The sequence below is a fragment of the Procambarus clarkii genome, chromosome 67 (assembly GCF_040958095.1).
Source record: "Procambarus clarkii isolate CNS0578487 chromosome 67, FALCON_Pclarkii_2.0, whole genome shotgun sequence".
Classification (NCBI taxonomy): Eukaryota; Metazoa; Arthropoda; class Malacostraca; order Decapoda; family Cambaridae; genus Procambarus; species Procambarus clarkii.
Genome location: NC_091216.1, coordinates 22,200,656 through 22,344,834, shown reverse-complemented (window position 1 = coordinate 22,344,834; position 144,179 = coordinate 22,200,656). Strand labels below are relative to the sequence as shown.

General features: G+C 39.5%; 6 protein-coding genes across 16 annotated transcripts; 3 read left to right on the top strand and 3 right to left on the bottom strand.

Moving 5' to 3' along the window:
- Nucleotides 1-4,659: 4,659 nt before the first annotated feature.
- On the bottom strand, nt 4,660-17,413 carry LOC123767534 (uncharacterized). Of its 2 annotated transcripts, XM_045757222.2 has the most exons (8): nt 13,649-13,806; nt 7,238-7,353; nt 6,693-6,793; nt 6,437-6,548; nt 6,133-6,226; nt 5,501-5,604; nt 5,241-5,364; nt 4,660-4,980 (listed from the first exon to the last, which is right to left on the bottom strand). In XM_045757222.2, the coding sequence occupies exons 2-8, from the start codon at nt 7,273-7,275 to the stop codon at nt 4,834-4,836; spliced, it is 720 nt and encodes a 239-aa protein (XP_045613178.2). In that variant the 5' UTR covers nt 7,276-7,353; nt 13,649-13,806; the 3' UTR covers nt 4,660-4,833. The 2 variants fall into 2 exon arrangements, with proteins under 2 accessions (XP_045613178.2, XP_069166536.1); XM_069310435.1 differs by lacking the exons at nt 7,238-7,353; nt 13,649-13,806 and adding an exon at nt 17,280-17,413.
- Nucleotides 17,414-35,018: 17,605 nt separating this feature from the next.
- On the bottom strand, nt 35,019-46,087 carry LOC123767721 (protein lines homolog). 3 transcript variants are annotated; one of them, XM_045757662.2, is made up of 4 exons: nt 45,603-46,087; nt 42,025-42,095; nt 37,804-39,569; nt 35,019-35,448 (listed from the first exon to the last, which is right to left on the bottom strand). In XM_045757662.2, the coding sequence occupies exons 3-4, from the start codon at nt 39,270-39,272 to the stop codon at nt 35,109-35,111; spliced, it is 1,809 nt and encodes a 602-aa protein (XP_045613618.1). In that variant the 5' UTR covers nt 39,273-39,569; nt 42,025-42,095; nt 45,603-46,087; the 3' UTR covers nt 35,019-35,108. The 3 variants fall into 3 exon arrangements, with proteins under 3 accessions (XP_045613618.1, XP_045613620.1, XP_045613619.1); XM_045757664.2 differs by having other exon boundaries at nt 45,881-46,087; XM_045757663.2 differs by lacking the exon at nt 45,603-46,087 and adding an exon at nt 44,787-45,390.
- A 184-nt stretch (nt 46,088-46,271) lies between these two features.
- Nucleotides 46,272-69,139, top strand: RabX5 (RAS oncogene family member RabX5). Of its 5 annotated transcripts, none has more exons than XM_069310433.1 (9): nt 46,389-46,447; nt 58,063-58,143; nt 59,772-59,872; nt 60,685-60,827; nt 61,296-61,397; nt 62,305-62,369; nt 63,875-64,008; nt 64,629-64,827; nt 66,630-69,139. In XM_069310433.1, exons 3-9 carry the CDS (start codon nt 59,777-59,779, stop codon nt 66,698-66,700), a joined length of 810 nt encoding a protein of 269 aa, XP_069166534.1. In that variant the 5' UTR covers nt 46,389-46,447; nt 58,063-58,143; nt 59,772-59,776; the 3' UTR covers nt 66,701-69,139. The 5 variants fall into 5 exon arrangements, with proteins under 5 accessions (XP_069166533.1, XP_069166535.1, XP_069166534.1 ...); XM_045757661.2 differs by lacking the exon at nt 46,389-46,447 and adding an exon at nt 54,084-54,205; XM_069310432.1 differs by lacking the exon at nt 58,063-58,143 and having other exon boundaries at nt 46,272-46,401.
- Nucleotides 69,140-82,462: 13,323 nt separating this feature from the next.
- Nucleotides 82,463-93,498, top strand: Blos3 (Biogenesis of lysosome-related organelles complex 1, subunit 3). The gene is made up of 4 exons (XM_045757659.2): nt 82,463-82,622; nt 85,967-86,060; nt 87,286-87,420; nt 91,616-93,498. The coding sequence occupies exons 2-4, from the start codon at nt 85,967-85,969 to the stop codon at nt 91,840-91,842; spliced, it is 456 nt and encodes a 151-aa protein (XP_045613615.2). The 5' UTR covers nt 82,463-82,622; the 3' UTR covers nt 91,843-93,498.
- Nucleotides 93,499-99,019: 5,521 nt separating this feature from the next.
- On the bottom strand, nt 99,020-114,903 carry LOC123767717 (axoneme-associated protein mst101(2)). 4 transcript variants are annotated; one of them, XM_045757656.2, is made up of 6 exons: nt 114,746-114,903; nt 114,092-114,197; nt 107,428-107,583; nt 106,379-106,463; nt 104,225-104,330; nt 99,020-102,946 (listed from the first exon to the last, which is right to left on the bottom strand). In XM_045757656.2, exons 2-6 carry the CDS (start codon nt 114,191-114,193, stop codon nt 99,220-99,222), a joined length of 4,176 nt encoding a protein of 1,391 aa, XP_045613612.1. In that variant the 5' UTR covers nt 114,194-114,197; nt 114,746-114,903; the 3' UTR covers nt 99,020-99,219. The 4 variants fall into 4 exon arrangements, with proteins under 4 accessions (XP_045613612.1, XP_045613613.1, XP_069166531.1 ...); XM_045757657.2 differs by having other exon boundaries at nt 114,568-114,872; XM_069310430.1 differs by having other exon boundaries at nt 114,819-114,837.
- Nucleotides 114,904-116,015: 1,112 nt separating this feature from the next.
- On the top strand, nt 116,016-125,024 carry LOC123767716 (NOP protein chaperone 1). The gene is made up of 4 exons (XM_045757655.2): nt 116,016-116,300; nt 120,795-120,871; nt 121,282-121,428; nt 124,264-125,024. The coding sequence occupies exons 1-4, from the start codon at nt 116,225-116,227 to the stop codon at nt 124,573-124,575; spliced, it is 612 nt and encodes a 203-aa protein (XP_045613611.2). The 5' UTR covers nt 116,016-116,224; the 3' UTR covers nt 124,576-125,024.
- The last annotated feature ends 19,155 nt before the right edge of the window (nt 125,025-144,179 follow it).

Here is a 144,179-nt window from a genome sequence, read left to right as displayed (position 1 = left end):
AAGGTTTCAATGCTATGAAAACCGTTAATCCTCTCCTAACCTAACAGCCTAACGGAGGATAAAACAGAAAACGGGACAGTACGTCACTTTCGTCAGCCGAAAGTGACGAATTTCACTTCGAATTACGTCCTTTTTTAGCCTGAGTGCGCATACGAGCGAAAAGCGACGTAATTTGTAGGAGGACGGGTTGCATATCTACTAATCGGTTTGTTATTCATTAACTACTCATTTATGGTTCAAAATATATCCAGAATATTAATCTTCCAAACATGTTTCTTATCCAGTGAATTTAGGAACTTTGACCTCAGTTCCTAGAGTGAATCGCCCATCAGGATGGCGCAAAATTAAAATCACCGATTTTACATTTTAGTTACATTTACAAAAAAAAAATACATAAATTTCTTCATAAGGTCTGGTTACACCGCTTCACCGCGAGTTTTCACTGCTCACGGTGTCATTGCACGATGTAAAATTAACTTCCAAAGTTGTTATAAAAGAGGTCAAAAACAGAGAGTTGGTTAGTAAAAATGGGAGTGGCCAGCCGTCACCAGCGCGCCATATCACAGCATGGGAACATGCACTCGTTAACAACCCACGGCTAAGAATATCATCCAAATTTCCCATGGAACAGTTGGCAGACTGTCTGGGGTGTGTTCTTCTCCATGGTGGTGGTGCGCCATATGTTGTAACACAAGAGTGTATCTAACTGTTCGTCAACACTGCTTCCACACTCTGATTGTAATGTTAACAGGGTTAATTTTAGGGCAGCATAGTCCACCGGGTGTTGGGACATCATAGCGCCTAACTCATTGGGACAACTGTAGGTCTAATAAAAAAGGAGGTGGCACAGCTATATATTACCAAGATACCTTCATCTGCAATAATGTCATTAGTGATAGAGACGACTATTGTGAGTATACCTTTGCTTAGTTTTCGAATAGATCTCTTAAATCCTCCTTGACTATCGGAGCTATCTATAGATTTCCTAATGCTAACATATCTTCATTCTCAGATAACCTAAGGAATCTTATCATAAACAACAATCTCAACAAAAATCACATCATTCTAGGAGACTTAAGAACATAAGAACAAAGGCAACTGCAGAAGGCCTATTGGCCCATACGAGGCAGCTCCTATCTATAACCCCCCAATCCCACTCATATACATGTCCAACCCGCGCTTGAAACAATCGAGGGACCCCACCTCCACCACGTTACGCGGTAATTGGTTCCACAAATCAACAACCCTGTTACCGAACCAGTATTGACCTGTGTCAGCAAAATAGCCCCCAAGTTGACTATTTCCTGAACAGCTTGAACTCCTGTATGCTAATCCCCACAATCACCAGGCCCATCCGAATCACTCAAACATCTGCCACTACCTTGGATCACTTATGGACTAGCATAACAGTTCCCCTTACATCTGGTATAATCACTGACAGAACAACTGACCACTGTCCTACCTTCTTCATAGCAAGCATGGACATAACACCACCAGAAAACAAGAAACTTACATTCAGGCTACACACTTAAGCAGCAATAAGCAACGTCACGAATGCACTTCACAATATTAACTGGGAATCTGAATTCAATAATACACAAGATATAAATTCTTTAATTAACCTCTTCCTTTCCAAAAGTCTAAGCCTCTACAACACTCACTGTCCCCTCCTTACCAAGCAAGTAACTGACAAAAGAAAAAACAACCCCTGGCTCACAAGTGGCATATTCAAAGCAATCAACAAGAAACATGAATATGAAAAACTTAGGATTGGCCTAATTACAAAGGAAGTAGTTAAGAGATACTCATCAATGTTTACCAGTATAATAAGAAGAGCGAAACTTTCCTATTATGAGAGTAGATTCAAAGAAGCAAAAGGCAACATGATAATCACATGGAAAGCCGTCTCTAACATCCTAGGATCTAAACAACACTCACATAACCAGATAAAACTCTCAGAGGATGGTTATACACCGTCAACTGATTTAGAAACAGCAGCTGAATTTAATAGTTTCTTTTGATCAGTTGGTGCTGCTAACCTTGCCAGAAAAATCCCACAGACTCAGATATATGTTAGCACATATCTCTCAAGCAGCTATCCAAACACTCTTCTCCCTTCACCAGTCAGCCCGACAGACGTTGTGACCATCATACACTCACTAAAAACCAAAGCTGGAAACATTAGTGAAATACCATCCATGGTATACAAGAGTGCCTCCCATGCCCTTGCACCACCATTAGCTCTGCTGTTCAACAAATCTCTAGAGTGTCACACCTTTCATTATATCCTTAAAAAAACACGAGTAACGCCATTTCATTAAGGAGGTAATCCGGCAGACGTAAACAATTACAGACCAATATCAAACCTACCCATATTATCAAAAATATTTGAAAAAAATATTTACAAACAGCTCTACTCCTACCTCGTAAAATTCGACATACTTAGCCCCTGTCAGTTTGGCTTCCGCTCCCAAAAGAGTACCAACGATGCAATTATTAGTCTGCTTGATATAATTTACTCAGCCCTTGACAAAAATGAGTTTCCAATTGGATTCTTCGTTAACCTGAGGAATATATATATATATATGTTTTGTTTCCTTTCTAATGATGGTTCAATTGGTAGCCTTAACTAGGACTAGTTAACTGCAGGAGCTTCACCTCTGGCCTCCAGCGAGGCCCAGTTATAGTGGTGATAGTTACCATAGTCATACACGTCCTCTGTAACTAGCAGACATGTTGTTATAGATTCAGCTACTCGGAACAAGTTCCAAGTAGCACGGGCTATGGTGAGCCCATAGTGGACTTACCTGGCACAGGAGCGGTGCTGAATGACTAGCAGACAACATACACACAACATTTATAACTTCGTAAACCAACATTAAATTCAAATAAAACTTTTGTACTCATTACCAACTATTAATGTATGTCACACTAAGCACATTTCCCATAGAATTAACTGCGTAACTAATTTAGGATTTAAATAATCAGTTATAGTTTTGTCACAGTAAATTTAATCCAAATTCCATAACAAATTAAAAAACGTAGATGTCTTTCCAATATCTTTTAATAACAATACGAATAATGTAATATCAAATCAAATCAAATGTTTATTTAGGTAAGGTACATACATACAAGAGATTTTACAAAGAGTGATGGATTTATAGATAGAGCTAGTACATACAATGCCTAAAGCCACTATTACGCAAAGCGTTTCGGGCATAAATATGAACCACGGTCACCATAGGGACGTCAATAAGGCCAGCAGCACCATGGGAGGATTGTATTGTAGATGTAGTAATTACTCCCTTGGAAAAGAAAAAAATGTATGTATGAGATAGGAGAGCTGAGGGCAACATATGATTGTATAATTAGAAAATTACCTACAGAAAACACTCTACATGTATATTGTGATGGGGTCAGTAGCTAGGGATGGGAAGGCAGGATGTGGAGTCTTGATCAGGGAGTACACTGACATCGGCACTGTAGATACTGTTATTGGACGCCGCTTAACTGACAATGTCTCTTCAACGCAGGCTGGAGTATTAGCAGGATTACAGGAAGTAGTCAAATGTGGTAAAAATGCTTGCTTCTTTATTGACAGCAGAGGAGCGTTAGAGTCTTTAAATAGCAGACGACCAGTTTACCAGAATATTGTGATAGTGTAGAGAGAATGTTAAGAAATTAGAAAAAACTGGGTGTAAAGTAACATTCGTGTGGATCCTTTCACATGTGGGAATACTGTTGAATGAGATAGTTGATGAGATAGCGAAGAGAGCCACGAAAAAAACTCTTGTCGAAGTTGTATGCAGTTAACCTTAAAACAAATAAAAACAAGTATCAAGATGATCCAAGAGGGTGAAGAAATGATAAAGAGAATGGCAATGGTGGACAGTAGTAACACACTTAAGAATTATTCAGTAATAAATACAAATTCGTCCTTCACCTATGGTAGAGGAAAGTCTATCTGGAAGGATTCAATTTACATGAGATTAAGATTAGTAGTAGGCATCCTTTAGTCTCTGAAGACTATGGAGTTGCTAAAGGCTGGGTAGGTAGATATGGAGGAGAAGCTGTTACCCATGCAGCAGGTCCCCCCCCCCTCTCTACGTTGCTGAAATTATCCAATAGAAAGGCAAATGCCAATACACATGGTTCCAGCAACGTCGCAGGAGCTCCCATTAATAATAAGATATGCAAATTAAGATTAGGATACAAATATATCTGGCAATACGGTGTTGATGTCAGTGAAAAAGATAAGGAGTGTAAATTATGTAGTATGCCGCACGCCCACACCTTAGAACAGTATGTATTAGAGTGTCAACTTATTGATAACTATAGAAATAAGGAAATAAGTAGCGTACCACATCAAATTGTTTGGATGTGTGATAATGGTATGATAGACAGTATACTTAGGAGCTACAAGAATTTTGCCCCAAGAGTGTAACACTTATATGCTGTACTTACTATATTAACTTGCAATGTTAAATGGGATTCTTGTATTGTGATTTGTGTATTTGTACTCACTGAATTTGTGCGCCCCTTGAGGGACTTGAAGTAGAGTGGGGGGGGGGGGGTAGAAATAGCCTAAACTTCTCTAGCCCTTTGAGATGCATTTTTTTCTTGTCTCAATAAACATACTTGAATTTGAATAAGGCCAGACTGGGTTGATGGGTCTTTATTTATTACTGTTACAATATTAACAATTCAATAAAGACAATATTAGTGACATGTTGTGTGATGATTACATATTATTAATCCACGAAATGATTATGTAGAAGGAGTTTAGCGAAGAAATTACAAGTAATAAGATGCGTTACAGAGAAAGGTTGAATCCTACCAGGCCATCCTGCAGGTGGCCTTGTTGATGTTGTTCTCGAGTAGGCGAGCGTTCTTGTTCAGTTCCTCCTCAAACCCTGCCACAACACTCCGCCCGTTGATGCCAATGTCATCGTTGATGAGGTCAGCGCCCTCAAAACGAACCTGAAACACGTCATAAAGGTCTTAATAATCCTGATTACATAAACAAAAATTATCTTTCCGTTGTATAACTCGAAAAAATTGCTTTAAAATTCTGAGCAAATTACTAATCCAAATTATAGTAAAGGAATATATAATCCTGAAGACGTTTTCCGCTTCTCGGTGTATACATAAAGAAAATTTACTTCTCTTAGTGAGCTCGTATAGTGGTCTCGTAGCCTTACACCTTACCCGGTACCAGAAGGCATCACCACAATACTTACGAATAGTTTGTCAATGCTGAGGTCGATAAGGAGAGACTCTTGCAAGATGCATAATGACACGGGCAAGAGGTTGTAGCTCTGAGTCTTGAAGGACACCTTCACGCTGAAGTTCTCCATTAGGATCCTGTCGAGAGCAGAGCAAGGATTAGGATTTAGGTTTACACCTACCGATATATTGACACAACTTTAGTATTAAACGTTAGACGATTGGATACAAGCACTACTTGACGGATTACAAGTGGAAGAAGTTGTACACGTACTCTCCCACTCCGCGAGCCACGATTTTCTTTCCCTTGTGGGTGCCGTAGAGATTATAGGCGTCGCTGGACAAGTACAGACTCTCTATCACCAGTTCCAGTTCCACCTGAAAATCAGAAGCCTCAGTATGTGCACTTAAATAAATGGATAATTTTGTTGGTTACTTTGCTCCCTGTAATATGGAATCCATGTCTATAATAGAATCATAATTAAGCTCATTTAATATCTGAGCTTAATTAAAATATATATTATTTAATATAAGAACATAAGAAGTAAGACACACAACAGTAGGTCTACTGACCAAAACAAAATAGGTACCTATGAATAAATCCACAAGGGCCGTGACGAGAGTTCGAACCTACATTTGAGAGGAATTAGGTTTGAACCCATTCTTAGGTTGGAACCCTCGTCACGGCCCTTGTGGATTTGCTCATTTGATGCATCATGCTATTGTGATTTCTGTGTGTAAAATAGGTACCATTTACTCCCAACCATTTTCACTCATACAATCCTAAGTGTAATAGTTATACAATTGTCAGCCTCAATAATGCAAACTGTCAATTCCTTTCGTCTATAACACTTGGCAAACCAATATTTATAATATGGGAGACGAAACTACAATAATAATACTCACAACATTGGAGATGAGCGGGATAGGAGGGAGGAAGTGGGTAATGTAGGCGTCGTCATAGCCTAGCACAGAGGTGTTCCAGGCGCTCACTATAACACTGTGGACACAAAGAAAATCAAACCTGCGCACTGGGTACTTCCCAAGCCTAGGCCTTAAGCCACTGTACCTTAGGGACACTGGACACAAACACCACAACCTCAGAACTTGTCATGAACCTAATATATAAGCACTATACAACACACACCAGAGGGGCTCCATGGAGACAGGTTAAGGTCCTTGTAAGAGAGAAAATGAAGCAGTAAAGTACCTGGTGACGGGGGTGTTGATGTGAACTCCGGTGACGATAGGAATGATGAATTGGTGGAACTTCTTCAGCTCACTCTGGAGCACACTGGTCAGACTATTCTCCAAGAAACTGCCTGTTAACACCGTAAAAAAAAATCGCAATAAAGAACATTGAAAATAACTTACTGAAAACTGAAATAACTAACTGAAAATAACCAAAATAAACATGTTTGAATGTGAAAAAGTCCATTTGGTACATAACAGTATGATGTGCTCACCGCCAAATATAGGCAGGATGGAGGCCACGCAGATTGCAACTTGCAAGGTAAAAGGTTTCAACATGGTGCCAACGGTGTCCGCTTCAACAGTAGTAAACAAACTGGAAGATGCAAAAATATATTACAAATGTCATATTTATTTATATGTCTGATTTTATTCCATATGAATTTCTCCATTTTTTTCAATTATCCAACAGCCGAACAACCTCACGACGTTGGTGAAAGAAGGAGAATTTATGCTGTGATAACAACGTATAGAATATTGAAGGGAATTGAAAAATGGTAGGATAAGAGGTTACAGATAGTAATTGGATACTCAACTACCACCTGGGATAACAACCTTAGACAATCAGGAAGGTCGTTAGAAAACACCTCTTTACACTCAGGGTTGCAAGCAATAATTATAATAGCCTCTAATAAGATATCGAGGTGCGATCAATAAGCAATTTCAAGAGGAAGTACGACCAGAGGCAAGACGAATAAAATTAATAGTAAATTCTTCACACCAAAACACTTATCTGTTAGCAGTGGAAGAAGGGACTTACCTGTGAGGAGGCGCTGGAGTGACAGTGATCATCATCATGCTGCTTGTGACATATATTATCCTGGCAGACAGGAGGGGTGAAGGTGCGCTCTCTTCATGATATTAAAGTTAAACTTGCTGATGTTTTACGAAGGTCGAATTAAGGAAATAACCCCATTTAACACAACATTAAATAAAAATCATATCCAGTATAAAAAAGCATCTTGTCAGAAAATTATACACATGACAAGATTCTAAAAGGGTGAACGTTAACATTGAGGAGCACTCACAGGGAAGAGTAGGAATGATAGTACAGGGGAAGGCATGAATGCTTTGCTTTGTTGACAGTTGCTAGGCTGTGTAGGGAGAAAAGAAAGGAAATTAAGAGTAAGTGATGGCAGGAGTTTGCAGAGGATGGGAATAACAGAAACAAGAAGGAAATCTGTCAAGACGTAAACGAATTAAGGAGTAGAAGCATAATTTTTTTGCGAATTCTTATACGGCCTTATGGATAAACGGTCAGACGCTGCCAAAATTAGTTCAACGCCCACTGTAATGGGAGTTATTAGATTTTTGGAAAGACCCAAAGTGGAACTTTATATATACTGTACAGCAGACAACAGTGAAATGCAACAATACTCTGGCCACTTATCATGCAAGCCGGGTTAAAACCCGGGCTCTATCCTGTATACTAAAATGTTTCCTCTTATCTTATCTTCCATATAGTCGTAGTGGCTTGACACTTTCTCCTGATAGCTCACGTCCTCTCCTATCCCTACTTAACCAATCACTCTTGCTGGCAATCTTTTCTTTGCCGCCCAGTTAGGTGGGTGTAGAGCAAGACTAGTAACTGTGTGACTCACCATATATGTAAAGTGCCTTGTATAATTACACACAGAAATCACAATAGAGTGATGTATCAAGTGAACAAATCCTCAAGGAGCGTGACGAGGATTCGAACCTACGTCCGAGAGCATCCCAGACTGAGCTACGACATGGTATAAGAATTTTAGTAGAATTTCTAGTTGCAATTCTTATACCATGTCGTAGCTCAGTCGATTAAGACAGCGTATGGGATGCTCTCGGACGTAGGTTCGAATTCTCGTCACGGCCCTTGTGGATTTATCTTGTATAATGACTGTTGTGAGCCTCTTGTTGAATCGCTTGTGATATAAAAAGATTATCGATGTGTATATGTATTTGTGTAAATGACTGTATATATATGCTTATGTGTATATATATAACATTAATAATTGTGTAATTAGCTTCAAAAGTCTGTCACTTGCTTAACTAAACGAACTATGGGGTTCAGTTTCTGAACCCATTATGTGCCTCTGTAACTCTTTCCACCACCGCCCACGGGATGAGTATGGGGTGCATAATAAAGAAAGATACTGAAATTGTTGATAGGAACTATGTGGGGGTGTCACTTACACAGACATTACCCGGGATAAAGTACTGATGGCAATTAAAGTTGAGGAATCTACCACCCAGGGGACGATGGAATAACTTATGAAATACCATATAGCAAGTTCAATCAAGTTTATTGAGGCAATCAAATACATCTTAAAAGGATAGAGTCGCTTAGGCTATTTCTACCCTCGTCTATTTGAGAACTAAAGGGGCTGACAAATTCACACAGTACACAACTATTAATCATATTAATAATGAGACAATGAGGGTGTAAATCAACAGACAAAGTATTGGGGATAGTTTTTCAGAGTAGTATGTATTTTCAGCGATTAGATTAATGAGAGGCGGGAAGAGCTAACGAACATAATTTTTCTGGCTTTAGAAGATGGAAAGAAATGCGCAATGCATGTTAAAGTATACAATAAGAAAGTCATATATGAGATCCTTATGTGCTAATGTTACAAGATATGATGTCATTGTAGAGTTTATTGCTACCAAAATAAACAATTCAGCCGCAGACTTTAACTGTTCAAGTCTATCTTGCTCAGTACTTGTACACCCACTACAATCAGAGGTAATGTTTTTGTTATCTATGTCTGCAACTTTGCTTTGTGTAAGCCCTTTCTCATTTGTCTTTGTTTCAACATTTCCCACAACATAGGGTTGAATACTACCATCATAAGTGGATAGTTCATGGTCCTGAAGCTCTTCCATCAGTGATACATCCATCCTCTCCCTTACTTTCTCCCCCCCCCCCCCCTTCGTTTCACTCCCAACTGAACTTTCCGCTTCACTCCTCACTACACCCCACCTGTTTACCATAAATAACCTTTCCAAAATTACAATGCTCTTTTTGCCTCCACAGATCTCCAGTATCAGCTCTTGATACTGGTAATGGCTCAAAAAGGCCACCACTAACAGGCTATTCATGCCCGTGCCACCTTTTGGGTGGCTTAATCTTCATCAATCACAATCCTCTTGTCCAGCATTTTTAGGTATTCCAAGATCTGTGTACCAACCTCAGAATTCACGAGGCTGCCCTGCACCTCATCACCACGAAGGTACACTTTTTGGTCGCGTTTCCTACTGCCACGAGGCTAGAGCCTTGATCGTCGCCGTTCCTTTTTCCCAAACGTTGGTCATGCTTTTTACTGCAAAACCAACATCTTGGGTCAAACTGGCATTTGCAAGTCATATGTCCCCAACGAGAACACTTTGTTAAATATTATGAAATATATTGTTGATTTATTTATTTATATATACAAAAGTTCTTAAATTCTTGTACAGCCACTAGCACGAATAGTATTTCGGGCTATTGGTTAGTTAAGTTCTTTAACCTAATTTTCACACACACATTCCCACGAAGTAGCGATTAAGTACGAAAGTCAAAGACTCACTAACTCGTCTTTACATTTTTAGAACTTTAGCAAAGGCGATTTATTGGGTTTTAATTTGTATACGTTTAATAACTTCCTCCCTGGTAACCACTAAATAATTGTTGGGCCAAATTACCGGATAATTTAAAAGACGTTGATATCTGGCCAAACTCATTCATATGGATGTCTAACCTTCGATTAAAACATTCCAGAGATCCTACATCTATTATGTTACCTGTTATGTTTTGATATATTTAAAACGTTATTTATATCTCCTTTGTTATACTTTTGTATCTATTTATATACTTAAATCACCACACCCTTTAATCTTCGTATTTCTAAAGAATGTAAGTTAAACTTTTAAATATCTTCACTAGGAAAGTTTCTAGTGTCTAGGGTTAACTTTGCCATCCTTCTCTGAAATCAGTTAACCCCCACCTCACCCTCGACTATATAATCCCGTAGCCTCGTAATTATTCACTCAAGCAGCACCTTGTAAGTCAGCTTTCTACCACGTTACTGTGTGTTCGGGAGTACCAAGCCACTACCGACCATGCTGACAATTGCTGCCTTTCTTGCTGCCATCTGCCTGTCTTCCAGTCTTCCTCCGGACAACCGTAAGAAAACAATGAGTATACACATACTTTGTTTAAGTAATTATAATAATAATGTTGTTGTTTTAGATTCAGCTACTCAGAACAAAAAGTTCCAAGTAGCACGGGCTATGGTAAGCCCGGAGGTGGAGGCACTTTGGAGCCATTATCTATTATCTGTTGATATTGGAGATCTGGTGATGGGGTCCGTGGACGCGCCAATCCAAGAGGACTGTAGATGACGATTGATAAAGATTAAGCCACCGTAAAGGTGGCGCAGACATGAGTAGCCTGTAAGTAGAGGCTCTTTTGACCCATTACCAGTATCAATAGCTGATACTAGAGATCTATGGATGGATGCGGGTCTTCATGGTGGATTTCAGCCTCGGAGGTTTAGTGTAGACCTCTAGGTCTTCCGTTTTTTCTTTGGCTGAGATTCGCTGCGAGTTAATATGGCCGTGCTGTCGTCGGAATTTGGTGAGGGGCCTCCACGAGGAGGTCTTGTACCGAGTAGGTGTCGTACGGCGGCGGTGGAACGCCTACTAAGATTTCCTCATCTGAGGAGTCTGTAAAATCCGTAGTTGGTATTGTTTTTCATCTTGCAGCCTGAGATAGGCTCAGGTGTCGGGGATTACTGGTAGTAGCTATTTCAGGAGTGTTGGTGGTGCTGTTAGTAATTGTAGATAGCCCGTCTGCTAGCGCATCTGCTGAGATGGTGATGGTAGGAGTGTTGGGAGCTGAAGAGGGAAATACCTCTGTTTGTGCCGCCCGGGTCTTGGGTGGTTCTGAAGTCTGTGTAGAGATCGACCTCGTGGTCGTTCTGGTGGTAGTCTCCGGAGTGGTAGTGGAGGCAGTGAGACTTGCGTCCGGGGCGATGATGGGGTCCAGGCCGTTGGCTAGGTACAGCACGTTGAGTTCCTTAACAAATCATTAATTGTCTGGCCCGACAAGCCTCTCCGCTAGTTGAATAAAACCAGGGATAATGCCTGCACGTGATGTAAGGGACTGTAAGGGTGCTGGTTGGTGCTTAGGTCCCCAGTGTGGAGGCCGGGTGGCCTGTTGGGAGGAGCCACTCTTTGGTAGGACTGGGAAGTCTTCTGGTAGGTTGGTGGGAGCTGAGGTGCTGGGTTTGATTCCGGCGTCGGAAGTAGGTTTGGCTTTACTGGATTCAGCCTGGATCCTAATGATTTCCTGTATGCGAGGGCAGCGGTGGGAAATTGCAGGGTGATCGCCGCTGCAGAGCAGGCAGCAATGGGTTTTTGACTTGCATATGGAGTAATGATGGTCCTGGCCGCAAAGGCTGCACTTCTGGACAGGGTGCTGACGCTTGTTGGTGGGGCGGGAATAATCGTAGCGCCGAAAGCACTGTTGGATCTCATGGAATTGTTCCTTCTTCACTTGGAAGGGTGGAATCTTGATGGCGAAGCAGACCATATGTGTGGCAGCCCTGTTGGCCGCGGCTAAGATGGTGAAGGATATCTTCATGGTGGGGCGCTTGTCGTCGTCGGTGCTACAGAATATAACATCAAATACCCTCAGGTTCGGGTTTTCTTCCTCGATGTTGGCAATGATCTCTGTTTGTTCTCGGTCCGCGATCCAGCGGCTGGTCCCATTGATAAAGACTGTTCGGTTGGCGGTGTTCTGGCGTGGTAAGAGTAAAGAGGTGGTCCACTTAACGAAGTGTGCGATCGAATTTTTGGAGTTTTTCGAGATTATAATAATACATCTACATTTCCTTGCCATGCTTCAGTTTAGTCATTGTGTTGGGTACAGTTGATGTGGCAATGTGTCCACAACAACCGGCTTTTACCATACTAGTTTACCGTCTTGGAGCAGTTGCCAACCCACACTATGTTTACAGTGGGGCTCGTGGAGATGGAACTAACGAGGATGCTGCGGAGCCAGCTGAGGCCCCTACACCCTCACGTCGTCAGCACCATCCCCGACGTCACCCTCGACACCGACTTCCTCAGGTACAGCAAAACTTTGTTTTTTTGGATATTAATCACTTTCAGTGGTTAAGTGCTTAATGACACACAAGAGTCTATAACAGCTTTCTTGCCCTGTCAAAGTAGGAGACATAAATATCAGACCATCCCCAGTTTAGGTAGTACTTATAATATTACTATAAGTAGTTACTACTTATAATAATTACTTATAATACTACTTATAGTAACGATGAGGACCATTGTATACATATATTGACGTAAAAAACAATTAGAAAGTAGAAATCGGTACTATTGACAAACCAGAAAGGTTTTGGACCGATGTTGGAAACCTCCTAGGCCTAATACACGCTGAGGCCTATTATAGTACATATATGTGCTATACTAGGTCAATTGTCCATTACGTCTATGTATGTACGAAGGTCCACATAGTTACAAAAAGTACTATGTAAACAGGCGGATGGGTTGTAAACCTATGTGTGTGTATACTGGGTATGTGCAAGCTGGTCACAATTGCATTTCGCCTTTGTAAACGCACATTAATGACGTTGTGTAAAAAACATACCTGGAACACTGTTTATGTAGGACAGACGTAAATCTGTGTATTTGTGTATGTAGGACAGACGTAAATCTGTGTATTTGTGTATGTAGGACAGACGTACATCTGTGTATTGGTGTATGTAGGACAGACGTAAATCTGTGTATTTGTGTATGTAGGACAGACGTAAATCTGTGTATTGGTGTATAAAGGTTAGATTAGCATTTTAAAAGTACTACAATCACCATTTTTGGTTGAATAAATCACTGAACTATATGTTTAACAGATCTCTAACCCATGTCCATGGAGGACAAGAAAATTTATAGATGTTGGTTAGCATTATATATGTATGGCCACGTCTGTGGTAGAAAAAAATAATATCTTAGTAAATAATGGTTGGATGAGTGAAACTTTGTCATGTAGACCTCTGCAGCGGCAAGTTGTGGTCAAGTAACGCTGGATCTCTTAGTACAATAGGCTTCGTTCTTGACTCGTAATCGGATCCCGTAACGTACAGGGAGGTAACCTAATTCTATTTTAAAGGCCTCTAAAAACAATTAAGGATACTAATCTTCCCTGCCGAACGTGGTGTCCGTAAGACTGAAGTTGCCGGATCAGTCTGGAGTCTGTAGATGGCCAGATGCTCCTAAATTAAGACTAGTCTTGATAAGCAGACTTCAGAACACCTATGCAATGGCGGTTGTCTCGTGTCTCTCGCCAGTAATGGCGTCTTCTCTTTCTCCTGCTCGAAAGTTGCGCATGCGCATAGCTCCCAGTAGGGGCTCCGAGCATAAATTATATGGAAGGAAATGCGTTGTGACAAATATTTACGTCACAATAAAGGTATTATGTGGTGACACCTCTTTTTTCGTGATGTAGTCAATTAATTTAGACGATATTAAATGAACGAGAAAAGGGAGTCGAGATACAATTTATTCACCGAGACAGCAAATCGTGGCTGCATAAATTAATTCCAGTAAACAATGATAAATTTATTAACGAAAAGTGAATCTATTAATAAATGATTATCCTTAATAAAAGACAAAATAAAGCTAGATTCTACTCGATATGAAATGTTCCTAAGGAAAATTATATAACGCTCTGCATCCTAATGCAATAAATTCTGTGATACTAAACTACGGATTAGTAATGTTAGTTAATTATGATACTTAGTACAGGAAATACATCCTAATGTACTAAGGATTAGTAAATGAGTATTAAATAATAATGAAGCCTAATACAGGAAATATATCCTATTGTATTAGGGATGAGAATAATTGTTGGAAATTTCCAACATACAGCCACCAGCACGCATAGCGTTTCGGGCAAGTCTTTAATCTTAGTATTCCCCAGAATACGACCCGCCAAATCGTTTAACAATCAGGTACACATTTTACTGTTGGGTAAACAGAGGCTACAGTTAAGGATTGGCGCTCAGTAAATCCTCCCCGGCCAGGATACGAACCCAGACCAAAGCGCCCGTGAAACTCCAAGCGAGTGCCTTACCAATACGCCGCTGGGATCAAATCTGCAGTAACAGCAAAACACCAAAATATCTTTACACTACACTACACTACAAACAAATACACCTACACGATTTGTTCACCAAAATATCTTATTTTGGATGAGGAAACGTGATCGACATTTGTTACATTATGTTAATTATATATCTTTTTGTTTCTATATTGAACTGATTGGAAAAAGTTCAGCTTTTAATCACATTTGGAAAGACATTGTAAAATTTAGAACCCTAAATTTGCATAGCATTTCTGTTTTGGTTGAGTATGAAATAGACACTTGTTTCTAGTGTGGTGCCCATGGGTACCGTTACCGCCCTATAGAAAGCATTTGAGGTCGAGATCAGTATTGCAATTTTGTGTTTTGTATATAGAGATTACAATAGAGTGTGTGTAGTGACTTGATACTCAAGGATTGCAGTATGGATGCAAAGTTCTACCTGGGACTGGATTTGTTATTGTTCAGAGTGCTATTTATGTTGAGTAATAATGGGTCATGGGTGATTTTGGATCATAGAACCCTAGGCACAGATACCGTGAGATGTGGATAGGTGAGTGAATAATAAAGTGTTACCAATGGCTGATCTGGTTTTAGACAGAATGCCTACTGTTTTAGAAACTTTGTTTATGTTTTGTATATGGAAAATTTAAATTCAGTTTGTTAATGTGAATACCAAGGCATTTCCTATCTACTCTGCACTCAATTTGGGTATTGAAGGTTTATTAATAAATTTAATTATTAATAACTTTAATTATAAATTATATAAATGATAACATTAACGTTGATAACATTAATAACATTAACGTTGATAACATTAACGTTGATAACATTAATAACATTAACGTTGATAACATTAACGTTGATAACATTAATAACATTAACGTTGATAACATTAATAACATTAACGTTGATAACATTAATAACATTAACGTTGATAACATTAATAACATTAACGTTGATAACATTAATAACATTAACGTTGTAAGTTAACAATACACTGTACTTGTTGAATTAAAATGACTTGAAGTTTAACATCGTAAGATTAACCATGTATATTAAACTTGGTTAGCGTAAAAAGGGTATATTTAATAATGTGTAACTTCCAGAGAGTAAGTCTAACAATGGGGACCTACACTGGTAAAAGTGCTACCTTTGGTAAAATAACAATGTAATGCAGTAACAGTGTGTGTTAGCATTGTATTGCCGGGTTCCAGCGGACCCCCCCCCCCCCAATGACATGCCACAGATGCCACTGGCGTGGACCCCCCCCCCCCCTCAGAAATCCCAACCTACAGTTTAAGGTGGTTAATAGGGTTAACGGTGTCAAAGGCCTTACGCAAGTCAATAAATAAACACAGGCTTCCTGTCCCCGACAGTGGGAATTGTCATCAAATTCACTGTCACATCAATGTTGTTTGTCCAGCTTTGCATTTATGAAGAGTAGGTTTGGAGTTTATCTGTTTCATAGTTGCATTGTTTACCATGTTTTTGACCCCTGATGCTTATCTGTCCACAGTATTGTGTTAAGTGCCAGGAACATCGTCCTTACTGGCTTCGACGAGACCTTCATAACTGGCTTTGTACCTCCTCTCCCTCTAATATCTGACGACGTGAGTATTACTATTTTTTATACTTTACACACCTGCAATATTCCACACATCTTTGAAATATTACTGCATAATAAAGTATTTCGCAGATAAGTGACCAGTTCGACCCAATTTTCAATTGTCTACACTTTGTTTATAATGGCGTGTTGCAGGTGAGGATCTATGCTCTGGTGGAAAACCTGTTTATCCACACCCAGAACTATGCCTTGAGAGGCGTCCACCGAGGTCTCTACACCTCGGCCTCAGGCAGGGGCAGGTAAGTTCCTCCTCGCTTAACATGTTACTATTGTTATTCATAATTTGTTTCATAGTATCTCAGTTATCAAAACATTTATCTAATACCTTTCCGAACTGGTGTAAACTCTGCACCTGTTGTCCACAGTTTGTTGGTGAAGAATTTCCGCGTCAGTATGTTCTTCAGAGCTGAGAGCTATAGCTTGCTACCTTTTTCTTTGTGTGTTGAGAGAAACTCCCTGAAGTTCACCCTCCGAGCTGACGCCATACTCGTAAGTACAGGGATGATGTGGGAGAAGCCTTTCCCTATGATGTGGGATGATTGATTGATAAAGATTAAGCCACCCAAGAGGTGGCACGGGCATGAATAGCCCGTAAGTGGTAAAAAAAAAATTTTCTCAGTATTCTGAGGTTGCATTTAACCATCAAGCTGTTATCGTGGGGGAGGATACTGCTTCACAGTCTTTATGAGGGTGTCCAGCTGCTGGACACCTTTGTTGACCAGGAGAGTGGCTGTGTTGATGGCTTCAGGGTGGCCACTGCATGATTCAGGAACTCTTAAAGCTCTTCTAAGGTCATTGGTTGCTTCACATTCCAGAAGATAGTGAAGTAATGGCTTTTCTGTGACAGTTTGGCAGAAGATGATGTGGGAGAAGCCTTTCCATTTACATAAGCAAATCTAACATTTTGAAATAAACTTGTACACTTCTAATATGGGAAATGTATATAAGAGTGAGATTGATTGATTAATGAAGATTAAGCCACCCAAAAGGTGGCACGGGCATGAATAGCCCGTAAAGGAGTAAGCGTAGAAGTGGTGTTTATATACTGTACTGTACTTGGTTCCGGTTTTAGTGTGGACTGGAGGGAGCAGAGAGCTTCAACACAGACGTCCAGAAGCACAGCCACGCCGTCCTCGCCGCCGCACAGAGGCAGATCAACAGTCACTCTCACCAGCTGGCCGCCTCCATCAACTCCCTCACCTGCAGGGATTACTAGGCACATGGGTACGTCTCCATCTGTAATAGTTGACCAGACCACACACTAGAAGGTGAAGGGACGACGACGTTTCGGTCCGTCCTGGACCATTCTCAAGTCGATTGTGATGAGGAAGTAGAGACAGGCTTCTACTCATCACAATCGACTTGAGAATGGTCCAGGACGGACCGAAACGTCGTCGTCCCTTCACCTTCTAGTGTGTGGTCTGGTCAACATACTTTAGCCACGTTATTGTGACTCATCGCCCGCATCTGTAAGAGTTTCTTCTCTACAATTAAATGTTATACTTATTTTTGATGTATAGCATACATAATATTTACTTTACTAATTTATACATATATGAAAAGATACAAATGAAAATGTGTTGTAGCAAATCATCTGTTATTGACAATTGCCACGAAGACTAAACAATAGTTTCTCAGGTGAATGTAAATTAATTGTTGGTCTTGTGACAGCGTGAGGGAGTCAGAAATAAACTATATGTACAGTATATAAGAGTCTTCGCTATAAGATATGTAAACAGTTTACATGTAGACGCAATCTAGGAAATCGTCCCGACCAATTAGTGGGTCGCAAAAAAATAAAATTGGTCACGACATTTAAAATTCACAAAAACTAAGCAAGTAAGAATGACAATCTCATTCGCACTCATTACTCATCATTGTAATTTACAAGTGATGGTAAGATTGTTGCTCAGCTGCTCGCAAATCATCGCTAGTTTCTCATAGATTTGTTCCCATAATTAGGTAGATTTAGCAATTAAAATCTATCAGTAGGCATTGTGAATGCATTTAATACATATTGTTAATAATGTTTATTATGTTAATAAAAAAACGGAAATATTTATAGATAATATCATTGATTTTGTTGTTTCTATTCTCTAACATTTTGAAGAGCATCCTATTTATTTATATATATACAAGAAGGTACATTGGGTTTATGAGAGTACGTAGCATTGATAATTTTATATTCTTGTAAAGCCACTAACACGCATAGCGTTTCGGGCATTGAACTTAACAAGAAACTTGAACTTGACAAGAAAGTGCACAAGAGTGCAGCGTGCGTGAGGTGTACTGGCGCCATATTTACACGGGTACTATGTTAACTCCACTGTTTTATACTAAATAAACCTTCGTAAATCAGCGAAAACATACTATTTATTGCTTTTAGATATCATGCGCCTCCGGGGAGGGATTGGTTATTATTTTTTTCCACCTAAGGTCAATAGGCTCAAATTAACAATAACTCAAAAACTGTGTTCTTTAGCTCAATTTTTGACACCAATTAATTTAGAATCGTGAATTACATCCAGAAAATGTTATAAAACTAGAACTCTCGAGGCGGGATGTACAATATTTTCAAATGCAAAAATTTGAAACTATAAAGAAAAACCTTTGGATAAAAAATCTATTTGATTTTCCAAGTCCTTAATCATTAATCGAGTTACACTTTGATCCTGAAGAGGCTGAATTGCTGCATCTTAGTAGTTCATTTATACTGAAGAATGATTTTGATACATTAAATTTGTCATAATTTTGGATTAAGGTTTAAAGTAGAATTTCCACCTTAAAATGCTCTCTTAATACTATTACCTTTCACTACTTCAGTACTTATTAGTGTGAGCTAAAAATTTCCACATTAGCTCAATTAAAAACGAAAGATATGAAGCCAGCTCAACACTGCGCCTGGCATGCGTGTAGCATTATCATCCTGTGTTCCAAATTGCTCACGAGCAAACAAGCGCATCCATCTCATTAAATGATTTTGGTTATAATATTGTTTACCGTGTCTTTTTGGACGATTTTCATGCAAAGCTTTTGTTTTTCTATATTCGTCTAGGTTCAATCTATAAATATGCATTTATCATGTGTCAATAGTAAAGAAAGGAATATTCATTATTCAGAAAATTCAGTTTATGTGTGATTCATTACACATAGGTTTACTGGGTCGCCATGCAAAATATAGTTCACGTTATGGGTACCAGGAGGGGGGGGGACTGAAAAAATGCTAATGTTAGGTTTAACTTGATGAATCTCTGCCCTCGTGAGGTATATATATACAACCCGTCCTCGACTCAAGTCCATTACATTCAGCGGTCGACCCCACAGACGCATTCATATATTTTAACATGCTGTTTATTCAAAACGGGAATTTTCTCAAGTATAAATTAATATTATAATATATTTGCATATTGTGTATATATAGGCATAGGATAGGTTAGGTGTTTAGGTTCTGTTGGCGATTATTTGTATTTGTAGTACGTGGGTGAAGCATTTAGAGCGTTGTGATTCGAACAAAATTCATCAGTGAAGCACTTGTTCCGGATATGTTCAAACGTCAGCAGTTGTGAGTTGTGTGTAAACCGCTTTTCATTCATAAACAGGGGGTTTGGTGGGTGGATGGAATGACTTTTGGATCTTTGTTTGGAGGACGGGCTGATATATATATGAAGCCTTAAAATAATACAACGAGGAGCTCGGTACTGAATCACAAGGGAGTATATTATAGAATTCAATGCTTTTGTCACTATAGCCTGGAAGGGTTCTAACATGAGAAATAGACACTGCTTCTCAAGCGGTGAAGTTTCTGTGGGAAGAAAACGTTTTACTGTGAGTTGTCTAACCGCCTAAGTTGCGCGCGCATCGAGCGGGGTACTTAAGAGCGCGCCCGCGGACTCTGTGACCTGTCCGCCTTCTCCTCGGCTGATACACTACAAGACGCCCACCCTCCTCCCGGGATCCCCTGTATCCCCTGTTTTACTTTCCAAGGGAAGACGCTAAAGCAGTTTGCTGGGGACATTTGTTCCATCTTGCAACGAATTTGTGTTACCTTTGGGGGTGCTCCGACAGAACCCCCAAAGTGATAAGCCAAGAATACCAAGACTTGTAATTAGTGTAAATTCAAATAATGCAACTTTCAATTACTAATTAGAGAAGTAACTATTAACTATAATTGAATTAATACATTATCATTATAACGGCTATCCATTAATATTATTTCTGTATAATAATTTATGGTTATTCACTAATCATTATTAGTCACCATAATTAATTATCCACTTTATTTTCTTCGTTATAATTAGCTATTATGCTTCTTCATTTAAGGATTATCAATTATAATTAATCATTTATTATGATTATTATTAATTAATTATTTGTATTAATAATTAATTATTATTATTATTATAAAAATAAAATAATTCCCCCACTCTGTGCGCGTTTTCTTCCAACCGCAGAAAAATATTTGTGACTGTAAGGCAGCTACCAAATGAATAACATCGAAATAGTGAGTTTGTGAACTGTGATCACAATGAAACAAGATTTAACAGCATGGAAAAGTTGAGAAACAACAAATAATTAGGAGGAGATTGATCCATGAGAGATAAGGGGGTAGGTGGAGGTGGACATGAAGGCCATCACTCGTGTAGGGAGCTTGCTTGATGTGTGGGACCCACCACCTGCCACCATGAGAATTATGTACTACCAACCACTATGGGGAACTTTCCTATGTTGCTGTAACTGTGGGAGGGACCCTCCCATGCTGCTGTAACAGTAGGGAACTCTCACATGCATCTTTACTGCTCACCCTTAACACACCCACATTACCGCCCACCTTAACCACACCCACATCACCGCCCACCTTAACCACACCCACATCCCCTGCATGTAACAAAAGCAGTAGGCCCAGACCACATACCACCACGGTTACTGAAGGAAGCTGTACAGATCTTATGTTATCCATTGACTATAGTATTCATCACACTAGACAGGAGATCTACCGGAAATCTTGAAAAAGCAAATGTAGTTCCAATATTCCTGAAAGGGAACAGACATGAAGCACTAAATTATAGAAGTTTATTTTCATTTACATGCATTCCGTGTAAGATTCTAGAATAAGTCACCAGGAAAAAGGATTGTAGAACATTTGGGGAATAAATTTTATAACGGCATATCGTGCCTATAACGGCAAAATCGTGTTTATAACGGCAAAATCGTGTTTATAACGGCAAAATCGTGCCTATCCAACTTGACTGAATTCTACGAAAGACAAAATAAGACAAGAGAAGCAAAGGTGCAATAGACATGCTGACAGAAAACTTGATCAACATTGAAGGCCCAAAACTTTTCAGCACTTTCCCTCTACACATAAGGGGTATAACTGACCGACCTCTTGCAGTGTTCAAAATAACTTGAATAAATACGCCTGATCAAGCGGACTGACTCGTGCATCAGACTGCGATCAACCACGTCGAACAGCCTGGTTGACCAACCCAACCAGGAGGCCTGGCCAGAGAATGGGCTGCGGGGACGTTGATCTTCAGAATCACTAATAGGTATATACACCCTAACCACACCCACACTGACTGATAATATTGCATGAACCAGTCCTACAGCACACTGATATATTATATTTTGCCAATATTCTAAGACATGTGCAGGCGATGAGTCACAATAACGTGGCTGAAGTATGTTGACTAGACCACACACTAGAAAGTGAAGGGACGACGACGTTTCGGTCCGTCCTGGACCATTCTCAAGTAGTCAAGACAATCGACTTGACAATGGTCCAGGACGGACCGAAACGTCGTCGTCCCTTCACTTTCTAGTGTGTGGTCTGGTCAACATTCTAAGACATGCATTGATTTGGCAGTGCTGTCATTACATTAGTACTGCATGCATCCAACATAAGCTGAAGGAATAGATACTGTATTATTATTATATAAAATGCTGTTTTGTAATACTGTATATTATAGTCAAATTATAATCCTTTACATTTTTCTAGGAAAATTATAGTCATTATATCGATGTTTTTTTAATTAAATTTGAATCTATTAAAAAAATACACAATATGAAAATGGCAAAGCACAGGCATGTTGTTCGTGCTCTGTGCCAAGTACTGTATATTCAAGACAATCTTTCTCAGCACTGACACACTAGTTTTTATTCCTTAACAAGTAATCCACATCAGCCTTACTGATTCACAACAGATTTCAGTCTCACTGTAACAGTAAACGTAATATTACACGAGCACTTCTGTGCTCCCTTACTATGGCCTCACTTGGTCTCTTTAGTCAGCACACAACAAATACAATAATCCCAAGTTAATGATTACATATACAAACAAAATGTTTGTTTATATAATCAATGGATGTTTTGATCCTTTTAATCTTGGGGGGGGGGGGAAAGAGGGCAGAGGTTCCTACATTATAAATACATGATTCTGAAAGCAAAATTATACCAAGATCTTTAATAAACAGTAGCTTAATGCAGTGTTATTAATGTTACCTATTTAGTAATAACCTCAACATAAAAACATGTGTGCTTGTACATTAGAATGACTGATATATTATACAAAATTGTATCTAAACCATTTCTATCAAAATTTATCACTATGGCCTAAGTTGGCTATGTCTACACCTAGACATAGGCAACACTTTTACATTTGTTAAATGAGGTTCCATGCTGGCAACAATTACTTTTCCTTTCATATGCAAACATTTATGTATTAAATTCTCAAGTCTGCATATGTTAGATATACACATGAATGAGTTTTAGATATAAATATGAGCTGCCTCAAATGGGCCATCAGGCCAACTGCAATTTCCTTACTTCTTACATCCCCCTCCCTCCCTCCCCCCCTCTCCTAAAATAGCAGATCTAAGCAAATTTAACTTTCTTACCATGGGTTGTACCATTTTGTAAGAGATTGAATCACTGACATTACTAAAGAGACTTGCAGGTTTGTGCATCATTTTATTCCGATACCTGTATTGAGCACAACTAAACTAGTTAAATTAAACAGTATTTTTCATTCTTACAAGATTTATCTACATATGTTACATATGCCGTTTCCCTTACTCATACCTGGTTTACCAATGAATAAGCTTACCAAAACATTTTAATCACCATGCATCTCTGTACACAAGTGTTATAGGGAACCAGCAGAAACCTTTAGATATTTGAAGTTCTGCTAGTTAGCTTAATGGTCCATGGCACATATCTACAGACTAGAGCTTTGTGTTCTGAGAACATGCCTTTCATACATAATAGTCATGTTCAGAAAATCGATGCCTGATTCAATGGACAGTTATTCACTTCATAAGCCATTGACGTTCACAATTTAGAAACATTAGTTACAATATGCTTCTAAGATAATACTAACTCAATGACAACTTTCATCTAGTGAACAACTGTTTCTGAACACATCCACACTTAAACAAAATGTTTGCTCACCTGTTCAAAGAGCCGTTTGCTAAGAGACTTCAATTCTCGCTAATAAATAATTTTTAAAATAAATACAAAAATATTATGTATCAAAAGAAAAAACTGCACAGTGAGAGAATAGATAATTTGTGAACATTTTGATAATTGCACAAGAAATAATGACAAACCCAAAATAACAAACTAGAAATTCATCATTATTTAAGTGTCGAATCCAGAAGATTCATAACAATACTAGGTAGACTGTAGACTTAGCTCAAGTAACAAAGAAAACTGAGTTACCATCAACAGCTAATGCATGTGGAACCTGCATAACATTATGCTACGTCAAGTAACAGTGTACTGGGTGTGTACAATATTAACTTCGTTTCAGAACTACCAGTAATGTACTTGAGGCATAAGGATAAATACATGATAAATTAAGGAAATAGTCCTGGGAATCAATGTTCTTACATTTATACACAGTGAACCTTTATACAATTTCTCTGGAAACTAATGCATAATCTCAGTATATTAAAGACAAACGTTTTATGAATAATTACACACTATTTGTTTATGCAACTAGATTTCTTAGGTAACATTCACACATTAATTAAAACTCACCAAAATTTACATATACATTCATTTACCATAAAGACAATCACCAGTATGATCCAGCAATAGGTCCCAGCTGTAGTATAAAGGTTCCCAGAATGAGTAACGAGGTAGGATAAGAACCGGTGTTACTATTACAAGATGTGTCTCCTCAACAATTATTGGAATCCCACTAAAAACTAACTGCTGCACATAATATGAATTTGTTTGAATTCTTTGGAAAACTAACATGTGATAGGAGAGCTGGAATTTTGTGAACAAAAATTATATTTGCATTGTAGCTGAATCAAGAGATGCACACCCAGACTGTCATATATCAAGACAAAATTTTTCAACTTTTATTGAAACAAAACTTTTTTGAATAGCACATTGGTTGCTTCAAAAGCCAGTCTATCCATGGTAATGCTCAGAAGCAAAGTCCACATCATCATTGAGCTCCACCACAATACGTCAATTTAAAAATTCCTGGCTGCATAGTCCAAGAGCAAGGAGAGAACAGAGAGCAGACCACAACCACGTCGCTGAGATATACCGCTCACAAAAGAACATGTTCTAACAAAATTTTCAATATAACCTTCAAAAAATAACTAGCAACACAAGGATAAACAATTTATGCTCTGCAAGCAAACTAGCCACCACGTGACCATGTGTAGCAGTCGGGTTATCTTGAAGTTATCTTGAGATAATTTCGGGGCTTTAGTGTCCCCCGACTACACTACACTGTAACACCCCCGGTTACATTAAGTGTCGGAGAGTTAGCTAACCTAACTAGCCATGCAGCTTGCCCAATCAGCTGTGGGCCTCTCATTATAATACTGTATTCTTTCCACCTCACCTTGGTTTAAGACTACTGTACAGTATTTTCTCTGCCTTGGGTTTTGGTGCTGTGCTCTGTTTACATCAACAAACCGAGTACAGTACAAGCACAGTCTTGGCTGGGGATCTCTGCAGAGCGCCATTGGCGAGCTGGGTGGATGCCAGGTACAAAATGAGGTGGCTGGCAGCCCTTTGCTTGAAGTGTGACCCAACTGCCACTTGGTGGTGGTTGGGTAGCTGGTAATTTGCACAGCATTAATTTGCTATTCTTGTGTTGCCAATTAAGATTTGAAAGTGTTGAGAAATTTATTATGTTCTTTTGTGTCATAGTGAACTGTGCTTTCTGTTGCACAGTTCATGTCCATGTACTATGCAGCAAGACCTCTTTAAAAGTTACTTGTCATGATGGGGGCTCAAAACTGACAAGAGCCTGGCACGTGAGCAGTGTACTTAGTGGACCCTGGAGCTGGTGTGCAGAGCACCTTAAGGGACTCGGCACAAAAAATTAGAGAGTACAGAGGGCAGAATGATTACAGGTGCCATAATGATTGTAGGGTAGAAGAGGCGGTAATGATGATGTGGCTATAACAGTAATAGTGGTGGTGATGGAACCATTAATATCATTGTTGGTAGTGGTTAGGTTAGGATTTAGGGCCAGGGTCAGGAACCAAAACCAATATTATTATTCAGCATAGGTTGAATTATGATTTTACTGTATAGACTTGTACAACACTAAGTAGAACCCATATATATTTTTGTTAAATTCTTAATAGAGGATTATGAGATAATGACCAGCGGGAAAAATCACAGGCAATTACTGCAATAACAAAGAATTAGCAATTTTAAAACTTAGAGTTATACTCCTGAAAATTTGCACAGTACTGCACACGTTATTAAGATATAGTCTAAATATAAATATACAGTACTGTAGTATCTTGATCCGTTCTGGCAGAAAATGACAAATAATATTAACAAGTTATTGAAATAATGTTACGAAATATTGTGTTTGTGTAACATTAAATGCCAACCTGTTAACTTTGTTTGGTCAGTATGAAATCGAACCAGGAATGTTTTCCACCTGCGCAATAAATTAATTTGGACAATACATGAAGAAGGAAAGCCATGGGGGATTGGTCACATCTGATACTATGTAATTTGTTATTCGTAGTAGCTAACCAACTATTTGCTTTTAGATGGGACAGGTATTAACAGCAACTTTAGCAGCAAGATCACTTTATGCAACACTAATATGGCTAGGGAGTCAGCAAGACTAATATCATATCTACTAGAGATAAGGTACAACCTACGTTTGATTTCCGTCACACAGACTAAGAAGGGATAAAAGACCAGGGTAATAATAACAATGTGAGAGTCAACTACAGTAACAAACAACCACTGGCACATGAAATGTAACTATGGTAGAACATATAAAACTGCATACAACACAGCAGAAAAACTACTCATCTCAACGAGAGGGAAGTACACAAAGGTTTTATCAGGAAAAATAATTAAAGCTATTTCCAGCGAATTTCAATCCATCCATACAAATGAGTGTACAGTATAAATAGCAGTGAAAATGTTCAGGGGAAAAAGTGGTTCATGACAGTGGGTGTTACAGTATAAGCAGTCACTGTACAGGCAAGGGTTTTTTTTCCAAGATTTAACAATCTAAAGTCTATATGGGGGGCAAGACACAATATGAGGCAGCACATTGTGGACATGCACAGAAAGACTACTGAAAGCATGCCAATCTTTCAGTAAAAGATTGTAATGATAAGCATACAGGCCACTTAACAGGGCCAGTGGTCAAAGTGTGATACAAAGGTTGGATGAGGACTTTGTAGTGTCCACGCTAAGTACCAAAGGCATTATTGATCACAATGGTCTTGTAACAACAGACTACTGTGACAAAGGGATAGAGTACACTAGTTTAAAAAAATAAAGAAAGTCAGATTACCAAGACTACTTGTGCAAATCCAAAGGGTGAGATTCAAAATGGGATTGTTGCAAAACAAAGTTGTGAGGGAGGAAATCACCTGTGCTGATGACTAAGAAGTGGGAACCAAGATTATTTACAACTAAAACCAATAACAATAGAATAATGAAGATGAAGAACAAAACAGACACTATACTATACCAAGAATTAATTTACCTGCAATTATGTAAATCTTTGTCAAGAGATACAATTCCTTAAATAATATGATGGCTTTCTGTTTACCAGTGTGTGTTTATAGCAGATATTTCAGGCATAATCCAGAGACCACCAGGGAATGCATTTTTCTCAAGCTACAGTACTGGATGGAGCAGAATCCAGCACAAGGATAGCTAAGAGAGAAGAAAAGATTAAGGAACAGGAAGATGTGACATACAATTAATAGATGCAAAGGGGAAGAGGGATAGGCATATTGTGGAACAAAATATTGAGGAAATGTTTGCCATCAAGGACCTGACAAGACCGTTCTATGAGAATGGAAGTGCAAAGAAAAAATCAATATACAAGTAGTGTACTGTATGTTGAGTCCGAGTCCAAGCATAGTGAGAGTCTGAATCTATGCAAGTTCGCTCAACGCTCCTGTATTAAAATGTGACAAGGGCAAAGAAAGAATAGAGGGATCGACTACTAAAAATAAAGAACAAAATACAGTGGTACCTTCGTTTACGATTCTAATCCGTTCCAAGACACGTCGTACACCAAAAATTATAAACCAAAACGAATTTTCCCTTAAGAAATAATATAAATTGAATTAATGTTCTCCACACCCAAATATATTAACTTAAAAATACATTTTAGAACCAAATACCACTAATATTTTGTATTACAGTACAGTATGTATATTTTACCTTTATTGATGATTCTTGTTGGCATGTATTAGACAGTGAGGCGGTGGGGAGAGGAGAGGTATCAGTGTTAGGAAGGGGTGTCCCCATCCATTATAACATCAAGCAGTGATGACTTTTCTGTGGTACTCACTCTCCTACATTTTGCAGGAATACCACTAGGACCTGGTTGTAACTTACTGCTTGCTTGTCTTACTAAGAATCTGTCTAAAGACACTTGTTTTTTCCTACATTTTAACATATGTCTGTAGTGAGACATCACATTCATTCACTATGAATGATCTGTTTTTCCTCTATCCTCAACTATTTTCTTAGGTTGAACTTTACCACAGACTTTCTTGGGACCCATGGCATGATATATAATAATAACAGTTATGTTCAGAAACCAAAAAAACATTAAAACAGTGAAATTCTTTACAAAGAATTCAAGAGCGGTCGCGGTCATCACTCTCTGGGATACACTGGTAAACAACCGAGCGTGCCTTGCCCCCAAAAAACGTTGTACACCAATTCAAATTTTACAACGAATTTGATGTTGTATACCAAAAAAATCGTACTCTAGGGCAGTCATACACCAAGGTACCACTGTACTTTATAATATTAGGAAAATATGCCGACCAAAAATGTCAGATTTATGGCACTTTTGAGTTGAAACATTTAATGTAGCGTAAAACCAGCATGTAATACATCGGTGGCTCAAAGTTCCACCACCACCACCTGCCTCGACACTACAACCATGTCTCGGCAACAATAATTTCCTCTTGGAATTTCTTGGCTTGTTTAATGAGCATCAACTCTAGCTACCACTGGCATTTTAGTTTCATTTTGCCTGCTTGTACTATTGTCTTACTGCTTTGTCTTCTCTTCACTTCAAGCTTATTTATTACCTCCCTCACCCACCTTAAAAATAAAAAATTTATTCTTAGAAAAAGAACTGAAAGTTCTTTTATTTGTATATCTCCATTAGCTGTCTTTGATGTTTTTACTCTGTAATAATTACACTCATACGGATGACACTACCATACAAATAAGTTCTAGTTTTATCACAATGGGCATCAAATCATATTTCCTCTTTAAGTTTACAGTTTGTTGAAGTATCACACAACACCTTACCTGAAGCATCGTCAGGGGTTGAAAGACTGGTAAATTATTTCACCAATAATTTCATGGTTGCATATGCAGATGATGAGTCACAATGTCGCTGAAGACACAATGACCAAACCACATCAGAAAATGAAGAAGCGACGGCATATCGGTCCATCCTGAACCATTATCGATGTTTTTTCACTTTCGAATGTGTGATATGGTCATGAATTTCATGGTTACTCAACATGTAAAAGCTAGACCTCTTAAGTCAGGCATACTCAACATGTTATTAATATTTATATAAAAAAAACAAAACAAAAAAAAAACAAAGACAAATAATCTGTACAGTACTTACAGGTACAAAAGGTGTGAATAGAGTTATTAACTGTATTGTACTATGAAAACCCATCACAATCATTTATGAGAGCTATTTCTATCAGAGAATTAAATAGAAAAACAATTTTTTCCTACAAAAACATTTTCATAGTTCTGTCAGAGCATCACTAAAAGAGAACAACAAACATTCAATGTAGCACAGGTAAGTGCAGGATGCGGGAATTGTACACAAGGTTGTGGGTTTTGCACCAACAGTTATAGTTTTGCTGTTGGAGTGGTGGTTTCATCGGGGTAGTGGCTGGCTGTGGGTGGTGGTATTGGCAGGTGTGTTGGAGGTGGTGCTTGTTCTAGTTATCTTTTGTAATGTGGTGGTGGTGGAGAAAGGGGGGGAGAGAGAGGAGTACATAAGTACTGTAATCTGTACTAGTAGAGAAAACTACTGGTGGCCATAATCGCTACGTCTTGCTGGCTGGCTGTCTGTGCACACACCAATCTTATGAATTTACAATCTCTCTAGAATGCTGAAAATAAATAGTTAATACACATTATTCAATAAAAATCCATTACAATTTTTAAACAAAGCTTTAAGTCAGATTCTGAGCTGAGATAGACATCAATTCAACCCATTGAAACACTGATAAATTTGCAACTTTCAACTACAGTACTGTATTAGGCTTGTTATAATGACAATTTAGATATTAAATGGTATTGTTCTAAGACATACACATACTAACTTGGAATCCAATAATGACCCATTCCTGCAAAATATATATATATAAAAAATTATTGGCTTTATGGTAAAAGTTCCTGGTGTATTGTACACAGTGAAGACAACTGTGCGCATCCCTGACATTAATGCATGTATATATCAAGGCATGAATTATATACAAGTGTTGGTGCAGCCACGCTCATCCTATTACTTTGCAATGTGTTAAAATAGTTCTAAACTCTGCACCAAACACGAGTGTTGATGAATTCAGGATAATATGAGGATATTTACACATTGCATGGGCACAGTTATGAAAAACAAAAATAAAGATATCTTCTGATACACTCGGGTATCTCTAGGTACATAGCACAATATAAAAAGTTACCAGGTTTTTATATATAATATACATATAATTATGAATAAAAAGAAAACATGCTAGCACAAGTACTGGTCATGTCACCCTTGTTTTTATATATAAGAATTCAATATAAAATACACATGGGGTATTTGACTAACCTTGTACAGCATTTGTACTTGGCAATGATTTAAATTAGGGTAAAGTTGCTGGTAATGAGCCGGACCTATTCAGCGACCATTTGCGAGGGAGAGAAGAGAGAAACTATTGGCCTACAATACCACATACTAAACCTATACTGTACAATTATAGCAAGTCTTTATAAACATTATAATTAGATGTTAAAATATTGAAAATATCTAAAAAGAAATACAGTATGAAAACAATTGAAATATTGATCCTGTTTTCTGTGCGAGTTTCTAGCAAAATATTTTTGTTCGTACAGATGTTGATTTTCAGGCTAAAACCAAGAACTCCCAAATCAATCAAAATCAATAAAGACATTGGCGCACACCGTGCATACTAATAGCAGTTTTTAATACTCAGCAGTTCCCAAGGAATAGGTCACCCAACACTGAGGTGGCCAATGCTGGTTCTTGGCCATGGTGAAGCCGACCAAAACCAAGCAGCCCCAAATACTGTATATTGAAAGCACTAAAACATACTGACACACCATGTTACCTTCTACAGTAATTCAGTATCAAGTCTTAATGATAGTGGTTCTCGCAATGGAAGCCAATTTTTGGGTGGGAGCAGAGCCAGGTTTCGGCCATTTGGATTTTGGGCCTATGAGTATTAAATATATTATTCTTGTAATGTTGAATGGAGAGGATAGGCATACAAATTATAAATATACTGTACATGCTTATATTAGTGAAAATTCTTTATAATTGGGTGGATATACCTACTTGACTCATCTCATATTTTGGGTAAAATCTTAGTAATTTTCAGTATGTACACAATAGAACGTTGTTATACTATATAAATAAATTTAATTTTCAATTCCAAGCCTTTTCAAAGACATTGTGATTCAACTTCCATACCAAGAAGTAGCTCAAGTGGCAGGAGACCAGCTGCTTTACCCTAAGTGTCATACATATTGCAGCTAGTTTTTGTAGATTACAAGGCCACACACAATAATTATAGTTTATACAAATTAATAGTTAAGAATTATGAGGAGCCCCAATTGATCTTTAACTGTCCTGCAGATAAGATGATTATTAGTTGTATGATGGGTAGCTCCAAGCTAAGATATGGCATGTAGTTCAGCACTATAACTGGGTTAATTATAAACACATTTACTACATACACAAGTTTGTGACTCTCCATTGTGAAGGAGACAACTTGTCTCCAAGTTTACACTTTTGAAATGCTACAATACAGTACCTAAATTTATCTACAAGTCAGGCCTTCTAATTAAAATTCTTAATAAAACTAGTTAATAATATACTTTGATTACAAAGAAAAAAAAAAGGCATCAATGGAAAATATGGAATTTGATGTTTTAAGTTTGTCCTCAATCTTCAGCAAGTGACCAATAAAATAAACTTGGGGACATTTATAAAGGGTCTGCCAAAAGTACACTACAGACACTAGATATATTTTCAACAGACGTAATTTATATTCCTTTTTCAAGACTGTAGATTAAGGAACGCAGTAAAATAAACAGACAATATATCATTACTCTTATTGTCAAGCTTTATTTCACAAGCAAGTGACTGCAAACCAAAGTGTATATCTTCATGGACTAGATATTAATGTTGGTCCTTCTCAGTGCAGCATCCAGAAGCAGATTTCAGGAGCATGAAAATGTTAATGACAAACAGTTTGAGAATGAGTAAACAAAGATCATACTGCACCAACAAACTCTATTCTCTATTGTTTAAAGTTAAATCTGCACACTTATTTTGGCAAACCCCGGTATATTTGTTCACCCCAACCTTCATTTGTCATGACACACATCTATTTTCTATTTAACAACATTTTTTCACAGAGAGAATGAGTTATGAATGAAGATTTTAACCAAAAAATTCAGAAACTGGCCACATGTTCACCTTCAAAGTAAAAGGTTCACCAGCAACATCCAAAACATTTCCCAAATTTTGTCTCTTGATTTACCTATGAAACACTCCATGAAAGAGGTGCCATTTCCTTGCTTTGAAACACAAATTTGTAAAGAATATCCTACAATATGAAATGAAATATGTATGAATGTACAGAGAGCCCGACAGTTATCAAAACCCACGGCAGTATAAGGGCATTTTTCTCTATTATATCACAGGATTAATACAATGTGCCACCTTTGATACTTGAAAGTTCCAAATCTAGCAAGTAGTAAATGTTTTTTTTAAAGACTGTTGAAAATAATTTATTAATAGCAAATATAGGAGAGGAAAGGACGCCACATCACACCTTTGCCTTGCAACTCTTGCCTTGCAGGTACTAAGATTCACTATAATAATAAAGGTTACATTCAAAAGTGGCACCACCACCATCTTCCACTCATTACTACTCCTCACCAAGACCTACAACATTCATCACAAATTCCAAATATTTTTTACTCGTTGAATTGATTTTGTGAAGCATTGTGGGAATTTTTAATCTAAGGAGTGTGAGGGATTATTCAGAGCAGTAAAATCCTTTTATATGAACAGCACGGTTATGTAATGTTTCCCTGGCTCTTAATATATGGTAGGTAGGAAAGAATGAGACTAGTTGGGGTGGTTAAAGAAAAAATACCAGGAGGAGAGGAAGTGGATGGTGATGGGGATAATTTGTTGTTAATGAAATGTTTGTAAGTAGATGATGCAGTGTTCATAAAAAAAAAATTGAAAAAAATTGTGAATGAGTGTGATACGTGTGCAAAAGAAGAAAGTTGAAGGCCAATATACAGAGATTATAGTGTTTAAGAGAATGGAATGATGTAGATTTTGTAAATCCGTGTAGTGACAAGACCGAGTTATTTGAACTATAGCATAAAATGGGAAAAAAAGATAAGTATTAGTATTGGAATACTTATAAACAGTGTTAGATACATAGACAAGTATGAGAGGTGAAATCAAAGAGTAATGGGTGGAAGAACAGTGAACTGTTTAAATTAATAAAGATATGTTAGTATGAGAGTTACGAAAGGACCGAGTTAGTATACTAATCAAAGTCCTGGCAAACAGAAGTGATAAATGGGCATGGAATGGGGTGGAGTGCCCAAGGGTACCAGCAGTGATTTTTTTATTTATTTTGTTTTGAAAATGAGATGATGTAAGTATATGAGATAAGACATAATAATGAATAAGCATATGAGGGGTTTATCATGAGTGAAAGGGGGCATGTGAATGATATGTGGAGTGGTGTAGTGGGTGTAGCACAGTACATGTAGGTGGTATTAATATGCTAATACAATGCATCAAATTTTTTTACCAAGTAGTGTACAAGGGTAAAATAAGGGGGGTTCAAATGGTAGGTAGTAAATGACAAGTGTGTTGAAAGGCAATACTGGAGCAATATATGAGAGTGGGTGAGGGTATTAGAAAGCTTAGAAGAGTGAAGGATTTGCGTGGTGATTGAGATTTCAGGTGAAACTTCTGTAGTGACCACGCAGTCAAGGGAAGCTCCCAAGAATGGGTGAGGCAGCAAGGCTAAAAATCCCGTCTCAAAAAAAAGCAACAAGAGGAAAAAATACTGAAATATAACAAAGAAAAGTTGGCTCTTTAGCAGAGATAACTTAACACAACCCAAGATGTCAGTGCTAACAGTCACAAACAAAACAATCAATCACACCTTTCTCACTTTTCTTAAACTAACTGCATGACCTCCAGGCTACTTCCAACACTTTTCTCCAATCTTAAAGAGTATATAAATACTTTTGAAACTATGAACTCGGACCATCACCCAAATTTAGTTTTATATATCTTGTAATCCTTATGGAAATATTGGTTTTTCACTGTCGGGAACAGGAAGCCTATTCTTAGGCGTATTGAAGTCTACCTAGGCCAGCTACCGACCTCCTTTAGGACGCAAGCCACAACAACTGTCTAACTCCCAGGTAAACAGTGGCAGCATGTGAAAGAAAACATGACCAACAGTCTCTACCATGCCTGTGAATTAAAGCCAGATGTTCATTGCAGGTTTTGAAGGCTTCATGCCTTCACATATTTTAACACTATTCTCACTGATAATTGTCCCACTCTGCTGTACCTGAAGCTCTTGGCCTTATGTCTTTCATTTACCTGGCAATGTTCAGAATTTTTTTGTTTAAGCTTTTACAATAGGTAACATGAGTGGAAACAGGTCTAAGGACACACATCAAGTCTGAGGACATATGGAAGACAATTTTTTTAAATAAAAATATAAAAAATTATAATTTAGTCTACATACTAGTAAGTTGAAGAGAAAAAAGTTTGTGAATGAGAATTAAGAGTAGAACTTGAAGAGTGCACGAGTAAATATGTGTAGGGAATAGTGTTACTGACCTCCAGGTACACTATGGTAAGTTATAACAACAACAAATGGTGTAACATACCCAGTAATAACGTGTCGACGATATACTGTACTCAATACCAGCCTCTGCATTACTGGGACTGAAAATATGGCAGGGGGTAATGTGGGGCAAGAAAATGTCCCAATAGCAATTCTAAATATATACTTTCTCATAAACCAATTACAGCAATTCCTGACATTAATACATAACAAGTACTCCACCTCAACCTCGACCAGACTAATGGTCTCCAACCTCGTACAGTTCCTCACATTTTTGTAGCAACTTAAGAACAGGACTTATATTGTACGGAAAGAGATTTTTGGATACCAGACGGTCAATGGCAAAGCGGAGACGAATCAGGACGGTCATGACCTCCTCCAGTCGACGGCCACAGTGAGACGCAAATTCGTGCCAGCTGCGACGAATAAATTTGAGGTAGCGAAGCAGGTAAAGGAGGAAGGATGTCTCATTTGACACTAAGAGGTCAAGTAGCACATCATGTTCCAGGTAGATGGTCTCGAGGAACACGAGGAAGGTGGTGTGAGGGTTGACGCAGGCATGAAGTTCTGGTTGCTGCCTGCAATGAGAATTTATGTACACTATTATAATGTTTTTAAATGTTAACTCTGGTCATTGCCCGAGATGCCTTCTAACCCATGTACTCTTGTTCTTCCACCATACATTTATTTCCTCCAAGTATATATACTCTATAAAAACTCAAGAGTTTTAATTTATTATCTGCATCTTTAACTATCTTGTCATCATCTCAATACACAACTTTAAATTGTCATTAACATTCTGAAAACAGAATTATGATAAATAAGATAGAAATGAGAGCTGCAGCTCATAATACAGTCATGATTACTGACTAGATCATCAGTCATCCATCACACAATCTCACACATCCACCAAAGTATTACAGTATTCTAAGCATTATTCTGAGTACAATATTCCTTCTATGACCAATACTGTACTTTCAGTCAGAACCCTGTATGTTTACCAACTAAGCAAGCAGTGTTTGTTTTTACAACACTGGAGAGTGCAGGAGCAGAAACTTAAATCATTGAATCTTGTTTGTAGGCCAACAATTCTCACCACCACAGACAATATTAAGAGTCTCATTCTACATGTTTTACCCAAAATAACATTTGCAATCAATTTACATCAGGATCCCAGTTACTACTGGGTGCATGGGGTAAATGAAAAAACAATGCCCAATTGCTCTCACCATGCTTATGATTTAAATCTATGATTTGTCTCGTGTAATGCAATTGTGCTATCAATACAGTTAGACTTCTCTCCACATAAAAATATAGTATTATAGTGTAACCTCAAAAATACCCTAATCAGTATTGTAACAAAAACTTCAGAAATCCTCAATGTGGGTGGAGGGAGGATAATGTGGGTGGAGGGAGGACAATGTGGGTGGAGTGAAGACAATGTGGATCAGGGTGAGAGGTTGGTGAGGATTCTTTTACTTTCTATATCATAAAACATTTCTTTCTGATGTCGGGGGGAAAAATTCTAATCATTCGAAGTAAAGAAATATTCAAATGTTAAATTCTGAGAATTTTCAAGTAAACTATTTGTAATAGATCTCTCAGTATCATATATATCTTCCTAGTCCATAAAAGGCCTTAAAATGTTGCAATGGCAAAAAAGGGTTCCTACCATAGATGTCAGTAAATGGATGCAGATGCACCTGACATGGCCCATAGTATTGTAATAATGTGCAGGATGGCAGCTAAAGCTTTCACAAATTTTCTAATATGACAAATGAAATTTGTAATATTGCAAAGCATATTAATTAAAGCTCCCACAGGTGACATGAGCACAATTGGTCCATGTTTTGAGAGCAACCGAAGCAGTTTAAGGATTAATACATTTTCCGTGTACGTTAGAACTGACAAAAATATGAAAACAAAAGTTGCCACTGTACGAAGTCTTGTACTGTACTCAATAATGAAAGTAAGCTTTTTAAATTTATTTAGTTTGTCATCACAATGTTGAATTCTTCAAATTAACAAAATTAAGTTGCCATTGAGCTACACTAGACCTACTAAATGCCAAGAGGAGCCTTAGCTTTATGATTGCATACAAGTCAAGTAATGTACAGTATTCTGGTAATATGTTTCAAATCTATAAAATAAAGCGTTCTCAAGAATCACACAAATCATAAACTTAGAGTCCCGGTAGTACAGTCGGGTTCGTTCTCAACTCACAATCGGGAATTTCAGGTTTGAATCCCGGGTAGAACAAAATTGGTTGGGTGTGTTTCCTACGACGTAATGCCCCTATTCACCTAGCAGTAAATAGGTACCCAGGAATTAGTTAGCTTGGTGTGATGTTACATCCTGGAGAGGGTCAGCAGTTTGACCTTGGGGGAAGGGGGAACCTCAATATAAGCTTAACATATATATAAACCCTGACTGCCTGTTTACCCAACACAATGAATTATTATTATTACTATATTTAGAAATGTGTAAAATAACTGTTACTGGACTACATTGTTCAGTTTCGTTTCTGTAGCACCCAGTCTTGTCAAATTGAAGCATTTTATGTAACAAGTCAAAATGACGAGGCATCGATGATACCGAAAGGAAACCTATCGAGAAAAACAAAAACATCACAAAAACCATAAGATACCTCAATTAGAGAGACTTAATAACAGGTACAAATGACTGGATTACAAGTATTCAGTGCTACGGCAAAACCTGAAGTGTGTTTTCACAAGAATAACCCCTGCCTGATTTGTACAAAAACTGAATCCATAGCAACACCTCCATAATGTAACATTTCAAAGTGAGCTGGTAAATTTTGAAGAAACGCCAGTACTCCCACACGTATAAGTATTATTATTGCATCAATGCAATAATAATAATAATCTTTAAATTATTGAGATTTAAAGCAGACTACTCTAATATTACAGTACCTGATTCGTATGCCGAGACCAGTGAAAATGTCGAGGCCACACACCATGGACTCGACCAGCCAGTCATCTTGATCAGCAAATAGACGCACCATCCACTCTGCCATTGGAGCCTCAGGGTGGAATGGCAATTTGGATTTCACAAAATCATCCACTTTGCGAACAACTTCTCTTAAACTACGTTCAATTATGGCCATATCTACATCCTCTGATCCAGAGCCACCAGATCGTGAGGAATTCTCAGAAGAAGAATCGCACCGAGTTTCTTTCACTGTGACGGCTATAGCTTTCAGCACAACTAATACCACTTTGTGTAGTATTGTTCGGTCACCCTGGTCCATGCCACTTGCTGTTCCTGAGCTGGGTCCAGCACTGGTGTCCATTGCAGAGCTTTGATTTGGCTGTGATCTGTTTCCCGCTGACCCTCCACAAGGCACACACTCCAGGAATCTACGATCCTTAACAGCACGAATAAGGAGGTGAGCCAAGTTACAGGGCTCCTCTGCTAATACGTCCTGGAGAGCCAGCGTACTCCCATAACACAAGACCTCATTATAAAGATCAAGCACTTTACGCCACACCACAGTATGTGTATGTCGTGTTAACGGAGTCATAAGACGTTCTAATCCTGAGTAAAATTCCTTTGTATCGGTCACTGACAAATTAGCTTTCACTGATATTAAAGACTCCCATAGTGTTAAAAATGACACAATAACATGTTCTCTTTCCATTGTAAACTCATTCACTAATTGTGTTAATCTTGCCACCAGAAGAAACCACTTGCGGTCAAGCTTCTTGGTTGCTACGTATTTTACTTCATTTGCCCCTTGAGTATCTGCTGGGGTCAAAGTAATCTTTGCACATTCAGGGGGCTGACCTGACTCTGATTCAGTTCCTTCTAAAGGATGTTCATCCAGGTCCTTCCATTCTATAACTCTCCTTACAACTTCAATTGAATGTCCAACCTCTATTAGGTTAACTGAAGTAGCCAAATTCTCAACAAGCTTTTCTAACACTAGCTCACTAGCACGACCACGTAACATAAGTAGTAACGAGGACAGTGCACGTGAGGCCGAGTAACTCACATACTTATCCTCAGAGGCCACAAAACCAAAAAGAATATCCAGAACTGCACCTTCATTATCTGCTCCTGCAGCTACCACCTCACTTATGCGAGAACACAGCACGCCTCGACTCTGCTGTCGTAAGGAGACTTCAAAAAACAAAGTAAGCATGCTGATGTAAAGCAGTGTCTCGTCTCTCAGCCGCAGCATATGGGCTACTGGATGAGAAGAAAAACAGTCGTTGCAAACAGCTAATGTATGGAGGATGTCGGGCAGCTGCAGGGAACAAAGACATTTGCGGATCAACTGGGCATGAATGATCTCCAGATCCCTCCTCGGCAGCAGCTGCCCCCCACTGTCATCCCCAGAGGGGGGCAACTTTGCCCTTTTCTGCTGAGGTTCTACCATTTTCACATGGCTCAAGATGATCACTTCACACTAGCATGGTTTCTGTATCTATCTCGAGTTCGGGGAAGGACAAGCACCAACAGCTGAAGCACGTGGGCCACCTCCATAGCACCCGCTTGGAGAGCCCACGCACAAGGACAGAGAAGCCCTCGCCTCTATGTTGTCCTGTGCTGTGCTCAGTGGCTGTGACATGGGAGGGATCCAAGGTCATAATCCCTCACTGCTCAGCACACACATGGCTGCCTCCATACTCCCCATGGTCCCAGCTACTGCCATGAGGCTGCACAAAACATAATCCTGAAAGATTCACTTTAATTAGTACAGTAACTGAGGTTTATAAATACAATTCTGTCCATTGAAAGAGCATAATATTTTCTGGAAGATAATAAACATAATGACAATATTCACAAGACAATAAAAATATCATCAAAACTACGTCAACCAATTTCCTGAACCATGGGCTAAATGGGAAGTATTATTTAAAAAAAAAAAAAAAAAACACACACACATATTCCCTTTTACATAGTAATTTCAACCTCTCTCAAAATATATATATATATATGCAAGACATCTTTGTAGAACTGATGCTGTACTGCATATAATAAAAACCAAAATAACAACATACTGTACTGCATTTCCAAAATATAATTAAATGAGGCAAATAGTGGAAACAATTGAAAATGAAAACTGGATAGTCATGGGCCATATACCAAGACCCCCCAGAAACACACCGAGCATGTGGTGGTGTAGACAAACCTTACCTAATAACGTCAGGCCATTGAGAACCTACTACAATCTGCCTTCCTCTTTGAAACAATGTGAGCTTGGGGATTAGAGACTGACCCAAAACTAAGAGATGTATACAGAAATCAAAGGCACAAAACAAACAAAGCATGGTATTGCTTGAAGGAAATTAGGCATTCTGGGGTAAACAATGCAAATTGCTCATTGCCATGGGGTAAGTACTCTGCGATGCAACCAACTATCACCAAATAGCAACCCAGATGACTCAGAGTTCTAAGTCAGCCTGCCTCCTCACTCTGGAGCCACCCATTCCCATGTGGAAGAAGTGAACAATGCATTGACTGGGAGTACTGGGGGCCTATTAGAAAAGAGTATTTCATCATATTCAACATTTGATTTCTATGAGGGACCTCTAAGTAGCTCCTTGAGCCTCAGTAGCAGCGACCAGCATTTCTGGCAAACAAAAAAGGATTAATAAGAGAGAAAAGAATTGCCAGAGAGGAGGGCACAAGGCAGGACATCAAATGTATGCCAAATGGTCAATAAGTAACAAGAAGCCAACACTTCTGGGCTGACAGATGCCTCAAGCCAGATATTAGCTTTGGACATAAAATATTAGTAAAATAAAATGGAACAAGAAATATTAGATTCAGGGTTAGCAAACAAGACCTTGACTCCACCAGCATGAGTAGATTGCAAATAAAACTGCACAGTGGCCACAGAACCGAGAGTATGATACACCCGTAGCCAGATAAACCAACCATCAATGACCAAAAGGATTTTTTTTTTAGAAGGCACTTAGTCTCAGGTCTTTAGTGTCATTCTTAGCCAAGCATGATGGAGTCTGGTACAGAATCAGATGGGTAAGCCATAACAACCTGGCAGAAAACACATACAAGAAAATAAACCTCACAAAGACAAAGGGACTTCGGCCACCCAAACTGTCACCCAGACAGGAAGGCATGTAGGGAAAGCACCTTGGCAAAGCAAATACCAAATTCAATGGATCACAAAATATCTGTTATATGACCAAAGTGCCCCTTTGGCTATAGTACAAAGCACCTGAAACACACAGGAAGAGGGTCAGCAAACAAGGCAGGTCTTTAATTAACATGTGCAAACAAACTGTAAATACCTTTTCCCCTTTTAATCACATGAAGTTCCCAGAAATATGGTAACTAGAAGGAAATGCTTTTATAGAAGTAGCAGCCTTCGGCACATGTATGGGGTATAAGGAAACACAAGTTAACACACACCAGGAGGCAACCATGGCCGGGGTCCAAGCAAAATGGAAAGCTAGCATACAATGTGTGGGTGGCATAATCCAAATCAAGAAGCAGAAATAATAAGCAGAATAAATCTCCCAATGGAAAGGGAATTATCAGGAGGGAAAGTGCTAATCCTATTACGAACTACAGCACTTAGAAGGGATCAAGATAAGGATTTGGGATGGGACAGCAAAATTCCCGAACGCCCGACCACTTGGTCGGTCAGGAATTGAACACGTACCTGCATGAAGCGAGACCATCGCTCTACTGTCCCTCCCAAGTTATTCTCTGGGAGCCACTGGGGCTCCATCATGAAAGGGATTTTAAAGTATTCAAAATAACACCTGTACATTTGTACAGTGTGGTACTGTCTACTCTCTATTCCTTCGATGTGCTGAACATCCTCACACTTAATGTATTTATGTGTATGCTACCGACTAAAATGTACAAAATGAGGAGCTCAAGCTGAAATACAAGCAATTTGATTTGTACATTTTTCTTGGACTAATAAGCATCATAACTGAAAGATTAGGCGAGTCAACAAAGATACGTTCATTTACATTTAGGCAAAAGCTTACAATTTAAAGTTGTCAGATCTGGATCACAAGAAAAGGCTTCACAGTGAACCACCAAATCATCCACATCAGTATCTTATCCCTTATCTGACAACTACACTTGAAATACAAAAGCCTTTTCAAAGTAATGTGTAATGTAACTGAACATTTAGTTAACATGCTTACCCTGCCTCGGTGAGAGCATTACATGTGGCACTACTGCGGCTGTAATCTTGCTCGCATCTTTCGAGTGAAACCTGTAATACAATAAACATTACAATCTTACTTGTATGCCTAGATTTACATACAAAAATCTAATTATAAAGAACAGAACTATACTGTATTTAGAAAGAGGACAAAATTCCAAATGAATAGGAAGTAAAAATAAAATATACAATATCCACATCATAATTACAGCATATTCAATTCTCTCACAACTGCTTTAAACTAACGCCATGACTATCACGATGATCACAAGTAACAAACTGACACTTCTGGAACATGTTAACAAAAACAAAACAAAAAATATTTGTATTATATCTGACCTCAGAGCAACTGTAATTTATACTGTATAGTTTTGGAAATACAGTACCAATTAAAAATGGGAAGATACACTAAACTCATCAATCTTTACTGATCACTAATATTTAATTTAAATTCCTAAGCTCCGGAGATGGTGAGCAGTGGCGGCTCTTCCATGGGAGCTGCAGTCCTCCCACACACTCACTGCCAGGTGTATGACTCCATCAACCTCACACTACAATAATTATAATTACCGGTAATTCATTGTGTTGGGGGCCAGGAAGCCAGTGTATTCATACATGTTAAGCTGATATCGAGGTTCCCCCCAAGGCCGAATTACTGACCCCGCCCAGGATGCAACCCCACAACAAGTAACTCCTGAGTACCTACTACTGTAAAGGGTCCCGGTAGCACAGTTCGTTCTCAATGAACAATTGAGAACTTTGGGTTTGAATCCAGGGCGGGACAGAAATGGTTGGGCATTTTTCCCTTTCACCTAATGCCTCTGTTCACCTAGCAGAGAGTAAGTACTCAGGAGTTTGTCAGCTTGTTATGGGATTGCATCCTGGGCAGGGTTAGTAATTCGGCCTTGGGGGGGGAAACCTCGATAAAAGCCAAAAAGTGTATGAATACACCCTGGCTTCCTGTCCCCCGACAAAATGAATTATTATTACTGCTACGTGAACAGACACTTTAGGTGAAAGGAAATGTGCCAACCATATCTGTCCATCCTGGGATAAGCAAGTAACAAATGTCATAACAAAAAGTCTTTATATGATATTTTCAATATATTTACAATTGATTTTTTAAATTTCCATGAAAATGAGACAAATTGAGGTTTCATGCTCTACAATACTGGTGGGCCACTGGTGGGCTACTGGTGGTGAGCCTAGTTTGAAACTGTATTTCAACTCATTAACCCAAAAATATGAGTTCAGAGAAGTGAACCATTTTCAGAGTGCACTTTGAACTGTAACAACTACATTTGAAAAAAAGTAGCAGCTGTCTAAACATTTCAGGAATTTCACGAACTGCACATGTCATCTGCACATATTTTCCAGGAATTCCATGTTCTACAAATGACAGTTCCCATCATCCATTTAATGAGCATCCCTGCTCTAAACCAAGTCAGGTTGAAAGGGGATATAAGGTCGTTTGACCACAGCATCAACGCAGTCTCAACAGAGCTCAGCTAGAAGCAACACCTCTGATCAAGTGGTATTCTCATAATACAGTAGTCGGCAGAAACAGCACCTCTTACCAGCCTCAATCCCACCAACTGTGACTCGACTCTTACTGTCACTGGCACTCAACAGCTGAGCCTTAGGGCTCTCGTAGTTACAACACTATCGGAATCTGGAATCTCGAGATGATTTTGAGGCACAACGTTCCCACGGCCCGGTCCTCAAACAGGACTCCTGGTTGCTGGACTGGTCAACCAGGCTGTTGCGTATCATACAACAACCATCGCTACAACCATTTACAACAAATACACATCTAATTACCATATTGTGTGTTTATTGTCCCAAACTTTCACTACACTAGTAACCCATAATGTTACAGATCCACTAGAAGTGAGGAAAGCCATTTTAGTGAACATCATATGTGAATTATACTTATTTCATTCATAATGAGAACTATTATGTGGAATTGATTTTAGACATTAATTTTGAGGACAGATTGCAGATAAAGAAATTTACAACTATTGCTCATCTGCAACTAAATTATAAGGATTTTGTTAGCCAGTTATACAATGCCATTCACACTTTGGCTCAGCTCTCAACTCAATATCTTAAACTCTTCACAGCTTAACTCAGCATGGCATATCAAAATAGTACACTCGTGCACTGTAACAGCAAATCAATACATAGCAAAGCCATAGGACAGAGGAAGTTGTTGACCAGACCACACACTAGAAGGTGAAGGGACGACGACGTTTCGGTCCGTCCTGGACCATTCTCAAGTCGATTGTGATGAAGTAGAGACAGGCAATAAATAGGCAAGAGAGAGCTAAGGAGCAAAGTAAGGTGTAGGGGATAGTAGTAATAATAAGAACTGCAGAGGGCCTATTGGCCCATACGAGGCAGCTCCTATTATAACCACCGAATGAGGAGATAGTAATAGGAATAAGAGGACCAAAACGTCGTCGTCCCTTCACCTTCTAGTGTGTGGTCTGGTAACATACTTCAGCCATGTTATTGTGACTCATCGCCTGCACAGAGGAAGTTGTGCCCCCACAACGCATGGAACATGACTTGAACACACTGGTGTCCTAGCCTGCTGGATCAAGTAGTACTCTTCCTAGCAATGAAACTGAAGTTAGGATGGCAATGAACAAGCAAGACAAATGAACAAAAGCACCAATTTTGTAAGGGATTTCACTAGGACAGTATAACCATATATATAATGGTAAATATTACACACACCTTTTTTTCAATACTAATGCACAACATTCTTATGGTGACACAATGTTTGGTGCCCACACATCTGACTCCTGACCACAAACACAGGCATCACCGACTCCAATGTTTAGCAGCTTGTTCCATGGTCGACGACCGGGCCGGGGAGACGCTAAGTCCCGGAAGCACCTTAAGGTATGGGCTAGTACCACCTTCACTACAGTACCAAGTACTGTTAACACCACAATGCCTAGTGCTACCGATATTTCCACCACAGCACCTAGGCTTATTGCTAGCTCCACCGCAGCACTTAGGTCTAGTGCCAGCTTCACCACAGCACCTAGGCTTTGTGCCAGTTCCACTAAAGCTTCTAGGCCTAGTGCCAACTCCAGCACAACACCTAGGTCTAGTGCCAGCTCCACCACATTACCAAGGCTTAGTGCCAGCTCCACCACAGCACTTGGGCCTAATGCCAGCTCCACCACAGCACCTAGGCCTACTGCCAGCTCCACCACAGCACTTGGGCCTACTGCCAGCTCCACCACAGCACTTGGGCCTAATCCCAGCTCCACCACAGCACTTAGGCCTACTGCCAGCTCCACCACAGCACTTGGGCCTACTGCCAGCTCCACCACAGCACCAAGACTTAGTGCCAGCTGTACCACAGCACCTAGGCCTACTGCCAGCTCCACCACAGCACTTGGGCCTACTGCCAGCTCCACCACAGCACCAAGACTTAGTGCCAGCTGTACCACAGCACAGAGGCCTAGTGGCAGGTCCAGGCAAATGCCTAAGCCTAGTGTGGTGAGGAGGAGAGCGTGGAGGGCGCCAGGAGCCACTCACCAGAGACCAGAGCCACAATAATGAAGTATCCCGGAGCGGTTGTTGGTAGTGTGGGCCGAGGTGCTCCTCCACCCCTACACTGGTGTCCTCAGCACACTGGTGAGTGTTGGTGTGGTGTCGGGGGGGGACAAGGGTGTGGCGGGGGGCACCAGGGAGGGCGTCACGCCAGTATGGGAGCAGCCAAGAGCCGCCAGTAATCACAGGGGATAATTGTGATGTTCACAGCCTGGCCTCCATCACACTCAACTGAGAAACTAAACTCGCTACGTTACTCTCACCTCCATCTTTACTCTTAGTTTCACGTCTCCCAAATAAATTACATCATCTTCATAAAAATTTCCACCAATGTGTTCAATTAAATGAAAATTTATATTGGGAGGGTGTAAAAAATATAGTTTTCACTGTGTATGGTTTCTTGTGGTTGTCCACTGCATCCGAAGGAGTTGTCCGAAATAACATGAAAAGGTCAATTGCAATTTCTTTTAGATTATAAAATACAGTACTAGTATTGTGTATACTCCAAACAAGTGGTGTATTAATTATCTGCATCCGTGTGGATGAGACTAACGATGCGCAAAGCGGTTAAGGTTGTGGGAGGTAATAAGAGTTGGGCAGGGATACGGACGCGGGGTCGTGGCTTGGCACACGGGCATGAAACAGAAGGTGGGCAGTGAGGTCCATTGTCCGGGTGTTGTGGGGGTGTCCTTCGCCCCCCACACCTCCCCACACACTCCCCACACATACCCACCCACGCACACACACAAGCCATGAATGGCGGTGCAGTGAATGGTAGGTGTAGGTATGGTGGCCGCGGCTCACCACGTCCGCGTCTTCTGAGCTATTTGGTAACATTTTTTGTCAGACATTGATAGTGGGAGATGTGTTGTGTGTGTGTGTGGGAGGGGAGTCTACCGTGGGTGGCCACACTACCCAGCTCACGTGTGTATGTTACTGTGGGACGCGGGAGGTCAGCAGGGCACGAGGCCACCCAGTGGAATGCGAACAATGTTGGCGGAAAGTTGAGGGAGATGGGAGGCCAGTGGCACGGGTTATGGACCTCTTGTACACTCTCCCACCTCCCACTCTCCCACCACCCTCACCTATCATCTCCCATCACCTCCCGCCCTCCCGCTCCCATTATCATTCTCTCCCACATCACCTCCCGCTCTCCCAATACTATCTCCCTCCAACTCCCACTCATTCCCTCCCGTTCCCACTTTCAGCCCCTCCCACACTCCCGTTACGGGTTATTCATGCCCGTGCCACCTTTTGGGAGGATTAATCTTTATCAATCAATCAATCCCCACACTCCCATCACTGTCACTTCCCATTCTCCCAACACCGTCATCTTTTTCCTCACGCTTTTCCATCACCTCCCGCTCTCCCTCTCGTGTATATGGTATCCCACTCGGCCACCACCATCTCCCACTTTCCAGTAGTGGACCTCGTACAAATCCTGTGGGCAGTTCATGGACCTGTAACGTACGATTATATTACGTTATTTGATAGATTAGATACACAGTTTAGTGGTTTTTATATTTATTTAGTAGTCTTGGTTACAGCAGTCGGTTGTTGGCAGTGTCGTAAAAATTAAGACGAAGCCTGGAACAGAGTACTGTAGAGAGCAGAGTGAGTCCAGGGTAGAGAGCTGGGATGCGGGATGAGAGTCGTAGAGCTTGGCGCTCTGAATATGGGCCGAGTTGAGGAGCTCGATGTGGCCAGAGTCTGGCTGCCTGCTCTGTGTCGAGGCTAAATAGTCTCTTGGAGTCGGTAGGAACTGGACACGCTGAATGCTACATTGTTGTTGGAGAGGTTGTAGATGTGAAGTATCTCTCAAACGTCTGTAATGAACCACTCTTGAAAATAGACTGATCATTATTGATTGATGAAGATTAAGCCGCCCAAGAGGTGGCACGGGCATGAATAGCCCGTAAGTGGTGGTTTCTTTTTGGGCGGGAGTGAATGTATACTGTGTGCTGACTGAGATCGCATTTAAATCGTCAGGCTGCTATCGCGGGGGTGGATACTGCTTGGTAGTATTTATGAGGGTGTCCAGCTGCTGGACACCTTTTTTGATCAGCTAAAGTGGCAATGTTGATGGCTTCAGGGTGGTTACTGCAAGATTCAGGAACTCTTAAAACTCTTCTAAGGTCGTTGGTTGCTTTACTATTCCAGGAGATAGTAAAATAGTGGTTTTTCAGTAAAATTGTGGGTTTTCTATGATTGTTTGGCAGAAGATGCATTCCCTCTGTCTGGGTTCTCCAATTTCCCATTTGCATCTGTAACCTAGACGTAGTCTATATAACCGAACTGCTATTTTCCCTGTGGATTCCTTTTGGAATCCTGACCTCAAAAGCTTCATTGAAGGTTGTAACAGAACCCATGAGCACCACACCAGAAACAAATACAGTTTTGATATTCCAAGAGTACGACTTAATCAAACTAGAAATGCTCTACAAATCAAGGGACCCAGAATGTGGAATGACCTTCCCAACCATGTTAAAGACTGTACCTCTCTCAACCAGTTTAAGATAAAAACGAAGCACTACCTAATAAATTCCCTGTAACCTACCTTACCCCTCTATTGTCAACCCATGTCTGTTTTTTTTAAACAACGCTGTTTGTCGACCTAATTGTATTTGTGCTGCTTTTTCAGCCATGTTCCCCCCCTTTTTTATCTTTATTTTTATTTGTTCTCAACACATTTTATTCTTTATACTCAATTAGTATTAAGTTTGTCATTAATGTTTTTCCTGCCTGAAACGTTTTGCGTAATAGTGGCTTTAGGCATTGTATGTACTAGCTCTATCTATATATCGATCAATTTTTGTAAAATCTCTTGTATGTATGTACATTACCTGAATAAAAAAAAAACATCTTGAAAAACATAAATTAATAATTGAGTCGCAACATGGTTTTATAAATGGCCGTTCATGTTTAACAAATTTGTTATCTTTTTATTCTAGCATTGTTGAGGCAGTTGATAGTGGTAAGGATTGCGATGTTGTATACCTTGACTTTAGCAAAGCTTTTGATACAGTGCCACATGAAAGACTGATTAAAAAAATAGAGTCTCATGGTATTGGGGGTGCTATATTAAGCTGGATTAGGGCATGGCTATACCAAAGGAAACAGAGAGTTAGTATAAATGGAATCAAGTCAGAGTGGGAAAATGTTGTAAGTGGAGTGCCTCAAGGCTCTGTCCTGGGACCTCTGTTGTTTATAATATATATAAATGATTTAGATTCAGGTTTGAGTAGCAACATTTGCAAATTTGCCGATGATACGAAAATCGGTAGGGAAATTAATTCGGAGGAGGACTCACTATCACTTCAAGTTGATCTAGATAGGGTTTTGAAATGGTCAAAGGATTGGCAGATGCAGTTTAATGCTGATAAATGTAAAGTTCTGAGGTTAGGTAATGATGATAGAGTTACAAGATACGAGCTAGATGGTGTTGTGATTGCGAAGTCGGATTGCGAAAGGGATCTGGGAGTTATGATTAGTAAGAATTTAAAACAAAAGGATCAATGCATAAATGTTCGTAATAAGGCAAATCGGACACTTGGATTTATTAATCGCAGCGTTAGTAACAAGACACCTGGTGTGGTTCTCAAGCTATATCTTGCTCTAGTTAGGCCCCATTTAGATTATGCAGTTCAGTTTTGGTCGCCATATTATAGAATGGATATAAATTCACTTGAACGTGTCCAGCGTAGGATGACTAAGTTAATTCCCCAAATTAGAAATCTTTCATATGAAGAAAGATTAACAAAGCTTAAGTTGCATTCACTGGAAAGGCGAAGAGTTAGGGGTGACATGATAGAGGTTTACAAGTGGATGAATGGACATAACCGGGGGGATATTAATAGGGTATTAAAAGTATCAACACAGGACAGAACACGAAACAATGGATATAAATTGGATAAGTTTAGATTTAGGAAAGACTTGGGTAAATACTGGTTCAGTAACAGGGTTGTTGATTTGTGGAACCAATTGCCGCGTAACATTGTGGAGGTGGGGTCCCTCGATTGTTTCAAGCACGGGTTGGACAAGTATATGAGTGGGATTGGGTGGTTATAGAATAGGAGCTGCCTCGTATGGGCCAATAGGCCTTCTGCAGTTACCTTTGTTCTTATGTTCTTATGTTCTTATAAACATTTATTATTATTATTATAATGGGATTCCAACATGGGATGGGATCCTGTTTAGGGTTAAGTTAAGCCTTGCCTTTAGCTACTGATCCAAGATACAAAATGGTGATCATTATTTCAACGTTGTCTTTCCTCTTTTTTTCCTAATATTTGAAGTGCAGCTTTTGAGTGTATGATTGTATTTTTAAGTGTTTTGTGCAATCACACATGCGAATGCCTGTTGTATGGCAAGCAGCTCAGTTTGAGTTGATGATACTTGTCATCCACGTCTCCAATATGCCTGTTTACTGTCCGTGCAAAGAGCAGCACCAGCTCACTCTCATTCATGTGTCCACCGATCCGTCTGTGAAGATGTGGGTGACTCGTGCTACTGCAATGCTGCTCATTTGCTTTTTTATGATGCGCCTTAGGATTGTTGAATCATAGGCAGCCTATTTTCATTGGAAGACCTTCTGTTACTATTCTGAAGGTAGGCTCCTCCCACTGTGGGGAACAGTGTAGTTTGGGTGTGGATGATCACCTCCTCTATCAAGAATCATGCTTTTTAATTGTAGTCTGTTTAGGACTTTTCCCGCTCTGGTAGCCCAAGAGTTTGTTATTTTGGCCAAGTCCAACCACCAAGGCCTATCGTACTGGGACTGGATCAGGGGAAACAAATATCTACTGATAATCGTAGCTGTTCTTTGAGGTATTCTTTCTTGAAGAGAGGGCAAACCCGTTTCCATTCAAGCCTGCATAGGGGCTCCCAGGGCAGCTCTCATAGCATTGTTTTGGGCGACTTCAAGCTTTTTCCACTGTTGGTGTGTTAGGCTTGTGAGTGCAGGTACGGCATAATCAATCACTGATCTGACTGCCTGTAGATAGTATGTGCGAGTGACTTGCAGATTGGCTCCTCCAAAGAGGGAGGTTATATTTTTTTTTTTTTTTTTTTTTTTTTTTTTTTTTTTTTGAGATATATACAAGAGTTGTTACATTCTTGTACAGCCACTAGTACGCGTAGCGTTTCGGGCAAGTCCTTAATCCTATGGTCCCTGGAATACGATCCCCTGCCGCGAAGAATCGTTTTTTCATCCAAGTACACATTTTACTGTTGCGTTAAACAGAGGCTACAGTTAAGGAATTGCGCCCAGTAAATCCTCCCCGGCCAGGATACGAACCCATGACATAGCGCTCGCGGAACGCCAGGCGAGTGTCTTACCACTACACCACGGAGACTGCTCACAGGCATATAGCGACCTGAGGATTGCCGTAGGGCCGCAGTTCTCTCTCTTCAGTAAGTGACCTCAACATTAAAATTTATGCGTTTGTCCGGGATTATTCCTAGATACTGATAAAGTGTTCACCCATTCAATTGGTTGACTCCTGTACGTTAAGTTGGTTGTTGGGCTTCACTATTTTTATGGGCATGGATTTTGTCTTGGTGGGATCGAGTTTGATACCAATCTGCTTTGCCTCTTAACTGATGCAGTCTAAGCATTTGGGTGAAAAGCGCACTGCATCCCTTCCTTTTATGATGACAAAGTCGTCCGCTTATTTTAGCAGCCTGCAGTGTTGAGTTTCTGCCTCTTCTTTCCATTAAACAGTTGACGAGGGGACTGAGAATGCTCCCCCTGCGGTGTATCATTTTCAAGTCTTTTGTATTCAGAACTGCCGTGAAGTTTCATTCTTGCTTCTCTGTTTATGAGACAGTTTTTGGTCCAGGAGAGCAGGTTGCCTGTGACCTCTTTGTTGATGAGGCAGCAGAGAATAGCTGGGGCGCTAGCCAGTTCAAAGACTTTCTTGAGGTCCAGGAATATCAGTAGTCCTCGTCTGTCATTCAGATGGGCTAACAGAGTTGTAATACACTGTGCCAACCACTATTCTATAGGCATACATATCCTGGTGCAGTTTAGGCATTTTCCACTCAAGTCTGTTGAGTACCATTCTGTCAGCCGTCTTGACTGCACAGCTTTGGAGAGAGATGGGCCTTGGATACCCTGGATCTTTGGGTTTTGGGATCCGTACTGTCTGCCCTATTCCAAGCTGCAGGAAGATTATTCGATTGATTAATTGATGAAGATTAAACTATCCTAGAGGTGGCATAGGCATGAATAGCCCGTAAGTGGTAGATTGTTTTTGGAATAAATGTGATTTTTTGGTGGTGAAAAGATTATTCGATTGATTGATGAAGATCCAAGAGGTGGCACGGGCCCGTTAAATGATTATTCGATTGATAAAGATAAAGGCACCCAAGAGGTGGCACGGGCATGATTAATAGCCCGTAAAATGATTATTCGCTAACCGATTGTTTATATAATCGGTCCACACCCCACCTCATCGTCCTCCAATAGGTTGGAACGAATGTTAACTAATTAAGGAAGAGGTATGAGTTTTGTCATTAGTAAATTAAGTAGAATTAACGAACTCATTAAGTTAATGAGAGTTTGGAGTGAGTATATTATTGACAAAATACTCGTTACAGACCCCATATCTATTCCATGGGCGGTAGCGGCCTCATATCCATTCCATGGACGGTATCGACCTCATATCCATTCCATGGACGGTATCGACCTCATATCCATTCCATGGACGGTATCGACCTCATATCCATTCCATGGACGGTATCGACCTCATATCCATTCCATGGGCGATAGCAACCTCATACCCATTCCATGGGCGGTAGCAACCTCATATCCATTTCATGGGCGGTAGCAACCTCATATCCATTCCATGGGCGGTAGCAACCTCATACCCATTCCATGGGCGGTAGCAACCTCATACCTCATTGAGGCCTGGTCGACGACCGGGCCGCGGGGACGCTAAGCCCCGGAAGCACCTCAAGGTAACCTCAAGGTAGGTAAGGTACCCATTCCATGGGCGGTAGCAACCTCATACCCATTCCATGCGCGGTAGCAACCTCATATCCATTCCATGGGCGGTAGCAACCTCATATCCATTCCATGGGCGGTAGCAACCTCATATCCATTCCATGGGCGGTAGCAACCTCATATCCATTCCATGGGCGGTAGCAACCTCATATCCATTCCATGGGCGGTAGCAACCTCATACCCATTCCATGGACAGTAGCAACCTCATATCCATTCCATGGACAGTAGCAACCTCATATCCATTCCATGGGCGGTAGCAACCTCATACCCATTCCATGGACAGTAGCAACCTCATACCCATTCCATGGACAGTAGCAACCTCATACCCATTCCATTGAAATTGAAATAAGTTTATTGAGGTAAAATACACACAAAGGGATGAGGTAGCTCAAGCTATTCTCACCCCGTTCAGTACAACGTGTTAGTACATACATAGACACACATCACAAACAATAAACCTGTTACCAAACATTCTGAGAGATAAACATGTACATTTCCTCCTTCACAAGTGGTATGGTATCAGACGTACACAAATACTTTTATGACCTAGTTATACGGATAATTCAACAAAATATTACAGTCTTGGTGCAAAATTCTTATATCTCTCAAGAATATCATCAACCTTTCCTTTGTGACACATCCAGGCTATTTGCTCAGGAACAGTCCTTATCTCAGTGTTTCTATATACATTAATCAACGGACAATCAAGAACATAATGGGCAAGGGTGTGAGACCTTAACATACCACATAGTTTACACTTCGTGTCATTATCATGAACGCCTATCCCATATTCCCAGTAATATTTGTACCCAAGCCTGAGCCGCATGTACACAGAGTCACTCCAAGCATTTCTCCTTTTACCATAAGTGAAAAGGGTGTTTTGACTCACATACATGTAGTGTTGCATGGTTAGACTTCTCTCATACATTATCCCTCTCCTCTCCACTCCTGCCTGTGCCTGAATATTTCTGATTTTGCTTCTTATTTGTCTCATTGTGAATTCACATTCAATGCCAATTTGTGGTTTTGATGTGGCACGTTTGGCCAAGTCATCCGCCACCTCGTTGAGCACTATTCCAACATGAGATGGAATCCACATGAATTTCACACTATGACCTTTCAGCTGTATCTCAGCTATTCTTCTCTTACAATCCTCAACTATAGACATGAAGACATTCCATGGGCGGTATAGCAACCTCATACCCATTCCATGGACAGTAGCAATCTAATGCCCAAAGTTTAAAGAGCACTGAACTCCCGAAATATATTAAGCCGAGTCAGAGGGGAAAGGGAGACCATAAGGAGCAAGAGCGGCTGGGAGGGCCAAGGAGAATAGGGAAGCTGGGAGATCGAGGAAAGTTATGGGGCTGGGGGAGCAAGAGATGCGTGGGAGCCATTGAGAAGGGAGGGAGATGGTGTGGAAGGGGACCCATGAAGGGGGAGAGGAAGGGGGGGGGGGCTGATGGGGAGGAATCAGGTGGCTGGGTGCTGCTCCCCCCACCCAACCACCAGGTGTAAACAAGCCGCTGTCCTAGCTGCCTCGCCCCTCCTCACTCCAATGGCCCTGTAAACTGTTCCCTGTGTGAGTGTTGTCTCTTGTCGATTCTCTGTCCATTGTTCGAGCCATAACGTGCACCTTATGTCTAGTTACTGTATGGGGTTTGTGTTGGCTTAACATGTAAGTGACTCATGCCGGGTGACGGAGCAACGCACGCAGGTGTCTGGTCCACCATCATGTTCACTGTGAATCATAGTGGACCGTGTTCACTGTCAGCCACAGTGGACCATGTTCACTGTCAGCCACAGTGGACCATGTTCACTGTCATCCACAGTGGACCATGTTCACTGTCAGCCACAGTGGACCATGTTCACTGTCAGCCACAGTGGACCATGTTCACTGTCAGCCACGGTGGACCGTGTTCACTGTCAGCCACAGTAATTACCTAAGTGTAATTACCTAAGTGTAGTTACAGGATGAGAGCTACGCTCGTGGTGTCCCGTCTTCCCAGCACTCTTTGTCATATAACGCTTTGAAACTACTGACGGTCTTGGCCTCCACCACCTTCTCACTTAACTTGTTCCAACCGTCTACCACTCTATTTGCGAAGGTGAATTTTCTTATATTTCTTCGGCATCTGTGTTTAGCTAGTTTAAATCTATGGCCTCTTGTTCTTGAAGTTCCAGGTCTCAGGAAGTCTTCCCTGTCGATTTTATCAATTCCTGTTACTATTTTGTACGTAGTGATCATATCACCTCTTTTTCTTCTGTCTTCTAGTTTTGGCATATTTAATGCTTCTAACCTCTCCTCGTAGCTCTTGCCCTTCAGTTCTGGGAGCCACTTAGTAGCATGTCTTTGCACCTTTTCCAGTTTGTTGATGTGCTTCTTAAGATATGGGCACCACACAACAGCTGCATATTCTAGCTTTGGCCTAACAAAAGTCATGAACAACTTCTTTAGTATATCGCCATCCATGTATTTAAATGCAATTCTGAAGTTAGAAAGCATTGCATAGGCTCCTTGCACAATATTCTTAATGTGGTCCTCAGGTGATAGTTTTCTATCTAGAACCACTCCTAGATCTCTTTCTTTATCAGAATTCTTTAAAGATTTCTCACATAATATATAGGTTGTGTGGGGTCTATGTTCTCCTATTCCACATTCCATAACATGACATTTATTAACATTAAATTCCATTTGCCAAGTGGTGCTCCATATACTTATTTTGTCCAGGTCTTCTTGAAGGGCATGACAATCATCTAAATTTCTTATCCTTCCTATTATCTTAGCATCATCAGCAAACATGTTCATATAATTCTGTATACCAACTGGTAGATCATTTATGTACACAATAAACATCACTGGTGCAAGAACTGAACCCTGTGGTACTCCACTTGTGACATTTCTCCATTCCGATACATTGCCTCTGATTACTGCCCTCATTTTTCTATCAGTCAGAAAATTTTTCATCCATGATAGAAGCTTACCTGTCACCCCTCCAATATTTTCCAGTTTCCAGAACAACCTCTTATGTGGAACTCTGTCGAAAGCCTTTTTTAGGTCCAGATAGATGCAGTCAACCCAGCCATCTCTTTCCTGTAATATCTCTGTGGCCCGATCATAGAAACTGAGTAAATTCGATACACAGGATCTTCCTGATCGAAAACCATACTGTCTGTCTGATATTATATCATTTCTCTCCAGGTGTTCTACCCATTTAGTTTTGATTAGCTTTTCCAATACTTTCACTATTACACTTGTCAATGATACAGGTCTATAATTGAGGGGGTCTTCCCTGCTGCCACTTTTGTAGATTGGAACTATGTTAGCCTGTTTCCACACGTCTGCTACGATTCCTGTACACAGGGATGCCTGAAAGATCAGGTGAAGTGGAATGCTGAGCTCAGATGCACATTCTCTCAGAACCCATGGTGAAACGCCATCTGGGCCAGCTGCTTTGTTCCTCCCGAGCTCCTTTAGCATATTTTCCACTTCATCTCTAGACACCTCTATCCGCTCTATGTTGTTCTCTGGAATTCTTATTGTGTCTGGTTCTCTGAAGATTTCATTTTGTACAAACACACTTTGGAACTTTTCATTTAATGTTTCACACATTTCCTTTTCATTTTCCGTGAATCTGTTTCCCATTTCCAACCTCTGGATATTATCCTTTACCTGCAATTTATTGTTTATGAATTTGTAGAATAGGCCCGGTTCTGTTTTACATTTATCTGCTATCCCTTTTTCAAAATTTCTTTCTGCCTCTCTCCTTACTGCTGTATAATTGTTTCTCGCATCTTTGTATCGCTGGTATGTTTGGGGGATGGACCGTGTTCACTGTCAGCCACAGTGGACCGTGTTCACTGTCAGCCACGGTGGACCGTGTTCACTGTCAGCCACAGTGGACCGTGTTCACTGTCAGCCACAGTGGACCGTGTTCACTGTCAGCCACAGTGGACCGTGTTCACTGTCAGCCACAGTGGACCGTGTTCACTGTCAGCCACGGTGGACCGTGTTCACTGTCAGCCACAGTGGACCGTGTTCACTGTCAGCCACAATGGACCATGTTCACTGTCAGCCACAGTGGACCGTGTTCACTGTCAGCCACAGTGGACCGTGTTCACTGTCAGCCACAATGGACCATGTTTACTGTCAGCCACAGTGGACCGTGTTCACTGTCAGCCACAGTGGACCGTGTTCACTGTCACCCACAGTGGACCATGTTCACTGTGGACCTTGGTAGACCATGTTCAATCTGAACCATGACAGACTGTGGTCACTGTGAACAATGACGGGCCGTGTTCACTATGAATCATGACAGGCCGTGTTCACTGTGAACCATTATGAACCGTGTTCACTGTCACGAACATGATGGACCATGTTCACTGTGAACCATGATGGACCATGTTCACTGTGAACCATGATGGACCATGTTCACTTTGAACCATGATGGACCATGTTCACTGTGAACCATGATGGACCATGTTCACTGTGAATCATGATGGACCATGTTCACTGTGAACCATGGTGGACCATGTTCACTGTGAACCATGGTGGACCATGTTCACTGAACCATGGTGGACCATGTTCACTGTGAACCATGGTGGACCATGTTCACTGTGAACCATGGTGGACCATGTTCACTGTGAACCATGGTGGACCATGTTCACTGTGAACCATGGTGGACCATGTTCACTGTGAACCATGGTGGACCATGTTCACTGTGAACCATGGTGGACCATGGTCTGACCATAGTGGACCCTGTTCACTCACTGTTGACCATAGTGGACCCTGTTCACTCACTGTTGACCATAGTGGACCCTGTTCACTCACTGTTGACCATAGAGGACCATGTTCACTTACTATGAATTATGGTGTACAATGGTCACAGGATGCTACTGGTAACACAGTCGCCCCTTTGCCTCACGAGCGATTTGTCTAGGTTTGAGTCCTGGGCAGGGAGTCCTGATGCCCTGAATCCTGGTCTGGGCATCGGTCCTTAATTCTTCGCCTCTTTTTGCCCAGCAGTAATTGGGTACCTAGTTGTTAACTGAGTGGCGGGTCGTGTTCCCGGTAAAAACTAGCGGGTAAACCATGAGCTATGGGAGGGAAAGCTCTTAGCCTTTTTAACAGGAATCAGAAATCATCTGTTCCTTTACTCATCTGTGTAACAACAACAAATGTGCTGTTGAGTCTACTGAAAACTAGCTACTGTTGCTGCTACTTTAGTTTATGTATTTTATACTGTACCTGTACTGCATTTTTTAACTTTGCTATTGTTATTTATTTGGCTGATTTCAATATACAGTACAGTATAATATACAGTTCTGTATAATGCTTGTTTGTTAATTAACTACTAATAACATCTATACAATGTTTAGATTAACTTGAAACTATGGTGCAATAAGGTTTATATTAACCAAAAAAAGTTGTTATTCCAGTTCCGTGTGCTGTTTGTCTTTGTGGTGGTTGTGTTATTGCTGACAGTTCTTCAGCTGTGCCTGTGTGTGTGGCTGATCCATGTGAGTAGTTTAGAAACCTTGACTAAGGTACATAGCACAAATGCCTTCTACAACACTGTTCACATCACTGCTATTTCAGTACAGCCGTTCACTTTCCATTATCGCTGCTTGCACATTTTGACTACGTGTACATTTTGACTGCTTGCACATTTTGATTGCTTGCACATTTTGACTGCTTGCACATTTTGACTGCCTACATTTGTTGACTGCCTGCATATGTTGACTGCTGAGTCTGTTCCTACCCCCAACAAACTCCATAGATGTTATTGATGTAATTCTCTCACTTAAAACTAAATCAGGTAGCTTTTCTAAGATTTCAACTCTAATTTATAAAAAATGCCTCAATGTGTTATAGCTCCAGCCATTTTACTGCAATAAATAACTTGAACTCCGAGCCTTCCTTGATAATTATAAAAAGACTCGAGTAATCCCTGTCCATAAAGGTGGTGATTTCACAGAAGTCAACAATTTTAGAGCAACATCAGTCTTGCCCATCTTCTCCAAAATATTTGAAAAACTAACGTACAAACAGCTTTACTCCAATCTAGCTCAACATAACACAGTATACAGTACAGTACTGTACTTAGTTTTTGCTAATATTGCTTCACATCTCAAACAGCATCAGTAATTTCATGCTTGGATTAATACATGCAGATCTTTACAAAAATAAGTCCTTCATAGCTATTTGTTGACCTGCAGAAGGCTTTTGACACAGTTAACCACAATAACCTTAAATTGCACCGCTCTGGAATCAGGACAATCATGGGGAATCACTTCACACACTTTCAAGTGTACTCTATATCTGTAGAACTGAACTGCAATACTACTACTGACCTTAGATGCTTGTTAGAGGGCTGTAACTGAAACCATGGGCACCACACAAACAAATATATATTTGATATTCTTAGAGTGCAACTGAACCAAAGCAGAAATGCAATGCAAATCAAGGATCCCAAATTGTGGAATGACCTTCCAAATGTGATTAAAAGCTGTACTTCTCCCAAGCAGTTTAAAGAAGAAAGTAAGAAATATCTAATTAACATTATGTAATAAATTTCACTTACATTTGATGGATGGTAGGGCAATGGCTTCGATTCTTGCAGGTCTTCATTCAATCCCCAACTGACCAAGTGGTTGGGCACCATTTCTTTCCTTTGTCCTATTCTAAATCCTTGTCATCATATACCTTCCAAGTGCCATATAGTCATAATGGCTTAGCCCTTTCTTTTGATAATTACCTTACCTGTCTCATCTAAAATAAGTCAATTTTATGTTTTGCTGTTACATTACAGTATTTGTAAATACTGTATTAAACACAGTACCACAGTACTGTAAATCTGTACTACAGTATTACTAAAATTACAGATTCTGTAATAAATTAATCTATGCCTTTCATCATTATATATCACTATATATACATAGTAATACAATATTTCTCAATCCATACTTTTTCCACAATTATCTTTGCATACTATATTCAAATTAGAACATATTTAGACTGGATGATATAACCATGTTATAACAAATATACATAAAAATTAGTACAGCATTATACCATATAGATATATGGCTAAATGATTTACATTTTTTCTATTTGCTTGGTGCTATTACTTCTTGCTGGCTTCCAGGACTGATGCAACTGAGTCGGTCTGCTGTATACACCATGTTGCAGACGCATGCAGAGAAAGACCGCATCATCTCCTCCCTCCCACCACCCTTCATCCGACTGGTATGGTTGTCCCGCACGTGTTGTCATACATATGTAACGTGTATGACATGTTGCGATTCTGTACAGTCCCTGTAAATTATTACAAATTTATCAAAGATGTTAGGTTTAATTATGAATCTCAGTACTCCTTCTCCTATAAATGTAGTTGCAATTTTAAATTCAATTGATAAGTAGCTGTGGTACTGTGCTGTAACTGGATAGGGATGGTAGATTTTTGGTCAGGCTTGATTGTACATGTCACCAGTCTATTGGCACACCTGATACTTATCTTAAGCAACTGGTGAGCGTGTTCTTCATGTGAAGTCAGTCATATTTATGGTGGCTCAAATCTCGAGAAAATATGCTTGATCCTTTGATGCTACTGAATACTAAAAGGGCGTCCGACAGCTGAGTGGACAGCACTTCGGATTCGTAGTCCCCGGTGGAGGCAGAGACAAATGGGCAAAATGTTTCTTTCACCCTGATGCCCCTGTTACCTAGCAGTAAATAGGTACCTGGGAGTTAGACAGCTGCTATGCGCTGCTTCCTGGGGGTGTGTAACAAATAGAAGGCCTGGTTGAGGACCAGGCCGCGGGGACGCTAAGCCCCGAAATCATCTTAAGATAACCTCAAGATGGTTTATATTACTGCCTTTTACACAGGCTTATCAGGCTTATTTGAGTAGTAAATTTAGCTGTAGGATATTTGTGTAAGAAACTAAATGTTTCTTACATTTAGTTTCTTTGTGAACTTAATATTAAATATTAACTTTATGTGAACATAAGATTAAATCAGTTTATGATTTTCTATGTTGACTGATGGATATATTCCAGGCGTCTCCTCACACAAGCGACGACTTTAACGAGGCTGTTAAAAATGCAGCAAACAGCAACCGTACACTACAGGCTGGACTCAAAATATCCAAAATGATTGTACTCGGAGACATGGCAACAGGAAAAACTTGCTTGGTAAATAGGTAAATAGCTCTTTTTACATTATTAATGGCCAGGTCCTGTGGAAACACAAGGGAAAATATACTATTATTTTCAGAGTATTTAACCCTTTTTTTGTATTAGTCTGGTAATAATCACTGCTAAGTATTCACCTAGTTGTGTTTGTGGGGGTTGAGTTTTGCTCTTTTGGCCCGCCTCTCAACTGAGTGTACCACTGTTGAGGGTCACTGCTGAGAGTGCCACACATGAGGTCACTGAGTGCATAATAAAGAAAGAAATTGAAAAAACTAGACAAAAAAAGGGGACATAAATCTTGCTTAACCTTGTACTTCCCTTGAAAAGCCACATTCAAATCTATTTTCCTCATTCCGTCATTTATTTGAGCTTTGCTTCTTTCCTTCAACAGCAGTCAAATGTATTATCAAATTCACTAACAGTTCTAAATACTGTAGTTTCCTATTTATATATTTATTTTTAATTTATTGTTACAGATTGTGTCATCAGGTTTTTGATGCCAATTACAAAGCAACAATTGGAGTCGACTTTGAAGTTGAACGATTTGATGTTCTTGGTATTCCCTTTAATCTACAAATGTAAGTAAAACATATTTTTCATGTAAAGTGTTTGTAAAGACAGTATATCATAGTACAGTACAGACAGTACATCATAGTACAGTACAGTACACTTCATCATAGTACAGTACAGACAGTACACCAAAGTACAGTATAGACAGTATATCATAATACAGTACAAATAGTACATCATAGTATGGTACATCAAAGTACAGTACAGACAGTACATCATAGTACAGTATAGACAGTATATCATAGTACAGTATAGACAGTATATCATAGTATAGTACAAATAGTACATCATAGTACAGTACAGACAGTATATCATAGTACAGTACAGACAGTATATCATAGTACAGTACAGACAGTACATCATAGTACAGTACAGACAGTACATCATAGTACAGTACAGACAGTATATCATAGTACAGTACAGACAGTATATCATAGTACAGTACAGACAGTACATCATAGTACAGTACAGACAGTACATCATAGTACAGTACAGACAGTATATCATAATACAGTACAGAAGTACATCATAGTACAGTATCAAAAAGGCTCAAAGATTACATTTCTACCAACTGTAGTTTAGTGATAGGTAGATCTCAGCTATTAGTGTGTGGGCTGAAATATTTACGTACCAAAAAATCTCTTGTCAGGATTTGAAGCAATTTATTCTATATTTGAAATAATATACTGTAGATGATTAGATTTTTGCATCTTGGCAGTAAATGTATTATGGTACTATTGTATTATTAATACAAATATAATTGTATTATTAATACAATGATACTAATTTTGTTTTTTAATGAAGGCTTGTTTACATGTCTTCTCATTCAGCTAATAATGAATGAAAAGATTGATACTTGTGTGCGTATATACTTTGAGATGCTGTAATAAATGTATTAATTTTATCTTTTAACAGTTGGGACACAGCTGGCCAGGAACGGTTTAAATGTATAGCAGCGTCGTATTATCGTGGTGCTAACAGTAAGCTTTCTTGACACACTGTACTCGCATATTTAACACTAGTGTGCATCAGTATATAGCATTACCAACATGCACATAAACTCAGGCTGTTCAGTGTTCTCTTGTGCCTGCTGAAACCCCTGTCAAGATGCCCCACACCTGTAAGTATGGGCAGCTAGGCTAGGATGCCCCACACCCAGCAGTGTGGGTAGGCAGCCTGGATGCTCCACACCCATATGTGTGGGTAGCCTGGCTGGATGCCATAGACACAAGTGTGGGCTGCCAGGCTGGATGCCCTCACACCCAGCAGTGTGGGTAGGCAGGCTAAGAAAATTATTACTGTTCTTTGGGTATTCAGAAAGTGTCGCTTATCAGATCATTTTCTAGTTTTAGACAAGTTGTAGGGTGATGTGGGCAAGAAGTAAAGTGGAAGAAAGTGAGAACACTGTTAGGAACAGTGTTTAGGACCAGTATGTAGCAGCAGTGTTAGGAACAGGGGTAGGAACAGTGTTAAATAGCAGTGTTAGAAATAGTGTGTAACCCTTGTACAGTACTGCACCAGCCGACATATTAAGGGTTATGCTGGTGCACCAAGCGATATGTGATGATGTGAGTACTGTATATCATTAAAATCAAAACTCCCATGCATACAAGGGGACACACATTTGCTTCCCCAGGCCTCCAGTAACCATCCCCTATCCTGAAAAAAACATGCCGAGTCCTTCACTTTTCTTCCATGGGTTTAGTAACGTGGCGTAGGGTACTAAGACCTAGGTAATGTTCCTATGGCTTTAGAAACGTGTAAGGCAGCCATACTATAAGCCACTGAAATTTTAATAACACAAGTAGTTGATTACCATTATATATTTCAGGCAAAATGCGTGCTATGTCCAGTTATAAAATTTAGGCTTATATATAGGGTTATATACTGTGTATGTATGTGTGTATATATATATATAATATATGAATAAATACATGGTGTGCATATATTTATACACGCATATCTGTATTTGTGTATATTTTCAAAGTTATACATAATGAACACCATCTTCGACACATAGATGCAACTTGTTAGAGAAAAAAATTAAAAAATAAAGTGAGAAACATTGAAAATAAATTGACAAAGTTATTCCCATGTGGCAACTCTCCTCCTTTTTACCAAAAAATGCAACTTCTGGACTCCAGGTCACTACAGCTATACAACAAGAGGTAGAGACTTTTTACTTGGAATTTTGTGCTTCCTGGTACTAATTAACAATACCAAAAGAAAAAAATACTGTTTTTGGAACAATTTATTTTTAGTGCAGCACAGGAATGTCATTTTAAAAGGTGCGCAGTGCAGGGGTTAAAGGCAGTGTTAGGAACATTTGGAACTGTTAGAAAAAGTGTTAAGGCCTCAGACCCCTTTACTTTGTTTACAGCTCTGTGTAAGGTAACACCTTTAACAAAAAAAATATCTAATTATAAATTTGAAATGAAGTTAATTAATGTGAAGTGAAATTAATGTATTCATGTTTTGTGTACAGCTGTGATGGTTGTGTTTGATGTGACAAACATTGTTACTCTGGCTCACACAGCCCAGTGGTTGGAGGAAGCACGCCAAGCTAACCTCAACTCGGATCCTCTAGTTTTCCTCGTGGGAACTAAACGTGATTTGATGGTATGCATTGAGTATAATCTCATCATTTAACATGCAGTGTTAAAAGCTTCTAGAGTTAAGAGTAGGTCAGGTTCCTGGGTGTTTAATTGAAATAGGACTCTGCTTGAGAATATAGATACTGTATTTGTCAATCATATCTAATACCTCACTATTAGATATGCACTGCTATAATATTAAATAAGGGCTATTGTCTTAACATTTTAATTTACTGACAGTGTCAAAGATTATGCCAGTACAGTGACTTTCATATTTATCTTCAACTTGTAGAAGAATGAAACGTAATTTGTTAATTTTCTAACCAGCACCTAGGTTCCATTGAGCATATTATATGTGGTTGCATATCCATTGAGCTGTAGCCATGGGGTCCATATTTTTCGTTCATATCACTAGGTTGGGATTTGTTAATGATTGTGGTTGCTTATCTCTGATACTTTGTACTTGTATTTCTCAAGCTAATTAGTGGATGAAGGATGGAAATACGCTTTAGTAACACACAATGTAAAACTAGAAAACCCTAGAGAAGGTTGTGCTTGAGTAACCTTACTGGATAGGAACTGCCAGTTTATTGATCTAGCATAATCAAGCAGTGTAATGACTGTATGCATGCTAAATATTTACAGAGCGAAGGAGCATACAACCAGATTGAGGCTCAAGCACGACGTGTTGCACAAGGCCTTGGAGCCGAGTACTGGGCTGTGTCGTCCAAAACTGGAGATAACGTGGAAGCTCTCTTTTTGCGTGTGGCAGCACTCACCTTCAATCGTGCCGTGCTTCAGGAAGTCCAGGGAGGTGACGGCCACAAGCACGCAGGAACTGTCAGTATGTATTAAGATGTTCATCATAATCATCATCTTCATAATCATTATCTTCACTGTCATCATCACTACCATCATTATCATCATCACCATTATCATCATCAACAACAAAAACAATGATGACATACCACATTTTTCACTTTTATGAAGTGTGGAGGCCTCAGCCCAAAGAAATAGGAGAGAAACATAAGAAAAGATGGATGTCCCCCAGCAAATAGTGGCTTTAGGGCTTTAGGTATTGTATGTACTAGCTCAATCTTTAAATCCAACATTATGTTTATAACTCATCTTCAATGTATGTATCTTTACCTGAATAAAATATCTAAATCTAGCAATTCATCCACAGTAGGAGAGAGACAAGAAAAGATTGGACATCACCAGCAAATCTAGCAAATCATCCACAGTAGATTTCCACTGGTTCATAAAGACTAAATACAGTACAGTATATACAGTAGTGTTTCCCATGAGTTGTAATATAAATATGTCAGGCATTTCACCCATTTCACAAACTTTTGTAAACAAATGATGCTACTTACCACAACAATTAACAAGTATTGCTACTTGTGTGATCAACACATTCAGTTCCCTTCTCACTCACCATGTGTGTGTGTCCATCATCTTGGCATTTCTCTTCTATTTGTAGATTCCCTTGAATATACTTTCTTCATTGCTCCATCATCCATTCGTTTAAAATTACCAAACCATCTTGGTACACATCTCGATCACAAATTTATCACCTATAGCACCACATATTTCTGTGCCACTTTAACTCTTGTCTTTTCTAACAGCACAAATATGCCCTAGGCACAGATAAGACTGTGAGCAAGATGTCCAGAATGCACTAAGTGCAGAGCCGGACCTCAATTTATTCAGCATTTCACCAGTGTAGCTTTTCAAGGAATATTTGAATGGATACACAGGGAATTTTACATAGTGCCAGCCAGCAGAGTGCTAGTGGAATAGGACACAGTAGGTTTTACATAGTGCTAGCCAGCAGAGTGCTAGTGGAATAGGACACAGTAGGTTTTACATAGTGCTAGCCAGCAGAGTGCTAGTGGAATAGGACACAGTAGGTTTTACATAGTGCCAGCCAGCAGAGTGCTAGTGGAATAGGACACAGTAGGTTTTACATAGTGCCAGCCAGCCAGCAGAGCGCTAGTGGAATAGGACACAGTAGGTTTTACATAGTGCCAGCCAGCAGAGTGCTAGTGGAACAGAGCAACACATGGAACAAACAGTACCTGTTGTTAAACATCCCCAAAGCTAAAAACAGTTGAGCAAGTAAGTTGGCTAATATAGTGATGTCTCATTCATTGGATTTATTGGCTCAGGGCTCCAGTTTTTGCCATCTGATGACAGGCAGGGTATTTACCCCACATCAGGGATAGTGCCTTGTTTACGTTGGGTGCATAATTTCCTTCAAGCAATCGCTTGGTTTGTTACACCTATACATTCTGGTGTAAAGGGAGTCCCAACTCCCTTCTCCTCGTAGAGTGAGCCATATTCTGGTCCCAGCAACTGGTTGGTCACAGATGGGTCTTGGAGGTCTTGTGTGTTGGGCTAAGAATTTGTGGTATCAAATTCAGGGAGTCAAATTGAGTTGAATTGAGTCAAATTCAGGGAGCTACTGTGGGAAAAGTAGAAGAAAAGAGAAAATCCACCAGAAAAGAGCAATTCATTACATTAAATGCTTGATATTTTACATACTGTAAAGTATTTGTATTGTAAATAGTTGGAGAGGTAATTCTTTTACTATTTTTATATAAATCTTTCTGTTTTGGAGTATTGATTTGTCTAATTCTTCAGAAATAGGTGAGAAATTGGACAACATGTATGAAGCACGGAAGAAGTCCAAGTGTGGTGCCTGTGGAAAATAAGCCACGCGTTACATGTTACAAGAATACCTCAGTATTATTTTAAGGTCGATCTCAAAGAATATTTGACATTCATAATTGATGTATGAGTGTTTTAGCCATATTGTTAATGAATCATTGTCAATATGCTGTAACCTGAGAGATGCAGCTCATAAAGCAGTCATTAGTTATAAAACTCCGAAAGCTGATGTTGAAAGCTACGGCTTCCTTGGTGCTGTCGTTTAAATTGCACAATGAAATAAGCACAACGTTAATTATCTACCCGTCAGACACTACATGACATGCCATAATAAATATCTCGAGTAATTAACTGTAATATGCTTTAGTCTTGTGTAAGGGCTTCAACTCTAGCTGTTGAAGTGAAAGGGTTTCTGATCCGAGTGCTGCATGTCAATCACTCAATGTCATTCTAGTTTTAATACTATAATTACTTTTTAAAGGTGCTTTGTGTGTTTTGCTATGAATATAACATGATTACAGCCTTTGGGCTCATTTGTGCAGCCTCATGTGTATTTTGTGATAAGTGAAAGTAGTGTATAGTAAATTTAACACTGGCCATTTTTATCTTTAATGATTCATGACCAAACCTTTTGATAGTAATTGTAAGCATATCCACATTAATTCAAATATAAATTGTAGCTGTATTTCCATTATTACAAATAAATATATATATATATTTATATATACACATACACGTACATGATATACATCTGGTTTCAACTAGTATTGGATATTGATTTACAAATACCTATTTATGGTGCAGTCACTGATATTGTTGCCTTTTTTGTACAAATATAAACATGTAAAGAAAACCATGGCCCTCTATTCATGCATTTGTGATGCTGACAACTTAAGTGTTGTTTCTTTATTCTGTAAGTATTCATGCCTGATGTAAGGAATCACTGCTCAATAGAAAGTCTCAACACATTGTATTAAAATGAGAAAATTGCACAGTGGCGTGTGGGGAGTAGATTAGACATTAGTTATAGCATGTCATAGGATAGAGAATATAGATTAATAGTATATTTTCTAACACTCTTTCTGATTCACGAAAAAAAGATCTGAATTTTTGTGTTCATTTTATACATAAATACATACATAAGCCTTAACTATACTTCTGTTTGGCCATATTGAGTGATGAAGTTATTACCTGCAGTAATGTGTGTATGTGTGTGGGCTGGTGCCACAACCTTTGATACACTATTCATATCTTCAAACTTAACAAAGTATTTATATTTATATTAGTATTTATATTAGTGCCATAATTCCCTATAATTTATAATTCACTATAAAATATGCCCAAACCCTCCATAGACGTCACGTTGGCAAGTGTTGCATGTAGACATTGCGGCTGCAGACGTCACTTATTCACATGTGAATAATACACTGTACTGATGGTTCTATCATTGATAATATGCATTGAATTACAGCACAACAGTGATAGAACTCTGAGCAATGTATCAGTTAGGATGATATGGAATTATATTTTTAATAATGCTGATATTGTATATTTATAATGAACAGTTAGTGGACATGACTAACAAGATAATCTTATACAGTGGAACCTCGATTAACGAATTTAATCCGTACCGGCACCGAGCTCGTCATGTGAAATGCTCGTCTTTCAAAACGACTTTCAAATAAAAATAATCCGTTCCACCACCGAAAAACATCAATATGATATTCGATTTTGTAAATAATGGAGCAGCCTACCTGACTGTACAGTGAACGAACCTTTATGACATTTTTCCTTTTTTCAAATTTGTTCATTTTTTTTTTTAGCAAAAGGTTCGTTCAGTGTATGTCAGGTAGGCTCATCTATGTTTCTTAAAAAAATATACATAAAAATGAAAAATAAAACAAAAATTGAACAAATTTGAAAAAACGAAAAATGTCATAAAGGTTCATTCAGTGTTTGTCAGGTAGGCTGCTCCATTATAACAATCTTTCTTGGTTTCAAATGTGTTCAATTTGTTTTGTACTTTTCATTTATTTATTAATAATGGAGCAGCCTACCTGGCATACACTGAATGAACCTTTATGACATTTTTCCTTTTTTCAATTATTTTAAAGAAACACTTTCCTGACATACACTGAACGAACCTTTTTGACATTTGTTCTTTTTTCACATTTTTTCATTTTTTTTTTTTTTGTTTATTCTACAAAAAACAAGTCAATGCTTTGACACGTCACAGCAGTCACCCCTTTACATCCCAGCATCATTAGCATCTTTAAAAAAAAAAAAAAAATTATTTGCATCATTGGAGGTGTCTGAGAATGTGCGAGAAGCACCGGGAACGCACCATGTGGTTTTCTTGTTAATCAAATGAGCGCTCGCCAATCGAGATAAATTGTAGGCGATCAGCGCGCCCGTTATTCAAAATACTAGTAAATTGAGGCGCTCGTCACTCGAAGTTCCACTGTATTTGTTTTATTTTAAAATGTTCTGTTATGCATGTGGTTCTGCTTATAAGCCATAATACAGTACAATGAACAGTAATTGAGAAAATATTAATAGGGAAGAAACAGCAAATATTAATGGGAATGTTTAAAAATAAAAAGTTGTCAATACTGTATCAATAAATTTTTGTTGGATTTATAGAACATTTATTTTAAAAATATCTTCTTTTTTTTAATGTATTTATTTGACTACATAATATTGCACATAGACATCATCACATGTTGAAATGAATAGAATATTACTAGAGAATTAGTGATGATGGTGCTGACACGTTAACCAGGTGAGCATGGACTTAGGCGGCAAGTTCGTTCCATCTAGCCACACTATTCTATAGTTTGTGTAGGAGTATTATCAGGTTAGCTGGGGCCTAGATTAGGTTTTTGGTAAGGTAGGATTGTTGGTTTTGGGGGAACAAATTGCCATATAATCTCCTACCAATGAATACACACATAAAAAATGTAACATGCAGTATTGTATATTATGTTACAGTATCCTATTTAAAACAAAATTCTTGTCATTTCAACAATAGTACAGCATTTAACAGTTCATTAATGTGAAAACAAACACCTCACATAAATCTTAGATGTCTTATATTTGCAGGTTAAAGTGGAGGTTAATTGTTGGGTTTTGTCAGCATTGGTATGGTCAGTTTTCCTTTCAAACCTCCTTTTCTATGTACTGTAATTACCAAAGTGTAGTTACGGGATGAGAGCTATGCTCGTGGTGTCCAGACTTCCCGGTACTCTGTCATATAAGGCTTTGAAACCGCTGATAATTTTGGCATCCACCATCACTTCACTTCTGTTTCTCTTCTCATTTAGCTCTTGTTTTTCAATTCTGGAAGTCTATGCCCCTTTTTCCAGGTTATTGATGTACTTTTTGACATATGAGCACCATATAACCACTTCCTATTCTATGTTTGGTTTCTTGAAGGTTGTGAACAGTTTCTTTAATATTTTACCATCCATGTATTTAAAAGTGATTCAAAAGTTGGAAAGTGTAACATAGGCTCTTGCACAATGTTTATTACATGGTCTTCAGGTGACAGTTTTCTGTCCAAAAGCACCCCTAGATCTCTTTCTACAATCAAGAGTTCTTTAAAGCATTTTCACAATTTGTAGGCTGGGCCTATTTTCTCCTTTTCCACATAGTATTTATTCACATTAAATTCTATCAGACACATGTTGCTCCATACACTTTTTTTGTCCAGGTCATCTTGAAGGGCATGGCAATCGTCGTAAGTTTCTTATCCTCCTAAGTAGCTTGACATCATCAGCAAACACGTGGGATTATGTACGTGTGCAATATTGTAATATGTAATTAAACAAATTAAATTATTAAGGTCTATGTCATATAGTTATATAAAAAGAAAGAAAAATATATTATGTACAGAAGTGTGTTTACCAGCAAACACTTCTTAAAACTGACTGATAATTTTCATGTTTTTCCCATAAAATTATGTTGTCTGTTTACTATATTAAACATTGGTATTGTACAGTATATTATTGTTTATATACATAACTATGTGCATCACACCATGTTTTAAAGGATATGCATATTTATGATAACTTTACTTGCCTGTCAGAGCGTTCAATTGCCAGTATTAACCGACACCTTTTCATACATTTTCCTCATAGGTCTAAACAGAGATGTTATTGAGCTTATCACTTAAGATTTAACACAATTGTCATTCTCAATGCTTGTGCTACCAGTACAGCTTATTATTTACATTTGACACTGCTGGTTTAATAATTCACTAGTGCCGTTTCTTACCACAGCTGCAATGTTCACGTACAATATTTGGCTGCAACGGGTCTGTAGAATATATTTGAAAATATTTTTAAAGAGCATAAGTGTCAGGAAGCAACAAGAGAGATTTGTAATATCAAATTTTCAGGCTGTTAATTATATTGCCATTGATTTTAAATGGCCAACTTGGTGTAGAATATATAGCTTACAAAAGAGTATGGTACTGTATATGGCTTATGAAAGCATACACGGCATTCTTTTATAAGTCTTATGTGTGTATTTTGTGTAGTGTTTGAGGCACTGGGCAGCTGTGGTGATTCCCAGCATGGGCAATAGTGGCTGCCTGAACCACATGCTTTCTATTTTTTTTTTAAAGAGAGAGAAAGATCTGTTGTAGTAATTGTATAGCTATGAATAGAGTTTAAGAAAAAGAGAGATAAGAGTTGTTTAGTACCAAGGATAGCCATTTACAAAAGTACCTTGTTTATATTTAAGGCATAAGAGTTCTTATGCCTTAAAAACCCATGGAACTGCCTACCTGCCGAAGGCCGTAAACGCTAAAACTTTGCTGGGTTTTAAAATACAGCTAGAAAAAAATCATCAGGGCAAATGGTGGGACCTTTGACAAGCCACCAGCTTCTGGTCCTCGTCGAGGTCACTATTATTAGTGGCCCTCAGGTAAATTCAGGTAAGGTAATTATAGTCATATAATTACTAATATGAATGCCCATGTATGCAAGCTTTTTTCCTGCAGATTAGATCATAAGGAAATCAAGGAAGCATGGTTGAGTGACGCAAGTGTGTGTACCACAGTAGTGAGGGCACCAAGTCTAGTGGTTAGAGCAAACAGGTCACAACTGATTGTTTGTGGGTTCAATTTCCAGCAGGCCATGATATTTAGGCATGTTTCTTTGCATCTGAAACTTCTGTTCACCTAACTAAATATGGTACCTGGAGATTAATCAGCTGTGGAGGGAGTCATTTTGAAAATCAATTATTGGCTAGAGGAATGTAAATAATGTTACAGGCTTGCTTTCCCTAACACTGGGGAAGTACTTGGTCGGCCACACAGTTGGCGGGGTACCAAGGCTCTGGCTGATTGAGGCTCTTCTCTGCCACACAGTATTTTCCCAGATGTTTCATGGACCTTGTATTTACTCCAGCGCTCTCTCTCATCACTTAGATATAGATGGTAAGAAACCTTTTTATTCTAAAGAAACACAGCTGACTGAATGTGTGAAGAATAGATTGCAAACAGCTTTGTGTTCACACTCTTACCTGTGGTTGGCTATCCGAAATTATAGAAAGTTTTACACTAGACTTGAGGAAATGAAGTTATAAGTAATCAAATTACTTTTGGTATATTAATGGAAGTTTGCTTACATATACAGTAGTAAAATGCATTAATTTAGGTGAATATTATATACACAACTTTGTTATATTTCTTTTAAAAGAGACTGAAAGTCATATGAAGGGATATAACAGGACAAATTGTTGTCAGTGTTTTGAGATTTGTATTTGTGGTGTAACCTTGAATGGTTACAGTTATGGCCATATTTGTTCTGGGTCCAATTCAACAGAAAATAATATACAGTATATCTCTGAAATTAAAATAAATAAAATAAATTGCATAGCTTACTAACATATTTTGGACACTACAGAAAAAGATTCCCTGAGAGGTAATTATACAAGAGTACTGTGAGCTCATTGATGTTAACAAATAAGATCTCTAGTAGAAGCTCATTGATTTTAAGCAGTAAGCTCTCAGCAAGTGGTTGTGTGCTAACAGATCTCACACTGGTGTAGGTTCCCAGTCAATCTTTGGTGTTCGTTTAACAAAGGATGTATTCTGGTAAATAGTTATGAAGCATTTATTTGATCATTTATTTAATTTTGTGTGTCATGCATTCTATTTCAAGTTAACAGAGAATGGTTACCTTACCTAATGTGTTATAATTATTTAATAATTGCGGCAGGTGTTGTGTTAGTGACGGATAACAGCATTTACATCGATGATGACGTCTATTTAGACTGATGCCAGCCATGCACTAAGATAAATTAAATTGGGTTGAATGTGGAATTCATGGTAGATACTGGATGACTTGAAGGTTAAACTTCTTTTTATTTTGTTTTGAGCCTGGTTAATATTAGTGGCAACAGTGCTGGGTATTAGTGTTGTGTTTGTGGTGTTGGTATGTTGAGAGGGAGCGAGTGGCACTTGACCTAGTCACAGTGGATGACCTCGTGGGGCTCATGTTGATGTATTGCAGCAGTATTATTCCTTAAGACAAGCATATTATATGGTCATAATGGCTTAGTGCTTTCTACTTTACCTTCATATATACTGTATCTGTCTGTGTGTGTGTGTGAATACAGTATATGTATGTATGTAGACTGAGTGACTGACAGACTGGCTGACTTTGCAGCATTGTAATTTTTGTTGATTACTTTGGAAATCATTGTGCTTACTCAAAAGGGCTCATCATCATAAAGTAGCAGAATGTTCGAGAATACAAATGCATTATCAGTTAAGAAACTTAATTTCAAGAACTCTACTACAGTGTATACTTGTATGTTGAATTACGTAAATGAAAATATGATGCTGTTTAATTGTAAATAGATTGGTGTTTGATGGCTGTGAGAGTAGTTGTTGTTGTGTTTAGGGGAGCATGATGTAGAGTGTGGCGTGAGAACACTGTTCACTAACATCACATGTAGTTGTTGTTGTGTTCAGGGGAGCATGATGTGCAGTGTAGCGTGAGAACACTGTTCACTAACATCACATGTAGTTGTTGTTGTGTTCAGGGGAGCATGATGTGGAGTGTGGCGTGAGAACACTGTTCACTAACATCACATGTAGTTGTTGTTGTGTTCAGGGAGCATGATGTGCAGTGTAGCGTGAGAACACTGTTCACTAACATCACATGTAGTTGTTGTTGTGTTCAGGGAGCATGATGTGCAGTGTAGCGTGAGAACACTGTTCACTAACATCACATGTAGTTGTTGTTGTGTTCAGGGAGCATGATGTGCAGTGTGGCGTGAGAACACTGTTCACTAACATCACATGTAGTTGTTGTTGTGTTCAGGGAGCATGATGTGCAGTGTAGCGTGAGAACACTGTTCACTAACATCACATGTAGTTGTTGTTGTGTTCAGGGGGAGCATGATGGGCAGTGTGAGAACACTTTTCACACATGTCACATGTAAATTGGTATCTAACTTTAAAGTACACCTAGTGTGTATTATTATATAATATTATATATATATATATATTATATATTATATATATATATATATATATATATATATATATATATATATATATATATATATATATATATATATATATATATATATATATATATATATATATATATATATATATATGTGTCGTACCTAGTAGCCAGAACGCGCTTCTCAGCCTACTATGCAAGGCCAAATTTGCCTAATAAGCCAAGTTTTCCTGAATTAATATATTTTTTCTAATTTTTTTCTTATGAAATGATAAATCTACCCATTTCATTATGTATGAGGTCAATTTATTTTTATTTCAGTTAAAATTAACGTAGATATATGACCGAACATAACCAACCCTACCTAACCTAACCTAACCTATCTTTATAGGTTAGGTTAGGTTAGGTAGCTGAAAAAATTAGATTAGGTTAGGTAGGTTAGGTAGTCGAAAAACAATTAATTCATGAAAACTTGGCTTATTAGGCAAATCGGGCCTTGCATAGTAGGCTGAGAAGTGCGTTCTGGCTACTAGGTACGATATATATATATATATATATATATATATATATATATATATATATATATATATATATATATATATATATATATATATATATATATATAACACACACACACACACACACACACACACACACAGTTCATGAGTTGCAAGGTTTTTAACTTTTAAGAAAATCAATTTAATTGACAGTCTTGTAAATTAAGGTTTAAATTAAGGTTGCCACTATGTGAACATAAAAGGTTCCAAAGTTAGAAGTATTCCTCAATTGAAAATATAATTTAAGAGATGTTGTCAAATTGGGAATATATTTGTGTTATTACACTTCAAAGTTCAGAAAAGTGGTGATGCTCATGTGTAAATATGAAACTTTGCCTCATGCAGGTACTTGATTCTCAAACTACATCAGAAACTTGTTAGGCCTTTGTGTGCAGTATGAGATAATAGACTTGAAACATGCTATATCGGTGCACACCAGTAACAGCACCAGATAAAATAATAGATATGGAAGTGTGAAGCATTACACATTATTTTTACTAGTTAGGTCTTAATGGTAGCAGCCAAGATAAGAGAAAGGGGGAGGGGAGCACTGAGGTAGGCCTTGATGGTAGCAGCGAAGGAAAGGGAAAGGGGAGCACTTGATGGTAGCAGTCAAGGTAAGGGAAAGGGGAGTACTAAGGTAGTCCTTCTTGATAGCAGCAAAGGTAAAGGAAAGGGAAGCACTAAGGTAGGCCTTCGTGGTAGCAGCAAAGGTAAAGGAAAGGGAAGCACTAAGGTAGGCCTTCGTGGTAGCAGCAAAGGTAAAGGAAAGGGAAGCACTAAGGTAGGCCTTGATGGTAGCAGCAAAGGTAAAGGAAAGAGGAGCACCGAGGTAGGCCTTGATGGTAGCAGCTCTTACTACTGTTGTTTTCCACCTGTGGCATTTACACAACTTATAATATAAAGAATGGAATATTAATAAAAAGCTGGGTTAATACATTAATGTCCACTTCTTGTTGGTTCAACACTGTGAATCCTGCATCAGTTTCAGTGACCCACATAATTGCTCTCACTTTAACAGTCTATCTAGTTTCATGTGCTTCTTGCAAACTTTACCATTCGTAATAATTCATAATTTTGGCATCACTTTTCTGAAGGCTGTGATAATTTTTACAGCATGTTTCTTTTAACCATAGATTTCATTCCTTGAACCTTTGCTGAAAGTGTTGTATAGAATTGCTCAAATATTTATTCTTTAAAGATACTCATCATTCCAGTTTATTTAGCAATACAGCACTGTACTTCACACCACAACTTGGCCTTTTTGAACCACACTTGCTTGTATTTATACTGATTAATTTTCTTCTGTCTAGAACATTATACCCTAATTATGCTTACATGAGATTAGTAACATTACCTTAAACATTATCCACAAAACCTTCAGACAATCCTGTCTTTTCTACACATACATACACAATTACTGTAGCTCTTGCTTCTTCGAGTTCTCATCCCATTTTGCATTTCAGTCTATTTCTTGCCACTCGATCACCAGCTGGACTTTATTTCCTATTCATACATAGTGGTAAACACAGTCGAGTCACAGACGAATGGTTGTGGTGTCGACTCCTGTGGCGGGATAGGAGTGCTTGGGCAACATTTCCTTTCATCTGAGGCCTTTGCTCACCTATCAATAAATAGGTACCTGTACCCTGGAGTTAGGCAGCTGTTGTGAGTTATATCCTAGGAAAGGTTAGTATTGTTGGCCTAGGGGTTGGGGTTGGGGGCTTAACAAGTCTAACAGGCTTCCTGCCCTCAACTGTGGCACATCAAACACATTATAAATTCTCCAATGATATGTGCCACTAAATCCATTTATTCTTATATAATATCTTCAGTGCTGTCGTTAATCTGTGGCTACATACATGAAGCATCTGTTGCCCTCTACCTGTACTTAATTATTAACCTCATTTTTAAAGTTCTGACTTAATCTGCTATCTAATTTCTATTACTGCACTGTAATTTACATTTAAGAAATGGTCTTGTTTTAAAAGCTTCAAGCAGTTGACTAAGTCACTTGCTTGTTACTGGGCAGCTTTAGTCTATACTGTTGCTGGGTAAATTGTGAGCATAATACCAAGAGTTGTAGCTCATGTGTACATGTAAATTCAGGTAATTGATCTGTTAACTAGGATATAATACAGAAAGAAACACAGCTAATTATAGTGCTATAAAAATGTTCGATTACCGAGGTTGATCACAAGATTCCACCTCCTGCTATACTCCTGTGTCCTCTGACAACTAGTAATACCACAATCCAGTGGACACAATATCCAAAAATTGCTTCAATGTTAACAATGTTGATTCATCGTTGCTTTTAGATATTGTGCCCACTGGAAAATTTTAGATTGTTATATATTTTCTATCAAAATAATTTTAAATAGGTTAACCAAAGGAACTCATCATGCTTCTTGTCTTAATTTCGCTGTGCAAACAGAGGTACTGTAAACTGTGAAGATGGTGAAGGAATCGGTGTATCCAAGGTCTTCCTTGTTATAACAGTGCCATAATAGCTGTCATGTTACCTTGCTTTTGGTTCACTTTTGTTTTGTGCAAAGAGAAGAACTTTCTCAATGGTTAATTAAGTGTAATCACTTGGAGGAGATAATGTCCTGCAGCTAAATCAACTCTCTTCAGATGTTTATATGGTTCTGTAACAATACAACACCACTGGCCATGTCCTCATAATGTTGTTTATACAATAACAATACAACTGCTGGCTATGTTCTCATAATGTTTCAGGTAAATATAATTTATGTTTTCTAAGAATATCTTCTTTTTTAACCAGCAAGGAGAATGTACATACTGTGTAAAGTAATAAATATTAAAAAATCTAGTCAAACCTCTTTGGTGTATTATATCAAAACTTCAATATTCTTTTTTCTTTTTTAATATTGTAAGTTTTTATTTAGCTTTAGAAACAATAAGCAAAGATTATATAACTTGTAATGCCTGGTATGGTGCAAGAAAGAAATAGCCCAGAAACACGAAGCTAAATGATAAATTTCTCTCATCTCATTTAATCTAATTATGCATTACATTATCTCTCGTAGATGGACACTGTGTTTGTGTATTTAATTTTACAATATCAATGTTATGTGTACTGTAGTTCCAGCCATATCATAGATGCTATTCCTACCAAATACCTGTACTTGGGATATTTATATAATGTCCCCCACAGTCCCAGGTCAATGAATCTGATACAATAATATTGACTGTGCTGAGATATTTACACACAATTATTGCGAGAAAAGGAGGTTAATACTAACCTGAAACTGTCATCAAAATGTCTTATTTAATTAAGGATGTATTGTGTTAGCGTTGTCTCCAGGATTTGTAACACTCAAACTATTAGATATAATAACCAGAATTCTTCCCATATACAAGCAGTATAGACAGTAAGTAAGTACTGTACTTCCTGTATATTTTTGTGTAATGTAAAGTGTAAAATAATCAAACTGGAAAGATCACAGGTGCCTCTGACTTCATTTCAAGGTCTTTGTGTAAACACACTTCTCTGATGCCTGTTACTTTTGTCCTGTGACACTATAATGCACATGTTGTTAGTAGATGTATATATTTGCTTTAAAATGCATAGGTAGGAAATGTAGAAAGGTATGTACATTACCATCCATACAATTATGGAATATTCTTTGATTAAGATATCTTTGTTGACAATGAAAGCTTTGACAAAGAATGAAGAAAATAATGTGGTACCATACTATAACCACATGCAGTAGTTGATTTATGCTTCTAAGTTACTGTGGATTTCTAGACTAAATTACATAATATTAGTTTAGATCATCACAAACATTTCAGGGGTAAAGGAGGGTGGTGTTGGCTGTCAGTAAATATTTCATTTTACATTAGTGCTTAAAAAGAGTTAATCAATATAATAAGTGTTGAATTGCTTAACACATAGTTTTAGTCTTTGGGCCAGTTAGTGAAAGTTGATATAAATGTAGAGTAATATACGTAATATATACTGAATTTGTATTTGTGGTAAATATATCAATAATGCTCTTTACAAAAATTACTTAAAATTTATAAATACAGGTACATATGCCTAAGGGATAACATCATGTACAGTTTTGTGTGCTTTCAGTCCTTTACCTGTTTTGTGGTAGTCTTAGGACTTAATTATGTTACATAATTTTTATGGCCTAGTGTTGGTGAACGTAAAAATTTTTGCTACCCCTGGATGGAGGTGGCTTCTCCCACTAGCCAATTTTGCAGTTTCATAGGAAAGGGTGGAGACTCATAGTATTATCAAGAATCATTAATTATGCTTATAAATCTATGTATAATCACTATCTATACATAATAGAGAGAACTGATAATTATAAAAGAAATGAAGAAATCCATGGCATTTTTTTTTTTAGATTTAAAAAAAAAATTAGTTTATGTTAGGAGTATTGTATTAATAGTGTTGTATGTATCAAGAGATAAGCCAGCATAAGATATAAAAGGTTACCCTTGTGTAAAAAACCATATACAGTATAGTTAAGGTTTGTAATGTATAAATATTTATACAGTAGTATTAACTAAATATTGTCTTGCCATAATAAAATAAACTTTTGTTTAACAAAATATTTGACCAAATATTTATTGATGTGCTTGTGTCATTTTGACCCAAATAGTTTAAGTATTTCAATTTTAAGAGAGAATGTTTTGTATTTTATTTTTCTCATACACTGGACATATAATGTGCTGAGAACCAGAGCACCAGCACATTTATATCCTAATAACAACGTTTCACAGCTGTGTAAACTGCAGCTACTGTACCATGAATACAATTTTTTTTTAGTAACCCTGTAACTCTGGTTAATTGTAATCGGTTAACTCTGTAACTGATAGTAACTCTGGCTGACCTATTACCCTAGTCCTGTGTTTCAATGCTCACTACGTACCTTTGGCTTTCCCTACACCCTAGCTCAAAATCTCAGCGCTCAGAACTCGCCTTTGACTAGTTTTCTGAACCGTCCAATAACTGCCTCTGATGGATGTTATTTTTCTACTCCTACTCAAAACTTATGTAAATTTATAATCCTTTAATTAAATCATATATACTTACTGTGTATTTCATTTACCTTAATTTGAATTACTGTTGCCTTTGATATAAATTAAGTGAGAAGTTCAGAGCCTCAACTCGTAGACATAATCATTTAACTGAGCTTTATTTAAAATATATTTTACTATATGGTAAATAACATACAATATGCAAACTAGAGAGAAAAGTCTATTTTCCCACTGAAGGGGCTTTTGTTGAGTGGCTGAATAGTGGCTCCCAGTAGCTAGCCACACTACAATAGCTCCATATGTATATACTGTAGCACATTTATTTATTTTATTATTAACAAACTTTAGGTATACACACAAATGTGCCGCTGTAGATCAAAAACTAGCAATAACTTCATCTAATATTCCCATCTCACAGGATGGTTAGTAATACATGGAATCTGGGAAAAAATACCAGCCTCAGTACAAAAAATTAATTTGACTAAATAATAACTTTATGATTTTCATAAAAGCTAAGCACTGAATCATGGAAATGTTATATTATAATTATTTTTTACTAGTTTCTATAAGATTCCTTCTAATAATTTTTGTTTTAACAAGCTTAGGTATACACAGCAATGTGCTGCTACCCTATTCTGTATGAAGGACCACACAGTGTAGATAAAAAACCAGCTACAAGCTCATCCAATATTCCCACCTCACGTGACTGCCAGTCATACATGGAATGTAAGGCTTTTATTGGTTTATTTATAGATATAGAAGGTACATTGGGTTTATGAGAGTACATAGCATTGATGTTTTTACATTCTTGTAAAGCCACTAACACGCATAGCGTTTTGGGCTGATCTATTAGCCTCTACTAGCATAATCTGGGTACAGTACAAGAATATATTCCAATATTCCTGAGTGTATGAAGTAATTACAGAGCTCAAAGTACCTCATACCATTAGGTCTGAAGTCACTTATAACAGGGCAATCACAGATATAGTGTTGGTGAGTATGGCCCAGCTCTTGTTCACATAGTTTACAATTGGAATGTCCACCAATGGGGACGATTCATTACCTGCAGCCACCTGCCATAGATATCAATATCCCAACCTAATTCTGGCAATTACAATGTCACACTGTCTGTGGATGTTTTATGCTGTCCGTACATATAATTCTCGGTTCTAATCATGTCATAGATCTTTATACTCGTGTTTTCTGGTCTTTGAGTGTCAGTAACTGCTCTTCTGTCTATTCCTAATTTCCTGAAATATTGGGGCTTTTACAGCAAAAATTGGAATGCCCATATCCAACTTAATTTCAGGCTTATCACATGCAGTTTTAGCTGCCTTGTCTGTGTCGTCATGCTGGACAACACATGTGAGATGGTATCCATACAAATAAGACTGAAACTCTTGCTCTTTGCATTAATAATGTTGTTTGTAATGGATGTTACAACATTCATAGTATCTATTTTGCATGTTGGAATTTTAAGGGCCTGAAGAGCTGACTTTCTGAATCACAGAAAATTATTCCTCCACTGTAAGTAAAGTTAATTTTATTCAGGAAAGTACATACATAGTTGATTTACAAACATAATGTTGGATTTTTAGATATAGCTAGTACATACAATACCTAAAACCACTAGTATGCATATAGTTTCGGGCAAGGTGAGGGGAGGGGGACATTTAGACTAAAACTTAATAGTAATTGAGTTTAAAGTATAAATTACGTTGAAAAAAAAATAAAAGATAAAAAAGGGGGGGGGGACATGGTAGAAAATAGCCAATATATAAGTTGGTCAACAAACAGCATTGTTTAAAAATAGTAAAACATGGGTTGACATTTAGGGGTAAGGTAGGTTACATGGAGTTAATTAGGTAGTACTTAGTTTTCATCTTAAACTGGTTGAGAGAGATAGAGCCTTTGACATGATTGGGAAGGTCATTCCACATTCTGGGTCCCTTGATTTGTAGAGCATTTCTAGTTTGGTTAAGTCGCACTCTTGGAATATCAAATAGGTATTTGTTTCTGGTGTGGTGCCCATGGGTCATGTTACAACCTTCTAAGACGCTTTTAAGGTCAGGATGGACATTACAGTTCAGTTTTAAATATACAGTATAGAATACACATGAGAGGATGTACAGGGACTAATATCTAACATATTCAGAGATTTGAGTAAGGGTACCGAGTGCTGTTTGGGGCCAGAGTTGGATATTATCCTAATAGCAGCTTTGTGTTGAGTAATTAGAGGACGTAAACGATTTTGTGTATTAGAACCCCAAGCACAAATACCATAGTTGAGGTAAGGATAGATGAGAGAGTAATAGAGCGTCACCAGGGCAGGGCGAGGAACATAATATCTGATCCTAGAAAAAATGCCAATAGTTTAGAAACTTTTTTTTGCTATATTTAGAATGTGTCCCTGGAAATTCATCTTGTTATCGATGAGGACACCAAGTTACTTTACTTTACTTTACTAGGTGACACCACCCAGGGAGCTGCCAGCGCCCTGAGTCCAACATGAATGGGGGGGGGGGGGCGGCTGAGTGGACTATATACACCCTTATCATTCACCCTGCAAAGTTGGGTGAAGCATATGACCTCCAACGTCTTACAGACAAACAATAATTTTTATGAACAAAAGAATTTTCCCACATGGGGAAATGTATTCTTATTCAAAATTACAATCAAGAAAGAGTTATTGTTGGCTGAAGGGCGACGACCATCAAGGGATCGGATGCGCCGCTACAGAAACTTTGAGAATAATCCGGATTGACGACCAGCTGACGAACGTTCAGTATTTACCAACAAGGAACGAGAGTGGCTACAGTCCTCGGGAGTAGTGGATCATTGCTGTTATCGACAGGCTAAACCTTTCATGCACGTACCATCAAAAAGAAGAAGTATCGGACCAGCAAAATGTAAATACTATATTATCAAGGAGTAGTAGTGCCGCGTCTCCCATACCACTCGTGCAGTGATAAGGAGAAAACTTTCGCGCAAACTACATCACCATAAATAAGAGATCACGTGTATCATAAAGATCACGTGTATTGTGTGGCACGTATATCATAAAGAAACAGACCCCACCTGGTACTCAGTCTTAATCCTGGTAGACCCTTTGTCGTCCACACCATTATCTCGTTTTGTCGTCCTTCCTCTCGTTGATATATAATTCTTATCAGGGACAAGAAGCCTGTCCAATTTGAACTAGATCAAATCTAAACTGACGGGTCATCTAATCCTGTCAATGGCAGGGCTGGTGCAGCATACACGGTAATCAAGAATAATATTTTCCAACGCAGAAATGAAGAAAAAGCGTGTTTTGAGAACTATGCCTCTACAACACAAGCAGGGCTAACTGCCATTGTTATGGCATTAAGGTTTCTTGAACGGAACACTAATGGTGCAGTGATTTGCACTGATTCAAAAGCAGCACTGAAAGCCTAAGTAAAAATCGGGTTGACAAATGTTAATCTTGTTTGAGGAGCTGTTCACTTGAGACAGTTAAGCAAGTCCCAACTTTGTCTGGGTACAAGTGACAGGATGAACAACCCAGTGGGTTTTCTTCCTTTTGGGGAGTGTTGTACATGGTGCTATGGCGGTGTGTCCACTCACAAGATGAGTAGTGCTGCCCAATAAACTCGCCCCTCGGGGGCAAAATTTAAATTTAAGAAGCCTGTATATGTAATTAATTATAATTTAATCTTGTATCGAGGCCCCCCACCTACCCCCCCAAGGTTGAACTACTGATCTTTCCCAGGATGCAACCCCACAACAGTTGCTTAACTCCCAAGTACCCAAGTACTTATTTACTGCTAGGTGAACAGAAGCATTAGGTTAAAAGAAACATGGCTAAATATTTGTCCTGCCTGGGACAAAAATTATTTCTGATATTCACTGTATATCTTCTGTCTACCCTAACATACATGGCACTTCATCTTTGTCATCTATAATGCAACTTGCCTAGCTCACAGTAGAGTGACTAGTGGAGAAAAACCTGAATATTAGTTTCTACACTGGCATCGCTACATTACTAGTCCACATTAATCTGACTATTCCAATTGATGCAATTGTTACACTTGCACTTAAACCCCATTTGTTCTGTTGCAGCTAGATAAGTACATGTTTATTCCTTAATTTTTGGAGTGATCATTGTCCATTAATAAATAAGATACTTTGGCCTAACGACTTTCCATGAGTTATAGAGGGTCTGCAATTCTGCCATTGGGCTCCAACTTTTGTTCAGCTATCCAGAGTTCAAAGGATGCCTGACATATCACCTGGGATCACTGGGTATCGATAGATAGTCTTCTGGCAGATTCTCTACTCTTAATGGGGTCTGGCACTTGCTTTCCCCAGATGTAGAGGGATTGTTAGATTATCTGTTAGATTAAGGACCTGCCTGAAATGCTGTGCGTGCCAGTAACTTTACAAGAACATTTAATGCTATGTACTCTCATAAACCCAATGTACTTTCTTGCATATAAATAAATAAACAAATAAATGTGTCAAGAGCATGCAAGTGTCTGCCACACAGTGTGCTTACATGTTGCATGGTTGTTATTTTCCGCTGTGCAGTCATTGAGAGGAGGAAACCTTCACGCAACCTGCACGTACTATAAAGAAAGATTTTCTGTTGGCAGGGGGGCCCAGCAGTATTCGGGTTCGATCTCAATTCTCAGTTGGAGATTCTAAGTTCGAATCTTGGGGTGGGACAGAAATGTTTGGGCACATTTCCTATCACCCACTGCTTCTGTTCACCTAAAAGTAAATAGGTACCCAGGAGTTAGTCAGCTTGTTGTGGGGTTACCACCTGAGGAAGGTCAGTAGTTCAACTTGCGAGGACCTTGATATAGACCTAACATGTACTACACTGGTTGCCTGTCCCCAAACAAAATTAATTATTATTGTTATGATTTTTTCCACTAAACTCTAGTTTTTTACAACAAGGAATTGACAGGGCCCCTGTGCCATTGTTCCCCTCAATCAACAACAATATTAATTGCATATAACAAGGCGTTCAGTTGAGCACCAATTCCTGGTTCAACCTTGATGCTGAGTGAATGCCTGGCCCTTGCACTGCCTGAGGGTAGCTGAGAAATATGTCAGGATTTCTGCTATTAGGGTTATGACTTTGCTGTTAGGCATCTTTATTCAGTAACCCAGATTGATAAAACACCAGGCACACTTATTGCCAATGGTCACATAACATTTGATATATTTTTTGGCACATTCTGAAAAGATCATAGGGCATCATCAAGCATGCAGTGACTTGTCTGAGAGGTGTAAGGGTAGGTGGCTCCTGAAGGCTCCTGAGGAGCATGGTTGGAATTTAGCTCTTACTGTGACAAGGTAGCTGGGAACACATCCAGACTTGGCCTACCCTGTGTATGTGTGATATAAGTGGCCACTGCCTGTCCAGCTGAAGGTGGACAGATGTCAGCAGGTGTACTATGCAGGTTACAGATTATCGGCTTCAGGGTACAGATTATTGGCTGCAAGGCACATTGCAGTATTTGGCACATAATTGGTTACAGATTATGTATATTTAGTCACAGGGTTATTGGCTCCAGGTACAAATAATTTGCCACAGGTCATAGCTTATTGTTTTGTATGTTTGTGTATATCCTTTTAAATTAAATATTATTCTATCTTGAATTTGTTATAAGTTCTATCGTGATAGGTAAAACACATTTTTTATACTTTATATTCATTCGTATAATTCAAGTGTTTTCTGCCCACATTGTATGTATTACAAGAGGACATAACTTGAATGATCCTAACCATTGTGTAAACAAATTCCAGAAGGGCAAATAATTTAGCAAGGGAGCTTTGGGTAGTGGAGAAGATGGCATGTCTATTTGAGAAGTTTGAATGACATCAGCTATGATACATGTAATGTCAATTTCATTAATAATCAAACAACTGCCCACACAAATATTATTTTGGTCCTTTGTTTTGAGGAAAGGTTGTAAACGAGACCATTCCCAATTACTGCTTGCCAGCAAAATAGTTTTTTTCCAGTTTCTAAATGCGCCCAGTTATTGAACATTTACACTATGCTTGAGATAGTTTAAATTCTATCTTGAAATAACTTGGCACATTAATTTAATCTAATTGGTTATACACTATGCTTAAGATAGTTTAAATTCTTCTTGAAATAACTCGGCACATTAATTTAATCTAATTGGTTATTTGAAGAATTACAATACTGTACAGTATTGTATTTATCTTTTCAAAGCAGTCTTAATCTTGCCTACAGATGAGTGGAATGCAAGGGATCATTGTGTGTGGGGAAGCATCCGAGTCGGATGAAGAAGAGGAGTTTTGTGCAGCTACAGCCAGAGGTCAGATTGGTGAGTTAACATAGAACTGGTTAGGGAGCGCAACCAACTTGTGATGTGACAGTGCTTCTCATCATACATTATACTGAGAGTTGTGCACTATAAACTATGTGGATGTTTAAGTTGCTAACCGAATACAGTAATGTAAGACTTAAAAGCTGCACTTTCATGTGTATCTTGCATCCTCTTGTGCAGTATGTATTTTGTTTTCAGAAATCATTATCAATATACAGTACTTATGACTCAAAATTTATTATTTGTTCATTCTGTCTTGTCAAATTTTTGTGAAGTTGATATTGAAATGAGATGTAGAGAGATGTGCCAAACAGTTGTTTCTGCTCAGTAAAATACATGTTTTTGTCACTGTGTTTACATTACTGTATACTGTAACTGGAATGCTACCACACATGTACACCATTCTCAGCTACACTGTTTTTTCCACAAGTTTAGACAAGGAGATTCAATGTTCCTTTGTTACTGTCGTTGACTCTGTGCTCTTATGGCTTTGCATTCTTTTGACACTGCATCACTGGTCAAAATCCAACACTGGCTATTTCTTCTCTGTAACAGATATGAGTTAAATGTTGCTAGGTTCTCAGTCATACTGGAGTTATCTTGCAGACAAGGTAACAAGGTAAATGAACTTGAAGACATCACCACTAAGGATGCCATTCTTACAACATTTCCTGGAAAGGGATTCCTTGTTCAGATTTCTACCCAGTTATTCATTCTGCAATCCATGACCATCATTGGACTGGCATTACAGGCAAAAAATTGTGTGCTCTTAAGAATGACCTTCCCTTTACCACTAATGGATGATGGGAAACGACTCTGGCTAGGTTGCTTATCACTCGCACTTGCTTATCTCGTGGGCATTTAATGGAACCATGTCCTGCCCTTTTTTTTTGTCCAAACTGCATTGTTTGGACAATGAAAAAATGAATTCTTTGTATAGAATGTCCCAATTTTCAGGATGATTGCTCACTTTACTTTCCTATGTCCCTCCAGGTCACTTGGCCCTTGATAGGCTCTTATGTAAATCTGATACCTTTGATGTTGCTTGTCTTGTATCCTTTTACTCTTGTATTGGCATCCTGAATGAGATTTAGCATCTTTTGAATATCTCATGATGCAGACAGTACTACTACACTTTCTCACCATCAAATTGGTATCAAGAAAACTGTAGAAAATGACAGAAAAGATGTTAAATGTAATTAAGTAATATTACATTTTCCAGTTAATCCAAAAGTTGAAGGCGCCACAGAAGAAGGCATCACGGTGAGGCAATACCTTGAGAAGAAACAGCAGCGGCAGCAGCATTATCAGCAACAGTTAAGAAGAACTCATCATTCATTACTCCATCAGAAATTATGTAAGACATTTTTTAAGTTATTAAAATTATCATCAGTGTTGTTCCGAGCATTTTAAAGAAAATAATAATCTCTACTCTATTAATAATTCTTAACTGACTGCATGCTGTAATTAAGCATGATGGGGTATTTAGCTCATCATATTCAGTATATCTCAACCTCTCATAGAAAATATGATAGTGCCTATTATTACTATGGATGAAAGTACTGTACAAATATGGACTGGTTTGCCCCCCCCCCCCTAAAAAAAATTACCATTAGTTTTGAAAAGGGCTTAAGAAAGAACATAACAAGCAAACCTATACTAGGCCTAATATAGCATATATATACTAAATTAGACCAAAGATTGCATACATTATGCCTGGAATTGCTTATTTATGCCCTAGTATAGAGTAGGTTTATAGTTATTGTTCCACTCTTTTATATGCCTGTTACAGGTCAGTATTCAAATAATACAAAACTTGAACCTTTTTATACAATGCTCCATATTTTGTACATTGCATCCATAGTACCTATAGGTACAATAATTTCTGGAGACGGAGTTGGTATGTTTTACTGCACTTCTATTACTTTATTTGGTTAATTATTTTGAGTTTACATTTATTCTTACGATGCCTGTGCCATTTTACTACTGTAAATCTTTTCCTTCATAATATATTTCTTAAGCCAGTACAGTGACACCTTGCCTTACGAATGCTCCTCTTTACGAACTTTTCTGGTTACGAGCCCAATTTCTTTGGAAAATTCAAATTGAGTTACGAACTTTGCCTCGGGAAACGAGTTTGTTGATACGCGTATGGGCCGACCTAGCACGTGGTGGCACAGCGATTATGCCTCAGTTTATCAGTGCCCCCTGTGTAGCGACTATCGCGCCTGAGTTCTTTGCAAAGATTTACGTTTTTTTTTTTTTGTTTTTTTTTGGCTATTTGAACATAAAATTTGTTATTATATAACTTGCCATGGGTCCCAAGAAAGCCAGTGGTAAGGTTCAAGCCAAGAAAACACATGTGAGAATGACCACAGAAGAAAAAAAAAAAAAAAGAGATCATTCGTGAACATGAAAATGGTACAGGGGTTGTTGAACTAGCTAGGCAGTACAACAAATCTTCAGGGAAGGAGGAGGAGGAAGTAGAGGATATCCCTTCCTCATTAATTAAGAAAATGTGTGCAGTATGGGAAAAACTGCAAAGTTTTGCTGAAAAGAATCACCCAGATAAAGCTGTAGCAGGCCGTTGCATTGATCTTATTAATGACAATGTGATGTCTCACTACAGACAAGTGTTACAAAGAAGGGAAAAACAATCTTCAATGGAATGATTTCTAGTGAGAAAATCAAGCAGTGAGCCAGAAGCAGGTCCTAGTGGTATGCAGGCAAAATGTGCCAGTGTGTGTGTGTGTGTGTGTACCCTAGAGAAGTCATCACTGCCTGATATTATAATGGAAGGGGACTCCGCTTCCAAAGAGTAACACCTCTCCTCCTCCTCACTGTCTTCCATATGCCAACAGGAGTCATCAGTAAAGGTAAGTAATAACTTGTACATACTTTTGTTCTGAAGATTTGGGTGAATTAGGTATAAAATTTACTTTTAAGTTAATTTTTTTGGGAGCATGGAATGGATTAATTCATTTTCCATTATTTCTTATGGGGAAATTCGCTTCGGTTTATGAAATTTTGGGTTATGAGCTGTCTCTGGGAACGGATTAAATTCATAAGCTGAGGTACCCCTATATACCTCTTTTAATTTCTCTAGCAAGGTTTCCATGGAATAATTCCTAAACAAAACCACATACTTTATGCCCCATAAACATCGGTCATTATTCTTTCATTTAATTTTCTGTTTATTGTTTTCAAATAAACACCACAATGTACTTCCCCTTAACTATATTTTGTGCACTTGTAAACTACTTGACCATATATCCCAGGTAGGAATATGTTATGGTTTTCACAGGATTATTAATTTTATGGGAGTTGCTTGTGAAATGTTTGGAGAACACCTTTGTGCATCAATTTAAAGCTTTTTAACACTGAATGGTGGTGCAAGTAAGATCCCTCTTGTTATTAGATCATGTTACATTTAAAACCATTTTAATTTATTTATAAGTACAGTATCAAAAACATTTTATACACAAGCCCTGTATTATGCTGCATACATCACAAGAACAGTTAGATATCAATTTCAAGCTGAATTATACAGCACTAACCAGTATCTTATAACCATACCATGTAGTAAGTGATTTTTTATCATAACACTGACACAGTTGCTATAATGTTTAAAATGCCTAACACAGTTTCTTCTTATAGATTGGTATTATCAGAACTACTGTTGAATTTTGATGTTGAACTTGACTCCTTCCTCCCTGAAGTTGGTGTTCATCCACTTTTATTCTACTCATGTGCAATTGGAGCCTACTTGGTTACATTATTTGGTGCTGGAATTTGTCCTTCCCTCAGTTCCAGTCAAATTCTTTGAGGATGTTTACTTTAAGGCTCTTTTTGATGGCTGTGGCCAAGGATCATAGAGTTGGGGAGCTACATGCCTAGCAGTTGCATTCTGGTTCCTTGGATTTTGGTCCTGATGTAGTTCAGACCTGGTTTTTCTGTCCACTTGTCCACCATACTTTATGGCCCCGAGACAGTATTATGTCGTTATCTGTGGATCTCTCGTGCTTACACTATGAACCCTCATCTTCCTGACTCCTCGCATTATAACCCAATTATTATAGCTTGTTTCTTGCAGCTGCTACAATACATGGCCAGAATTAATGAACCCTTTGTCTTCTCTATGCACTTGATCTCTCAAAATTTACAACCCCCCCCTCCCCCCCAACCACAGCTGAATAACTTTGGAAGAAACACCAGCCAATCAAAATCCCGGGGTGAGTCACTGAGGGTTACACCCCAAGTGTAAGAAACCTTGGGGCTTACACCCCAAGGTTCAAAAGTAACATGAAACACTGGCTGAAACCCCTAGAACAGATCCAAGGACCTCTCCACCAAAACACAGCTTGAAGCACTTCATAAGGCATTTTCTCTATGCCCAAACTTAACGCTATTAACCACAGACAAGAATAGGCAAGAACATGCTTTTGACTGGAAAGTTGCAGCACCATTAAGCTATGTCCAATAGGAAATGAATGAATGACATGCATGCAAGAGTGATGTGGCAACAAACTGTACCTAAAGTTGTGTCCATAGTACTAATGCTTTGGCCTGGGAGCAGAGCCCAAGAAACTATGAAAGCAAGGTCAAACTGAGATCGATTGCTGAGGCACAAACAATACCAGCACAGAGAAGAAAACTCCTGAATGGCTGAGTGACAAAAAGTAAAGATAATGATCAAGAGACTAAATATGCAAGTAGGCATCTGCTTAATAGCTTAGGCCTGCCAGAAATAAAACAATTTTTTCCAGGATAAACCCAAATAATTTAATTGAATTCTGTATGTGGTTTCTTGCTCATCCAGGGTATTCAACCAGAAAGAGCCAGGATGAAAGTGAGGTGGGTTCTTCACTTATTTTGTTAACAGTATAGAGGCTGACACATGGTGATGGTATAGAGTAGTGTCTGCGCAACCAACTAGCAGAACAGTTGGCAGTTTCTTTAAGACTGACTCATTTGGAAGTTTTATTTTCATGTAAAGGCATTAGCTTACGGTACGCCATTCTGGATATGGGTTAAAGAACCTATTGTCTCCCTTTCATAACTTGTGTTCCAGTAGAAGCATTTGCATAGGTCTTCATTGAAATGGGGAGTAAAGGTCGTCCTTGTCTAGTCATGTCCGAATGAGAGCATGACATTGCCTTAGGGAGCAATGGAGTGGTTTGTCTTGGATATATGAATGGGGGAAAAAAAACGTACCACCTTCATTTATAATTATATTTAGGGCACAATACTGTATTATCAGAAGAAAACCTAGTCTCTCAATTCTGCATCATGAGACACTTTGTCCTTTCAGTATAAAACATCCTGCCATTTGCTACTGAACTCTATTATATTTGGTAATATAAATTATTACTCTCCTAGTAAAAAGTTTAATTTTCACGTGCTACATTTTATTATAGAACAATATTGAAAACTTTTTATAATGTTTTAAATCTTGAAGTTATCTTGAATATTAAAAATATTAATGCACACAGATTATATTTAAACAAATGATTAAATATAATTGTACTAAAGTAACAAATTTTTCTTCACAGGGGAAGCTAATGCATCACTGGAGAAGAATCTGTCACAGTGCATCTGCGGCCCGTTGGCAGAACAAAGTAATCTCATCTCTCGGCTCATAGCAACCATCCCAGCCGCCCAGACTGCCACTCTGTCTGCACATTCTTCACTCTCTCAGGCTTCTCGCAACCTCTCGCACACAATCTTCCTTCTTGGGGAACTAGCTAATAATCCTTTGGCTTCCTTGAAAGCACCATAGTGAATGGTATTATATATGATTTCAAGAGATAGATATACTGTATGTATTCCCAAACATCACTGAGCCTGTATAATGATGTTATCTGAAGAATTGCACATGTCAAATATGCCTTTTTTTCATTAATTGAATATAAAATAAAAGTTCTTTTGTCTATAATCTGGAACATAAGTTTCTTATACATACCGAAATCACAATAGCATGATATATTAAATGAACGAAACCACAAGGGCCGTGATAAGGATTTGAACTTACGCCCGGGATGATCCCAGACGCTGCTTAGTCGATTGCGCCACGACATGGTAAAAGAATTGCAACTGGAAGTTCTACTGACCTTACTCGGATCCTGCAGCCTCTCCGAGGCATAAACCAGGGTTTTTACACAATTCCCCCCATGCACTCGGGCTCTATCAACACAGTTCTACCTCTTTGCCCTTAATATAATATAAAATCCTGGTTTGTGTCTCTGGGAGGCTGCAGGATCTGAGTAAAGTCAGTAGAACTTCCGGTTGCAATTCTTTTACCATGTCGTGGCGCAATTGACTGAGGCAGCGTCTGGGATCATCCCGGATGTAAGTTTGAATCCTCATCACGGCCCTTGTGGATTTGTTCACAAGTTTCTTATATTGAAATTTATGTTTGGTGAAACTTATATTGATAAAGAAAAATATATTAATTGCTTTCAGTCAAAGCAAACACTGGCATATAATTTTATATACATTATTAAATAAGTACTGTACATAAATATCTTTGGTTTGTAAAAGTACATGTAAAGATCATGTGCAGCAAGGTATGTAAAGACAGCATGTTAAGTAACTTGCAGGAATGAAGTGCTTCTCATGCCACTTAGTGTGTATTGATGATTTTCTCAGTGCTGGAATGAGAAGACGTGTGTACATTTTTGTGTGCGGGGGAGTGTTAGAGCGAGTTGAGGTAAATAAAGATGGTGGGCCAGTTGCATCATTAGTCTGGCACTTAACACATGTTGACTGCTCTTCAGGGACTATATTAGTGGTATGTGAGCAGTAACCTGTGTGTGTGGTAATATATATCCCATCCTCCTGTTTAGATTAGTACTTTTAGTAACCTTGTGTAGCATAGTACAGACATTGAGGTACTAAGTAATTAGATACAATTGTAGTAGAATTTTGTACTACTGTATTCACTTTATACGAGTCCAAAAAAATGAAGCTAAATAACAAACGTAAATATTCCTAGTATAGCACACACATTTACTAGGTCTCAGATAGCACGTATTAGGCCTAGGAAGGTTAGGCTAGTTTATAGTGATGTTGCAAAGACAAACTAAAGTCTTTTCCGATTTATCCAAATTCAATAGTACCAATTTCTACTTTCCAATTACGTTGTACGTCAGTATATGCATCATGGTCCTCATCGTTACTATAAGTACATACTACCAAAACAGGAGGATGGGCTGGGATAGTACGCTGACCTACTTAGTATGTTTATAAATACAGGGAGTGAACCTAAGTACATAACCTTTAAAGAGAGATGCCGATTTGACTTATGTGCAGTCATTACTTACAGTACCACTCATATCATAAAGTACCCATGTTTATTAACACATCTTTATCACTAATTTACTGTTCATATGTAAGGTTTCTATACCAAGAGTATTATTAAAGTATTTTACTATAACTTTTTTTTTTAATCATCTTGTATAAGAATACATAATATCATATATGATCTAGTATAGATCGTATCAGTGTAGCATATACCGCATTATCTAATATAGCTTCCTACAAGTGAAGTACAATCGAAAATGGTAAATATATATATATATATACATATTTTCCCCTCCCCATCAAAGTGAAAAAGCAGTGCCCTATAAATTTTGTTACAGTGTGTGGAGCCTTCTAACAAAAGCAAACTTTAACTGTTGTGACTTTACAGTACAGAACTGAGTCTTGCACAGAACAGGCATGACCTCTGTAACAAAGTATTGTATCCAAAATCTGCATAAAAACTTCAAAGCTATTTTGTATGGTTGTACTTGATTTCAACTATGCTTAATAGCTTCCCACATTCCCAACTCCTGATGATGATGCAACAATCTGCAACATCTTTAAAAATACATTCCAAACAATATTAGAAAAGTTTACTATACCCTATTAACGTTATTTTTCCAAAAGTGGTGCCATTACTCTCCTAATTCTGTCAACAAAATCCATATCACTCAAATTTAAAACTAACCACAGAATTTTTTTTGTCCAAAACAGGCCCATAGACTCATGGACCCAAACTGCTTCTTTGGGTCAATTCTGATTGACAGCCAAACACATCACTCTTAATGTGATGAATACTATAACACTATAAAATCTTTTTAAAAGTTGATCCATCAACTTTAGCAGAAAAAAGTTTTAGGTGAAAAGATTTTTAATCAAATTTTGTGGGAACCCAATTCTATTGCTGTAATATTAAGTGATATATGGATTCATAGCCATTTTCAGAATAACTCTGTTGGCACCACTACTGAGCCAAACTCTAATCCCTGCTGAACCTGAAGTAAACCACAGCAATACTACACAAGGTGGCCAAGCAAAACACAACACTCACACCCCACCAAAATTGAGAACCAGCGCCCTGCTGACAGTGTCGCCAGACTGCACAATCTCACATGCAGAGCGGAAACACAACCGTGTAATTACCTAAGTGTAGTTACAGGATGAGAGCTACGCTCGTGGTGTCCCGTCTTCCCAGCACTCTTTGTCATATAACGCTTTGAAACTACTGACGGTCTTGGCCTCCACCACCTTCTCACCTAACTTGTTCCAACCGTCTACCACTCTGTTTGCGAAAGTGAATTTTCTTATATTTCTTCGGCATCTGTGTTTAGCTAGTTTAAATCTATGACCTCTTGTTCTTGAAGTTCCAGGTCTCAGGAAATCTTCCCTATCAATTTTATCAATTCCTGTTACTATTTTGTATGTAGTGATCATATCACCTCTTTTTCTTCTGTCTTCTAGTTTTGGCATATTTAATGCCTCTAACCTCTCCTCGTAGCTCTTGCCCTTCAGTTCTGGGAGCCATTTAGTAGCATGTCTTTGCACCTTTTCCAGTTTGTTGATGTGCTTCTTAAGATATGGGCACCACACAACCACTGCATATTCTAGCTTTGGCCTAACAAAAGTCATGAACAATTTCTTTAGTATATCGCCATCCATGTATTTAAAAGCAATTCTGAAGTTAGAAAGCGTGGCATAGGCTCCTCGCACAATATTCTTTATGTGGTCCTCAGGTGATAGTTTTCTATCTAGAACCACCCCTAGATCTCTTTCTTTATCAGAATTCTTTAAAGATTTCTCACATAATATATAGGTTGTGTCACTGACACAGTGGAGCTGAGCAATATACCAGGAGCAACGCTAGCGGAGTATGTCCAGAGAAGCGAGCCTAGCAGAAGACGAGATACAGAACAGAGGCAGAGGTGGCGTCACACCAAGACACCGCACACCCAGTAGCAGAGAAAAGAATCGAGGTGAATTTCCCACATAAAATCCAGAACACCCCCAGCATCTGGAGAGAGAAGACAAGCGAGAAGGCATAGAAAACTCCCGAGACCAGGCGCTGTAACACCAACACGTGTACATCCTCCCAAAAACAAAACGATGGACAAAATGACGGGGACAAATCACCCTGGCCCCTGCGCCCAAGGTATTAACTGCACCACCCGCCCTCCGGGCGGAGCGGTTTGTACACCAGTCGGATGTACACATCGTACACACACCAGCAAGGAGTATGTAACGAATATGAGGCATGTCGAGACAGGAAGGAGAGATGAAGGGAATACAAAAGGCGAAACTAGAATCAAAAGAAAAGAAGTAGTATGAAAGGGACCAACGAGTTCGAGAAAGTATTAGAGAGAAGCCTCACCAGAAGTTAACAGATGTTCCCATAATATCAGAAGCATCGAAGAGTGTCGCGAACCCCCGAGAAACCTGAGAAGCAAGCACAAAGGCACAGAGGCACCTACGGGCCTAAAGATACCCCTGAACAAGGGACAAGCAGGGAACCTGAGACGAAGGGAACAGTAATGTGACATAACCGCGAAAAAGTGAGGAAAAGAGGGTGAAAGCACCCCCAGGAACAATGGAACCGATGTACCCGAAAGGACACAGAACCGAACCTAGGGAGAGAGAGACCCAAAAACAACATGAACGCAGAGGGGGAAGTAATAACTCCCCCTCTGAGGAACTGCCAGCCCCGCTCCGAGTGTACAAAAAGCCTGAAGCGGGGGCCAAATGGGGCTAAGGCCCCTAGGCATCCTCTCTCCAACCCCAGGAACCTCCACGGCAGGACACGGGGCTGAGCTGACCCCCTAAAGCCCCGGTCTCACAAGAACAAGCCAGGGCAGCCATAAAGTACCCTACGCTCCCTAAGGAATTGAGCGTAGGACCCCTACATCACGGCTAGAGGAACAGGCTCAAAGGCCTCTGCCACCATCCCGGAAAAGGAAAACCCCCAAGGCCAACCGAGTCTCAACCCAACTAGATGCTGCCCCAACTTCGAAACCGGCCGACGGTTCAGAGGCGGAGGCAAGGGAAGGGAAGTATGCACAACCGAGGGAAAAGAACTAGGAGTAGATGGAACCAGAGCCGAAGCGACTCCCACCCCAAGGGACTCCAACAATCAAAATGGGGCAGTCTCGTGTCATCCGGGGCTGCAATGAACCAAGCGTGTAGCAGCAACCTAAACTGAGCATGCAACGCGGCTGCTGCCTGCACCTGTCCTCCCAGCGACTATAAGAAATATTGCCGGAACAACCGTGGACATCTTCAAGAGAAAACTGGACTGTTTTCTAAGAGAAGTTCTGGATCAGCCGGGCTGTGGTGGGTATGTGGGCCTGCGGGCTGCTCCAAGCAACAGCTGGGTGGACCAAACTCTCACAAGTCGAGCCTGGCCTCGGGCCGAGCTTGGAGAGTAGAAAGAACTCCCAGAACCCCATCAAGCAGGTACCCACATAACAGTTAGAGGCCTGGGTAAACTGGAGTACGAACAGACAACAAACGTCGCACGATTCCGGGTCAAGGAATCCCCCGACCCAACAGGCAGCATGGTGGAGGCAGAACTGGTGAGTGTCACCCTGAGACAAGGGGACAGAGCAACCTTCAACCCCGCAAGACGCGAAGGGGAACTCAGGGGTCACATCCATCGGACCATGTAGCCCCCGCAGGGTTTCCCATGACCCTTAGGCTCGGTGTCACGCTAAGGGAAGCCCAGGTAGGGTGTCCAAGTCTACCAAACAAACCTCTAAAAGCTGAACCTCCGGGATGTATTCACTCAGGGGGTGGGGGGGGGCACCTGGTGGGAGATGCCACCAAAACAAAAGAACACACAGAACCCGACCACCGAAGGGAAGAAAGGGAGACCCCTCCCACCATGCAGAAAAACAAAAGAGAAACCCCGCAAGAGGACAACATACCCGGGCAGAACAGAGCCGGTCGCTATACTGTAATGTTAGAAGACTAGCTGTGGACCTGCGCCCCTACCAGTGACAACAACTACCCCCTACCCAGGGACACACCAGGGCAAGAAAACCACAGCAGACCCAAAGGGCGTCCAAGTACCAAGCAGTAAAAGGCACCATGGAGGCAGACCCCAAGGTGACTTGTGGAAGGTGGCCCCAAGCCCCAAGGGCAATACTTACTGGGCACCTAGGGAAGGTAGCCCTAGGTGCATGCAGCCCAAGTACCTCAGAATATTACTCCTGGCTCACACCCCCCCCCTGGAGAGACAGCCCACATCACCAGACACAGGACTGAAACAAAGAAGTCTGGAGCCAGAGGCAGCAAATTCGTATAGTCAATATTGACTTATTAACTACGTGCATAGGTGATATACTAAACATAACAGATACCCTTAAAATGCTTCATAGAAAACACCGACCTTACCTAACCTTGTTAGTATGTTAAGATAAGCATCTTATTGCTTCGTAATTACAATTATTACTTAACCTATACCTATAATAGGTTAAGTAACAATTGTAATTACGAAGCTATAAGATGCTTATCTTAAGATACTAACAAGGTTAGGTAAGGTCGGTGTTTTCTATGAAGCTTTTTAAGGGTATCTATTATGTTTAGTATGTCACCTATGCACTTATTTAATAAGTCAATATTGACTTTACGAATTTGCGAGAACGGGTTGCAGAGGCACGTGACTACACTACACACACATCAGCCAAGAACTGCCAGTTGGATCGCCGGCGTGGAGGGTCTGGGGCGCCCCCTTCCCCCTCCCAGGGATGGGGGGGGGGTTGCAGACGGCGGCACGGTGACGTGATGACGTCATGCTAGTCAGCTAATTTTATTTGGGGAGTTCTGTCCACTCTTTCGGCTTTCGGTAGCAATATTTTCACCAGAATAGGGGTTTGTTTTGGGGCACCTACCTTTCTGGGTGCCTGACCCGGTTGATGGCAGACATAGAATGCTCCCAACCACACAGGGGTTTCTATAGGCCATTGCTCCCCATGCCTCTCTGAGGGGGCCAGGTTCTGACTCGTGGTCCCCGGTAGGCTAGAACTCAAATCGAATTGACTGATGCCAGGGTCTAATACATAAATATCAGCCCAGTATAGCTCCAGAGAGCCAGAGGGGCTCTTCACAAAAAATACAAAACAATTTATTCACATACCTTTAGTTGCAGAGGCAGGTCTTGGTAACAAAGTGGCATCGAAAAGTGGTTATGGTAATATGTCATTTTGTCTTTAATCCTTTTCAGCCATACTGAACTGGGCTCCAAGTTTTCAATACCCAAATTCATTTTATTTCTTTGTACTAATCCCAAACTTCTCTTCCAGCTGCTTGCCTCCCCAGCCATAATCACATTTCTCTTAATAACTTGGCCATCTTATCAATGGTAAGGAAGTTCCTTGTACCCTTGTCTGATGCACCCATACCTCAGACAAGATGCATCCATACTTTTGCTGGACAACATTGTTTTATTTATAAATATTATTTGAAACAATGTTTAGCAAAAATATGAAAATTACACGAGTTGATAGAGATTACTTTACAGTGAATCTCAAGTCCAGCAACCCAGATACCCAGTGAACCTCATGTACAGTGAACCCCCAAGCTGTGAAAATGCCTTTTTTTTTAATAAATGTGATAGTTAAAGTAATACAGCAAATATACATAATTTGTAAATGATAAAAGCATTTTAAATAAAATTTTACTGTTTAAATATTTATTTATAAAGCTTAAGTTTCAGGAAGCAATATTATCAGCACGCATATTTATTTTTACATACTTAACTATTTACACGTTGCAAAAATGTCAACAATTAACACTTGTATTGTCCCTTCATTTATTGTTTCTAAATGAAGCACCATTACCGTAGGTTTACCAGTCTCGTTTATCATCGTTTTCCCAAGATCTTGGACCAAAGAGCTTCTTCCTCACTGTCTTCACCTTCATCATCTGATCCAAAGGTTGGGACAACTGTGCAAGGAACAACTTTGCTTGGGTCAGACACATTGTCCTGTTCAGCAATAGGTTGGCTGGTCTGTTCTACTTGCCCCACTGTAACCTGCAATGCTGGGCTAGGAGAGTTGGATGCTTCCTCTGCATCCTTCTTAATCGTCATACCAAAAAGTCGCTCATACTCCTCAATGCTGCCAATAACTGGGACAAAAGGCTCCGATGTCTTCTTCTGAGGTTCTTCCACCTTCTCTGTTACCACCTTCGTGGCTTTTTCCCTCTTCTGGAACTTCTTGCGTACTCTGCTTAACATCTTACTACTTGTGACAACTTTTTGAACTTTTTCACTTTGAAGCCATCTCATACTCCAACTTGATCCTCCCAATTCAATGTCATCAAAAGTGTCTGAACTCGAATCTTTACTGGTTTCAATAACTCCAATAATTTCAGTTTCTTGGCCAATTTTCTTCTGGATTTTTTCATCTGATTTTGGTTCATACTCTTCATAACTTGCAACATCTGGGGAGGGTCCCCGAGTATCTTTGGGGGACTGTAAGTTGGAAGAGGTAGGTGCATTGTCCTCTGCCAGTAATGAATTATCTGTCTCACTTGCTGAGGCTACACCACTGCTCACTGTTTCCTCCATTTCCAGTCTTTCACTGGATCTATTTGTTTCTAATGATGCTTCTTCATTTTCCCTTAATGGAGAACTCTGTGCATTTTCAGAGAGTGATTTTTTTAAGAATCCAATTCCCTCCATAACAAGGGTATCTCTTGATTTTTCTTTTTTCTTTCTCTCTCTTTTAGTCCATGATATGCCTGGTACTGTCATCTCTACCTTCTGTTGCCGCAATACACGCTTGCGAATCAGCCCCGTCTCAATCCTAATTGGCTCAACTGGAATATCATCTTTTACATATTGCTTAATATTGTCCATATCACTATGTTTATCATCTTCACTCAAAGCTAGATGCTCTTCCTCGTCATAACAATCTTCTGTAAACTGCTCATCTTTACTGTCTTCAATATTTACACTTGTCTCCATTTTGCCATCATCATCATCTTCACAAACTGTCAGTTTTTCAAGCTCTGTCAGTAAACATTGCTCAGATGTATTACTACCACTTTTATCTATTTCCTGCATCTCCTGTGCTATGCAGCCTTTGCTTAGACTATCTGGTGTTGCTTCACTCATTCTGTCTTCAAGTCCTTCAACATTATTTTGATCTTGATTTAGACTCTTTTCCATTACTTTAACTAATGAAACACTTTCATGCATTTCCAAGGCAACTTCTTGCTGCTCGGGTCCTTCATTATCAATTTTTGCAACATGATCTTTACTTGCTTCACATATCATGCCATAGTCACACAAGTCATCATCTTGGGTAATGCTTTTATTGTATGCCTCACACACTTCCTTTGCACCATCCATTGTTGTCTCATCTTTTGATGTATTATTTATGTTATCTAAATTATGGTTTTCTTCCTTGCTTATTAATTTAGAAATGCTGTGCGATAACTCTGGCATCACTTCCAATGTGCAACTCTGGCTGATTACAGCATCTCCATGTTTCACTTGCTCATTTATTGTTGCAACATCAGGATTTTCCATTATCTGAAAATTGTTAAGCTTATCACTGTCTTTCAATACTGTTTCTTCATAACACTTCACCTCCATACTCATCAATCCACCCAACTGTGTGTGTGTATCATCATTACTGATCTTGGCTACATCTAATGCACCCTTGTCTCCTGCCTGAATTTTCATTTGAATCTTACCTGCAGCCTCATTGTGAACTTTAGGCTCCTGCATTGTTCTTTGGCTTTCTCCAGTTTTCTCTATGTCTACCTTAAGTTTATTTTGCTTTTGTTTGTGCACCTTAGTATTAGACACTTTAACACCAATATCATCTTTCTTCAACTTTTTCAGAGCTTCACTATCTATAATTTGATCCTGTCTTTCTGTTGCAAGGCAGTCTGCAACATAACCCTTCGTCTTATTTTCCATATCCTCTTGAATCTTTGATTTTGGTTGTAATTTTGTGACACTATTCCTCTTGCGAAGAGGATGTGTTTGTTTAGGATTTATCTGCTTGGGTATTTCTACAACTCTCTTATTTCTTGTAGATGAGGCTGTTACAGACATAATTTGCTTTTCTGATTCACTGTCTGAGCTTATAACAATTTCTTCAGTTGCTTTCTTATTGGATGTAGTTACTGCAGTTATTCCAATTTCTGATGAAATTTCATCAACTCTCTTATTGTTTCGAGCCTGCTTCAAAGGCAAGTCATCCAAATCTACACTTGGGGCTATATTTGGTCCTGGTTTCCTCTGGAACGAGAAGCTAATGCTGGCTCGCTCTATTACTTGACCCTTGACTACTGATGGAGGCTTTGTGCCAACAGTCTCCTTAACTATGTCAGGATTATCATCAAAGTCTTCTTCTGAATCAACAAACTCAATATCACACTTTTGCCCCCAGTTTTCCTCTTCCTCTTTATTATCTTTGGGATTTACTGGAGGAACTTTTGCAGTACTTCTTTTGCCTATGCTGTCACCTTTAACTGGCTCTTTCTTCATTCGTTCATAATATCGTTTTCCATCATTTTTGCTCTTCCTTTCTTGACTCTTCGATTTTGTGCGACTTCGAGTGTAGCTCCTCCTCCTCCTCCTCTTACCTGGACTTCTTGAACGACTTCTGCTATAACTTTTGGACCTGCTTCTGCTACTATAGCTCTTCTTCCAGCTACTTGGTGATGAAGAATAATAGCTGCTTGCACTGGAAACATCACTAGGTGTACAAGCTCCCTCCTCTTCCTCATTGCTGTCTAGCTCACCTTCTTCCTTCTCCGAGACTTCACCAACAGCTTCCACAGTAGGTTTGCTCTGAGAAGCTTCTCCTCCTTCAGCATCACCTTTCGATGACTCTACTTCCCCCTTTTCTTGATCTTTATTTATCTCATCTATCTTTGGTTCAGGCTCATCTTTTTCTTTTGCTTTCTCTTCGTCTTCTGAAGGTTTACGTTGGCGATAAGTTCTATTTTTCTTGGCACGTTTCATACGCTCTTCAAATTCTTTTCGGGTGATTTTCTTTTTCTTTTGTACATGTCTATCTGAATTTGTTCTTTCCTTTGATCTCTTCCCATGGCCACAATCACTCTTATCACTGTGGCTTCTGTCTCTCTTGTCTCGACCTCGCCTCATGTCCTTCCGCCTCTCATCTCCTCTTGACCTATGATGTCTTCTGCGACTGGACCTTCCATCTTTACTGATACTAACTCTCTCCCCTTTCCTGCCTTCATTACTTACCTCATCCCCTATGACCTTTTGCTGCAAGTTATCCTTTGCATCAGCCATTACTGCCTCACCTTCCACACCCACCGTCTCTATCTCACTCATCATTTGGTTACCTTCCTTTGTTATTTGCTTTGCACTCTGCATGACTGCTGCTATTGCATCTTCTGCTATTTTCTTTCCCTCGTCGCCCTTCTCCAGCATTGTCTTGATGATCCGAGCTCTCATCTCTAGCTCAAGAAGTTCCAGAACACTCTTGCCCGTATCAGGACTTTGCCCTTCTGTTGTATCTTCCAGGCCTGGCTCCACCTTGATTTTCTTCAGTAGGAATGCCTCAGGTGTCTGCTCATTACACTTTCTCTTTTCATCCCTACAATGGAAATATTGATACAAATTTTAATAATTATACAAGTATTGAGATATGTATGTGTGAAAAGTCTTTACTGCAACTATTATTTACAACATTAATGTTGCTTTATGCTAAATGATAAGAGAATAATAATTATAATACTGTACTGTATGCAATTAACTATCATTGTATGTACACTGTGGTAGCTGTATCTTACTACACAGTATGTCATCCTAAGGTTTCTTCCTCAGTCACCACTTCCCCTGGTAACCTCTACACATACTAATTTAAAACTCATTAGCTAAATATGGAGCGCACTATGGTGTGGCTTGTATGCTTGTGTCACAAACAAGAAGACCTAGCTTCAAATCCTGGACGAGATGAGTAGGACAAGTTAGCAACACTCCTTCACTCCACTCAGCCATCTACACCCAGCATTAAGAGTGCAAATGGATGTAAAATGATAAGACAGATTGTGTTGAGGACAACATGACAGTTAATAACCTAACAATTTCAGTAGTTGGCCCAAGGATACCAACAATACAAAAATAATGCTTCGAGTCAATATGAAAAATGCCTTTGAAAGCCATAATGGTTCTGATGTATTATATTTGGTTGCTTCCTAAGATATGAATCTAACACAGACAAAGAGAGAACAAAAGACCCCAAAAGATGAAAGCAACCAACCCAACAGGCTGAACACAGGAGATGGAAGGAAGAATTTTGGGCATCAAAATCCTGGGACTGACAGCCCTCCAGTCTGTACATGCATGCATGAACTCGAGTGCTTCTCTATAACTCTCAGATCAGGAAAGCAAACAGGGTATTGCATATACAAGTCACAAGACCAATAGCTGTACTGCATCTTATAGCATTGTGTTTGTCACCTAGTGCTTCGTCCAACTGCAAAACACTGGAATACATGACTGATCTAACAAAACTTGTGTCAGGTCAAGTTCTCTGTCCTTAATGGAAGTGAGAGTGCTCAGCAATCACTAACCAAACTATCAGGACACCCAACAACGAAAGACGAGACACATGCGACATCTGTAAGAAAAAAAAGGGGGGGGGGGGGGGAGCTTCAAATCATAAACCTTGCCTTTCCTTGGTCATTGGGGAAAGGAGTGATGTAATACAATGTCCTTGGCATTTTAGAATTGGTATTAATGAACCAGTTGTTGCAGCACAAGACAATACACAACAACGAGGCAACCCTCTCCATCCAGGCAGGGAGTTTGAGCGCGTGCATCATAGTGGGTTTTAACACAGTCCCAAAACAACCAATATATCTCCACTCACCTTGTGGTATTGTCTTGAGTGCTAGTTTCCTCATTTGTTAGGTGCTCCTCTGCCTTCTCCTCCTCTTCATCTTCTTCACTACCAGATGACCCCTCCATCACCACACCTGCCAACCACAAATTGTCTACCATATTATAAACTCCACATAGAACATTCCAACCTCGGATAAACATTCTGAATGAGACAATGTTAAATTCTAAATTTTGAGGAAACATATCATTAAATTAGAATACTGTATCACAAAACCATCTATAAATAAATGGAGCTATACTAAAGGGAAGATAATTAACAGGAGAAAGTGCCAAGCTGTGGTGTAGTGGTAAGCCAAGTCGCAGTCTCCGTGGTGTAGTGGTAAGACACTCGCCTGGTGTTCCGCTAGCGCTTAGTCATGGGTTCGTATCCTGGCAGGGTAGGATTTACTGGGCGCAAATCCTTAACTGTAGCCTCTGTTTAACTCAACAGTAAAATGGGTACTTGGTTGTAAAAACGATTCTTTGCAGCGGGGATCGTATTCCAGGGACCTGCCCGAAACGCTACGCGTACTAGTGGCTGTACAAGAATGTAACAACTCTTGTATATATCTCAAAGCCATTATGCTGCCTGAAAAGCTATGCGTGTTAGTGGCTTTGCAAGAATGTAAGAACACCAATGTTATGTGTTCTCACAAACCCATTGTACCTTAATGTATAAACATATATAAATGACAACTATATAGCACTTGGAAGGGATATGAGGATGAGGATTTGGGATAAAATGTTGGAAAGGAAAGATGCCCAACGACTTGGATGGTCAGGGATTGAACACCGACCTACAAGAAGCAAGGCTAAAGTGTGCTCTACCGTCTAGTCCAAGTGGTTGGACAAGTGCAATGTTAAAGTGTGCGATGAATCATTTTCACATACCCTGGAAAGAATTTTTTGTTTGTTACAAAATGCTGAAATCTAAATTTTACCATACTGTAATTATAAAAACAAATTTCTAATACTCTTGTAATGAGGTCTTTATTTTCTAGTGAATTAAATAAAAGCTCAACAAAATACAATCTTCAAAATGATTTACTACTGCAGTGGAACCTCGATTAACGAATTTAATCTATTCCGGCACCTAACTCATCATGTGAAACGCTCGTCTTTCAAAATGAATTTCCCCATTTAAAATAATGGAAATAAAATTAATCTGTTCTACCACTGAAAAACATCAATATGATATTCGATATTTTAAATAATGGAGCAGCCTACTTGACATAGACTGAACAAACCTTTGACATTTTGTCCTTTTTCAGATTTGTACAATTTTTTTTTCATCTTTTTATAGAAAAGGTTCGTTCAGTGTATGTCAGGTACCCTGCTCCAATTTTGTAGAAAAAAAAATTGAAAAAAGGAGAAATGTCAAAGGTTCGTTCAAAGGACAAGGAGAAACTAGAAAAGAAAAAGAGATATGCAACAAGACTCATTTTGAGCTGAAGAGCTTAAGCAGTGAGGAAAGACTAAGAACTGAACCTTACCACACTGAAGGAAAGGAGAGATGGTGGGAGGGGGGGGGGGGATACATAAGATTCTATGGGAAATTGATAAGGTGGACAAAGAATCATTATTCAAAGCTAGGGGGGTCATAGATGGAAACTCAAGACGTAAATGAGTCACAGGGACGTCAGAAAGAACTTTTTCAGTGTCAGAGCTGTGAGTAACTGGAACAGGTTAGATGTAGTAGTTGTTGAAGTTAATCTGATTCAAAGTTTTAAATGTAAATATGATAAAAGCATAAAAAATGAGTAATTGCATTAATCTAAGAACATTCAGGTGGGGCTAGGAGCCTATCTCAACTATTATGTTATCTCTGATGCTAATGGGATCATTAATTTATGTGTGGTGGTTCTAGTCCACAGATTGGCCACATCTGTCCTAAACAATTGACTGTTCTGTACAGAACAGGGTCAGTGTACAACCACTTGGACTGGATAGTATAGCATCGGTCTCGCTTTATGCAGGTCGTCGTTCAATCCCCGACCGTCCCAGTGGTTGGGCATCATTCCTTCCCCCAGTCCCATCCCTAATCCTTATCCTGACCCCTTTCAAGTGCTATATAGTTGTAATGGCCTGACACTTTATCCTGATAGTTCCCTTCCCTTCTGTACAGAGTATCTTAACTACTCACCATTAATGCAACAGAGAATGCGCTTCTTGCTCATTCCACGTAACTCATGAAGGCAGAGCTTCTTCAGCTCCTTCAGTGGAATGCTCTGTGAAAAGAATAATTACTGTAGTTTTATGCGTAGCTTTAAATAACATGTTCCTCACCTATGACAAACATTATATATTCATTTTAACACAAGCAAAAACACAGGAATTTCAGATTTTTTCTAAATTACTGTATACAAGTTTGGGAAAGAATACTAATACACAGTAACAAGATTCTGTTACATACAAAAGGATCCTGATATTGGTACTGCTGTTTTTCTCCAGATATGGCTACACAACAGCCTTGGATGTTCACGTGCATTTGTTGCCGTTTTCAATTAGTAGAGACTTTTTACATAATTTATACGGTGAACTTACCCCTACAGTGATGGCTACAGTAATAACTAGTGGTGAGTACAACAATAAGTATGGGTTCAGTAGCTGGAGCTACAGTGAAACAAATTCACATGAATACTGTGTTCTTAATAGCTTGTATTTTGAGATGCTGGATGCCAAGAAGGAATGCCTTCCTATGAATTTTTTTTATAAGGAAAAATAATTTGTATATAAAAGCCTTATAACAATATATCTGACTCATAAACTAATAGAAAATAATAATTGAATAATCTTCACGGTTTGTGTTTTGCTACATATACCATGAACTCTTGCCCTGTACAGCATAATTTAGTTTCTTGTAAATACAGTACCTTAGATTTATCTGGCTTGTACTGAACATACCATTTCCTAAACATAAAAGTTGATTTATTGATTCAAGTCTAATGGTACATCCTATTACCTGACTCCTTTCCCCTGCATAGAGGCATGATTATACCAGCAGTTATTGAGTCTATTCATGCAGCACTTCGCAGCTCTTCACATGTCATGCAGTGGGACTAAGTGAATAGATGTAACTATAGTTACATGAATAAATATTGTTAGACTTTATTTCTGAAGTAAAGTGATTGGTGTGCACTGATCCTGATCACTAGTAGAAGCATTGACCTTAGCACTGGTGGAAGCACTGACCCTGAGCACTGGTGGAAGCATTGCCTCTAGCTTGGACCCTCGTATTGTTGCCAACATTTGATTGACAAGCTCCTCTTGGTCAGATACATAGTGAGAGAGTGGATACAGCTTCTGACTCAAATCCAAGTTATCAATCTCGCTCTCTGAATCTTGATTCTGCCAATTAAAGAAAACTAAAGTAAGAATCAAATATGCCATATTATATTCATAACTCTTTTGAAACCTTTAAATAATTTTCCATTAAATTAATCACAGCCAGTCTGAATTACAACAGATGATGGTCAGGTATTTCCCACCTCTGCTTATATTCAAGTTTCATCACATAAATCCATGAGATGAGGATAAAGAGTAGTGTGTGGCCATCATGACATTCACTTGCAAAACTTCCTCATATCATTTGGCACATACAGTGGTAAATAGGGAAGCTGCAGGCAAGCATCAACTTCACATTGTCAGTAGGCTACTCATGTATGAGAATCACAAATTGTTAAAAAATTGCCTAAAACTCAATTATTCAATCATTTCAATTTAATAGTTACAGTATTAAAGTAATGTACAGTATTAATACTGTACAATAATTATTAATATTGTACAGCATATTTAATATAAAGTTAAAAATAAAAAAGAGGACTGTTTGAATCATTATTTAGAAAAAGGAGATAAAAATAGTCTGTTCTTCATGTCCCAAGTGGCTAGAATAATAAATTTCCCATAATATTGACAGCCCTTCCTAAACTTAACACTTTTGTGTTCCCGGAAATTCGTACCCAGCCCGGCGATTCCTGGGACATTTATACTCTTTCCAGTGTTCTGACCTCAATTTCTGAGCTATGTCGTTCATTTTGGTATCAAATGTTCACAGCCTAAAGGCGCACATTTTATACTATTGCACTCCATGGACACGTACTTAAGCCCATCATTTTTCTCCCGATTCTGAGCGATGAACACATGCTTGGGTCCATTTTAAAACATTTGTTAAAAATTTAAATTTTTTTCTGATCAATCTGGGAGTGGTTTCAAAATGAGCGCCTTTATATTGCGCACAATTTGACACAATAATAATGATGTAGACTGACAACTGAGGTTAGAACACTTGAAAGATTATAAATACTTTTGTGGTCCAAATTTTAAAATATTTGTTAAAATTCCATTTATTGTTCCATTATTATGGGACTAGTTTTAAAATATGCATCTTTATATTGTGAACAATTTGATACCAAAATGAAAGACGTAACACGAAAATTGATGTTATCAAACTGAACGAGTATACACATTAAGTTGCGGGTGTGCCAATTGGTGCTCGTTCACGGGTAACGGTTGGCCGACTTTAGGTTTTGCTGAGGGGAGTCATGCTGAGATTTTGGACCTTATATGCATATACCCCTGAAGGGAATTCAATTGCGAACACAATGATACCAAAATGAACGACGTAGCACGACAATTAAGGTGAGACAACCGAAACGAGGATACACATTTTACTGATTTTGTGCGCTCACGGGTAACTTTTGCCGATTTTAGGCTTTGCTCTGGGGAGTTGCTCCGGGCTTTTGGACCTTATATGCATATACCCCTGTAGGGAATTCTATTGTGAACACAATGATGTCAAAACGAAAAACGTAGCACGAGAATTACGGTGAGAAAATTGAAACGAGTAAAAACATTTCGGTGTCGCCGCACGCACCGCTAGGGCGCATGACGTCAAATCTGCACTGTGCCCGTGCCGTGCGCAAAAGTTCTAAAACTAGTCTCATAATAACTGAACAAGAGATGGAATTTTAACAAATATTTAAATTTTTGGACGCTCATCACCACACAAGTATTTATAATACTGTATATCCAGTGTTCTGCCATTAATTTCTGATCTACATCGTTCATTTCGGTATGAAATTTTGCACAATCTAAAGGCGCATATTTTAAAACTAGTCCCATAATAAAAGGACAATAAATAGAATTTTAACAAATATTTAAAATTTTGATCCTCATCATCACAAGAGTATTGATGCTCATCATCACAAGAGTATTGATGCTCATCATCACAAGAGTATTGATGCTCATCATCACAAGAGTATTGATGCTCATCATCACAAGAGTATTGATGCTCATCATCACAAGAGTATTGATGCTCATCATCACAAGAGTATTGATGCTCATCATCACAAGAGTATTGATGCTCATCATCACAAGAGTATTGATGCTCATCATCACAAGAGTATTGATGCTCATCATCACAAGAGTATTGATGCTCATCATCACAAGAGTATTGATGCTCATCATCACAAGAGTATTGATGCTCATCATCACAAGAGTATTGATGCTCATCATCACAAGAGTATTGATGCTCATCATCACAAGAGTATTGATGCTCATCATCACAAGAGTATTGATGCTCATCATCACAAGAGTATTGATGCTCATCATCACAAGAGTATTGATGCTCATCATCACAAGAGTATTGATGCTCATCATCACAAGAGTATTGATGCTCATCATCACAAGAGTATTGATGCTCATCATCACAAGAGTATTGATGCTCATCATCACAAGAGTATTGATGCTCATCATCACAAGAGTATTGATGCTCATCATCACAAGAGTATTGATGCTCATCATCACAAGAGTATTGATGCTCATCATCACAAGAGTATTGATGCTCATCATCACAAGAGTATTGATGCTCATCATCACAAGAGTATTGATGCTCATCATCACAAGAGTATTGATGCTCATCATCACAAGAGTATTGATGCTCATCATCACAAGAGTATTGATGCTCATCATCACAAGAGTATTGATGCTCATCATCACAAGAGTATTGATGCTCATCATCACAAGAGTATTGATGCTCATCATCACAAGAGTATTGATGCTCATCATCACAAGAGTATTGATGCTCATCATCACAAGAGTATTGATGCTCATCATCACAAGAGTATTGATGCTCATCATCACAAGAGTATTGATGCTCATCATCACAAGAGTATTGATGCTCATCATCACAAGAGTATTGATGCTCATCATCACAAGAGTATTGATGCTCATCACAAGAGTATTGATGCTCATCATCACAAGAGTATTCATAATCTTTCCAGTGTTCTGACCTCAATTGTCAGGCTATGTTGTTCATTATGGTATAAAATTGTGTGCAATCTAAAGGCGCTCATTATGAAACCAGTCCAAGAATGATCAAATAAAAATTAGAATTTTAACGAATATTTTAATTTACGACGCAATATGCGTGATTGGCGTACATCCGTGAGAAAACATTTTGCCACACACTGCGTGATCACTGGGTGAAAGTGTTAACATGCAAACATGAGGCTATACGCTACAATACTTTTATATCCCTATATATATCTTGTATATATATATATGTATATATATATATGTATATATATATATGTATATATATGTGTATATATATATATATGTGTATATATATATATGTGTGTATATATATATATATATAATTTCTAGTTTCTTCATATTACTGTCCTATATACTACTAGGGTATCTGAATATTCATAGTCCTTCTTACAAAATACTGTAGTTATCAGGCAGTATCAAAAACAACACAGTTTATGTAGAACAGAATGAGCATGAACAAATATTTTCCATTTACCTTACATCAGCAACCTTTTACTTGAATTGCTGTCTGCCTTGTAATAATATAAAAAAAATACTGCCCTATTGATAGCAGAGTAAGGAGACATTAAACAGAAGGTCATGGTTGCTATAAAGAGGATAATTCTATAACTTTAAAATTCAACTCTCCATAAAAAAAAAGAGGTCAGAATAAATTCAAAAGCAGTACAATGTATAGACACAACGGCAGCAAGACAGACGGCACCACAGTGGTGCCAAGTGTTAAACCAAAGCTTAATTTTATTTTATTTTATTTATGCATATACAAGAATGTACATAAGGAATGTGAGGATACAAATATGGTAATTACAGTCTTGTAAAGCCACTAGCACGCGCAGCGTTTCGGGCAGGTCCTTAATCTAAGAAAATTATAAGGAGGTAAATACTTGCAAAATTATAGACAAAAAATGATAACAGATTACATGAAATGAAAAAAAAGATGAGAGAAAATTGTAGGTACAGTATATTAAAGCACATAGGTAGCTAAGATTGATTGCAATGACAGCTTGAATGGTAGTTGACAAAAAAATTGGTAGGCATAATACAGCAGAAACAATATAAGATTGGTTGCAATGACAGCTTGAATGGTAGTTGACAAAAATTGGTAGTCACAATACAGCATATGGCTAGCACATAAAAGAAGACAGCAATGAACACAATGATAAGGTTGTTTGAAATTACATAAAAATTAGGAGATTGGGTAACACTAGGTACAGAGCAAATTTAAAGCTCAGTGTAGGAAACTAAGAAGATGAAGTTAGGTACTTTTTGGTTTTGCTTTTAAATAAGGCAAAAGTTTTACAGTTTTTCAATTCACTAGGGAGTGAGTTCCATAAACTAGGTCCCTTAATTTGCATAGAGTGTTTACACAGATTAAGTTTGACCCTGGGGATATCAAAGAGATATTTATTTCTGGTGTGGTGATAATGGGTCCTATTACATCTGTCCAGGGAGAGTTTCAGAGCATGGTTTGCATTTAAGAACAGGGTTTTGTAAATGTAGTTGACACAAGAGAATGTGTGGAGGGAGTTAATATTTAGCAAGTTTAGGGATTTAAACAAGGGAGCTGAGTGTTGTCTGAAAGCTGAGTTAGTTATAATTCTGATAGCAGATTTTTGCTGTGTGATGATGGGCTTAAGGTGGTTTGCAGTGGTAGACCCCCATGCACAGATACCATAATTAAGATAGGGGTAAATTAGTGCATAATATAGTGAGAGGAGAGCAGAGTTAGGAACATAATATCTGATTTTGGAGAGTATACCAACTGTCTTAGAGACTTTCTTAGTTATGTGTTGAATGTGGGTGCTGAAGTTGAGTCTCTTGTCTAGGAATAGGCCAAGAAACTTGCCATCATCTTTATTACTGATGTTAATGTTGTCTATCTGTAGCTGAATTGCATTTGATGATTTGCTTCCAAATAAGATGTAGTAAGTCTTTTCGATGTTTAATGTTAGTTTGTTCGTTGACATCCATAAGTGGACTTTTTTTAATTCATTATTCACAACATTATTTAGTGTATGTGGGTTGAGGTTTGAATAGATAAGAGTAGTATCGTCAGCAAACAGTATAGGTTTGAGAATATTAGAGACATTAGGCAGATCGTTTATATATATAAGAAATAGAAGAGGTCCTAAGATGCTGCCCTGTGGCACTCCAACGGTAATTGGTAGAATGGACGAAGTTGTATCATTGATGGTTACATATTGGTGTCTGTCACTAAGATAGGATCGGATGTAGTCAAGGGCAAGGCCTCGGATTCCATAATGCTGGAGTTTAAGTAAGAGGTAGTTGTGATTAACAGTATCAAAGGCTTTTCTTAGGTCAATGAAGAGTCCAATCGGAAACTCATTTTTGTCAAGGGCTGAGTAGATAACGTCAAGGAGACTAATGATTGCATCGTTGGTGCTCTTTTGGGACCGGAAGCCAAACTGGCAGGGGCTGAGTATGTCGAATTTTACGAGGTAGGAATAGAGCTGTTTGTAAATAATTTTTTCAAATATTTTTGATAGAATGGGTAGATTTGATATTGGTCTATAATTGTTTATGTCCGCCGGATTGCCTCCTTTATGGACTGGCGTTACTCTTGCTTTTTTGAGGATATCAGGGAAGGTGTGACACACTATAGATTTGTTGAACAGTAGTGCTATGGGTGGGGCAAGGGCATGGGAGGCTCTCTTGTACACAATGGACGGAATTTCACTGGTGTTCCCTGCCTTGGTTTCTAGAGAGTGTATGATGGACACAACATCTGCCGGGCTGATTGGTGAAAGGAGAAGAGAGTTTGGATAGCTGCCCGAGAGATATGTGTTAATATGTGTCTGAGTCTGTGGGATTTTACTGGCAAGATTAGCACCAACCGATGAAAAGAAACTATTAAATTCATTTGCCATTTCTAAATCAGTTGACGGTATATCCCCATCCTTGTAGAGTTTTATTTGGTTATGTGAGTGTTGCTTAGTTCCTAGGATACTAGAGATAGTTTTCCAAGTGTTTTTCATGTTGCCTTTTGCTTCATTGAATCTATTCACATAATATGCAAGTTTTGCCTTTCTTATGATACTGGTAAGCATTGATGAGTACCTTTTAGCTACTTCCTTTGAAACTAGGCCAATCCTAACTTTCTTTTCAAATTCATGTTTCTTGTTGATTGAGTTGAGAATGCCACTTGTGAGCCATGGATTGTTTAATCTTTTGTCAGTTACTTGCTTTGTAAGAAGGGGACAATGAAGGTTGTAGAGGCTTAGAGTTTTGGAGAGGAAGAGGTTAGCTAATGAATTTATATCATGGGTATTATTGAATTCAGAATCCCAGTTAATATTGTGAAGTGCCTCTGTAAGATTGTCTAAAGCTGATTCACTGTGTAGCCTAAATGAAAGTTTCTTGCTTTTAAGTGTTACATACTTCATATCATATCAAATAATATACAGTAAAAGAACTACAGTACTACATTGCTATTCAAAGGAAAACATCAGATTGGCCTAAAATTTTACACGAACTGAACCTTCTGCTAATGTATACTAACCTCTAATCCTTTCTTTAACTTCTTTTTAGACTTTTTCATTTTGTTTTTCTTGATTTTCATTATCTTGATTTTTGGTATGGGACCCGCTTCCTCCGTAACCATGATCCTGCATGCAACAGATTAATTGTTTAGTATTTGACAACATTTCAGGGTATCAGAATAATTTAGGACATTACCAAATGATACAAATATTTAAGAATAATGAACCTACAAGTGTATACTCTACTTTGAAATTCTAGTGCATCCTCGCCTTCATGAACCCTGCTCTACCACATCCCTGAATGATTAAACAAATAGAATTTGGTACAAATTATTCAGTGGAACATACAAATGTTGGATTAGGCTAGGATTGTTTGTCCAAGCCGTCGCCAAGTCCGAGCGTCAGGAAGTGGCTGTTATCATCTATGATCCACCAGTGTAAACAATGTAGAGATTATAAATGGTGACCTCTCACACATGTCCGCCCCTACGCTTGCCTTATACTGTCGTCCACGATATTAACACTAGCAGGCTCTTCTTGAAGCTTGTCGTCAGTTACAGATCCTGAGTAGCTGTAGGTGCACCTCTTCCTGTGATTTGCGCAGCTTTGGTCACCCCTGCGGCGCTACAGCTGGTCTCCTCAAGCTCACTACCTATCCAACAGTCATGCCTTACCTCTAGTGCAAAGGTTTTCTCTGACACATGAACAGCGTAAAGGTTTTTGGTCCCTTTACAAATTCTTTTGCACCTTCCCAGCTGACGCCTCGACTGTTGTTTTCAGGACCCCTGGCGGGTGGTTCTGGCACTGACACCATACAAACGTTTTCTTTGGTTACCAATGCTTGGTACTTTTTCAGACCAGAGTCTGACCTGGGTCATTACATTATATTAATAACTGAGGCTACCAGTCTATATCACTGACTGAATAGTCGAGCTACTAGTTTGTATCAGTATTCGAGGCTAATAGATCAGCCTTATGTTCTTCCCTGATTCCATGTATGACTGGATACCATCATGTGAGATGGGAATATTAGTAAAGTAAATTTTATTCAGGAAAGTACATACATAGTTGATTTACAAACATAATGTTGGATTTATAGATAGAGCTAGTACATACAATACCTAAAGCCACTAGTACGCATGGCGTTTCGGGCAACTCATTAACCCTAGCAACATTGACATTGAAAATATACAGCTTACAAATCGGTAATGCCCTGGTTGAATGAGTATTTTCGAGGATAACATCTGGGAAAACTAACGAAAACTGAGAAATCGAATGGGACTATAAGTTTTGACATCAATCGTGTGAATCAAAATATATCTTAAAGAAAAAGGCACTTGTTGCTCATCATTTGAACCAGGTATGTCAGTGATAAAATGTAAGTCTGCAATATATAAGACTGAGGTTGTGGATGCAGACGAAGAAGTTCTTCTTGATATTTTTCAATAGTGACGATCCAGCTGTTGGAATTTGTCCCTCACAAGTGTTGGGGCAGTCACTTATGAGAGCCGAAGCGACGGTCTTGCTTCATGCAGGTCGGCGTTCAATCCCCGACCTTCCAAGTGGTTGGGCATCATTTCTTCCCCCCCCCCCCCACTAATCCTGACCCCTTCCAAGTGCTATATAGTCATAATGGCTTGGCGCTTGTTTCTGAGCGTTCCCTTCTCTTCTACACCTATATATAAAAAGTATTAATTGTATAACTTACTAATATTTGCTGCATGGAGCATAATTTACCAGGTATATTCAGGTAAATTATGCTTCACGCAGCAGATATCAGTAAGTTATCCATTGATCACTTTTTTTATTATATACATGCAACGATATTAATAAAATCATTAAATCATGCAATGTATTAAAATAAATTGCTCTGAAAACCGTATCATCCGCTAAACAAAATATTGGGCCCGCTACTTCCAGCAAGTGGGACCTGGCAACCCTCCCCCCCACCCAACAACAACAACAGACCTTGCCGCTGAGCATCAATTCAAACTCTACACACGCTCCTCGTCGCCCCCTAAATCAACGATAACAACGTCTAACTAAAACACAACATTCAAGTCTTGTCAGACCATAAACACTGAAGCGTCTTGCACCATTACAGTTCGTTCAGTCATCGGGAGAAGAAACCCTTCACGCAAACTTGAGGCAGCATGAAGACGTCCCTCACACCGAGTGCCTCGCCTGCAGCCTCCTCCAGGGACCTTCTCTCCATCACGGGAGATGGAAGTCAGTATACCACAGGCAGACGATATGTCACAATAACGTGGCTGAAAAATGTTGACCAGACTACACTAGAAAGTGAAGGGACGACGACGTTTCGGTCAATCCTGGACCATTCTTAAGTCATCTTACAATCGACTTGAGAATGGTCCGGGACGGACCGAAACGTCGTCGTCCCTTCACTTTCTAGTGTGGTCTGGTCAACAGTATACCATATTATTATACTGATCCACGCTCTTCCTTATGGATCAAGTCGTACACAGCAGTTTCCACAAAGCTCACTGATTGTGAAGACTGTGTATATCATTAGGTTAGGCTGGGTTACATAGATTTTTAAATCAATTTCAGAACTTTCGAACGATAAATGATGGACTATAATATATAGTCTTGTATATTATAGTCCAGACTGGTGATCACTTTAGTAGAAAATGCTGCCCTGGTTAAAGAATACATATGATTTCATACACATAATATGGTTTCTTAAGCTATCCTGGCATAACTTAATCAATCTTGGCCTAACCCACCCAGTCCTGTCATCACCCAGCCAATCCTGGCATAACCCAGCCCATCCTGGCATAACCTAGCCTACCCTAGCATAACTCAGCCTATCCTGGCATAACCCAGCCTATCCTGGCATAACCCAGCCTATCCTGGCATAACCCAGCTGATCCAGATGTTGGAATTTGTCCCACACAAGTGTTGAAGTAGTCACTTGTAAGAGCCGAAGCGACAGTCTCGCTTCATGCAGGTCGGCGTTCAATCCCCGACTGTCCAAGTGGTTGGGCACCATTCCTTCCCCCCCCCCCCATCCCAAATCCTTATCCTGACCCCTTCCAAGTGCTATATAGTCATAATGGCTTGGCACTTGTTTCTGATAGTTCTCTTCTACACCCATATATAAAAAATTTGATAATTGGATAACTTATTAATATTTGCTCAGATTCAGTTACCACAGTAGCCCATGGTTCTGAGGAATTGCCATTAAATTTGTTGTACTGTACATCATTCCTGGAGGAGGAGGTCTTTCTATCTTTAGTGTTTACTTCTTAGGTGAGTCCCTTGACATTTTAAACATGCCCTATGATGTTGGGACTTGGCAGCTTTATGTCCAGGTGAGTCCCTTGACTCTAAGCATCATCAGCAAACATGTTTATATAATTCTGTATTGCATCTGGTAGATTATTTATGTAGACAATGAACATTACCAATGCAAGAACTGAACCCTGTGGTACTCCACTCGTGACATTTCTCCAGTCCAATACATTGCCTATGATTACTGCCCTCATTTTCTGTCAAAATTTTTCATCCATGCTAGAAGCCTACCTGTTACTCCTCCAATATGTTCCAGTTTTCAAAACAACCTCTTAAGTGGAACTGTCGAAAGCCTTTTTTAGGTCCAGATAGATGCATTCAACCCAACCATCTCTCCCGTAATATCACAGTGACTCGATCATAGAAACTGAGTAAATCCAATGGGGCCTCGACTTACGATGCTAATCCGTTCCCAGAAACGGATCGTAAGTAGAAATATCGTAAGCCGAAGCAATTTTTCCCATAAGAAATAAAGGGATTTGAATTAATCTGTTCCCCACCCTCCAAAATATTAACATACAAATACATTTTATACTGAATACAATGTTTTTTTCTAACTACAATACAGTACCTAAGTTTATCTTACCTTTATGGAGGGCTCTTGATGGCATATGGAAGATGGTGATAAGGGGGGGGAGGAGGAGAGTTGTTACTGTTTGGAAGGGGAGTCCCCTTCCATTATCACATCAGGCAGTGATGTTTTCTCTGGGGTACTCTCCTATGTTTTGCCTGAATACCACTAGGACCTGGTTGTGGTTCAGTGCTTGTTTGTCTCACTACAAATTTGTCAAGAGACATTTGTTTTTCCCCTTCGTTTTAACATTTGTCTGTAATGATGCATCACTTTAGCACCCATAAGTCCTTTTTCTTAACCAGTATGGTGGATATCGTTGACTGAGATTTGTTGTACTGCCTAGCCAGTCCAACAACCCACACACCATCTTCATATTTACGAATGATCTCTTGTTTCTGCTCTATGGTCATCCTTACATGGGATCTCATATGTTGAGCCTTACCACTGACTTTCCTGGGACTCATGGCATGATATATAATAATTTAATGTTCAAATTGCAAAAAATCACCACAAAAGCGAAATTTCTTATAGGCGCGATTGTCACTAAGCGGGCAGCTGTAGTAAACTGAGGCAGGTCTGCCGCGTGACTGGGAACCACGCACTCGGTCAACCCAAACGTGCACCAACAAATATCGTAAGTCGACGACACCATCGGATGTCGAGTCGCATTTTTTGATGAAATTTACATCGTAACTCGAAATTATTGTAAGTAGGGGCAATCGTAAGTCGAGGTGCCACTGTACGTTACACAGGATCTTCCAGATCAAAAACCATACAGTCTGGAGCATACCTGGAGAGGGTTCTGGGAGTTCTTCTGCTTCCCAAGCCCAGTCTGAGGTTAGGCTTGACTTGTGAAAACTTGGTCCAACAGGCTGTTGCTTAGAGAGCCTGCAGGCCCACATATCCACTACAGCCTGGTTGGTCCGGCACTGTCTGTTATTATATAGTTTTTCTCCTAGTGATTACTCATTTAGTTTTAATATTTTAACTGTTACAATACAGGTCTATAATTGATGGGGGTCTTCCCTGCTGCCAGTTTTGTAGATTGGAACTGTTAGCTCTTTTCCACACATCTGCTAGGACTCCTGTATCCAGGGATGCCTGAAAAATCACTTGAAGTGGAATGCTGAGCTCAGGTGCACATTTTTTCAGAATCCATGGTGAAACTCCATCTGGGCCAACTGCTTTGTTCTTACTTAACTCCTTGAGCCTTTTTTTTTTTTTTACTTTGTCTCTAGACACCTTTATGTGCTTTATGTTGGTCTCTGGGATTCATATAGTATCTGGTTCTCTGAAGATTTAATTTTGTACAAACACACTTTTAGAACTTTTTGTTTAATTTTCCACACATTTCATTTTCATTTTCTGTGAATCTGTTTCCCATTTTCAACTTATGAATATTATTCTTTACCTGCAATTTGTTGTTGATAAATCTATAGAATAGGCCTAGTTCGGTTTTACATTTGTCCGCTATCCCTTTCTCAATATTTCTTTCTGCCTCTCGCCTCACTGCCATGTACAGTGGCCCCTCGATTAACGAATTTAATCCGTTCCGGCACTGAGCTCGTCATGCGAAACAACAACAATGCTCTCATCCGAGGCGTCCGAGAACCAGCAGGAACGCCAGGAAGAACCATGTGGTTTGCTCGTTAATCGAGCAAAAGCTCATCAATCGAGACAAATTTTCTGCGAGTAGCTCGCTCGTTGCTTGAAATGCTCGTAACTGGAGTCGCTCGAGGTTCCACTGTAGTTGTTTCTTGCATCTTTGTATCACTGGTATGTTTGGGGGTCTGGCCTCTTCCTATATTGATTCCATTTGTGTGTCTTTTGGTCTCTGGCCATCTCACAGTTTCTGTTGAATCAATCCTGTTTCCTAGTTCTGCATCTCTGCTTTGGTATAAATTTTTTCTTCCTTTATATATTTCTCAAAACTTGACATGCATCTCATTTACTTCCTTGCCTATCAGCAAGTCTTTTCAGTCAAATTCCTTAAAAAAATTCTAAGTACAGTATCCCATAATGTCCTCTACTGGCATCAGGTTTTTCAACTGCTTCAACCTCCTAATTTTCTTCCAGATTATTATTAACGCATTGTGTGTGTGTGTGTGTGTAATTACCTAAGTGTAGTTACAGGATGAAAGCTACGCTCGTGGTGTCCTAGCTTCCCAGCACTCTTTGTCGTATAACGCTTTGAAATTACTGACAGTTTTGGGCTCCATCACGTTTTCACCTAACTTGCTCCAACCGTCTACCACTCTGCGAAAGAAAAAAAGTGTGAGAGTGAGTGCGTTAGTGAGTGTGAGAGTGATTCTTTGTTGGCCTTTAATCTCTGGATTTTTAGTCATTGATGCTTTGCCCAAATTGTTTGCACCACTTAGTGGGATGCAGTGTTGGACTTTACAGCACACTTTTCTTGCAGGTACTGTATTTTGAGTTGGCCCATTTCCAGGAGGCCACTTGGTCACTCACTGAGTATGGTTTTCATTTTCTTCCCTACTGTCCCTTTAGGGAGATGTTAATTGGGTTTTAGCTTCATGCTTAGCTTCATCAACTTATTCTTAGATTTTTATCCTTATAATGTGCTGTACTCAAGGTGCTTATGCTTAAGTAAGTAATTATCAGATGGTGGTAAGCCAGTAGGACTAAACTGTAACAATTGTACTTGTGCATTCAATTTTAGGTTACATTTTGTAGCTAACCATACACATTTGATAAACAAAACAAAATGTATTGTATAAAGTATGTAAAGTGATACTGTACAGTACTAGATTTGCTAGCTAAGTTTTTAATTTGAAAAATATATAAAAATGCAACTTATTGCATTTGTCTTTCAGGTCCTCGAAGTGTTGTGGAGTCTTTATTAAAACATAAGCCAAAAGGATCTTTAGCTAATAAGCCAAAAACATTTAAGGTTTGTATAGTACTGTACTTAGTTTGTTGTGAACAATACTTTACTAGTGTGGTGTTATATCTATGTTAATATAATGCCATGCTTTACTAAATTTTCAGTCAGAACACTATATTAGATGAACTTATAAACTTCCATAAAAAGGTGCACTTTTAATATGAAGTATGTGTACTGTCATGATATACTGTAGATATACTCTACTCTAGTGTCAAGCATTCTGCCGCAGAAACTAGTAAAGTCCTCCCTTTTATAATTATAATGTGATTTTAGTAATTCCCAGGCAACATGTTGATGACCATTTACTCACTGTGTGGGGTAGTTTGAAGGGGCCTTGTTTACAGACAATATGTTGGTGGCCAATTTGTAATTTTCTTCATTTGTGTACATTGAACAGTATTGAATTGTTTCCTTAGGTGGCTCGCAGCCCTTTATTGGGCCAGATACAGTCATTTCTTCCAGAGCTTCGTAAATCCACCCAAGAACTCCTGTCTCAACCTCAAGAAAAAATACAAGGCATGGACATAGAAAATACTGTTGATGATGGAAAAGTTGTAGAAATGGTAAGTTTGCTAGAATTATTTAACATCTGTTGATCAGTTTACCGAATTATAGTAATTACTTTAATTTTTTTCGGAAACAGGAAGCTTGTGTATATACAAATTCTTTAGGTTTGTATTGAGGTCCCCCTCTAAGGTCAGAGTACTATCCCTTCCCAGGATGCAATCCCACAAGTTGCCTCCCCAGTACCTATTTACTGGTAAATGCAATAGGTGAAAAGAAATGTGACCAACCATATCTGTCCATCCTGGGAATCGAACCCAGGATCCCTGGTTCTGGGTTGAGAATAAAACCTGAGTTTACTAAGAGTAGCTGTTACTCTTAGTTTTAGTTAGATTTGCTGGCAAAGTGTATGGAATGCTGCACAGCAAATTGTTGAACAATTAATCTGTGATGAATGAGGTAGATTCATTGGTGGAGTGTAGGTGAGATACTTACATTATAATAAGAATTTAAAACGAAGGCATATGTGAAATATTGTAAGGTGTACATGACCTTAAGGACATGAAAAAGAATTTTGACTAAATATAAAAGGACTTTAGAGAATGATGAGCATGTATGGAGCTGGTGAAATTCTGTTAGGTGCAGGCGATGAGTCATAATAACGTGGCTGAAGTATGTTGACCAGACCACACACTAGAAATTGAAGGGACGACGACGTTTCTGTTAGGTGAAAATTGTCAATGCTGCAAGTAGCTTATGTCTAAGAGTTTATGATGTAATGAGCAGCTGGTTTGATATCCATATTGATGTACTCCAGAGTGGTGTAATGTTACTTTGGTTCATTAAAAATGTTAGAGAAAGCCTAATGTGAATAATGAGAATACAGTATGTCAAATTTGATGCATGCAGATGATATAGTTCTTTTAGTGGAGAACTAGTGTGTACACTAGTTTAAAATATTGATGTGTTTGAGAGAAGACAGTTTTTGGGAATATGAGAAAAATAAAGTTATGGTAGTGAAGAGAGAAGGAAATTCGTGCACGATGATAAAATTGATAGAAGAGGAATTTGTGCAATTGAAGATAAGAATAGGAAGAGTCAGAGAAGGATAGTAGCTTGGTGCAATGAAAGCTCAGAAAAATAAAACAAGATAATGTATTACTAGATGCAGACAGAGTGGACTGCATGAACAAGTGCTTGGGTTACTCTTGTGTACAGATGAGAGACCACAATATAGTAAGAACATGAAAAATCAAGAGTTGCAATGGACAATGTGAGAAGCATGTGTGGTGTTAAGATAATAGATAAATAGAGAATAAGAATGTCGCAGTGAAGAGTGTGTTTCCAGTGACTCGTAAGGTATGAGGAGGAAAGGCCAGAAAGATGGGTGGACATGGTGAGTGGGGTGTTAGTGTAGACAATACATTGTAAGAGACAAGTTGGTGTGGAAGTGGTATATAAAAAAATAGTATATGTTGATTCACACCAGGAGTGCTGTACTGTACACTTGCTTTTATTAAGCTGTTGGGTGCTGCTGGAGTGTGGTGATGCTTGTTTATACTTGAAGCTATACACTGCTGTGTGAATGATATAATGAATATACTGTACAATATATTAAACTTTTGGATGCATTTACAGATAATGATAAGGTCTGCCACTGAGCTTGACTGAACATAGCAGAAAATGTCTATACTGTAGCTAGTTTTTATTACTTTTCCTGAATATTTCATGTAATTATCACTTTTATGTGAAAAATATGAAATTCCTGAATTGAGGCTCCTTGGCTGGTTTCTAAGCCAGTCATCATGACTCGCCAAGGACTCATATCCCCCCCCCCCCAATAGGCTCTTGTTAACCCAAATAAATTTTGTTTATGAGATATTTTACTTATAAAAGCCTTTTAACTGTAACACTTTAGCCTTTAATGTCATCCTGCTGATAATGATTATACAGTCAACTTCCAAAATCTATACAGTATTCTGGTTTATGCTAATGTACAGGTATGAAACAAATGAGATTACAGCATTACAACTTCTGGGTAATTGTTTGAAACTACACAATTGAAGTAACATACTGTAGCAAGATGAAGGAACACAGGAGTGAGGTGGAAGGAGTGGTGCTTGGTTGCATATATATATTTTGCCTTCTTTCATCTGATTTATTTTAGTTTTGCCTTTATATTGCTGTTACACTGCAAATATTTCTTTTGCAGCAACTGTACATAGAGACAGACAGAGAAGGGTACGTTTGTGCTCGTTAACAAATGACATCAGACAACCCTCTGCCTCCAGTGGTCATTACAACATGTTCCAAATTATGGTCATTTTAGTTGCTATGATAACCTATTTCTCCCTTTCCTGAATGGACGTTTAGTCAACATGTATCAATATCGTCTATTGATTCATGTACAGTATAAACTGTCCTGACAATTTCACTCTTGCTTACATTTATCTGAAGCCAATGGGAAATCCACAATAATAAAATAGCTTTCAGTGGCTATATGCTTTTGATATGGATATCCCTTTTTTTTTCTTTTTCCCTACCTGTATATGAGCATGGTGGCTGCAGGATGGATTACACGAGTGTTTGAGTTCTTTCCAAGACACATTATGCAACATTCAAATTGACTGGTTTATTTATGTGAATAGCAGATATATTACATTGGAGTACAATGCTTACTGTTTTGTACATATAAACCATGAAGCAGTTTGATCACACTTTATTAGGATATGCATTTTAATTTTCATACTTTTTTAAATATAGTAGAGTACAGTATATATAATACAGTAGTTAATGTACTACAAGTATGTCAATTAGTTTTTTAAAACTACTAAGTAGTGAATGTAAATGTGTAATACAATGTTAATGTTTTGTCTTCTTGATAACTCCTCCAGGATATACTCATTGGAGAAATGGCCTGTGATAGTGACGAGAGTGATGAGCAATCTACGCATTCCTCGACACTACACGAGAGTGGCAGTGATTCCGATAGTGAGTCAAGGGTGACTTCTGTTTTAGGCCCAGTAACTATTAAAAATATCAAAATACCTTCAGAAGCCAAAGGTGGAAGAAAAAAAATGAAACATTGTATACAAGTCATTGCAGATGAGCACGATGAAGAAAGAACAAGCCACGAAAGTAAAAAACTAGACATTGAATTGACCGAGACATCTCAAGCTCGGGAAAAAAGTGACATGGTGTTTTAGTCTGTCTAAAAATAATGGGTGCTAATTGAAACTTTTAAGTATGTTCATCACCTTCATTACAGTGTGCACAGAAGGATTAACTGAAGTGCAGGATACACTTTTCATGGTGAATAACTTATAAATTTCATATACTGTATAAGGCTTAACAATTGACAAATACTGTATATCCACTCATTCTTGATAATTCAATAATTCAACCCATGCTGTCTACCTACCTAGGTATTAGGTACAGCAAGCAGCAGATATTAAAAATTCATGAGTTTAAAATGAATTGTGCAATTAACATTTTATATAGAATGTATGTGTGTAATATAATGCATGTACAAAAAACATAGTGTTGTATACACTACTGTGTTTATATTCTTATTAAAACTGTTTTATTACCTGTATAGCCTCATACGAAGAGTTAGGTAAATTATACCTAAGAAATATAAAACTGCAAAAAATAACCAGTTTGTTTAATTATACTGCTATCCATAGAGATTACAGTATATGTTCAAAGTTGAGTGCATATATTTATCTGAAGGCCACCATATTTCACGTGGCCTTGACAAGGACAGGAAACTAGTAGATTGTCAAAGGTTTGTTAATATTTCCCATGGTCTATAGACTGATTTCACTGAGTAAAAATATAATTTCATACTGTCATAAAGGGCAACAACCAAGAGAACCTGTCTGTAAAGAGATTTAACCTCATCTAGCATATTTCCCACACCCTAGTCAAAAAAATCTTCTTTTCAAAGGACAAATGGCCCATATTTCACTGAACAAAAACCTCTGCAATGGGAAATAAAGAACCATAGAATTCGGTTTTAAATGTGCTCGGTGGCTTTCCCAAGACCCCTAACTATTTCTTGTAATGTTGCCTCCATCTGTGAACATCCCAACATTCTAAGCAAATCCACACATTCCCTGCTTCAGCAAACTCTTGTTCATCAAATCTGGTGAATAAATCTGGCATGGAAAGTGTGTTCCAACAGATGAGCTGAATCGAGGTTCCACTGTAGTTCAGTAAATATATATACTATATGTTCAGTGAGAGCATATATATGTACTATATGTTCAGTGAGAGCATATATATGTACTATATGTTCAGTGAGAGCATATAGTAAAGTGAGTGCATACAAAGTGCATAAAATGAGAAGATATTAAAGTAACTGGAACGTGCACATTGTTGGTGGCTCCACAATAAAGCTGGGACATGACAGGTACCAGCCCTGCTCCTGTTCTCATGTTCCTGCCCTCCTGCTTTTGTCATGTCAAAGCCCTGCTGCTGCTATTGTCAGGTCCCAACCCTGCTGTTGCCATGTCCCAGTAACTGCCCCTCTTGTTATGTCCCAGCAACTACTGCTATTGTCGTCATGTCCCAGCAACTACTGCTATTGTCATGTCCCAGCAACTACTGCTATTGTCATGTCCCAGCAACTACTGCTATTGTCATGTCCCAGTAACTACTGCTATTGTCGTCATGTCCCAGCAACTACTGCTATTGTCGTCATGTCCCAGCAACTTCTGCTATTGTCGTCATGTCCCAGCAACTACTGCTATTGTCGTCATGTCCCAGCAACTACTGCTATTGTCGTCATGTCCCAGCAACTACTGCTATTGTCGTCATGTCCCAGCAACTACTGCTATTGTCGTCATGTCCCAGCAACTACTGCTATTGTCGTCATGTCCCAGCAACTACTGCTATTGTCGTCATGTCCCAGCAACTGTTGCTGTTGTCATGTGGCCAACTTACTCATGACTGTTGTTGTTATAGATTCAGCTACTCGGAACAAGTTCCAAGTAACATGGGCTATGGTGAGCCCATAGCTTACCTGGCACAGGAGTGGGGCAAGTAGCACGGGCTATGGTGAGCCCGCAGTGGACTTACCTGGCACTGGAGCGGTGCTCTATACTCTGGACTGTATTTACATGTTATGCTGACATAATCCTCTCAATGATGAGGTGTTTGGTGTGACAATACCGAAACTGCCTCCCCCTTCCCACACTACCACAGTCGTCAGGGTTAGTTCAAATTTAAATTTTTATTCAGGTAAAAGTACATACATAGAAGATGAGTTATAAACATAAAGTTGGATTTACAGATAGAGCTACTACATACAATACCTAAAGCCACTAATGTGCATAGCGTTTCGGGCAAGAGTGATCCAGTTTCCAGCACTTGTTTGTGTCTATTGTAAATAGCAAATTTTACGCCCTACCAATGGTTTCTTTTTACAAAATAGTTAACATTTCCCGTGGGACATAACATGACTCTCACATGAGATAAATTTAAACGTCTTCCGAAGACTGTATGGGGGTCAATTAGCGATGGCATGTTGAGATGTAATGTATATACGCCTGCCAAGACGTATACATGGCTGGTACCCATGTATACGCAACCCGTTCTCGCAAATTTAATAAGTCAATATTGACTTATTAAATATGTGCATAGGTGACATACTTAACATAATAGATACCCTTAAAAAGATTCATAGAAGACACCGACCTTACCTAACCTACTTAGTATGTTAAGATAAACATCTTATTGCTTCGTAATTACAATTATTACCTAACCTATAATAGGTATAGGTTAAGTAATAATTGTAATTACGAAGCAATAGGATGCTTATCTTAAGATACTAACAAGGTTAGGTAAGGTCGGTGTTTTCTATGAATCTTTTTAAGGGTATCTATTATGTTTAGTATATCACCTATGCACGTAGTTAATAAGTCAATATTGACTTTACGAAGTATACCTGCCGAGAGGTATACATGGCTGCTACCCATGTATACATGGCTGTTGTCCATGTAATCATGCTGCCCATCTACATACAAAATAATAACAAACAATAATTAATCAAAGTGCTCACCTCGTTCATAGGTGCATATATAGTTGAGTCACATCAAATGTTTACTGAAGGTGTATAAGGACGTTTGAGTCACAAATTATGGAAAGGTCTAGCTGAAGGTACACGTTTGTATGAGAGGGTTTTTTAAATTAAAATTTGCCCCGAGGAGCGAGTTTATTGGGCAGCGTCACTCTTCTTGTGAGTGGACATACCGCCATAGCAGCATGTACAACACTCCCCAAAAGGAAGAAAACCCGCTGGGTTGTTCATCCTGTCACTTGTACCCAGACACAGCTGGGACTTGCTTAACTGAGAGGGTCAACAACAAGTTATAGGTCACTATTAATGCCTAGTGATGTACATCTCTTGTACTGTAAATATAATAGACAAGACGCCATCTTCAGTGAACATGTGGGCGTTAATATACGCGTGCACGAGGCTCTGAGAACAGCAGCAGAGAAAGGGGGGAGGAGGAGGAGGGAGTACTATAGTCTGGGTGGCGTCGTGAAAGTCCCTCACCTTGACACACAAGCTGCCACCCACCATGTGTACTGTTGAGTGTTGGTCTCCACTTTCATCCCTCACCCGTCACGCCCCATCCCTCACCCGTCACCACCCCGTCCTTCACCCGTCACCACCCCGTCCCTCACCCGTCACCACCTCATCCCTCACCCGTCACGCCCCATCCCTCACCCGTCACGCCCCCCATCCCTCACCCGTCACGCCCCCCATCCATCACCCGTCACGCCCCCCATCCCTCACCCGTCACGCCCCCCCCCCATGCCTCACCCGTCACGCCCCCCATCCCTCACCCGTCACCCAGACCCCAATACCTACCCCCCTACTCCGTCACATCCCCCTCCCTCTTCTCACTCCACCCTCAACATTTCCACAGTACATTCATTACCTCATTAATTAATTAATTTATTTATTTATTTATATACAAGAAGGTACATTGGGTTTGTGAGAATACATAACATAGTACAGTATTTACACTCTTGTAAAGCCACTAGTACGCGCAGCGTTTCGGGCAGGTCCTTAATCTAACAGATAATTTTAAGTAGGTAAATTCTATCAGAATTAATAAAATGATAACAAATACATTGCAAGAAAAAATGAGATGAGAGAGATTAGTAAGTATTAATCTCTCCAAGTCTTTTATCACCCCCCCCCTTATCACCCCACACCCTCATCGCAACCTCACACACACCTACACACTCATCAAGCTTAGAAAAGTGCCGAAAAGGTCTCCAAAAGTTGTCTTTCGCGATCAGAGTTGTGAATGATTGGAACAAGATAAACGAAAAGGGGTTGAATACTAAAACTGTCAGTATAGATAAGTTTTAGTTAAGATAAGATAAGTTAAGATAAGTCAGTCAGTATATAAGTTTTAAAGTGCCACAAAGCTTATTGGGAAGTCGAGACCCCACGAGCGCTACTCTCAATCCTTACTCACCCTTACCCCCTCACAACCTAACCTATCCCCTACCCACACCCTAAGGCTGGGAAGGCAATATATTAAGTTGCTCGTGATAAGTAGATAGAGGGTCAAGAGGTCTCCATATACTTGAGCGTCTTAATCAAATTAGTGATTCAACCTAAGATTGACCGGTCAAAGTTGAGACACACACAGTGCTTTACGTCACTTATGGGACTCGAAATTATTGAAAATAAATGACATGAGATGAAATAATATTTTTATTGGTAATATAATAAATGGCAGATATAAATTTAAAAAATGTAGTGTATATGTGTAATGAACTTGTGTTTCATTTTTAACTTGCGGATCAATAACGGATCTTGTAGTACAATTAGCTTCGTTCTGTACTCACAATCGGGAATCTCAGGTTTGATTCCTGGGCGGAAGAGAACTAATTGATCACGTTTCCTGTTAACTAAGCAGTAAATAGGAACCCGGATGAGTGACTGCGTTTCAAGGACTGGACAATATGAGTGATACTTCTCGCGGGTTCTACAAATCTGTCATGTCCCAGCAACTACTGCTATTGTTGTCGTGTCCCAACATGACAACAATAGCCTCATTACAGCCTCCTGTAAGGAAAGTATTTATAGTAACTATTTGGTGGAAAGTACCAATATGTAGTGATGGACCACCAGAAAGCTGTGTTACTGAATTTGGACAAACAGGAAACTTTTTTAACTGCAACATAAATGTAAAACCTAACCGAACATCCCCAAGCAATCCTAGGCGAAATACACGCTAATTTAGGCCTAATAGGTCTAATATATTACATATATGTGCTATACTAGGGCCTAGGATTGTTTAAGTTTGGTTTTTTAAATTATTTTTCTGGACTTTATAAAATGAATAGTAGAAAAAGTGGTTTACTGGTGGTCCATCATTAAATATAATTGATAAGCACTATTATTTCGGGAGGACAGGCTGACTCTGCACTCTTTTTTTTGCTTCATTCATAGTGTAGGTGGTGGGGAGGAGGGGTAGAGGCATGTGGGGAGAGGTTGGGGAGGGGTATTGGAAGGGGGGGAGCGGGCAAGGGGAGAATGTGAGGCTTGGATGTAGTCCGCCTGATCCCAAAAGTATAACACATTCCCAAACAAGACAAACATTATGCACTCTCAACGAACGCGCACACACACACACACACACACACACACACACACACACACACACACACACACACACACACACACACACACACACACACACACTAATAGGGAAGGAATAGGGAGGGAATAGTTAACCAGGAACCACTGGAAGAGTTTGAGATTACCAGCGGGGAAGTAAGGAAGTGTTTACTAGAGTTGGATGTGACAAAGGCTATAGGCCCAGATGGAATCTCCCCTTGGATACTAAAGGAAGGAGCAGATGAACTGTGCCTGCCACTCTCCATAGTGTACAACAAATCACTGGCAACAGGGGAACTGCCAGAAATTTGGAAAGCAGCTAACGTAGTCCCGATATACAAGAAAGGGGATAGACAGGAGGCACTGAACTACAGGCCAGTGTCCCTAACCTGCATACCTGCAACCTGATGGAGAAGATTGTGCGAAGAAAGCTAGTGGAACATCTAGAGCGAAAGAACTTTGTAACACAGCATCAACATGGGTTCAGGAATGACAGGTCCTGCCTCACAGGGTTACTTGAATTCTACGACCAGGCAAGAAAGAGAAGGGTGGGCAGACTGTATGTTTTTGGATTGTCAGAATGCCTTTGATACAGTGCCACACAAGAGGCTAGTGAAAAAGCTGGAGATGCAGGCCGGTGTGAAAGGGAAGGTACTCCATTGGATAAAGGAGTACCTAAGCAACAGGAGACAACGAGTCAGTGTGAGGGGTGAGGTCTCAGATTGGCAAGATGTTACAAGTGGAGTCCCGCAGGGGTCAGTCCTTGGACCTATACTGTTTCTGATATATGTAAATGATCTCCCAGAGGGTATAGAATCGTTTCTCTCAATGTTTGCTGATGATGCAAAAATTATGAGGAGGATTGAAACAGAGGATGATAGTAGGAGGCTACAAGATGACCTAGACAGACTGAGTGAATGGTCCAACAAATGGCTGTTGAAGTTCAACCCGAGTAAATGCAAAGTAATGAAACTAGGCAGTGGAAACAGGAGGCCAGACACAGGATACAGAATAGGAGATAAAGTACTTAATGAAACGGACAGAGAGAAAGATCTAGGAGTTGATATCACACCAAACCTGTCTCCTGAAGCCCACATAAAAAGAATAACGTCTGCGGCATATGCGAGGCTGGCTAACATCAGAACAGCGTTCAGGAACCAGTGTAAGAAATCATTCAGAATCTTGTACACCACATATGTAAGACCAATCCTGAAGTATGCGGCCCCAGCATGGAGCCCGTACCTTGTCAAGCACAAGACGAAGCTGGAAAAAGTCCAAAGGTATGCCACTAGACTAGTCCCAGAACTAAGAGGCATGAGTTACGAGGAAAGGCTGCGGGAAATGCACCTTACGACCCTGGAGGACAGAAGAGTAAGGGGAGACATGATCACAACCTACAAAATCCTCAGGGGAATCGACCGGGTAAACAAGGATAAACTATTCAACACTGGTTGTACGCGAACAAGGGGACACAGGTGGAAACTGAGTACCCACATGAGCCACAGGGACATTAGAAGGAACGTTTTCAGTGTCAGAGTAGCTAACGGATGGAATGCATTAGGCAGTGATGTGGTGGAGGCTGACTCCATACACAGTTTCAAGTGTAGATATGATAAGAGCCCAGTAGGCTCAGGAACCTGTACACCAGTTGATTGACAGTTGAGAGGCGGGACCAAAGAGCCAAAGCTCAACCCCCGCAAGTACAAATAGGTGAGTACACACACACACACAACACTTGGGAGTTGTAGTTCAAATGTTTTGGATTCGATCCCGGCCGAAGCAGAAACAAACGGGCAGTTTCTTGCACCTGATGCCTCTGTTCACCTAGCAGTAAATAGGTACCTGAGTTAGACAGCTGCTACGGGCTGCATCATAGGGATGTGTGTGTGGGGAGGGAGGGAGAGAGAGAGAAATATGTGTAGTAGATATGATAGAGGAAATTAGGTCGGTAATCAGTAAATTAAACACCAGACGGTTAGAAAGGCGGGGTTCAAGAGCTAATACCTCAATTCTGCAAACAAATACAAATACTAAATACACACACACACCCACACATATCCTTGGAGTCGCTCCACCTTGTACATATCTCCCTGTGCATGTTTGTATGCATGATTCGGCTGTGTGTTTGTGTGTAGATGTGTTTGTGAGCCAACCTGTGTTTGCGGTTTCAGGCGTCACACTCCAGTCCCTTGGTCTCGCCCATTCTCTTTCTCTTTATTTCTTGATATCTGTCTGTCTGTGTGTGTGTGTGTACGCGTGTGGGTGCTCCTATCTAGTTATGTCTACGGGGAGTGAGGTTCAGCTCTTGAATCCTGCCTCATAGCTATTGTAGATGGTGCAATTATCTACATGTTCCAATACTCTGACATATACGGGAGACATCTCCCGTCACGCAGGGTGCAGTCGCACCTCCACAGATCTCCAGTATCATCTATTGATACTGGAAATGGCTCAAAAGAGCCACCACTTATGGGCTATTCATGCCCAAGCCACCTTTTGGGTGGCTTAATCTTCTCTCTCTCTGACATACGTGTTACACTTGATGCTGCAAATGGTGCAGCACCACTTTCATTCCACTTGTCTCACACACAACTTACGAGTATTTTCTTATAAATATAAATATTTTACCACAGGAGCAAGAATGGCAGGGCCACGGCATGTGTGAGTGCCAAACTTGTGGAGCCTGGAGGTAGTTCAGTTCAGTTATTATGCACCCTATTCCTGTCATGTGAGCGGTAGTGCACCCCATACCCATTACGTGAGTGCAACTCCTGTTTAGATAGTAGTTTTTGTAACTATGTCTACCTCTGGGGAAAAAAGAAGCTAAAAACAGTTAAATATTCCTAGGCCTTGGAATAGGCCTATACTATATATGTAAATATGTACTATATTAGGCCTCCGATATCGTGTATTAGGCCTAGGAAGGTTAGGTTAGTTTAGGTTGTCTTTGCAACATAAGTAGGAAATAGTTTTCCGGTTTGCCTTATTCAATAGTGCCGATTTTTACCTTCTGATTTCGTTATTCGTTAAGACGCTTAGCCCCGAAATCATCTTAAGATAACGAAGATACGTGGGTTATACACTATGGTCCTCATCATTACTATAAGTACTACCATAACAAGAGGATGGGCTGGCGAGTGTTAATGCTCCACAATACCCATCCTATAAGAGATAATAAGGGAAAGTTACACAGGCGCATGCATGAGCTCAGTAACTAAACAATATTATTCGTGTAAGTTACAAAGTTACGTAGCTTGTTAACATACGTAATAACAGGCTATTCACAGTTTTGGTTAGTTTAGTTTAACAGGTTACCTGGTAAGTGGGTCTAGGAGAGCGGAAAAGTGTGGTTGAAGGAATGGTCTCCACCACACCTGGAGGACATGACGGTAGAGCTTGATCACCACATCTCAGTAAGAGAAGCGGGGGCTCGTTATGGGTACATGAGGTGAGGAATCAAGTATTAGTTCAAGGTTATCTAGATGAAGCTGGGTGAAGGCGATAGTTATGGGAACGGCGCAGGTTGTAGCAACCAGTCAGGAGCGGCAGGTGGAGCAGGTCTTCACTACGCTGCACTCTGCACACACCTACCTGCTCAAGATCACTCAGTGTTCCGGATTCAATATCACATGTTCAGTTTCCAAACTTTAACTGACCACTAATATTATTTTTTATTCTGGCTTGCTCAGCAATATATGAAGAGATGGTACAAGAAGAAGGAAGAACTGGATGGCGAATCTATAATGTTCTATTAAACAGTGGTCCAACATAAGTGAAGGCAACAGCAACATTTGCAACACACACACAGCACCCCATGGCGGTGGCCAGCAACGCCAAGTCCAACCTGAGAGAGAAGGCTTCATGGCGGGAATACCAAGCCTAGCGCCTCAGCCTTCCCTCCTCACACCAGTGCTTTTATTATTATTGACAAGCTTACGTACACAAAGCAGTGTACTGCTACCCTATTTTATGTGAAGGCTTACAGCGTACAGATCAAGCCATGGCAATGACTTCGTCAAATATCATCTCACTGGATGGTTAATTATACATGGAATCAGAACACATGAGGCTAGTAGACAAGTAGAGTTAAGTCTACTAGCCAGCACAAGCAAAGTCTGGGAAGCGCACAAGAATATCTCCCAATATTCACCCCAGCACGACGCTTGCTTCATTATACTGCATTTGGAGAGGAAGTTCATGCAGGAGGAAGGTGAACACACGTGAGATTTACATGGAAGCAATTTTCAAATACCGTGTTGTAAAATACACCAAGAAATTACAAAGAAATAGAGCGACATTCTAGTCACAGAGTCGTGTGTGGGAGGATTGTTAATGTAGGAAGCACTACAAAGAAATTCAACATGCAAACTTATACAATGGACTACAAGAACATAATAAAGTTATGCCCTTGCCAAGTTTGTTTTAAATTGACAATGTTAAACAATCTTGGGTTATCAAGCAGGATCTTAAGAAGTGGCATTAGACGAGAACTCTCAGATAAATTTGAAATGTGTCCGACAAAACACTTGAATGGGTAAGGTAACATAATTAGGAGCCTGACATATGTTGTCCCAACTCGAATATAATTTAGCTACATAGTATCTCTGACAGCTCAGCGTGTGATATGGAGATCTATAGACGACGTGAAGTGTCAAGAAAGACAGGATACACACACCACAGCACTACATAAAACTGGATTGTATAAGAACGCTATTAAATAAATAAAATAAAACATCATATGGGGATAAAATAATAGAGTAGAATATGGGATGTAAAAAAACAGGGTAGATTGTCCAGTGGTGGGACGGAACACACCAGGAAGGAACAGCTGGGGGGCCAATAGGTGGGACGGAACACACCAGGAAGGAACAGCTGGGGGTCCAGTGGTGGGACGGAACACACCAGGAAGGAACAGCTGGGGGTCCAGTGGTGGGACGGAACACACCAGGGAAGGAACAGCTGGGGGTCCAGTGGTGGGACGGAACACACCAGTGGGGGTCCAGTGGTGGGACGGAACACACCAGGAAGGAACAGCTGGGGGTCCAGTGGTGGGACGGAACACACCAGGGAGGAACAGCTGGGGGTCCAGTGGTGGGACGGAACACACCAGGAAGGAACAGCTGGGGGTCCAGTGGTGGGACGGAACACACCAGGAAGGAACAGCTGGGGGTCCAGTGGTGGGACGGAACACACCAGGAAGGAACAGCTGGGGGTCCAGTGGTGGGACGGAACACACCAGGAAGGAACAGCTGGGGGTCCAGGAGTGGGACGGAATAAATCAGGGAAGCAGTGTACAGTATATGATAAAATAGGGCAAAATAGTAGAATTTACAATATGACAAAACATGATTGCATTTGCTACAGACACACACCAGAATAAGAAGAGCTGCAGTAGATAAAGCAATGAATATGCCAGGAGAAAAGATAATAGGAGTAGATACCACATAATTAAAAATGAAAACAGTGGAAGTGAGAGATTAGTAAAAAATATATAGTTGGGGGATACAATATAATAGAGCAATATATATAAAAATGCGACATCATAACACGGGGATACAAAATTTGGAAACGGAAAGGCAGAAAATTCATTAGCAAATGATGTTAATACAAAAACAAGACAGCATGAACCCGAAAAGATGTAGCATGATGATATAGTATATAATGTCCAAACCACACATCAGAAAATGGAAAAACGACGACTTTTTGGTCCGTCCTGGACCATTTATCAATTCGTGTAGACTCGATAATGGTCCAACACGGCTTGATAATGGTCCGAAACTTCACGGTTTTTAAATTTTCAGATGCGTGATTTAATTATCATATCTTCAGCCACATTTTTATGACTTATTGTCTGCGTAATAGAGGATATAATAGGACAGAAAACAGTATCAGGCAAAGCAGTATACTAAAAACAGTTTCAGTAAACACAAATAAAAACAGAAAACACTGATGCAATAGGATATAGTATGATAAAAAGGGATACAATAAGATGCTCTCAGGAAATAAAACAGAAGAGTACAGGGGTTGCAACAGTAAACAATACTAAGAGAACACAGAGCAAGACAACTCACAATACAGCAGAATACAACAAGGTTACAGGCTTACAGCCATGAAACCTTAACTGTAGCCTCTGTTTAACGCAACAGTAAAATGTGTACTTGGATGAAAAAACGATTCTTCGCGGCAGGGGATCGTATTCCAGGGACCATAGGATTAAGGACTTGCCCGAAACGCTACGCGTACTAGTGGCTGTACAAGAATGTAACAACTCTTGTATATATCTCAAAAAAAAAAAAATAGGATAGGCTGCGTGCGATCCCTAACTTTTAAAACATAAATTCCTACTATGTAACTTTTTTATGAGATCCTACGTAATATACCTTTTATAAATATAAATTATATGATTCTTCTTCCTATTATTATTATAACATGATATCATATAATTCACTAATTCAATATGATGCAGTAGGAGACAATATAAAGAAAAGGATAACAAGGTACAATATAGCCCCCAGCAGGATATGAGAGCAGACATTGGAAATAAAGGATATAATTATTATATCCTTTTATATATCCAAGTGTATGGCATGCTATCCCGTTCTCCTGTCCTACTGTATGCTCATATCCTGCTGTTATAGTGTACCTCTGTTATCCTGTGAGTCTCGCTGCTCAGCGTCATCATCCTGTCGAACTCATTTATTATCATTTATCATTTATCTCATTTATCTCATTTATCATACTCATTTATCTGAACCATCGTAAACGAATACATGTTTACCTGAATTTACCTGAGGGGCTAGTCACACTCTAGTAATCTCGCTGGGGGCAAGAAGCCGGCGGTTTGTCAAAGGTCCCCCAATTTGTCCTGATGATTTTTTTCAAGCTGGATTTTAAAGTACAGCAGAGTTTTGGCATTTACGGTTTCGGCGGGTAGGCGGTTCCATGGGTTTATAACTCTGTGGGTGAAAAAGCATCTGTTCTCAGTCCTACATTGTGGCTTGATGAGCTTGAGACCGTTACTCCTTGTGTGCGTTACATCTGACCTATTGAAGAAGTTGTCTGGATCAACATCCTTCAAATTGTTTAGTATTTTGAACGTTTCGATGAAATCAGCGCTATCATGTGTGGTTTGCAGTGTTGTTAGGCTTAGATCGAGGTTTCCCCCCCCCTTCCATGGATACCGAAAGGGTAAGATTAATAATTCTAACACGAATCTTCTCAATATTTCTTACGTTTTTCTTCACTGTCGAAGGAAATTGAAAAATTAACTCTCCAAAATTCATTCTTTACATTTTTATTTTTGGTCTGACGCCTGAACGCGTTTCATAAGCTTCTTACGTTTTCAAAGACTAGTTTACACATAACATACATCATACTTATACTCATTTTGGGTGAGGTGATATGGCACAAAAGTTTTGGGTGAGGTGACAGAACACGAATCAATGGGTATGAAAACATAAGAATGGAAGTAACTGCAGAAGGCCTATTGGTCCATACTTTCTCTTGCTGCTTCTATGTTGGTTCGGGGCCTTGAAGTGGGTAGAATATAGTTGTGCATTAATTGGCTGTTGATTGCTGGTGTTGACTTTTTGATGTGTAGTGCCTCGCTGATGTCGAGTCTCCTGCTATCGCTGTATCTATCGATGATTTCTGTGTTGCTTGTTAATTAAAATTTCTCTAGTGATGGTCTGGTTGTAAGAAGAGATTATATGTTCCTTGATGGAGCCCCGTTGTTTGTGAATTGTTAATCGTCTAGAAAGAGACGTTGTTGTCTTGCCTATATACTGAGTTCTTTGGGGCTTACAGTCCCCAAGCGGGCATGTGAAGGCATAGACGACGTTGGTTTCCATCAAGGCGTTCTGTTTGGTGTCTGGGGAGTTTTTCACGAGTAGGTTGCCCGTTTTTTTGTTTTTGTAGTAAATTGTCAATTGTATTTTCTGATTTTTGTCTGTAAATCAGAAAATAGTGAAGAAAAACATAAGAAATATCGAGAAGATTTCGGTCATATTCAACATATGTTTACAAGAAAGACTGCTACCAAAATATACTACCACAACCTGTGTTGGTGGTGCTACAACCTGTGTTGGTGGTGGTAGTGGTGTCACAACCTAGGTGGTTAAACAACCCAGGTTAGTAGCGGTGGCATCACAACCTTAGATAGAAAACCAAGAATTAATCTTCCACTGACTGTATTGTAGCATCATGAAGCAGAACTTTGGAACCAATTTACATATATATGCACATTAACGGCTACAACAGCGTGATGTATCAAGTATCAGAGTTTTCAGCGTTAAAAACAAAATATCTCCAAGGAGGACCAAGAGACGGACAAGCAGACGCTCGGGGTGACGATGAAGGAGGAGAAGAGCTCTTGGTAAGACCTTCACAAGGGCGAGACGAAGCAAGAGAGGCTAGAGGAGGCGTCATCGTGGCCTGCTGTAGGGAGGCCCCTCGAGCCCCGGGCTGCTGACGCCTGGTGGGGGCATCCCCCTCCCACCATGCTGCACCTTCCATCTTACCTACGGCTGCTAAATGTTTCCTACGGCTGCTAAATGTTTCCTAAGGCTGCTACATGTTACCTAAGGCTGCTACATGTTACCTAAGGCTGCTACATGTTACCTAAGGCTGCTACATGTTACCTAAGGCTGCTACATGTTACCTAAGGCTGCTACATGTTACCTAAGGCTGCTACATGTTACCTAAGGCTGCTACATGTTACCTAAGGCTGCTACATGTTACCTAAGGCTGCTACATGTTACCTAAGGCTGCTACATGTTACCTAAGGCTGCTACATGTTACCTAAGGCTGCTACATGTTACCTAAGGCTGCTACATGTTACCTAAAGTTCCTCTGTGTTGCCAAGGACTCTTGGGCCAAGAGGTTAGAGTAGTGGAAACTATTCCCATCCACAGTATAAAGACCAAATATGACACACAATTAGAATAACAAGATACGTAAACATACCAGGAACACAGGAAGGAGGCGGGACCCAAGGGCTCAGATCTCCCTCCCCGTAGACAATGATAGGTAAGTATACTTCCATTAAATACGACAGCCAGGATTTTCCCAGAATACCCACCAGGAAACCGGTTTATATAGCAGGCGGGGGGGGGGGGGGGTGTTACCAGCTCCGGCAGCGACGTCACGCGGTAGTTTTCTGTTCTATGTTTACGTCGCTTATCATCCTGTTTAACTAGTTTACAGCTTACGTAATTTGCAATCTTAATACATTATATATATATATATATAAATATATATATATATATATATATATATATATATATATATATAAATATATATATATATATATATATATATATATATATATATTTATATATATTATAGTAATTCTAGTAATATGACTAGTAATATATGACTAGTAATTCAACTAGAGGCTCACAACAGTCACTATACAAGGCACTTTACATCACATCTTTACATCTTTACATCTTCACACAGTTACTAGTCTTGCTCCAAACCTACCCAACTGGGCGGCAGCTTTACAGTCATGTGCAGGCTGCACCTACAATAAGCAAATGTTGGATACTTCGCTAAGATTCCTGGCAGTACACCATTATGAATGAAGTACTTACACATTTCTTGGACTCCATTGATGGTGTTATCTCTGAATTCCGCGACTTATTCACATGGCATTATATAATGATGCAAAGTATGCGAATAGTTCTGCTGACAGAGTTTACATTTAGTCAAATCTACATCAGCAGATGGCGATGGATTGTGCAAGATAGCAGGATATACAATACGATTGTATTAAGATTGCAAATTATGTAAGTTGTAAACTAGTTAAACAGGATGATAAGCGACGTAAACATAGAACAGAAAACTACCGCGTGACGTCGCTGCCGGAGCTGGTAACACCCCCCCCCCCGCCTGCTATATAAACCGGTTTCCTGGTGGGTATTCTGGGAAAATCCTGGCTGTCGTATTTAATGGAAGTATACTTACCTATCATTGTCTACGGGGAGGGAGATCTGAGCCCTTGGGTCCCGCCTCCTTCCTGTGTTCCTGGTATGTTTACGTATCTTGTTATTCTAATTGTGTGTCATATTTGGTCTTTATACTGTGGATGGGAATAGTTTCCACTACTCTAACCTCTTGGCCCAAGAGTCCTTGGCAACACAGAGGAACTTTAGGTAACATGTAGCAGCCTTAGGTAACATGTAGCAGCCTTAGGTAACATGTAGCAGCCTTAGGTAACATGTAGCAGCCTTAGGTAACATGTAGCAGCCTTAGGTAACATGTAGCAGCCTTAGGTAACATGTAGCAGCCCTAGGTAACATGTAGCAGCCTTAGGTAACATGTAGCATGCCTAGGTAACATGTAGCAGCCTTAGGTAACATGTAGCAGCCTTAGGTAACATGTAGCAGCCTTAGGTAACATGTAGCAGCCTTAGGTAACATGTAGCATGCCTAGGTAACATGTAGCAGCCTTAGGTAACATGTAGCAGCCTTAGGTAACATGTAGCAGCCTTAGGTAACATGTAGCAGCCTTAGGTAACATGTAGCAGCCCTAGGTAACATGTAGCAGCCTTAGGTAACATGTAGCATGCCTAGGTAACATGTAGCAGCCTTAGGTAACACGTAGCAGCCTTAGGTAACATGTAGCAGCCTTAGGTAACACGTAGCAGCCTTAGATAACATGTAGCAGCCTTAGGTAACATTTAGCAGCCTTAGGTAACACGTAGCAGCCTTAGGTAACATGTAGCAGCCTTAGGTAACATGTAGCAGCCTTAGGTAACATGTAGCAGCCTTAGGTAACATGTAGCAGCCTTAGGTAACATGTAGCAGCCTTAGGTAACATGTAGCAGCCTTAGGTAACATGTAGCAGCCTTAGGTAACATGTAGCAGCCTTAGGTAACATGTAGCAGCCTTAGGTAACATGTAGCAGCCCTAGGTAACATGTAGCAGCCTTAGGTAACATGTAGCAGCCTTAGGTAACATGTAGCAGCCTTAGGTAACATGTAGCAGCCTTAGGTAACATGTAGCAGCCTTAGGTAACATGTAGCAGCCCTAGGTAACATGTAGCAGCCTTAGGTAACATGTAGCAGCCTTAGGTAACATGTAGCAGCCTTAGGTAACATGTAGCAGCCTTAGGTAACATGTAGCAGCCCTAGGTAACATGTAGCAGCCTTAGGTAACATGTAGCAGCCTTAGATAACATGTAGCAGCCTTAGGTAACATGTAGCAGCCTTAGGTAACATGTAGCAGCCTTAGGTAACATGTAGCAGCCTTAGGTAACATGTAGCAGCCCTAGGTAACATGTAGCAGCCTTAGGTAACATGTAGCATGCCTAGGTAACATGTAGCAGCCTTAGGTAACATGTAGCAGCCTTAGGTAACATGTAGCAGCCTTAGGTAACATGTAGCAGCCTTAGGTAACATGTAGCATGCCTAGGTAACATGTAGCAGCCTTAGGTAACATGTAGCAGCCTTAGGTAACATGTAGCAGCCTTAGGTAACATGTAGCAGCCTTAGGTAACATGTAGCAGCCCTAGGTAACATGTAGCAGCCTTAGGTAACATGTAGCATGCCTAGGTAACATGTAGCAGCCTTAGGTAACACGTAGCAGCCTTAGGTAACATGTAGCAGCCTTAGGTAACACGTAGCAGCCTTAGATAACATGTAGCAGCCTTAGGTAACATTTAGCAGCCTTAGGTAACACGTAGCAGCCTTAGGTAACATGTAGCAGCCTTAGGTAACACGTAGCAGCCTTAGGTAACATGTAGCAGCCTTAGGTAACATGTAGCAGCCTTAGGTAACATGTAGCAGCCTTAGATAACATGTAGCAGCCTTAGGTAACATTTAGCAGCCTTAGGTAACACGTAGCAGCCTTAGGTAACATGTAGCAGCCTTAGGTAACACGTAGCAGCCTTAGGTAACATGTAGCAGCCTTAGGTAACATGTAGCAGCCTTAGGTAACATGTAGCAGCCTTAGGTAACATGTAGCAGCCTTAGGTAACATGTAGCAGCCTTAGGTAGCACGTAGCAGCCTTAGGTAACATGTAGCAGCCTTAGGAAACATGTAGCAGCCTTAGGTAACATGTAGCAGCCTTAGGTAACATTTAGCAGCCTTAGGTAACATGTAGCAGCCTTAGGTAGCACGTAGCAGCCTTAGGTAACATGTAGCAGCCTTAGGAAACATGTAGCAGCCTTAGGTAACATGTAGCAGCCTTAGGTAACATGTAGCAGCCTTAGGTAACACGTAGCAGCCTTAGGTAACATGTAGCAGCCTTAGGAAACATGTAGCAGCCTTAGGTAACATGTAGCAGCCTTAGGTAACATGTAGCAGCCTTAGGTAACATGTAGCAGCCTTAGGTAACATGTAGCAGCCTTAGGTAACACGTAGCAGCCTTAGGTAACATGTAGCAGCCTTAGGAAACATGTAGCAGCCTTAGGTAACATGTAGCAGCCTTAGGTAACATTTAGCAGCCTTAGGTAGCATTTAGCAGCCTTAGGAAACATTTAGCAGCCTTAGGAAACATTTAGCAGCCGTACGTAAGATGGAAGGTGCAGCATGGTGGGAGGGGGATGCCCCCACCAGGCGTCAGCAGCCCGGGGCTCGAGGGGCCTCCCTACAGCAGGCCACGATGACGCCTCCTCTAGCCTCTCTTGCTTCGTCTCGCCCTTGTGAAGGTCTTACCAAGAGCTCTTCTCCTCCTTCATCGTCACCCCGAGCGTCTGCTTGTCCGTCTCTTGGTCCTCCTTGGAGATATTTTGTTTTTAACGCTGAAAACTCTGATACTTGATACATCACGCTGTTGTAGCCGTTAATGTGAATATATATGTAAATTGGTTCCAAAGTTCTGCTTCATGATGCTACAATACAGTCAGTGGAAGATTAATTCTTGGTTTTCTATCTAAGGTTGTGATGCCACCGCTACTAACCTGGGTTGTTTAACCACCTAGGTTGTGACACCACCACCACCACCACAGGTTGTGGCACCACCACCAATACAGGTTGTGGCACCGCCACCACAGGTTGTGACACCACTACCACCACAGGTTGTGGCACCACCACCACCACCACAGGTTGTGGCACCACCACCAACACAGGTTGTGGCACCACCACCAACACAGGTTGTGGCACCAGCACCACCACCACAGGTTGTGGCACCACCACCAACACAGGTTGTGGCACCAGCACCACCACCACAGGTTGTGGCACCACCACCAACACAGGTTGTGGCACCAGCACCACCAACACAGGTTGTGGCACCACCACCACCACCACAGGTTGTGGCACCACCACCACCACCACAGGTTGTGGCACCACCACCAACACAGGTTGTGGCACCAGCACCACCAACACAGGTTGTGGCACCACCACCACCAACACAGGTTGTGGCACCACCACGTGACCTGGACAAGGACCAGGACACAACAGTAGGGGTCCAGTAAGGTGTCCCACATACTCAAGTGTCGTAGAAAGCGACACAAGACATACCTGAATTTCCCTCAGGGCCACCATCTCTAGTGGCCTTGACGGGGACACCAAGCCTGTGGCTTGTCAAAGGTTCCTCAGTGTCCCTTTTTTTTTTTTTTTAACTGGATTTTGAAATGAAGTAATGTCTTGGCTGTTACGGCATCAGCGGGTAGGCGGTTCCATGGGTTTATAACCCTGTGGGTGAAAAAGCATCTTCTGTCCTCAGTTACTACATTGTGGCTTGTTGAACTTGAAGTTGTTGCCCTTTGTATGCGTTATATATTTTTGTTAAAGAAGTGGTCTTGATTAATATCCTCCAACTTGTTCAGTATTTAAAAAGTTTCGATGAAAACAGCCCTGTCATGTCTGGTTTGCTGACACAACAACTTTTATGAGAGTTGACTTAGTTCTGACATGATTTTTGTTACTCTGAGATGAGGTTTTGCCAAAGCAGATATGTTCTTTTAAAGGTGAGATCTTCATCCACGAAGAGAGTAATGTTGAAGGAGGGCGCACCTGAGACCTGTACAGTTCAGTAACAGTTGAAGCTAAAGGTTCGCTTGACTATTCCACCCGTGGTTTGATTATTTTTTACTGCAGCTTGTTGTGAAACTTTCATTGACTGGTGGATCAAAACTTCTTGACCCTTTTCTTCATCAATCTGCTGTATTGAAGTGTTGCTATGACAGTTGTGTTATTCAGTGTTATGCCTCACGTG

Coding starts and splice junctions, on each gene's coding strand:
- LOC123767534 (XM_045757222.2), bottom strand. CDS start 7,275: ATGATGATGATCACTGTCACTCCAGCGCCTCCTCACAG. Junction 6,794..7,237: donor ACTCCAGCGCCTCCTCACAG/GTAAGTCCCTTC, acceptor TGCATCTTCCAG/TTTGTTTACTACTGTTGAAG. Junction 5,365..5,500: donor GTGGCTCGCGGAGTGGGAGA/GTACGTGTACAA, acceptor TGCTCTCGACAG/GATCCTAATGGAGAACTTCA.
- LOC123767721 (XM_045757662.2), bottom strand. CDS start 39,272: ATGGTAGAACCTCAGCAGAAAAGGGCAAAGTTGCCCCCCTCTGGGGAT. Junction 35,449..37,803: donor GGTCTCGGCATACGAATCAG/GTACTGTAATAT, acceptor TTCTCATTGCAG/GCAGCAACCAGAACTTCATG.
- RabX5 (XM_069310432.1), top strand. Junction 61,398..62,304: donor ATTCCCTTTAATCTACAAAT/GTAAGTAAAACA, acceptor ATCTTTTAACAG/TTGGGACACAGCTGGCCAGG. Junction 62,370..63,874: donor GTATTATCGTGGTGCTAACA/GTAAGCTTTCTT, acceptor TTTTGTGTACAG/CTGTGATGGTTGTGTTTGAT.
- Blos3 (XM_045757659.2), top strand. CDS start 85,967: ATGAGTGGAATGCAAGGGATCATTGTGTGTGGGGAAGCATCCGAGTCG. Junction 86,061..87,285: donor TACAGCCAGAGGTCAGATTG/GTGAGTTAACAT, acceptor TACATTTTCCAG/TTAATCCAAAAGTTGAAGGC. Junction 87,421..91,615: donor ATTACTCCATCAGAAATTAT/GTAAGACATTTT, acceptor TTTTCTTCACAG/GGGAAGCTAATGCATCACTG.
- LOC123767717 (XM_045757656.2), bottom strand. CDS start 114,193: ATGGTTACGGAGGAAGCGGGTCCCATACCAAAAATCAAGATAATGAAA. Junction 106,464..107,427: donor TGCTTCCACCAGTGCTCAGG/GTCAGTGCTTCC, acceptor TTCTTTTCACAG/AGCATTCCACTGAAGGAGCT. Junction 104,331..106,378: donor CATTCTCTGTTGCATTAATG/GTGAGTAGTTAA, acceptor TGTGGTTGGCAG/GTGTGGTGATGGAGGGGTCA.
- LOC123767716 (XM_045757655.2), top strand. CDS start 116,225: ATGAAGACGTCCCTCACACCGAGTGCCTCGCCTGCAGCCTCCTCCAGG. Junction 116,301..120,794: donor CTCCATCACGGGAGATGGAA/GTCAGTATACCA, acceptor TTTGTCTTTCAG/GTCCTCGAAGTGTTGTGGAG. Junction 120,872..121,281: donor ATAAGCCAAAAACATTTAAG/GTTTGTATAGTA, acceptor TTGTTTCCTTAG/GTGGCTCGCAGCCCTTTATT.